The 140,048-nt window shown below is 43.8% G+C and overlaps 14 protein-coding genes and 1 pseudogene across 22 annotated transcripts; 6 read left to right on the forward strand and 9 right to left on the reverse strand.

Annotated features, from left to right (window-relative positions):
• The first annotated feature begins 4,189 nt into the window (after positions 1–4,189).
• On the forward strand, positions 4,190–11,179 carry LOC133885207 (protein CHLORORESPIRATORY REDUCTION 7, chloroplastic). The gene is given in 5 exon segments (XM_062324882.1): positions 4,190–4,384; positions 7,822–7,864; positions 10,502–10,620; positions 10,738–10,974; positions 10,976–11,179. Coding segments are annotated over 5 exon segments (633 nt in total). The 3' UTR covers positions 11,015–11,179.
• Positions 11,180–11,833: 654 nt separating this feature from the next.
• On the forward strand, positions 11,834–15,125 carry LOC133921421 (exocyst complex component EXO70E2-like). 2 transcript variants are annotated; one of them, XM_062366282.1, is made up of 2 exons: positions 11,834–12,205; positions 12,989–15,125. In XM_062366282.1, exon 2 carries the CDS (start codon positions 13,046–13,048, stop codon positions 14,867–14,869), a length of 1,824 nt encoding a protein of 607 aa, XP_062222266.1. In that variant the 5' UTR covers positions 11,834–12,205; positions 12,989–13,045; the 3' UTR covers positions 14,870–15,125. The 2 variants fall into 2 exon arrangements, with proteins under 2 accessions (XP_062222266.1, XP_062222274.1); XM_062366290.1 differs by lacking the exon at positions 11,834–12,205 and having other exon boundaries at positions 12,989–13,100; positions 13,196–15,125.
• A 166-nt stretch (positions 15,126–15,291) lies between these two features.
• Positions 15,292–17,418, reverse strand: LOC133921434 (uncharacterized; annotated as a pseudogene).
• A 7,298-nt stretch (positions 17,419–24,716) lies between these two features.
• Positions 24,717–26,697, reverse strand: LOC133921448 (PLASMODESMATA CALLOSE-BINDING PROTEIN 3-like). Its single transcript, XM_062366327.1, has 4 exons — positions 25,888–26,697; positions 25,384–25,626; positions 25,241–25,274; positions 24,717–25,148 (listed from the first exon to the last, which is right to left on the reverse strand). Exons 1-4 carry the CDS (start codon positions 25,943–25,945, stop codon positions 24,932–24,934), a joined length of 552 nt encoding a protein of 183 aa, XP_062222311.1. The 5' UTR covers positions 25,946–26,697; the 3' UTR covers positions 24,717–24,931.
• A 157-nt stretch (positions 26,698–26,854) lies between these two features.
• On the reverse strand, positions 26,855–30,153 carry LOC133921439 (glutathione S-transferase 1). Its single transcript, XM_062366316.1, has 3 exons — positions 29,935–30,153; positions 28,760–28,808; positions 26,855–27,520 (listed from the first exon to the last, which is right to left on the reverse strand). The coding sequence occupies exons 1-3, from the start codon at positions 30,082–30,084 to the stop codon at positions 27,075–27,077; spliced, it is 645 nt and encodes a 214-aa protein (XP_062222300.1). The 5' UTR covers positions 30,085–30,153; the 3' UTR covers positions 26,855–27,074.
• Positions 30,154–32,318: 2,165 nt separating this feature from the next.
• On the forward strand, positions 32,319–35,569 carry LOC133921455 (protein RETARDED ROOT GROWTH, mitochondrial-like). Of its 2 annotated transcripts, none has more exons than XM_062366338.1 (7): positions 32,319–32,864; positions 33,063–33,152; positions 33,325–33,484; positions 33,832–33,980; positions 34,073–34,224; positions 34,719–34,833; positions 34,918–35,569. In XM_062366338.1, the coding sequence occupies exons 1-7, from the start codon at positions 32,334–32,336 to the stop codon at positions 35,053–35,055; spliced, it is 1,335 nt and encodes a 444-aa protein (XP_062222322.1). In that variant the 5' UTR covers positions 32,319–32,333; the 3' UTR covers positions 35,056–35,569. The 2 variants fall into 2 exon arrangements, with proteins under 2 accessions (XP_062222322.1, XP_062222329.1); XM_062366345.1 differs by having other exon boundaries at positions 32,493–32,864; positions 33,041–33,152.
• Positions 35,570–36,092: 523 nt separating this feature from the next.
• LOC133889752 (early nodulin-like protein 16) lies at positions 36,093–37,290 on the reverse strand. The gene is made up of 2 exons (XM_062330218.1): positions 36,606–37,290; positions 36,093–36,476 (listed from the first exon to the last, which is right to left on the reverse strand). Exons 1-2 carry the CDS (start codon positions 37,150–37,152, stop codon positions 36,142–36,144), a joined length of 882 nt encoding a protein of 293 aa, XP_062186202.1. The 5' UTR covers positions 37,153–37,290; the 3' UTR covers positions 36,093–36,141.
• A 3,043-nt stretch (positions 37,291–40,333) lies between these two features.
• LOC133921470 (chorismate mutase 1, chloroplastic-like) lies at positions 40,334–46,544 on the reverse strand. Its single transcript, XM_062366357.1, has 6 exons — positions 46,067–46,544; positions 44,818–45,031; positions 44,647–44,733; positions 41,112–41,255; positions 40,915–41,007; positions 40,334–40,772 (listed from the first exon to the last, which is right to left on the reverse strand). Exons 1-6 carry the CDS (start codon positions 46,225–46,227, stop codon positions 40,536–40,538), a joined length of 936 nt encoding a protein of 311 aa, XP_062222341.1. The 5' UTR covers positions 46,228–46,544; the 3' UTR covers positions 40,334–40,535.
• A 1,004-nt stretch (positions 46,545–47,548) lies between these two features.
• On the reverse strand, positions 47,549–52,404 carry LOC133921496 (clp protease adapter protein ClpF, chloroplastic-like). Of its 3 annotated transcripts, XM_062366388.1 has the most exons (12): positions 52,136–52,404; positions 51,172–51,605; positions 50,880–50,939; positions 50,705–50,796; positions 50,408–50,486; positions 50,236–50,329; positions 49,618–49,730; positions 48,550–48,595; positions 48,378–48,392; positions 48,245–48,285; positions 47,993–48,153; positions 47,549–47,922 (listed from the first exon to the last, which is right to left on the reverse strand). In XM_062366388.1, the coding sequence occupies exons 2-11, from the start codon at positions 51,490–51,492 to the stop codon at positions 48,001–48,003; spliced, it is 1,014 nt and encodes a 337-aa protein (XP_062222372.1). In that variant the 5' UTR covers positions 51,493–51,605; positions 52,136–52,404; the 3' UTR covers positions 47,549–47,922; positions 47,993–48,000. The 3 variants fall into 3 exon arrangements, with proteins under 3 accessions (XP_062222372.1, XP_062222379.1, XP_062222390.1); XM_062366395.1 differs by lacking the exon at positions 48,378–48,392 and having other exon boundaries at positions 52,136–52,393; XM_062366406.1 differs by lacking the exons at positions 48,378–48,392; positions 48,550–48,595 and having other exon boundaries at positions 52,136–52,398.
• Positions 52,405–52,817: 413 nt separating this feature from the next.
• On the reverse strand, positions 52,818–57,114 carry LOC133921479 (isopentenyl phosphate kinase-like). Of its 4 annotated transcripts, none has more exons than XR_009910278.1 (12): positions 56,842–57,022; positions 56,486–56,728; positions 55,921–56,018; positions 55,731–55,773; positions 55,241–55,302; positions 55,045–55,101; positions 54,557–54,592; positions 54,363–54,440; positions 54,036–54,102; positions 53,775–53,847; positions 53,269–53,372; positions 52,818–53,153 (listed from the first exon to the last, which is right to left on the reverse strand). XR_009910278.1 is itself a non-coding variant. In XM_062366366.1 (12 exons), exons 1-12 carry the CDS (start codon positions 57,020–57,022, stop codon positions 53,061–53,063), a joined length of 1,128 nt encoding a protein of 375 aa, XP_062222350.1. In that variant the 5' UTR covers positions 57,023–57,114; the 3' UTR covers positions 52,818–53,060. The 4 variants fall into 4 exon arrangements, 1 of the variants encoding a protein (XP_062222350.1); XM_062366366.1 differs by having other exon boundaries at positions 53,775–53,840; positions 56,842–57,114; XR_009910279.1 differs by lacking the exon at positions 52,818–53,153 and having other exon boundaries at positions 53,655–53,840.
• A 1-nt stretch (position 57,115) lies between these two features.
• On the forward strand, positions 57,116–60,189 carry LOC133921504 (uncharacterized). The gene is made up of 6 exons (XM_062366421.1): positions 57,116–57,420; positions 58,754–58,811; positions 59,193–59,264; positions 59,342–59,437; positions 59,672–59,764; positions 59,918–60,189. Exons 1-6 carry the CDS (start codon positions 57,272–57,274, stop codon positions 59,972–59,974), a joined length of 525 nt encoding a protein of 174 aa, XP_062222405.1. The 5' UTR covers positions 57,116–57,271; the 3' UTR covers positions 59,975–60,189.
• A 23,107-nt stretch (positions 60,190–83,296) lies between these two features.
• On the forward strand, positions 83,297–86,911 carry LOC133921512 (probable indole-3-acetic acid-amido synthetase GH3.2). Of its 2 annotated transcripts, XM_062366430.1 has the most exons (3): positions 83,297–83,739; positions 84,039–84,140; positions 85,152–86,911. In XM_062366430.1, exons 1-3 carry the CDS (start codon positions 83,411–83,413, stop codon positions 86,521–86,523), a joined length of 1,803 nt encoding a protein of 600 aa, XP_062222414.1. In that variant the 5' UTR covers positions 83,297–83,410; the 3' UTR covers positions 86,524–86,911. The 2 variants fall into 2 exon arrangements, with proteins under 2 accessions (XP_062222414.1, XP_062222422.1); XM_062366438.1 differs by lacking the exon at positions 84,039–84,140.
• A 12,082-nt stretch (positions 86,912–98,993) lies between these two features.
• Positions 98,994–99,880, forward strand: LOC133889759 (zinc finger A20 and AN1 domain-containing stress-associated protein 3-like). The gene has a single exon (XM_062330232.1). It carries the CDS (start codon positions 99,141–99,143, stop codon positions 99,669–99,671), a length of 531 nt encoding a protein of 176 aa, XP_062186216.1. The 5' UTR covers positions 98,994–99,140; the 3' UTR covers positions 99,672–99,880.
• Positions 99,881–100,725: 845 nt separating this feature from the next.
• On the reverse strand, positions 100,726–102,860 carry LOC133885216 (protein DETOXIFICATION 32-like). Its single transcript, XM_062324894.1, has 8 exons — positions 102,645–102,860; positions 102,005–102,546; positions 101,808–101,894; positions 101,633–101,689; positions 101,286–101,524; positions 101,046–101,164; positions 100,912–100,998; positions 100,726–100,815 (listed from the first exon to the last, which is right to left on the reverse strand). The coding sequence occupies exons 1-8, from the start codon at positions 102,858–102,860 to the stop codon at positions 100,726–100,728; spliced, it is 1,437 nt and encodes a 478-aa protein (XP_062180878.1).
• Positions 102,861–117,172: 14,312 nt separating this feature from the next.
• Positions 117,173–118,060, reverse strand: LOC133889767 (uncharacterized). The gene has a single exon (XM_062330244.1). The coding sequence runs from the start codon at positions 117,871–117,873 to the stop codon at positions 117,343–117,345; it is 531 nt and encodes a 176-aa protein (XP_062186228.1). The 5' UTR covers positions 117,874–118,060; the 3' UTR covers positions 117,173–117,342.
• Positions 118,061–140,048: the final 21,988 nt, after the last annotated feature.

The following is a 140,048-nucleotide window of genomic DNA, read 5'->3' on the forward strand; positions in this document are numbered from 1 at the left end:
AAGTATATGCAATTCTGAGATGGATGTAAACTGATATCAGATTTCTCGTAAGAGGATACGGAGACATTTAGAAAGAAGATGCCAGCGGAACTGCTACTTTCTCCGTTAAATGATCTTAAAAAGTATCAAATACGATAACTTGCCATGGCCAATTCTTTGTTTGTTTAGTATCAGGCTATACGTAATATTTTATTCTGAAACAACGACCGTGATTTTCCTATACTTTATTCTTATGCTGCTTCTCTTGAGAAAACAGAGGAATTGCAATGGGAGGTTTCTTCGCTATATTCTGAAATTCTGGAGCACTATGTGTGTGTGGTGTTCTTCCGCTGGGCGCGCACGCGATGATTTGAGGCCCCTGCAACCCGTCAGGCTCCGGCTGCACGCCGAGGCCGACCGCAAGTGACATAGCGATGCTCATCCAAATGACGTTGGCTCTGGTATAGGTTCTAGTTCTAGCGTGCGCTCTAGGGGTGTGTTGGTGTGTGTAGTGTGCGTTGTGTTCGAGCGTTCGTTCAGATACTACAACTTGTCCTCTAGATCTGAGGAATCAAAAAAAAAATGACGTTGGCTCAGATATCTGTAGAAATGTCTAAAAATATGCTTTTTAATGTTCTTTATACAAGCCGCACCTTCTATTACAAAATCATCGTGCGTCAGCTTTTCATCTTAATAGATATGCTAATCAGCAAAAGGGAGAAAAGATCAAGTTCTTGCTTAAAAAGGAGCGACACATTTAGCGACACAGAAAAAGTTGTAGACCATTAGAGATCCCACCAGAAATAGCAAGCTATGCATTACAGTCAGGGTAACAAAATAAACATGTCAAGAGTATATATACATCCTCAAGAAAACTCCTTCCCACAAGCAGTTAACCAAACCACAATGTAAAAGACAAGGCATGTAAAATCATATTGCATGGATCACAGCAGCAGCAGGCATTACAGAGTGCAATTTCAAGGATACCACTGATACGACCAATTGCACACTTCCATGCAGATAAACGGAAAATTGCAATAGAAATAATATGTCAAAATAACACCATAGTTAATAAAGGCAACCAAGGAAAACGCTCAGTACATGGTAGGTATATTTAGTTCAGTCTAACAGCCCAACTACATAGAGAAATCTGAACTCAGGAAGAGAACAAAATCCCATATCTGACTTGAGACGAATGAACCGCGAAGAGTTGGTGGCACCAGTACCAGGCCTCACGGGCCCCGGCTTGTCGCCAGCCGGAGCATCCTTTTTCTGGACAAATAATCAGTAAGCCAGGCGTTAGAATGAATATTGAGATGTAGGAATCCAAGTCTTCAAAGTTAATGCAGTAAGAGTAGCAAAAAAGTTTATTCAGAGGTAGAATAGATAGCAGCTAAGATGCAACTATCATACTGATGCTTCATGTTGATGGTTAGCTTCAGCCAGAAAGCATCAGATTCAGAAATCAGACTTACATCATATCATATATTACTGACAATATGCATCCAACACACATTCAGGCTGATATCATATATTCCACCTCTCAGGCATCCTTATTATAGAAAACGTGAAGTGCCATCCAAGCTGGGGGAAAAAATTGTAATCAGAACGTACCGAATTAAGTAGTATGAAAGTTTTTCTAAAATGTGGAATATATATTAAATAACATTAACTTTTTTTTGCAATCCCTGTTGTTGTGGTTGGTTCCTTTGCGTTGAGAGCATCTCCTTATTCTCTTCTTGTACGGGAAGCTTTCATTCTTTTCGATGCCCCTTTATTCTGCACTTGCACACGATCTTGGATATTTATTGGTTCCGCCTCTCCTTCCAATTTATCCTCTTCCTCTTGAGTACTACTTCAAATCTACAAATGGAACAAATAGCATGTTATACATATTTGTACGGTATGTGCTGTAAAAAATAACCAAATCCCCAAAAGTTTGGTAATCTAGGTAAGACTACACATCACACCAGAACAAATTTAGCAAGCGACCATCACAATTAGTCTGATACTGGAAGAAGAACTCAGAATCCTCAAGTTGCCTTTGTTTCATATACTACAACACTGTGTTTGCATCACCATCTGCAATCTTCCCCGTTTTATTCAAATATGAAAAGTTGTACACATCCATATTTGATATTTCCTAAGACCCGCAGTCAGGTATGCTATAATTTCTTTTTTATATGCTCTGTAATTTTACGGTGCAAAAAAGAGACCTACTTCATTTGATGTGGCCGTGTCATGGTTATGTGTATCGATGTACTTATGTACGGATCGCAAGTTCATGTGAGGGTTATGTTTAATTACTATCTCACCATGACATCTAAATTGTGTCCATGGGCGTGTCCTCCTTGTCTTATTTGCCATATTGAAGAATTTTGGTTGTCTAGTACTGTCGGAGGGTTAACTCCTGTCGCAAGGATCCTGAGAGATCTCTTTTTAGAGATTCGGCTGGGGGGATGATTCTGAATATATTTGCCGGAGAAATAAATGGGTATAAATGCAATGGCTGACGGGGTGGAATGATCTAGTGCGGAACGAAATAAATACACTGGGGTTTAGACATGTTCGGGCCGTACGGAGGCGTAACACCCTACTCCTGTATGGATACTATAAATGCCCTAAGAATGTCCCTTAAGGATTTTGCTGGTTACAAGAATGTTTGTCTATCCTAGAGCCTGAGGCTCCTTGTTCTTCGGTCTGTATGTATCTGTTGGCTTTAGGTGCTCTTGGGCTTCTCGATCTTCTCTACTTCCTTAACTGCTTCAGCCTTTCCTGAACCAGAACCACCTTTCTTTTTTCGTGCTGCCGGTTGCCTTAAATACCCGCCGGCAGTAGCGTGCCCCGAAGGGGAGGGCACGAGCTCCAAGGCACCATAAATGGAAAAGGCGTCATCATAGCCTCTGTGCGAAGTGACCGGGGGTGGAAAATGCGCCCCGCGCCTGGTCATCCGTCACCATAAATGCACTGGCAACGGACGCCGTGGAGAGGGCCCACCGGGCAGCCGCAGAGCGGCCCGGCGTGCCCGCCCTGTCTTGTTCTCCTGCCACAGCAGCGCGACAGACGGAACGCCTCGGCCCTCACGACGTTATCCCGAGACGTGCCGGATGGCACAGGATGGGACCCGTGCATTCAATGTCCCCACGCCCTTCTGCCAAAATGTGGCAGGAACTGATACCGAGTGTGGCAGGAGCAGTTAGAGGTGACAGGCCACGCGCGCTCTTAAATGCGGCCTCGGGCCTTTGACTGGCTGACACCTCATCAGGGGCCCCTCTAGGGGCCACTGACGGAGGGGCTTCCTGGGTCGTCGGGGAACCGAGTGCTCGGGGGTCACTGTTCACCTCCCCGAGCACTCTCTCCCGAGAACGCCCTTCCTCGGTCCTCGGGGAACCGAGTGCTCGGGGGCTACTGTTCACCTCCCCGAGCACTCTCTCCCGGGCATGCTTGGACGGATCCTCAGGGGACCGAGTGCTCGGGGGCCGTTGCACGCAGCCCCAAGCACTCTCTCCCGGAACTTCCTTCAGTGGGTCATCGGGATACTTGGGTGCCTGGGGGGCTACCGCTCGCGGCCCCGGGCACACTTCTCCCGGTACTTAGCTTTCCTGGTCGTCGGGGGACTCGGGTGCTCGGGGGTCACCGAATACCTCCCCGAGCACTTTCTTCCCTGCACTTAGACTTCGCAGATCATCGGGGAACCTGGGTACTCGGAGACCACTGACTGTGGCCCCGAGCGCCCTCTCTCGGGGCTTAATCTTGTTTGCCTTGCGGAGGTGACCCCGCGGGATGGCGCCATGTGGCGGATTGCTGTCCTGGCCTCGGGATTCGGGGACCCCCGGTTCCTGATTCACCGACAAGTACCTTGTTTTGAGCAAACAAACTGGTGACATGTTATATCATATTTGTTTTCTGAGTATCTAACATTGCCCTTCCTTAAACTAAAGCCTTTATTCCTGGAAAAACTATTGAAAAACTCATATCCCTCATCCTCAGATCTAAAGGTCCTCTAAATGATATCTTCGTACTCGGCTAAATCTTCAAGTGTCTGCTTTACCACATTCCCATCTTGGATATGGAAGATGACGCGCACTTTACCAGACGGCGCGACGACAGAGGTGACCACCTACGCGGGCACGTGCACGTGACCAACTGCATCTACCTGTGACACCACCATGCGCACGCGCATGACACGTCCGGGTGGAGGAGCAGCCTGATGCGGTTGTCCGCGTCAGCTTTGCCCGCGCTGATGCGGGACCTCCTCGTGCTGCAGCGCTCACGCTCGCTCCGGGGCCCCTCCACGCGCCGCTTGGTCGACTCCGCGTCCAACAAAGTCGCCACCGACCACTCCCTCCACGTCGGGCTCAAGACCCTCCTCCACCGTGCGTCATTTTGCACAGCTACAGTGGAGGCAACCGTCAAACCTGTCCAAATGGGCCTGTCGGGTAGGCCCGGCACGGGGCCAGCGAGGCATGACCCGGCTAAGGGACGACCCGACAGGCCCTACTAAGTAAACATGCCATGCTATGTCGGCCCGCGTGCCAGAGTAGTGGCCCACTGCATAGCCCATTGTCGACCGTGCCGTGCCAGGCCAGCCCGAGCACGGTTGTGGCACGGAGGGCCGGCCGAGCAGGGAGGGGCTGCGGGGGCATCCGGGGTAGGGCGGAGGCGAGAGCGGTGGTTCCTAGCGGCGATGTGGGTGTCCATGTTGGGGCGGCGGCGTGGCCAGGGCGGGCAGAGCTACTAGGGCGAGGCGACGGGGTGGGGCGGTCTGGTGGGCGGTTGAGGCGGGGTGGACGGGAGGCAGCGCAGGTGGCCAGGGTGGGGTGGGTCGTTTCCGTGCCAGCCCGGCATGCTGCGTGCTCGACCCAGGCACGGCCCGTTGCACTGTGTTGTGCCGGTCTGGCCCGACTACGCTCGGACCATGCCTTGCTTGGGCCGTGCCTACGTACCGTGTCTCGGGACAGTCCAATAGGCCGATGGATTTTCTAACTTTTTTTGAAGTATAGGCTAGGGTGTACTGACAATTTGCAAGGGAGGAGGTACGACGCCCCGGGTTCAATCTCGGGCGGGTGGAGTCCTCAGCGGTATCGCTCACCAACCGAGCTAGGCTCGGTTCGCGTGGATTTTGTAGCTTTAACATTCAAAGAAATAAATCAACAAAGAACATATCAAAATTAAACAAACATGGAGCCGTAGGGCGAGACGCACCAGAAAGTCACGTGAACATGAGCAAAGTCGTGAGGCCCACATGTGCCAACAGTTATATTATATGTGACGATCACGCCATCATGTCGATAGTGTATACCGAGGTCCCAACAGGGGTCAAATGGTCCAATATTACACTTATAGTATTATCTTCATATGTTGGCTACTCATAATTGCCGATTGCGATGCCACATTCTTCTCGGTCCACATGTGCATCTACCATGACTTCTCTCCATACCAACAAGGGGTAGTACAGAAATATTGACATGTTGTCCATTGACTACGTCTTTTGATCTGATCTTAGGCCCTGACTCACACTCCATGGAGAATCTTGCGGAGGAAACCTTAGGTTTTCAGACCATTGGATTGTCATCAATATTTTTGTTACTCAAGCTGACATTCTCGCTTTTGCTTCGTTGACCCCCGCTTTCACGATTGCTTCCCTCTAAGGACATAATGCTTTAAGCATCTTTCATGCCACATGTGGCAATAGGTGTATAACATGTGATGATTAGATCATACCCCTCAGTTACGTCAATAGTGTAGACTGCAAGTCATCGGGGTAAAATGGTTAAGCACAACATTTGCAGTATCGCGTAATCTAAGGAGATACCTCAAAGTAAGTATCACTCAATTATTGTGCCTAACTAGCCAGAACTATACCTTATACGCGCTAACATATTTTTCACGTTCCCACATTACATGGTGCACTATCATGCTTCACGTCATATTCCCAAGTTCAATGATGTACTCTACCACGTCACCTGACGATTGTGTCGTTAGTTCAATGGTGTACTCTACCACATCACCTGATGATCGCGTTGTTAGCTAGGAAAGACACCATACGCATGCTAAAACAATTGTTACATTCACACGTTGTGTGGTACACTACCATATTATCAGATCTTTTAAATTTCATACAGGGCGTCTAATGAAAAGTGCGTGTCCTTCACATTTTTTACAACATCGTTGGATTTAGCAATGTCATATGTATGGTAACACTAAAATGTTGTACATGCTATCATGTGTGGTATACACCCTATGAATCATCATATGTTGTCTTTCTAAATTTAATAAATGGAGATTAGTCATGACGCTTATAAATTATATAGAAAATTTCGGTCACAAAAATTAGTCAACATGTGTAGTTAGTACATCCTATCACATGTGTACATCCTATCACGTGTGTACATCCTATCACGTGTATGCTCATACGAACCTTCTGAACATACACACGTCCGAGTGGTACACATAAACCAACATATGTTTCTTTTTTTTAACTGAATCACCATGTGTTATGTACACAAGAACCAGTACGTAATATGTACACATAAAACAGTACGGTTGTGTACACATGAACTAATACATTTTATTTAACTCAACCGTTGAACCAACCGTACCAAAATTTTGTGACTGTACCAAAATCTGTCGCTGATTCATGAGTACACATGAATTAGTACTTTTTTCCGTTAACTCATCCATCATGTCAGGTTGACCTATGACCATATCAAAATCTGGATATCACTAACCGTACCAAAACATTCCAAAAGAAAAAACAACTAACTAATAGACATTAATTGATTTTTCAAAACAAAAACATAAAAATAAATATAATAATTATGGGTGAGGTAATAGGTCATCTTCTGTATTGCAATATAGTAAGATGGACAGTCTACAATTATTTAGGTGTACTATAAATAAAATAATTGTTTTTTTTTCAAAAGGCATTGTAATGGTTTGTTTCTGAAACTGTAACATGGTTCATTGCTCATCCCACAAAATAGAGTTGACTGGACAAGTTGTCAAGTTGACATATGTTCATATTTTCATATGTATATGCTAGTAGAATTGGTCTCGGAAGTGGAGATTAATAGTGTTATCTGGATACAGACACGAGTGTCGGATCCGATTTGGATTCGGATATCAGATTCGGCAAAGAACACAGATGTGAGAATCCGACTCAGATTGGAGGTATCCGATTCAGTAAAAAAAAATTGAATACAGATGTCTAAATAACACTAGAGATTAGTGTGTGTACAATAGACAAATTCTACCGGCAGCCGTCGCTCCGATCTGCACTAAGTTCTGGATGGTCAGGCTGCCACTGTTTGTATTGAAATGCAAATGAAAACCAATGGGAAGGGACCGGTCTTCTCTTGGGATAGATGTTTTTTCACCAATCGCAAGGTAGAGGAGGATAATCTCAGGGGGTTTTAACGAATACTTCTGTTACAGCATCTCCTAATACTATTACAGTATTCTCTATTTTTTTTATCTCCAACAACCATTCTATTTCCTAACTTTTATTACTCTCCTCCTCCTATCAGACTCACGTGCATACGATATAAACAGTGTTAGAGTCTTTCGTATCCTACGCAAATTTGGAGCTCCTTTCTCCAGACTTCATCACTGTAGCATTAGAATACCACCTCTGTTGTGTTTACAGCCTAGACGAGCGACAAAAGACAAAAAAAAACTGATAGCACAGTATTTTGCAGCAAAAATATCGGAGTTGTTGAAGTCGGCCTAAACAAAGCCTTAAAAAGCTTCTTGTGAGAAGCCGTAGAAGCGATACAGAAGATTTCAGACCACACAACCTGAGCAGAGGAAGGATGGAAGCTGCGGTGGCGGCGGCTATAGCCCGGCCGCCGGAGTGCGGCCTCCACCGGCGGGCTGCTCGCCGGTAACGTCGGTTTACCTATTACTTCTATCGTTTCTTCGCTGCTCAAGTTGCACTGCACGCCATAGCTCTCCTTTTTGAAGTAGCACTGTCACTGCACACCAGGGCAACATACCGTAGTAAAGCAGTTTTACTGTCAAAATGGCTATACACTTGGATTGTGGCTCATAGTTTGGTGGCTGATTTTTCAGAATTTTTTTATACGGTATCTTGAACAAGTTATTTGGTCAACTTAAATTAAACTGTAACATGCTTCTAAATAAACAGCACTGCTGGGAGGCTGGGATCACTTCGAGGGATATTGTAATTTTATTGTAGCAAGACCCAAGTAAAGTTTCATCGGATAATATCTTTAGAATTTGACTGATTGTGTGCACAACCCTTTTGACCAGGACTTGCAACCTGACGAGAAAACTAGTCTCTTCTGCAGTTGTTAACTTAACTAGGTAAATGATGGCTACAGTACAGGCCTTGGAATTTGGAACATAAATAAACAACAACGAAGTCTTTGACCCAAGCAAGCACGTTGGGTAGACTAACACAAACTAAAAATAAATAAAACCCTCCAATGGTTAGCAACTCCTGGGCATTGAAATATCTTGGAAAAGGCTTGTCCTGAATCCCAACTTTCGTACGGAAAATCCACACCTGGCCCCCCAAATTAGTCCACCTTTGAATTTGGCTTGAAAAAGAGCAGAGAAACTTTCTGCATCATGGTGGGGAAGTCCGGCCTGTGTATGAATTAGTGGCACAACGCGGGAGAAGTCAAGATTGTAAATTACCATCTACATATGTATTATACATATTATATATGGTTAATATATACCTAATACAAATACCAATATGTACTAATATTATTGTATATATTATGATAATGTTATATGGTATGTATGCTACTGTAGTTAGCTCGCACAATAAGTGTTTACTAATATAGGTTATATACCATATGTATACCACTATATAAATATGTATATATGTCATATGCAATATGCTATTAGTCAATATGTGTATTATGCATATAATATGATAACATAGTAATGTTACATATGGTACCTATGGATACCGAACCATATATATATATGTATACAACATATTGCAAATATATTAGACATTCATATGTATTAATCATATATGTAACATATTTGTATTATAATGGATATGAACATATTAATATGGTATGTTACATTAACATATATGCACAATGTAATGGTATAACATATAATATGTAACCATATAATATGTTATACCATATATAACATATTGTATATGGTATAACATATATGTATCAATATAACATATAATATGTACAATATAATATAGCATATATTACGGTATTATTATCCATATATAACATATGTTTTAATATATAATATGTTAATAATAAATAGATATTATATATAACAAATTATATGTATGGGTATAATATATTATATGCATATAACATGATGGTATAACATATACATATACATATATATATATATATATATATATATATATATATTGTATACATATCATATATGTTATATAGAAACATATATGTTATACTCTATATATTGTATATGGTATAACATATTATATGGTTACATACATATATGTTATACCATATAATTACATATATGGTATATAAGTACACATGGATACATATTATATAACATATATGTATATGTAATTACATGTATGTATCAATGTGTAATCATATACCATATATGTTGTATATGGATAATTGTACCATATATATTATGTATGTTATATAATATGTATCCATGTGTAATTATATACCATATATGTAATTATATGTTGCATACATATGTATTCATGTAGTATATATTAATAATATAGTATCATGTATTTATATGGTACATATTGTGTGATCATGTACTATGCATACATACGTAATTATTAGTAATATGTAATATTGTAATGTATATGTTATGTTGTATATATATTACTGTAACATATATGTTATATATTACTATTTATGTACATACAATTACAATTATATATGGTAATATGTAATATATATATATATATATAAAATATGTTATGTAATATGGATACAATATTGAAATGGTAAAAATGCATGCAAATGGACAATCGCAAAGGAACATACCTTTTCACCAAGTAACCTAGTGTTAAAAATAATTTTAGAAATTATTACAGCACATGAGAGGAATATTAGTGAATTTTTCTATATTTGTGGGAATTTCTTTTGAGATCTTAAAAATTGCAAGAAGTTCTAAAAGTAGCTCTCTTTAGGGTTTTTATTTTGAAATCTACATAGGGTATTAAGGTAGATCCTTCTTAAACGGATTCATCATGAATTGTAGACCGTATAGAAAAAAGTTTGTAAATTTTAGAGCATAGGTGCCTCACTGTCCGAATAGAAAGAGAGAGAAAGGAGGAGAAGCCTGGGTACCGTGTGTCTGCGGGCACCGATCATCAACCAGTGCAACAGTAAATGTGCAACTGTCGTGTTCATGTGAGGTGGGCAAAAACTATATATATAGGATTGATTTTTTTTCCATCAATAGTCAAACATTACTACCACTTCAATATCTTGGCATTTTTCTAGCACTCACCACACTACCAGTTTTCAGTCACAGTCACAGCGCACAACCGCACCTGTCTCCTCCAACGCAGGCAGAAGATCGCTGCGGCCCCACCGGCGATCGCAGCGGGCAACGTTCTCAGCTGGAGCCGCGAGCTTTCCCACCGCCTCGTTGAAGAGACCACCGAGAGTTCAAGAGCATGGAACCAAGGTCCAAGTCCTTCCATGGAATGAATGGGTCGAGCTAACATTTTTTTTTTCTACAGAGAAAGTGAAAACATTTTACACCTAATAATAACTGTGCAAGGTCGTCATTTTTTTGGGCTAGGTTTGTGCGGCGCGGAGAAGGGCAGACATCCAGTCGGACACGTACGTGCTGATGGAGCCCGGCGCGGACGAGGAGTTCGTCTCCAAGGAGGAGCTGGAGGTCCGGCTGAAGGGCTGGCTGGAGAACTGGCCGGGGGACGCGCTGCCCCCTGATCTCGCCAAGTTCGACACGGTCGACGACGCCGTCTCGTACCTCGTCAGGTCCGTGTGCGAGCTGGAGATCGACGGCGAGGTCGGCTCCGGCCTCCGTGCAGTGGTACCAGGTTGAGCTGGAGTAGTCGTGTTACATTACTGGTTGAGTGGTTTGGGCGCCCTAGATGTAACATCTCGGAAAATCTTACGGAACTACACAAAGTTGGATTAGAGTATTGCGAAATTTTGTTAAAAGTTTTCATAAAACTACATGTTATTTGGATACCTCATACCTACCTTGAAATGATAAAGTAATCTTTATGTCGAAAACCACTTTTTGATATAGTGGTGGTATCTAATGATTTACATATACGTGAGTATTTTTAATGGAATTATCTGTATGTATGTGATAATACCGTATTTTTGGGTGTATAAGTGTGATGTGCAGTGCCTCTTACATGAAAAAGATAATCATTATATCGAATTCGGTTCTAGTCAACTAACACTAGCCAATCATCTATTAGAGCTTCCAGCATCAATGCTACATACATGTACTAAGGTCCTATCAGCTAGGTATTATAAATTATGATTCATAATTTGTAAGCTAAAATAAATACGTTCTTATTACAATTTAATTTGTAACGATGTAGCAATCCGAGTTTGATTAGTTTTCATAATTATACAATCTAACTTTTTATCATATAATTTTTTATCATATATAATTTATAAACTGTTTTTCATAATTTGCAATTGAAACAATCGAGCCGTAATGCTACGCTAGCACCAAAAGATCAACGTAGGAGAGGCAAAGCAGTCACGGTCAGCAGCAGCGCAAGCCAGACGGCTATTCAAGTGACTCAACCAGTGCGAAAGGTCGCCCTCTCCCCGTTTCCGCAGAACGGTCGCGTTTCCCGTCAGAACGGAACGCAACGGCCTGTCGTCCTTGACTAGCTCCTTCGGCGAGAGAGACGAGACGAGAGAGTCGTCCTTGACTAGCTCCTTCGGCGAGAGAGACGAGACGAGAGACCCCGGCATCACGGCATCCTTTCCAATTGCTTCCTCTGACCATCCCCATCCGCCCCGTCGGAGGTTTCCGCAGGGTCCCCCGGTCGCCGTCGCTCCCCTCGGGTTGACTTGACTTACACAACCCTTTGCTAGCCACCCCAATAATCCGATACCATCTCTCTCTCTCTCTCTCTCTCCCTCTCTCTCTCTCTCTCTCGCCGCACCAGCCTCTCTTCCTCACGCTTGGTTAGATCGAGCTCTGAATCCGGGATTGCGGCGGTCCCGGGGACGGCCGCCGGAACCAGCGAAGCAGCAGCTCTCCGGTGGCGGCGGTGAGTGTCGGTTTCCTGCTTATTTAGGGGTAGTTGCAGGGGTCCTTGTTATGTGTGCTTCTTGTGTGCTAGTTAAGTTTTGCCCGAGTTTGGTCGTGCTCTTATACAAGAAAGACAACTGTGTTTTGGTATTTTGGATTTTTCCGGTCTTCTGATATTATTTTAGATTTCCTTGTTCGGATGGACAATTTGTTTCCCCACCAAAGAAGTTCTTTAAGAAGTGTAAGAACCTGCAAATTCATTTGACGAACATATTTAACGCTCAATGTTTGCTATCCTTTACAACGTATTGAGATAATTAAGGGTTGGAAAATAAGAGGAGTCATCCCTGCTTGATGTTGAACCTGAACAAATTATATTCTTGAACGATCGGGCTTGTGGAATCTTATACGATCAAACTTCTCCACTATTTTAATTAAGAAATAAGAAAAAAGAGGAAGAGAAAAAGGAAAAGGAAAAGGAAATCTCTGGGTGAAGAAAGGACACGATAATTAGTTTGTATTTACTTTAGTCCCTGCCTTTCACCTTTTAACTGTGATGTTACCTTCATTCACTGTTTTTCTCTTCCTATTTATATGGTTGTGCTTGCAAGTTTGGAAGATGTGCTGCTTGAAAATCATGTTTGATTTTCGTGATCAATTGTTATTTCCATCTATTTCGCGTGATATGATTTTCATTATCTTTAGACTTTAGTTATTTCCATCTCTAGCTTTCCCAATTCCAATTTATCAATTGTAGAAATTTGGAGCTAGACCTGATCTTTGTGTTAAACATATGAAACAGGGAAGGAAAACGGCCTTGTCTGATTTTGTTGAGGACGACAACTATATAATCCAGAACATGATGGCTGCGGAGTTAGTTAAGCAGTGTTCAAACATCACTCTGAGAGAAGAAAGTGAGATTTGTGATATTAAACATGCGCTTAAGGCATTGAGAAAGAAGATTCTTATATTGGATTTTGACAACTCCATACATGTCCATGATCCACAGGACTCATTTGAGTACTTGGAAGTGTTGTACAAAATCAGACAACTGTCTGAAAGGTTAAGGAGCTTAAACCCTGGTGGAGAAGCCAAACAGCTGGATGAACTCACTGTGTATGCTGATGACCTTTCTGAAATGGCAATGGCAAGGCTTGAAGAGGAATTTGTTTATCTTCTTACCCATTACAAACAACCATTAGAACAGGAACTCCTCTCCTTTCGCTCTACAGAGGATGGCAGTGTGGATGACTTTTCACGCAGCTCATTCAGTGAACATACTGAAGGGAAGGCAATGCAAAATGATATCAGTGGAGGATCAGAATATTTTGTGCCTGATTTGATTCAACCTGGTGCAGTCTCTGCTGTCAAGTCCATTGCTAAATTCATGTTCCTGAATGGCTATGATAAGGAATGTTGCCAGGCTTATATAAGCGCAAGGCAGAATGCAATAGATGAGTACTTTGGGTCTCTTTGTCTGGACAAGTTTAGTATAGAAGAACTTATGAGCACTAGTTGGGACAAACTGAATTCATTAATAAGGAGATGGAACCGAGCAATGAGGGTTTTTATTCAAGTCTACCTTGCAAGTGAGAGGCGACATAGCAATCATGTCTTTGGTGAACTTTCAGTTCCAACTGCCGAGATGTGCTTCTATGAAATTTCATTTAACCCCATTATGCAACTTCTGAGCTTTTATGAATCTGTAGCAATTGTTCCTCCTAAAACAGAAAAGCTCTTTCGTTTGCTTGATATGTATGAGGTCCTAGATGATCTGCTCCCTGAAGTAGAATCCTTGTTTGAAGCAGGATACGACAATATGATTATAAATGAGTATCATGAAGTCCTAGTCCAACTGGGAGAATCAGCAAGGAAGGCCTTTGCAGAGTTCAAAAATGCCATCCAATCATACACTTCATCCAGTGCTGTGGCTCGTGGAGCAGTGCATCCGCTTACAAAGTATGTTATGAACTACATAAAGGCTCTCACGGGATACAGCAAAACACTTGATTCACTTCTCAAGGACACAGATCGAAAATATCAGCATTTTGCTCCTGACATTCAGTTGATGGCAAACTCCTATCCTCATTTCACGGTGACAGCTTTGCATCTACAGTCAGTTGCTGCAGTTTTGGAGGCAAATCTTGAAGCTGGATCTAGATTGTACAAAGATGATCGATTGCAGAACATCTTTATGATGAACAACATCCACTATATGGTCCAGAAAGTGAAGAACTCAGACCTTAAAAGCTTTCTTGGTGATGACTGGATCCGGGTGCACAATGGGAAGTTTCGGCAGCAAGCGATGAGATATGAGAGGGCGTCGTGGAATAACGTCCTCTCTTACCTGAGTGATGATGGTTTGTATGCTGCTGGCAATGCTGCTTCTCGTAAAACCATTAGGGACAAGTTCAAGAATTTCAACCTGTCCTTTGAAGAGGTCTATCGAGTTCAGACAGCATGGTCTGTCCCAGATGACCTACTTCGCGAAGATGTGCGGATTTCAATATCACTGAAAGTTATACAGGCCTATAGGACATTCGTGGGAAGATATTCAGGTCACCTTGACGGCACAAGGCACCGAGATCGTTACATAAAGTATAGGCCCGAGGATCTGGAGACACTTTTGCTGGATCTTTTTGAAGGAACTCAAAAGTCATTGCAGCATTCTTGCCGAGCGTGAAGCTTAAAGCCCAGTTCTTGTTGAAGAGATGCCTCAGTTTTTTTTTTTTTTTATCCCTTGTTTTCCCCCTTCGCTTCATATTAGAATGGTACAGTTGAATGATTATAGCAATGTCTTGTTCTGCCCAACTTGCATCAATAGCCTTTTCTTCGCGGCTCTCTTGCTGCTTAGAGTTCCTCATACTTTGGTACCAGTGTATAGTTTCTGAATATTTTGTTACTTATACAGTATACAGTAATCCTGCATTCCCGCGTAAGAGGTTGCCTGCATTACAGTGAAGGAAATGTGGTGCTTTACCGGTTAAGAATTGAATCGTTCAAAATGATAACGATGGCTTGCTACATGTAACTTTGATCTGTAATGTCTGAAACAGCTCTTCACACCTGAACAGTTCAGCAAAGGATGAAAGCAGTTTGGCATAACATTATCTATGTTGATAAAAACTTCCAACAAAAGAGACAGAATTTAATCAAGCTTCCACCCCTCATATGTACTGTACATGATCAAGCCATGCTTCCTCCTAAAAAAGGATCATTAGGTAATTAATCCTATTCCTGCATCATGGGATAATTTGCAATTCAATCAGAAAAGAAAAGAAAGAACGAAGAACTATACAGAGCTACCGCCCCCCCCCCCCCACTACCAAGAAATTCGGAATTTCTAGACAGTCCTAAAAAAACTGCCTGCATGAATTTCGATGTCCTCGCATTAACTACAATCAACTGAACACTACCCGATCACTTATTCTGGCCGTCGCCATCCTTCTTGAGGTCGGATGGCGGTAGGAAGTAGTCCGTGGTGAGCCCGTGCACGTTGAAGTCGGCCTCCTCCACCGTCCATGTCTCATCCAGCTTCCTCTTGTGGTTGACGGAGCCATCGCCGTACCGGAAGAGCGTCACAGTGGTGTGGCCGCCGTGCGCGACGTTTATGCCGTCGATGTAGCGGTAGTCGGAGATGACGGACTCCATGCTGGTCGCCCAGAAGATGTTCTCGCTGCGGCTGGCGCCCTTGCCGGACTTCATGCGGAGCAGGTGCGAGTCCTCGAGGCACCCCCGTGCGCTGGCTGAAGTAGCCCCACACCGTGTGGTGGATGATGTCAAACGCCGCCGCGCTCCGCGCCCGCAGCGTCGCCGCGCCGGCCTCCAGCTTCAAGATGAAGCACTCCTCGCCGTTGATGATCTTCTCGCCTATGAACACCGCGTCGGAGAAGAGGTTCACGATCGCCCGCGGATCTAAGCCCTACAGCGGGACAGCAAGAAGCACTATCGACGATGCACCTGGCTAGACACGTCAGCAATGTAACACCTTAGTATATGCAACAATGGTTTTTGCTTGGCTACAGCCACCTCTATAAACAGTTTTTTATCCTTCCATGCACCCATCTTTCATCTTCTCTTTACTGCTCTCTCTCTCACATACCACCAGACCACCGGGCACCGGGCCCACCTCACACGCATGGGAACGCGCGTAGCGCTGATCGCCCAAGCAAGCGACAAGTTCTCTTCTCTCTCCTCCAACAAGGCTGACGTGCTTGGCGTAACGCGCATTATTGGGCTTGCTCTAGGAGATGAGAATGCATGCATGACCACAGCCTCACCCGCAGGAGATGAGGATGCATGAGATGGCATGCATATGCCTTAGTGCGTATATGGAGGGATATTTACTCATTTGCAACTGAGGAAGTGGTAATTGTTGACTCTCTGACAACGTGATAGGCAAAATGGCAAATGAGATGTCACCTAGAAGTCTCTGATGACAAATAAGCGAATGACTCGTACCTGGAGAGAGCGGTGGAGGGGACGGGGTGGGTCACGGGAGACGTGTGACTGCTCGGTGGCGGACTGGCGCCAAGCGACCTTGCCGTCGCTGCCGGCGCTCATCTTGTGGCCAGCCATGAAGAGCTCGAAGTACCAGAGCTCGGGGTTTTTCTGCCACAGCACGAAGCCGCCATCCTCGGCGGCTCGGCGTGGCCCTGCGCGGGCGGTGACGGTCTGGTCGCCGAGGTGGAATTCGGACGCGCGCGCATTCGCACCTTTCCGACGGCGTACATTCTCTGCACCCCCTGCAGCGCCGCCTGCCCGCCCGTCGCCGCCATGTACTTCTGGATGATGTACTTGGCCGTCGACGCTTGCTTCATTCATCCGCGCAGCGAATCGACACACGTCAAGAATCAACCAATCCCTGAGTTTTGCACGCGCGTAACAAAACGTGGCATGCATGTCACGACCGCGCGCGCGTCATTGCGCTGCGCATGCATGCACGCGGGGTAGGACGGTGGCTTACGATGGAGGAGTGGCGGATGGAGCGGCTGAAGGCGCGGTCGTGCGGGACGGGCCGGCAGGGGATGAGCGACGAGCCGACGACGTTGAGGAAGAGCTGGAGCTCGGCGTTGGCGGAGGCGGGCCCGTCGACGGTGGCACGGTCGAAGGCCTGGGCCTTGAGCCAGGCGCGCATGTTGGCGCCCCCCGCGCGGCGGCGCTTGTCGGTGCCGGGGGCGTTGATGAGCATCTCATCGAGGATGGGCACCTCCAGCACGGTGTCCATGGGCAGTAGCGTTTGTCACTTGTGCGTCATACTGCCATGGAACTCTTTTTGGCCCTGTTTGTAGGAATCCCCTGTTTGCTTCGGCAGGTATCTCACTAGATCCTTGATATTAGCAGCGTATTTTGTCTTTGGGCACGACTACACGAGAGTTTAAGTGGGATAGCAATTGAAAGTTTAGGGTGCAACATTCATCAATTTAAACACACTAGCCCAGCAATCCCTAACACGAATAGTGGAAATTCGTGAAAAAAAAAACTGCATGTCAAGATTGAGATATGAAAAGGCAGAAAGTGTTATTTATATAATTATACCTTTATGATTTCCAAATAGAAATGCAAATTTATATTAGAAACGTATTTTCTCCGAGAACAGCTCTCTAGGTAATTGTATTTGAAGTAGTAGATAGATGGTATGAATTGGTTGGGTATTAGAATGTGTATTAGACATGTCATAAATTTAGATGTCAATCATTCATAAAGTTAATTATGTAAATACTTATTTAAAATAGAGATACATGATCATTAACTGTGCATATTGAAGAGAATGACACGAGATTGTATATAAATTCAGAACTCCCTTAGGATAATAACCCTACATTTTATCCCACCTTGATTAATCTCAGGAGAAGACAATTATAATAGGGTGTATCTAGATCTAGTCATAAGGATCTCGTCGAGCTCTCTCATGTTTTAAGTTCTGAAGCTCTTATCGGATGAATTTAATCATAATTTGAATATGTTGTGGAAAGTTTGGCTCTCCTTCTGGCTTGCCTTTACGACCCTATCTTCTTTGACATAGCGCATTCCCTCCTTTTATAATCGAGTAATCTTTTTGATTGTGTTATCTAGATGATTATTTTCTAGTCTAGAGATAGTTTCTGTATAGAACACGATTAACTACATAAAATATATGTGTATGCCTTATTTACCTTATGCCGGTCATTATTAAACCTATCGTGTAAGGTGACAGATACGTGTATGATGTATGATGTAAATACTTATTTCATCATAGTATATGATTAGAGTGCAAAGATTTTTTTTATATTACATACCTTATTTACTATACCAATTTTTACCTACTATCAGAGTTTTCATACACAACGAAAAGTATTAATAATAAAATATTAGTAGCGTCATTGTTCAAAAGACACCACCAAGATTAGCTCGATTAGACATCCTCTACTCCCGCCCATCATCAGTATCGGCAGGCTAGAAATATTCGTACACTAGTTCATTGTTACCTGCAATAACTTAAGGTTAGCACACTGAGTATGAATATACTCACAAACTTGCACAATATGGATATATACTACTCCCAACTCCAATAATAATGTATTTAGTTGAATAGAAAGGGATAACTACAAGGTTAGGTTAGTTGAGCGGAAAGCACTTTAATCAATTTAATGATATGAACCATTAATATTGACTGACAATAATTAAAACCTCCAAGACTGTGAACTTATTTAATTCAAATAAACATCAACAGATACTTCTCTTGAAGGCTCACATACTTTTCATCCTATCAAATTGAACGAAAATTTATGATTGATGTTCAATGAATATTAATGGTGCTCATGATCGAGAACGCGGTAATTCAAATTGATTTTGTAACAATCCGTATTTTTAAAGATTGCTAATTATATCATATTATCTACCATGTTAGATAAATGGCTTTTAATTATACTTGAGTATTAACGTTAATTTAATAGCTAGTAGCTTAACTAAATTCCTTTGTTAGCAATCGACGCAGATGACCATTGCATATTAATTTATTTTGTGCCTACAGCTGCATGTATGTGTACGTGAATATGAACACAAGCTTTGTAGCTATAGTAAAATATATTGGGGGCCCTGATGTCATAGAAGTGCCACTCATATACTTCTGCCCGCTTTAGAAGCATGCAATTGCTCGAGGTTTCTAGCTTGTGGGACCCATGGCATGCAAAGGAAAAACTACCAAGGAATGGATAATACCCTGCCTCCTGCCGACTTGCTATCTAGCTGCTGTTGTGCTGTGATTAATTGTAAAAAGGACGTGGCATTCTTCCATTAGCTAGCTTAGAAGTGGAGCTACATATTTTATACGGCTCGAGCTCATCTGTTTGCTCGCCGAGGGACCCGAAGCCCGTAGAAACCCACCTGCAGGGCCTATAAATAGGACCGTCCTGCACCAAAGCTGATTCACCTCAGACCAAAGCAGGCGATGCGCTATTCTTCGGAGTTTGTCAGTAGTAGAAAGTAATGGTAGTAAGCAAATCAGCGGTGGCTCGTCGCATGCAGTGACGGGTGCTGCTGTACAAGAGGTTGAAATACTGCTAGTGTGAGAAGGCACTAGTTAGAGAGGCAATAGAAGGACTGCTATTGGGATAAATTAGCCGTAATAGTAGGACTGCTAGTTGGATAAAGCAACCATAGTGCTGCGGAAATACTACTCACGAAAGCAGTAAAATTAATACTCTTTGAACTGTGTTAATTTATTAAGATAAACGAGCTATATACTATTAACATACTGATATTTTGCATTTATTTCACGTTGTAAGTTATTGGATTGCTAGTCTTTTATATTCATATTTATATTTTCACTTGTGATGTTGCCTTATATTTTCGCGTGTGTTTTACATTCCTAGTTGTGGTGTTGTCTTATATTTCACGTGTGTTTTATATTTAAGTTGTTGTTATCTTGATATTTCGCACACATTATTTATTATTCAAAGTGGATTTATATTTATGATGTTGTGCTGCTTGAGCTGTTGTGATGGTTACATTTCGACATAGACCTTATATGTTGTTATGCTTCCTGTCTATTCCTTTTTTGACACTGTGTTGCGACGGCAATTATATTATATCAATCACAATTCAGATGTGGAACTATTTGAGTTCTCCAATGGGATGGCTCTGGTTCAGAACAAGGTACTTGGTGATGGCTCCATATGAGCAACCAAATACTAATATATCAAGAGGTGTGATTCTCAGAGGGTCAAAGAGCTCTGCTCTTCAAGAACATGCATGCATGCATGGTGCTCTAGTTGAGAATGTGATGTCAGAGTATCCCTCTATAAAAATGTAAAGTGTGAAATTTCATCCCTATAACTCTTAGGTTCGAAAGCTTATGGTCATGTATGACACCCGTTGAATCGTTGAATGTTTTATATTGTTGAGTGAAGTTGTTTGCATTATTTCGCTTCCACATTATGTTTATATTATTGGTTGACTTGCACTCGTATTTTACCTTCCTCGTGTTATGTTGGTTTTGCTAATATCATATACCCATTTGCTAAGTGTGATTTATTCATGCTCACCCTTGCTTGTTGTATTTTTTTTATAACATGTGAAAGATGGACTAAGCTAGATGGGAAGGAAAACGACTAGATGTAGAAATAACCTTAGTTTAATATTTAGTTTTTACTCACATGTAAAATGTTCTGCTCATGTAATATTGGTGAAATATCAATAAAGATGGAAAATATGATTGCGATCCTCTTCTCATTTGTGTTTAATTTAGCCTTACATGTTATAAGATAACGCTTATAACTATGTGACGGTTGCCGCGTCTAGGCCCTGGTCGGGAGCATGACAAATTTTACACCATATAGGGAAGTAATTCTTTACTCACACAATACGAGATCATTCGGCTTAGGCAACCAGCCAGCTAGCTCTACATATGGAAGTAGGGTCGAGCTACTTTGACCAGGTCAAAATCGATCCACGGCCATGACTTGCACAATGCTGGCCATGGCGGCAGTACTCGCGGCCCTCGCCGGTGGCGAACTGCACCGCCGTTCGGCTGGGGGTAAGCAACACCACACCAAAGCGGACTCATTTGAGGCATGCGTGGTGGCTTGCGACGACCGAAAGGCGGTTGACGATGGCATACGGCGGCGGCGCATGCACAGGAATGAGGAGGAGGGGCATGACTCTTGGACGATCGAAGGTGGGAGAAGGTGTGACATGCTAAGGGGAAGCTTCCTGGGCAAGCACTGGCCGACGAGCTCAGCCAACGCCGAGCATGACGGCATGATGGCGCAAAGCGTACGCGGACGACTATGTCGGCGTCGAGCCGAGGGCAAAAAGGCGTGCACAAAAGATTAAAGGGGGTCCAACAATGCTCATTGCCGGCTCAGTTGGGGTGGAAAGACGGTGACACGGCGGTGCATCAATGAGGTGTGGGCGGAGCCTGCTGGAGTTGGGGAAGAAAGGAGCGGCACACCAAATCCGGCTGGAACTCGAGGAGGATACGGTGAGGGAAGCTCGGGGAAGCTTCGCTGGCCTCACTCATTGCTTCCCAGGGCTTGGGCCCAGTTCATCCGACCTTAGGCGCGGTGGACTTGGGCTCGATGGTGCAGTGTTGTGTTGCTCTGTGTTGTTGCTTGTGGGCGAGAGAGAGAGAGAGAGAGAGAGAGAGAGAGAGAGAGAGAGAGAGAGAGAGAGAGAGAGTAGTGAATGAGGGAGAGAGACCGATGGTGGGAGAGATAAGGGCGGAAGCCAACTTGCTTGGTCGAGGAAAGCGGCGCCGACATTGTGGCTTGGTGGTTGGCCATGTTTGTTAACAACAATGGTGGTCGACACTGAGTAGAGGGAGGGAGGAGATGATAAGTGGGCCTGTGATCAGTGATCAACACAAACTAAAATATCCCCTTTCCTTCTCTGATTTAATGTAAGATCTTTTCAAGCTCTAAAAATTCTAGGACAAATTTTATGGGATATTATCGCAGATTAAAATTCTTCAAAGTTAAAAAATTTCTTACTTGCTCTAATTTTTAAGCTTCAAAGTAATTCCCTAAAATCTAAAAAAATTCACTAATATTCTTCATATGTTATGAACTAATTTCTAAAATTATTTCAAGCCATAAGTTACATAGTAATTTTGTAAGTGCCTTCACAATGTATCACTTCTTATTAAACTTAACAATTCATATTTAATTTTAATTGCACTAGTTATTTGCTCAAAGCTTCAATTATAATACTAATGATGTTCATAAATACTTAATAATATATTTATAAAATTTGGGATGTTACAGGCACGTCGACGCCACCACAGCTATGACTGAGGAGGGGGCGACATGAATGCAACCATTGCTGTTGCCACCACGTTCGCATCGGCGACCGAGAGATACGTCAAGAAGCCATCAACAGTGTTTCCCTAGCTATCTACCACACCACACCTCATTGAGATAAAACAAGGATGCAGCCTGCTACGATCAACGACCGGCGGCGCAACAGTCAGGTGTTCCATTAGTTCGATTGAGTTGTGTATGTGCAATCTCGATTGTCATCAAATTAACGAAGTGGCTCGGGGATATCTGCTAGCAAACTGTCCGTCAGCAACTACGTGCAAGGAAAGAAGAGCAAGCTAGAGTCTTTGTTTGACCAACTGAACAATCATATGAGGGGATTGAATTCAATAAGGAAACGGCGATCTACGACCATCACAAGCAACACCAATGAAGTCGTTGATCAGTAGCACAGGACACGGGAGCCGACTCGGGTTGTGCAGCTTGTGGTCGCGGTAACAGGTAAGCAAGTGTAAGGTTTCCATATTTGTTGTCTAAATGTGAAAGAAACAGACATTCAAGGCTAGATGCTCAATTTTTTTTTAGTTATTTTCTTGATTGTTGTGGGCCCAAATTATAACGGTGCAAATCTTAACTAGATTCGATATGTCAAGAGAGTCCTACTAGAAAACAATGTATGGTATTATTTTTTACATCCATACGCTTGCAATATTTTGGAATACTAATACTCCGTATACGTGATCATCTCTAAAGATGGAATCTATTAGTGCTAGACTTACATGTATGCTACTTGAACCTCTCCTACTAGGTCATATCAATCTTCATCCAAAACATGATCAAATCATGATAGTGGCGTAATCGTTGTCCATGTCGGCGCACAGCTGGTGAAGAGTTACGGGTTGCCGTATGGCGACCCGATCGCCCGATGTGAGATTGATGGGAGGCACATATTCCAACAAGATATATGGAGACCATGCTGCCGTTCAGTCTCTAGGAATGCGTATGCTCAGAGCGCCGGCTACATGGAGGTTGCACAAGGTGGGAAAAAAATAATAAGGCAGGTGAGAAAAATAACAAGATAACGAGAGAATTAATAAATAAATAAATATAATGTATAGATCGTTCATACATAAGTATATGAGAAGTTATATTTTATGGGGGCACACCGTCCAACTGACTGACGAGAGCGCCCGTTCGAGAGGTGGTGGCTGGCCACTGAACGGAGAACATGAGCGAGCAGGCGCACCGTGCCCTGCGAATCTGTGTTCTGTTACCGACGGCTGGCTAATGTGCTCCACCAGACCACCAGTATGCCCATAACAAGCGCATACGAGGTCAAGGACTCAAGGTTCACGCCGAGCTCAAACTCAAATAGTGATTAGCCATGTCTTCTAATTATGTTTTGGACTGGTATGATTGGGTTGTGATTTTGACGGACAAGAAATTAAGATACAAAGAGCAGCTTCATCTCTATTGCAGACCAATACATGCCGGGTGCTAATGTTTTCACTGCCATCACAAAATCCATTTGATCGTCATACAAGATTAGACTTCGCATAATTAGCAAGATTACAAAGTCTGTGCATAGGATATGTTACCCAACAATATTCGACATCAACCCTAAGCATGCACGGATCAGGATTATATGATAGTGAACAAGCTCCGACGAGAGAGCTTGACTACTTGTGAATTGCTTGACAGGTTGGAGCAGCCATAAGCATGCGGGGAGCAAGGAGTGATCAACAGGATGGGATACACATTTATCGGGATTCAATTTGAATATCTAATTTCAGTTGAATATCTAATTTCAGTTGATATAATTTGTGCCATCCATATTAAGCAAGGTGTGTTTGGCACAATTTTCTTCGCACTATAGCATCTTTTCCCTTAATTCAGGACAACATGGAGGCACCAGCGCATTCTTCGGTATGGAGCCGTTCAGCGACGCACTGATGCATGGACACCCGTCTAGTTATTGCATTAATTGGAGGTAAACATACGGCTTTATGACGTTTCAAATTGGAGGTAATTAAACATAATACGTTATAGAATTTCAAATTGGTAAACGAGGTAAATCTAATCATCGAAGCAACCTAATCAACCATCAAGTTTGCCTGAAATGCTTAAAGCTAGACATAAGAATTTAAAATTTTATAAAGCGTGTAAAATTATTGTTGTTCCAATTTGAATATATTGGTTGTAATCATTGTACAACTACAGTGCCACTAAACTAGAGAAAGAATAACTCATGGATTGTCGGGTCAAGTTTCCAAATAGAAACGTAAAATCAAATGAAATACAATCTTAGAAAATGATATTGTAGCAAATCTAGCCGCACAAATTTGCTAGTTTGGGATAAAAGAAAACTGCGACAAACATCATAGCAGAAGAACAAACGATAACCAAATCTCCACCCGTGGCAACCAAACATCCGATGGATTGCAGAGGACAAACCAAAAATTCGTGGCGCTTCTTGACGCTGCAGAGGTAACAGCCTTCTGGCCAAGTCAGCGCACCACGAAAGCTAGAACGGAGACGACGGCGAGGAGGACGACGTGGCGACCAACAAACGCAGCAGCGGTGCCAGCGCTGACGGTGCTGGGGGAAGGGCCAGACGCGCCGACCGGTGTCGTGAAGCTCCCTCCCATGCCGGGAGTCGTCGGGGCATTCGTGGAGCCTGGAGACGACGTGCCCGTGCCGGTTGCGTTGCTTGTCCCTGCGGCACTGCATGCACAACAGATCGAAGGCAGTAAACACTTCAGTCCCGTGATTGTTTCAGCAGCGAACGTTGATTGCTCGCTAGGAATCCTACATACCTCGGCGTTGCAGGGTATGTGCAGGTTCCAGAGCCTGAAACCGGAAACAAATATGTTAGTAGAAAATTAGGAACGATCCTGAGATGAAACGTGCAAGTGCCTGACGGCGATCGAGGAACGAAGGGGGTGTGTTCTATATGTACTCGGATCTGTGCCGGTGAGGTTGGCGGTGCCGCCGAAGTCGCAGGTGGCGCCCTTGGCCTGGCTGTTCCGCTGGAAGTAGCTGTTGGCGGCGTAGGAGCAGTGTGCGCGCACCGTGACGGGGCTGTAGCACGGCCCGGTCGGGAGCACGGGGGCGCAGTCCGCGCCGTGCCCGCACGCGTAGTCCAGCGTCCTCTGCAGCGCCGCGTCTGCCACGTCCGGTCGGCACACGCACCACGCCCCCTCTTCATGCGCCACACAAAAACACTAGCAAATCAGTATTTCCGTGCAGCAGGTAATCGAGCTCCCTCGATCGATCGCTACGGACATGAAAGCAACGTGTATGTGGACGCTGAGCTAGGTTGTCGGATTCGGAAAAACACGTCGCGACAATGCTGGTACGTATCTACCAAGGATGGATGTCTGATGTTTCTGTAAGCTAATGGACGTGTGGAACTTGTGCAAGGAATGTGCTAGCAGTCAAAGACGAAAGTGAGGTGTCTCACCTGATCCTCTGAGTTCCACGGACACCAAGAGCGGCAAGAAGAACAGTGGAGTCGCCATTGCGCGTCAGAGTGTGTGTAGGGTGTTGGGGACCTCTGCGTCTCTCTAGCTTGGCGCTTCTGGTTTCGTGGCTCTGCACTTCTCCAGTTCTACTAGTACCTGGTGTGGTGTGAGACTCCATTTCTCCTCTTTATTGGCGCTCACCGACGGGCCCCGTCAATTATTTGATTCCTGCGACCATGCTGCATTCCTGCAGGGTGTCGCCTTTGGACGGAGCTCCTCCGTCGGGGCGCGCGGACGGCAGTCTTTTCGGCTGCTTTGGGCTGGGATTACGAATCATCGTCCATCAAAGTAAAGGCGCGCCAAGCTGTGCCCTTGTTTTTGTGCTTTGATGGGCGGTGCTTTGACGTGGCAGATTGGTAGTGCTAACCAGATCGTTCAAGGTGGTAGTGGAGTCTTTATCTTCTCTTTGGACATGCAAAGCTATATATACAAACAACAGGTACTTTGTTTTGGAGTATACCTGTAGTTATCTGGAGAGATCTGAAATTCTACCCATGATGTTCATCAGGGATCAGTCACTAACTCACCATGGTTAAAACATTCGAGTGCATCTTCATCTCAACAACACATTTGTAGTACTTGGAACCTTTTTCTCAAAAATGAGAAGTTTCGAACAGATACATGAAACCCATGCTGAGAAAATCTTAAAGAGAAGGCTTTTATCTATGTTTCTAATCCTCACAAATGTGTAAATATGTCCGGCAAAGCATAACCAGCAAGACTTAGGCAACAACAAATCTTTTCTCATTGCACATGATCCATATTGCTCAATACATAAACTACACATTTTAAGGACAAATCATCAGTCTCGACCAGGCCTGGTATCAATAGGACCGCATTTATCATGATGATAGCAAACCTGAACACTGAAGCAGCAAATGAGCGTACGAGACATTACAAGGTCCAGGTAGCTAAGGTAGTAGAATTTATTGTTTCAAGGTTCTCAAGATGAGCACAGGAATGCTCATTTCAGTACAAAATCCAGGACTGGATCACAAGCATCCGAGCACAAAGGCCTGAACATTCAACATAGAAGACACATCGTAACACCACAGTACCTGAACAAGCAAACACCCAGACACAGCTTTACTTTATTCCATGGACCATCTGCGCTAGGACAACCACTTCAAGCAGATGGCTTCATCAGTGCTGCGACCTTCTGGACGGACGGCCTCGCCATCAGGCCAGCCCACCAGGCCTTCACATGCGGATAGGCATCAAACACAGATGCGTGGGGCGTAGCAAACAAGCACAGGGTGACAGATACATGGTTCAGATCAGCAAGGCTGATGAAGTCTCCAGCCAGGTACTTGCACTTGGTTAGACGTGCCTCGTACACCTCGAGCACCTTCTTCAGCTTCTCAAGGTTCTCCTCAACAACTTTCTGGTCGGTGGTTCCCCCAAGTATGGGACGGATAAGGCACTCAAAGAGAATGGGGTTCAGTGCAGAGGTGTACTGGTTGGCCTCCACCTCAAGCCACACATCCACCATTGCTGATTCCTTGAGGTCGCCGACCTTCAACAGTTCTGGTTTGTTTTTGCGGCATGCATACTTGCAAATTGCACGTGATTCTAATTTTGAGGAAAAATAAGAACAAAGTTAGATAACCACCTCTCAGCTTGATTAGATTTCAAGTGGAAACTATACATATCCTGATGACTGATAGAGTGATAGGAGTACAAATAATAGACAAAACCTAAATGTGTTTGCGTGAACAAGCTTACTGATCTCATGTTCGCCAATTATGATACTTCTCTGGAACAATACCAACTCACCAAATGATACCCGCAAGATGAAACAGAACAAGTTGACTAAAAATGAAGTGAATCTTGCTATTTATGAGATGCATGATGACAATTTTGTCCCTGTATATTTCAGTTGATATTTTGGGCAAGACATAACACATTACTACTCCCATGGAAATGATATGGGCATGCTTGGTCCCTTTCAACTTGAGAACCTTTACAGTACACCATGATACTAGATGGTGAAGAGTATTATTGTTGTGATCCAACCGTCCATTTTAGTAGGTATTATTGTAATTATCTTGGTACCTTTAGGGGTAATTACGTCATTGACTGACCGGACTTCAGACCTTCGCCACCCATCGACCAGCCGACGGAGGGTGAAAACCCTAATAAATGAAATGAACAGAATAAGTGAAAGCTTATCTGAAAAATAAACTAACATTTTGACCTTCCCTAATTAAACATATAATTTACAAGTTTATCATGTTTTTTTTCCAATCCTACCCTTATGATACCCATGATACTCTTTAATGATACCCATGATACTGGTGGGCGATAGAGTATCATTGGGCCAATCTAAACCATCGGATGAAGAAAATGGACGGCATGCACTCATTTAGGTGTACTGTAAAAGTCTTCTTCAACTTTGGTTTCTATACACAACATAATGAAAAGAACCTTCATTATTGGACTAGAGTGAAAAATTTTGAAGTAAATGGTAACCAAGTCCCATAAGGCCATAACTATATAGTACCTCTGGCGTAACGACATTTTGCAATCACAGATAAATTTTTCATCACGTGTGGAGAAAGTTTTAGGCTTCCTTTAGTCAGGACCCCTGAACAAACCTTCTGCTCCTAGCAAAAGCTGAGATACCATTTTCGCTTACATTGAAGTGCTAGCATTGTTATATGTTACGAAACAGGTAGCAGCACCAACAATAACGGAAGTCACAGCAGCAGTACCAAGAAACAGGCAGAAGTGCTATTTCACAACAGCAGTACTAAAAATGACGCTCCTTATATTTACAAGGAGAAGGATCTCCAAGAGATAGCATCATACCAAAGAGGTACAAGTCACCATCTTGCAAAGCTGGAACCTGACCAAACGGCTGCAGAGAAATAGATAACCATATCAAGAGTCAGGACAGTGAGTTTCAGCAATCAGATGTCGGTTCTGATGCAGCTGCTACATGCTCGCCAGTTAAAGAGACTCTGACATATTTGAAGCAGCTGCTACATGCTCGCCAGATAATCATATCAAGCAGATGTCAGTGGCCTTCACATATGCTTATTTCATGCGTACATCATATTAAATTTCAGAGTAGTGACACATCGCTACATCATAAGCAAGCTGAAAACATCATTATTGAATATTTCCGTTTTATGCCAGAGGCTAGTTGTATTGAAATCTACACAAGTCATTCTCATGTATTTTTCTTTTCGAACAGGTTAAAGAGACTTGATATATTTGAAGTTCAAAATGCACGATTGCACATCTAGTAAATTTACAGCCAGTATAGGACTCAAATCATTCATGCATAAAACCCTGCTTAAAGTCTTAAACCACTACTATGACCGGTCCAAAATAGATGTTATCAACTTCTCAACGTCCCCATGGTACCCCTGCGCTTTTCTCTTTCTTGCTTGCACTTGACCAGATCAAACCCCCTGAGCAACCATCGAGCACATAAACCAAACCAAACCAAGCCAAGAACATTCGAACCAGATCAAGAAGGCAACCACGGTTCATCCCCACCATCTTAGCACACTTACCCCTATCCAGATCGAGTCACAGAAATTCGATCCAGTTCGTCCAGCCCAAATCCTGGCCGTAGTCAACTGGATTTGGGAAGATATAAAAAGTGCACATTTATTATAGTGGGAAGTGGGCGGCATCGGTAGTGGGTGCAGGAAGTGCCGAAGTGGGGAGAATGATGGGGTGGAATGATCTTTAACTTTACTACGCCCAAATACGTTTGCCAATCTGAAGCAACCTACAGAAAATTCACTCCTTTCATTTCTCAGGCTTGCAATTTACTGCTCTTTTCAGTAAAAAAATGTCGTCTACCAAAATCTTGATGTGCCCCCACCGAACGCTAGTATTGAATCTTAACCCCCCGCGAAACCCCGAGAGGCCAGGAACGAGAACCAATCGACGATAGCGACCGCGGCACCCGTATAATCTCCTGGCGGAAACGGAAAAGCAGCAGGAGCGCGATCGAGCGGGATACGTACGTTGCGGGCGAGGTGCTCGGGGCTCTTGTGCTCGCCGGTGCCGAAGTTGATGGGCACGATCTCGTACTCGGCGCCGGCCTCCTCCAGCGCCGCCACGCACCTCGTCACGTTCCACGACAGCGTCGCGCCGTACAGCGTCATCGGAGCCATGGTCTCTCCCCGTACCCCTCTGGTTTCCTTCTCCCTCGCCTCGCACTCGCTTCGCTAAGCGGCGCATCGGGTTGGGTCCCATTTAATAGCTGACGGGTTGGAAGTGAGCTGCGGGGGCATCGCTATCCTCTGCAGTTACCACCAGTGTTACAACGCAGGTGGCAGTGATGTGCACTACCTCCTCTGATGCAGAGGATCCGGGTCCAGCTGCGGGTACGGGTGTGGCTGTTGAGGAGTGGGACGGGTAGGTGCGCGGCTGTTGGTCAATGGCCCGCACGTCCAGATGCTTCTGCTTGGCACGGTTGGTCGGCGAGTAGAGTAGCTTTTGTTCGGCAGCAGACGCAAGTGATTACGTTGGGTAGTGCCACCTTGGCGTCGAGGTTCGCGAATCTCCTTTTTCTGGTGCAGGAGCGGAGGAGCCTTCTCTTTCTATCTTCTTTGGTGACAACACTTTTTATTATTTTGTATCTTTTGGTTGTTGAACCTGTCACCGGCTAGCAGTAGCAAGCTTAGTCAGATTTTTTAATAATATTATTTTACTAAAAAATAAAAAAATAATTTAAAATAAGAAAATTATAGGAATAAATGTCAATCGGTACTATAATTTCCGACTAACCACGTATCAGTGATCGGAGTGCTGACATCGTATTTAAGTATTTGACACACACATGGAGGTGGGCTAAACTCCTGTCAACGCCGACTTTGCTAGATTTGAAAATTTTAACTATTTTTTTGGTATTTAAATAGATTTAAATGAATATTTATTTAACTATAAAATTATAGGTATCGTCAATAGGTATATTTTTTATAAAAATTATCTGAGATTATATAAAAAGTTATGATTTTTTTTAAATATTATCCGTAAAAGACATATCGGCTATTCAACTGCCGATAGACTATCCGGTTGCCGACAAGCGAATAATCGATATTTCAATTGCCGATAACATCTTAGACGGTATTTGGAATGCTGTCTGACATATATATTTTTAAATTTTTCCATTTTGAATTATATTTTTCCATTTTTTTAATAAAATAATATTATTTTTAAAATCGCTTCATCGTTACCTCCTGCTGCCGCTCGCGTCTCTCGTCCGGCCGTTTCATCAAATCAGACCGACAAGTTCGATATCACTTCATGTGCGGCGTCGAATTAAATCTGAGAGGAAAAGGCCTGAAACTGGTACGGTGTTCGGTGAAACATAGTAAGCACATGAATAATAAGACAACACCAACGAGAAGAGAAATTATTGGGCACACCACCAACGAGACGATCCTGAACAAATCAACGGCGGTACATATGTGTGAACCGTTCCAAAACACTGACTTCGTAGCAGTTCGTCGCAACAAGCCACTGCCCTCCCACAAACTGCTACAAAAGTACTAGGAGTACGAAGCAACGACACTTCTTCAGTTTTTTTAAAAGGAAAATACGACCTTTTGTCTCTGTTTACGCACTCCAAATAACATCCTTGTTCGTGACGGTCCATACATGCTATATATCTGAAAACGCCGACGTGATAAACTGTCACTGCTTGGTAGGATAACTGATATATAAACCTAACTACAATTCCCGATCACGAGTAGGGAGCAAAAGGCATTTCCAGAATCACTACTACACATGAAAGTTGAGTAGTGTGACACAAGAAAAGGTGAAAAAAAACGAGGGAAACTATGCTTAAAGCGCATAAGCAGACTGACTAGATGCTCAAAATAAATAAAACAATGCGCGTTGGAGCTAATACTTTGCGTCGATCTCAAAGGAGCTTGAACGCGAGCGGGGTTGTTCTTTTAAACAAAAGTTGTTACTAATTTTCAACCGTTTGTTTTCTCCTCTTTTCTCACACAACAACCTTTCTTCAACCTCTAGTCAAGCTAACAATCTTTTCAACCTCCAGCATGCCCACTCTCTCGCACCGTCGACCTACCTTTGTCTTGTTCGTCATCTCTATCGTGCTAACTACTTCATTTTAGAGCTCCTCTACCCTAGTATCGAACCATCGGCTAACCAGTGGCTGACGGCACCCCAACCACCTTGTCGCTCCACCCTCATACCTACCTTCTATATTAGACCTGCCTACTTTTAGATGATCTCCCTGTAAAGTCATAAGGCACAAACCCTCGTTAGAAAAAGCACGCCCGACATAAGCTCTGAACCCTGACCTCTTCTCGCCGGCGAAATTTGAAAGTCGACTGTAATCTAGCGTGATTTCAAACAACTGAAGATTAGGAAGCGGGTTAAAAAAAGGGACATGGCCCAGCTCCACAACGACATGGCTGCCTATTCTTCTCGGTCCATTCTATCCTGTACGGGCCAGGGCCCAGCTCACGAAACGAAACCCCCGGTTCTTGCGGTGCGGGCCTTAGGCCTGCGCGCTGGGTCCCGCCCCATTTGCTACCTCTCCAAGTCCAAAACGAGTGGAACAGCGAAGTCGAGGAGCCTGGCGGCTGCGCGCGGCACCAACTCGCCTGATGGGGCGGCTGCGCGCGTGCTGCAGTCTCCGCCGCCTCCTCGTGACGCCGCCTCCACAAGCACCACCACCGGGTCACCCTCTGGCGCGGGGCCCCCACGGCTCGCCCTTCTCGAGGCTCTTCTCTTCGGTATCGGCGGCCGCGGTCGTCGCGCCCCACGACGCCCGCGACTCGGGTTTCGGTGGCTCGGCGTACTGGGCCTGGATTCGCGCGGCGGCCGAGGCGGCCCCGGCGCCCGCGCCGCCGCAGGAGGACGAGGACGAGGGCCTTGCGCGCTACATCCCCGTCAAGGCGTACTTCCTCTCTACCAGGTGAGCATGCTACGCCGCGTCCGCAGTTGCGCGATAGGTGTTTGATGATTTCTATGTGAGGAAATGTTGTGTGCTACTGTGCTGTTTTGATGGCGGGCAGCCGGGCACGCCCAATTGGTGCAGAAAACTAGAATGATCCGTTTTTGTTTGATTTTTTCTCCTCCTATTCGTGGCAGCATTGATCTGAAGAGCATGCAGGCGGATCACGGGAGTGATATCGTACCTCCGTCGACCCGTTCGCTCAACTACATTGCGCTCCGGTACTCCGAGTTCCCGGCTGAGATTATGGTTAGTGATTCCAATTTAGCATCACTTTGTTGGAGGGTCAGGTGATTCTAGAATCAACTAATCTCAATCACATTTGGTCACTTGTTAAACGTTCTGTTGTAATGTATAATTTCACCTTGACCTGTGCTGAAAAAAATGATTTCCTTGTGCTTTTTGGTTTATATTTGTGTAGGACATTGGAGTCAAGGACAACAGATTTTGCTATCGCTATGTGGTCGTGTTCCAATATGGTTCTGCAGTGCTTTTCAATATTGCTGATCATGAAGCTGAATACTATCTTGATATAATTAGGAAACATGCTTCAGGTTGGCTTCCGGAGATGAGAAAAGATGGTACGTCCATGCAATTCATTTCCGGGCCCATATAGATTATCTGCTAAACAGAGTTCTGTTTACTGCCTTTTAGTTGTCTACCTTTTCTGTGTTCCATGATAATATTTGCATGGACAGACGGCCAGCAAACATTCCAATTGCCTTCTCTGATATACTGATATTCAAAGCTGCTGTTTGATAAATGTCATAGAACTTGATAATCATTCCACGTGTAAGCCTTTCTTTCACTGAGATTGAAATGGAGCTTTGGTGTACAGCCATTGGAAGTGCCCTGCCTAATTATTTGCAAAAAATGGTAGGTTTAGAGTAAAACCTGTATCACATGACATCTATTTTTCAATGAACAGATTATGCAGTGGTTGAGAAACCATCCCTGACAACATGGATGAAAGGAGGTCTTGATTATATAGTTCTTAAAAGTTTAGACACTGATGGGATTCGCATAATTTCTAGTGTTCTTGGTCAAAGTATCGCCCTTGATCATTATATTCGGCAGGTACTGAAATTGAGCAAACTTAACAAACTTTTGCCTTGTGGTTGTATCTTTAAAGCTTCATTCTAAAACTTCTAAAACACTAATTTTGATAGGTTGATGATATGGTTGAGGAATTCACTGAAATTAATCGTGTCATGGAGAAGACCGGGAACTTCACCATGAAAAGAAAGAAGCTTTTTCAACTTGTGGGCAAGGCTAATTCTAATCTTGCAGATGTTATCATCAGACTTGGTCTTTTTGATAGGTATGTCTTGTACACTCAAGTATCATACTTCCTTTTTAGGATGGCTCCATCTCCTGTAGAGCTATGGAGTTAAATACGGATGGAAGAATGTGCCATCCCATGTGCAGGATTGTGCTATAGGATGGAAGATGTGTAATTCAAGATGTTATATATTGCATGTCTATGGAGAATAAACCACTGTGTCACACACACACACGATATTCCCTTTTGGAGAAAAATGATCTCATGAGGTTTATGCTGTTAGTTTGAAGTTTCTTCCAGTGCTTTGAAGAAGGATTGATGAATTTAATCATCATACTTAGAAATGGACTTTACTATGTCATATTACTCTCTGCTTGCTATCCCTGGATCATATTGTATTATCGTTTGCTCTGTTGCATTGCCCCCATGTTTCTGCTTTGACTCACTTGTTGCTTTTACAAATGCCATTTTGCTTCTGGAAACATGCACCTTTTGTCATTTAAACTCATTTGAACTACATAATTTTTTCCCAGATCAGAGATTGCTTGGAAAAATGCAAATTATGCACAAATTCTGGAGTATCTTCGGGAGGAATATGAACTGAATCAGCGCTTTGGAAGCCTTGACTTCAAACTGAAATTTGTGGAGGTAAATGCCTTGTTATCATTCTTCTATAGTGCAAGAACTGATTTTTTTGTTTTCATATGCTCTTACAATTTATTATTGTAACAGCACAACATTCATTTTCTTCAAGAAGTCCTCCAAAATAGACGGTCAGATTTGCTGGAGTGGGGTGTCATAATACTACTGACTATCGAGATTGCCATCTCATTATACGAAATTGTCAAGGACTCCAACATGATCTCCTGAGGGCTCTCTATCCAATAGATCTATGACACACTTATCCACCCTTAAATCACAACTTATCATCCTGTTATGCTAACTCCAGGCACTCCCTCTCACTGTCTCCATCCCCTGTTGATTTTTCACCTTAGATGAAGGCAAGTTGGGTATGTTCCCACTTCGCTTACCTTCCCGAGTACTTTCGCGTTATGAGGATTGCGTCTTTGAGTTTCTTTATCCTTTGGTTCCAGCTCACTGCTAACAAAAAGTTCCTCCAATTTTCCAATACCCAATGAATTTCAAGGCTGTCAGGGTTTCAAATTTAAGCAGAGTATTCGTTTTCCTTACCGTATTCATTTCAGATACGTGTTCTTAATATATGCTCTTGGCGACAACAGGTGCCAGGTTTTAATATTTTCATAGGACTGTGTTAGATCCAATTTTTGGTAAGGCTGAAACCAGCAGGCGCTGGCTATCGGACCTAATGTAAACGACCGGAAAAACTTTCATTACTTAATGGCATTAGTGTAGTATACCTTTACTTCTCCCTTACCTAACACAGTTCTTTGTATAAATATTTTGTGCGGGAATCTCCCCTTTGGTTTAAACTTACTAAATTGCACGTTATATTTCGAATCTTTTATCGGAGAGTGACGGGGAGAGTGATGGTGTAAAGATTCTGATAGGCTTTTTAAACATCTTGTAATTATCATACGTTCAACCACTATGTTACGTGTTTCTTTCAGAGTTATGCTTAAGCGTAGTTGCCTCGTAGTTTCTTTTTTTTTTCTAGATTGTTACATGTGTTGGTTTGGTGCCCAAACCGAAAGAGTTTTTCCTTTCAGAAGTCCAGTGTAAGGTTGCTTACCGGCTGATGTGCTGTCAAACAACAATGCCATGTGGGTGTTCTAAATCTGTTCCATCGTTGTATGTGTGGCAAATGGCAATGCAGGAAGAACTTAGATCATTCAAAAGTTTGCATAAAGCAGCATGACAGTTCACCATGGCTTGTTTTCTCGTTTATTCCCCCCCCCCCCCCCACCCACACACACACACACGGCTACACTACGCTGTTAAAAATGGAAGGCCAAGAATCCAAGTGCGCCCGGTCGTTCACATCGGAAACGGCAACGACCCCAGCACCGCCGCGCCCAGCGAGGCAGCGAGAGCTGCCCCCCACACCGTGGCCGCGGCACGGACGCGTGACGCGTGGGACGGCGCCACGGCCGGTGGCAGCGACGCGGGTGGCTGGACGAGCACGGACACCTTCATGCCGCCCCAGCAGTAGCCGCGGCTGCAGATGAAGTAGAACCGGCCCGTGCGGTTGAGGTGGAACGCGAAGTTGCGGCCGCGGCTGTACCTGAGGATGGCGCCGCCGTCGTCGCACGCCGCGTACGCCGTCTCGTTCACCTGGACCACGTCGTACCTGTCCTTCTCGTACTCGAAGTCTGCGTGCACGAGTTTTTTTTTTCCCTTCAGTTTTCTTTAACGCAAAGCTAGATGCCCTAGATCGATCGATCACAAGGACGGCTTGATGGCAAACGTTTTGAGGCTGCAAGGGAGAGATCGGGAGATACCGAGCCAGTCGCCGACGTGGAACTGGTGCTGGTCGGCCCAGGCGGTGTAGTTGACGTTGGGGGCCCAGTGCTCCCTGTCGCCGACGACGAACTTTGCTGCGAGGGAGGGCGCCGGCGATACCGCGAAGAGGAGGAGCATCACGAGGAGGAGCCGCGGCGCATGTGCCATTTCGTGGAGGCCGATATGGAGATCGGGGAGAGGCGGCGGCGGGGTGGAATTCGTGAAGTGGGAACGGTATTTATGGAAAGGGATTGATGTGCTCCTTTTCTCTTTTGAAGACTGTGTTCGTCTGTTCGATACAATGCAAACATGTGCCTGTGAAATTGAAGCTGCTCGATTGCCAGACTGTTGCCTGGAAGTACAGTCACATTGCAGCGACGTATGCAGCCGGAACATAGCTGGAGCGTTTCTCGCAAATGCGTCTTGCGTGAACTTTGGGGGTGCGTACACGCCGAATGCGTGATCGGAATTGACCCCGACCCTCTGCTTCAAATTTGTTCCAGTCAACTCCCTAAGCGCGAATGGCGCGAATTGGCTGTGGCGCATGGTGTCAAATATGGCATTTCCCGCTGTCGCGGCAAATCAACCGCGGAGGCCCGCGCGCATCCCTGCATTAGCCTAACTTAGATTGGGCCGCGCATTCCCGGGCCCCAAGCGGAGCCCAACGCTACGGCAAATCAGCTCAATCTCCGGCGCCGCACTGCCGAAATCAGCACGCCGCGCTTGAGGAAAGGTCGGGGACCGAGGAAGCAGACGCGGGCGCGCGCGAGTTTTGCAACACCGCACGTGGCCACGGCAACACTTGGAGCCCGTGTGCTTCTCCAGTTCTCCTACCGTGGCAGTTTTACGCCCCCAACCTCCGGAAGCCGGCAGTGCCTGCTGCAACTGCGGCTCGTTCCCGTTTAACTTTGAAGGACAAAACATTCGATGGATTTTGACCATTTCAAGGACAAATCTCTAAGACCGAATTCACGGAAGAAAACTCAGCTGTCATTGAGTCACGTCAGCACAAATGGCACTGGCCGTTGGATTAAGCCAGTGAGTCAGGGAAACCGTCTGATCATAAATTGTGAGTCGTCTTCGCGAGTCTTCCCAGAGCACTCCGCTCCTTTCTCCTCTCTTGAAAAGCGAACCCTCTCGATCCCCTTTCTCACCATCGTCATCGTCTCCTGGGTGCTGCTCGCTTCCGCCGGCAGATGAGGGCGCACGATCAGCGTGCAGGCTCACCTACACCAGCGCCGCCGCCCCCTTCCGCCTACCTCAGTACCATCACGATCCTCCGCTTGCCCCTACACTGCCACACTCTCCCGCACGCCACCTCCTCCTCTTCATCGGAGTTTGGTCTCGGGGTTCGGCTATAGAGTCTATAGAATAATCTCTATTCTTCCATACGGTTTAAAATGATATTTAACAGAAACATATAAGAATTTTCTTTCAGATGCCTTTGGGATGTAGCTTTGAGTACTAGGTTTTACTTTAAAAGTAAATATAAAAATTAATATCATGTTTTTTTTTCCTTCTAAATGGCATACTTATAAACAGAATTCGTTCTGATATATCCCATGTGCATGCATATATGTAAACTATAAACAATGCAACTATGTCACTACACGATGTGTGAAATTGTTGAACTCTCAGATTGATATTGGCCTAACACATGTCCTTTCGACTTTAACTGCCCACAAGCACATATTCATATCCTTTGTTTTCAGTATTCGAACTGCTTTCAGTATTCGAAGAAGCACATATTCATGTCAGAATCAATTGCACCTAATCTACACATTTCTACATGCTATACCAGGCAAATTTACTAAACATTTCAAAGGCAGGGTACCAAGAAACATCTAACTAAAGACACGTGGTGGTCGAATTTTTTATGTCCAAATAACAAAAATCAGGAACATCCTAATTCTAGATTATGGATGGAAGTCATTTTATCAACGCCCATGATTTAATCCAGTTATTTAATTATGACAGCAATTCTCAATTTAAAGTCCTCATGTTGGATCCAACTGGCATTGAACCATTGATCCAAGAGGTGGTGAGGGAGAGGGGCAAAGAGGAGTGGGAGTCCATTCGCGAGCGCGAGACAGCCATCACCGGACGGTTAGGGGAGGAGAGAGCACGAGGAAGATAGCAGTTGATCTAATTTAGGGGTTCTTTTGCAAATATTTGGATCACCGTTAATAATAGCGATCCAATTTAGGTCTTTTCCAAACTTTATTGACCGGAGTCCACGCTTACTCGTGGCCGTTAGATATAAGATGTGCTGCCCAGATTGAGTCAACGAGCTCCAACGAGGAAACGACCACGTCGTGTGCTTCTCCTCCATTGCCGTCTTAGCGGCGGCCGAGCTCCTCCCGCCACAGAGCTCGGCGACGTGCAGCATCAGCCGCTCCTCGTCGCTCTCCTGTAGCGCTCGCTCCATCTCCGTGATCAGTACGTAGACCTCATCCCGTGGCCTCCGGGACCCCGCGAGGCCTCTGCTCGACGTTCAGCGACTCAGCCCGTGCGCCGCTCGAACTCGAGCTCCACCCTGAGCCTTCTGACGCGCGCCGACACGAAGCAGACAGCCCATCGCTACGGCAAAGCAGCTGGATTGAAAAGGTCCCCCAGGGGGCGAAGCTGCCGCAAAGCACCTCAATGCATCTCCGACTCCGCATTTCCGCACGCACTGGCACACTGGCGCATCGATACCCGCACGCCGCGCCCGGGGAAGGCCGAGGCCCGATGAAGCGGGACGGACGCGCGAGAGGCAAGCCTAGCAATTGCGAGTTTTGCACCTCGGTTGACGCGGGGAGACCACCGCGCAGCGCACTTGGTCCCATGCGCTTCCTAGCGTGGCAGCTCACGTCCCCCACCTCCAGGCGCTGTAGCGCCCGCCGTATCTAATGTCTGCTGAGCATGGGCGGAGCCAGTGAGTCCGAGTAGACCCGAGACTTCAAATTTTTGGTCTAAATTTTTCATAGTATGTAGCCTATAGAGGAAAAGAAAGCACAAAGAAAGAAGAGGGAGAAATGAGACGGCCTGGAAAAAGAACGAGAAAAAGAGAAAGGGAATTGGGCTCAATCCAAAAAGGATTAGAGTTTTGGTCAAAGGCTTTTTCTTTCTAAGTTTTATTTAATCTTTTCCTTTTCTATTATGTTTTCCAATTGATTAATAAACTCTAGAAATCAAAGAAAGACTAAAGAAATACAAAAATACTTCAATTAATTCTGGAAAAAATATGGAGGGCTATTTGAAACATAAGGAACACTCTAAAAACATCCTTAGCTCATGAAATTGCTTTTAGTGATGTCTAATTACTCTTTTTATTTTTCAAGTTGAGTTTAATTCAAGAGAAAATTTCTATAATGCCAGATTAATTATAGTATTGTAATATTCTATTTGTGTAAGATCTTATTTCATATTTGAACTATTTATATTGTATTTGTTTGCAAAATTTCAAACTTATTTATTTAATTTATGATACTGTGAATCTTTTTAATATATTTATATTATATTTTGGTAAATTTTATACTCGTATATTTTAGAGTACACACCCAATGAAAAAAATTCTCCGCCACTGCTGGAGCCCATCTAAACCTCCAAGAGTCCGCGTGGCTGCAGATTTTCAGAAGTGAGAAGCTGCAGGTTCGGTCATTGACACCGGACTCCCGGTGCACAATGCTCAAAGAAGCACGACCCACGAAAACGACCGATCGGTGCAAACAGGTATACAGCCCTCTGCATGCAAACAAGAGATGAACGGCACACCCAATTGTATTGTATCATATGCAACTATACCCCACAAGAATAATTTCGTCTGTTCTAGGGCGTAGCGACAGAAAAGGCAGGGAAAATCAACAAGGTATATACCTCCAATCTGTCCCAAAATGGATACCTACTGATGTAGTTGCCCAGTTTGCAGTTTGCAGTTGTAAACACACTCAATCCAACCTCCTAAGCAAGTATGCTACTTCAACCTTTTTGGTTAGTGGCATGATTCTGTAGCTATACAGTTCGGCGACCAAGCTGGGTCTGATCTTGTAGCTCGGTGGGGCGCCATTGTCCTCGGCACCTATATTCACCTCTTGCCCAAAGACCTCGGCCTTAGCTTCTACCCTATGTTCGATGGTACGCTCCACTGTTTCATACGTCAGGAGGTGCATTAGTTGATCACGGTCCTGAAATTCGCAAAAACACAAAAAGAAAAAAAAAGTTGTTTGCAATGAGTCGAGTTGTCATAGTCGACCTGAAATTGTGCAAGTAAACAAAATGCCATAGTAGTACTAGACAGACTACAGAGCAAAACAGAAGAGCACACACCTGGGCTATTATTGCAGGCATGTAAGCTTCAGGAGACTCTTGAAACTTGACCTCTGCCACAAACTTCCCATAGTGGATTCTTTTAGAGAGCGCCTGAATGATAGAAAAGGAACAAAGAATAATCACCAAACTATAAATGCAAAATTACACGAGTCACCAGTGAACAGCAGCTCAGTACTATGAAATACCAGCAGTACCTGCAAGCAGATTGTGTCACAAAGAGCACTGGATCCAGAATTACCATCACTTCCTTCTTTCACCAATCTTGGAAGAAGTTCATCAAAATACATTTTCCAAATCTCTTTGTTGATATTAATAGAATCAGCAATAGAATGCAAAACCTACGCAAAGGATGAGAGCAAAATAAGAATCCATCTGAAGTTCACTAAAATTGTCAAGAAGAGCAGCATATCTCATAGAAAATAGTCTATTTTCGGTCCCTCAACTATAGCCTGCGTTCGATTTTCATCCCTCAACTTCAAAACTAGAAACTTTACGTCCCTGATCTATCAAAACCGTTTACAACTTGTCCTTGGGCACTCTGGAGGGTTGTTTTGCACACGTGATCGGGTTGACTAGGCTGGTCCGACATATGGGGCCCACTCGATGGTATGAGCCAAGGGATAAGGTTGGTTGGTGGTCCGTGAGTGCCTGTGAGGCTCGGAGAGAGGGAACCGAAGAGGGAGAGGGAGGGAGCGGCCGGAGGATGAGGGCCAGCTGGGGAGGTGGCTAACCGGCGACGGTCCAAGTCTAGGTGGGGAAGAGGAGACGGGGTAGAGGAAGAAGGGCGGGGCGCGGCAGAGGGAAGGGCTCCTGGGCAGAGCTGTGCTCGCTCACGGGATGATGTGTGTGGGACTACACGACTGCGCGCATGGCTTAGGTCGGCGGCACTCGAGCAAGCGGCAGCGTGCGGGACGGCATGGGTGGACTGCGTTGTGGCATGCTCGCAGCCGAGCAGCAGGCGGTGCATCGGCAGGAGGAAGTGAGGGCGGCACCGGAGGAGTATAGGCCGAAGTGCTGGATGGCGCGCATAGCGCGACGGAGAGGGCCAACGGCGAGCACGACGACAGAAGGAGAGAAGGGGCGCGACAGCGAAGGCTGGGGCACCCAGGATGATGTGCTCACGGCGGCTCAGCGGAGAAGGGGCACCCGGGCTGCATGGTGCGCGTGCCGGCCAGATTGCGCAGCTCAGGCCGGTTGTGCCAGGGGCAGCGCGCGGGCGGGCAACATGGCGGCCGAGCGTAGCGACGATTGACAACAAGGGAGGACACGCGTGCAGCTATACGCGGGTGAGCAAAGGGAGGAGGGAAGAAAGGGGAAGGGGTGCTCATCGAAGATGGCTAAAGCTCACGGCGATGGCGACGAACGGGGTGCTGTGGTGGCGAAGGGCGTGACGTAGTGGCGCGGGCCGGTGACGCTCGGGACGGCATGACGAAGCAGAGGGAGGCTGACTTGGGATGGGTGCGGAGTCAGCGCCTAGTCAGCCTGGCCATGTGTGCAAAACAGTCGTCCAAAGTGCTTAGGGACAAATTGTAAACGGTTTTGATAGATCGAGGATGTAAGATTTCTGGTTTTGAAATTGAGGGACGAAAATCAAACGGAGGCCATAGTTGAGGGACCGAAAATAGACTATTTTCTATCTTATAACATTACGAGCCTTGCAAAAGATGACACTACACATGTAGCATGAACAAATGTTTCATGTTGCAGATGGATTGTGATGGCAGCGCTTGTAGAATATGACAAGCTTCATGCAAGTTAACAATCTTATGATCAAATTGAAGCAAAATGCTAATTCATCACCAATGGATATCCCCATGATAAAAAAAAGAATTACACATACAATGTTACCCTTCACCCCACCGAAAGTTCAGCAGGAGCTTTTGCTTTCACTTAAAAGTCAAAAGAAGAGAATATATTGTAAGAGCATCTTCAACCCATTCTCTATCCCACTCCCTCCCCTATTTTTTAGTAAAAAACAATCCAAAACCCCCTCCAACCCACTCCTTGTCGAGTTCGCTAATTTTAGTGGCTCGCTATTCTCTACACCTCGCTTCAGCGAGCGGAGAGGCTCGCTATTTGCTGTTCGCTGTGAAGAAAGTACAAGATGACAGATGGACCCGCTATAAACAGTACTCCCTCTGATTGCAAATGTAGGTCGTTTTAGACTTGTGCACAGGGATTAAGAAAGTAGATCAAATGACCTTGTTGCCCTTTATTTATTCTGTATTGGAAAAGATAACTCATTCATTTGTGAGAGTGGTAGTATTTATTAAACAAGGGTAAGACGGGAACAAAAGAGAAAATAATGCATAGAAGTTCGAGAATGACTTATATTTAGAGAATAGTTGAGGAGGCTAAAACGACCTACATTTGCAACCAGAGGGAGTACTTATCAGCTCCAATTTTCCTTGACATCTTATCTGTTCAAAATAGTGGTCTTTTGTTGCTACAAAAATTCTAAAACTTTTTATATATGTTTTATAATCCATATGCAACCTATTTTAATTGGATTCACCTAAAAAACCTATGCAGAATTTAAACTAAAATTCTCCAAAAAAATACTACTTTTATAACTTCTAACAATTGTTAGCGCCTTAAATAAATTCCTAAAAATCTGGAAAAAAATTCATTAATATTCTTATTATGTGATGAACTAATTTTTAAAAATATTTTCAGTCTTAGGTTATATGATAAAAAAAGTGAGTTCCTTTGTAATGCTCTATTTATATGTAAGAGCAGTTACCTCTGAAGCACACATGTTGTAAGAATTTGTAAGAGCAGTTACCACATAAGCACACACGTAAGAGCAGCTACCACACAAGCACACGCATTGTAAGAATTTGTAAGAGCAATTATAACACAAGCACACGCGTTGTAAGTTCAGTTACCACACAAGCAAACGTGTTGTAAGAATTTGTAAGAGCAGTTACCACACAAACCCATATATTGTAAGAACAATTATCACACAAGTACACACGTTGTGAATAGGCATGCATATATAGAGGTGAAAAATGTAGCCGTTAAAAATATAGCTGTTGAAAATATAGACATCGAAAATAATACCGTTTAAACATGAAACGGTTATTTGTTAGTTGCAAGATATTAATAAAATAGAGGTGAGTGGATTATAGGAAGGCAAATTTAGAGAACCGGTTGGAGCCCCTGGAAAGTAGGGAAGAAAATCTGAATAGGGAATTATCTATTTAGGTGAATAGGGAATCAGAAATAGGGAATGGATTGGAGTTGCTCTAAATGAGGCAAAAAAAGGGACCAATAAGAAAACAAAAATGACCCATTGCTTATATCAACTCAATGCAATATGACAAAGAAAGATTGCATTAACTAAATAGCTCATTCCATGATATAATCTAGTGTGCAAACATCCCATAATAGACCAATATGCTGGAGAAATCAGAATATCTTAGTAAAACAGGGAAGGTTTTTAGGTCACTTGTATCTAAGGTCTGTGACATTTGAGGTAATGGTACTGCAGTCTACGGCAGTCACAGGCCCCTGCCTGGATGTTGTTCACTAATTGAGCATTGCTCAATACATGAGCTGTACAGGCCTTACATGTCAGATGCTAAACAATTGTAACCAAAAGCACAATCGATTTATTTACCTCCATTACGAAAATGGTACATTAGCTTGCAAATGGTGGGTATAATTTTTTTTTATAAAGGCCATCAAGAGAAGCATTTGATATCCAAGAAAACACTAGAACATTACCATTGGGTACTGGATAGGTGGCAACAGTGGCTCAGTCAGATATTCTGGAAAGAAAGGGTGCTCATCTGGGCTCTTGTATCTCCCAACCTACATTAAAAGCATCAGCATATTTTAACTTTTCGCTTACTACGATCAATTGTTTTTTTAAAAAAAAAATCAAGCCTGATTCACCTGTGCATGGAGCTTTTCAGTTTCTCTAACCATATATTCAACCAAAGAGCCTTCGAAACCATCCATGTGGAAAGCATTGCTATCATACGTATCACCATTGTAACAAAACTGGGCTCTCTCCAAGAGGCTGAATATGATGCTGTCTTCTTGTCTAATCAAAGAGTGTCTAATGCCGTCCAAGGTCAATATTTCACTTCGATCTATCCTCTCTTCCCTAGTTAAAGTGCACCATTAAGAAAAAGATTAATTAGTTCCTTCAGTATAACAAAGAACAAACAAATCTGTCTGCAAAAAGTAACACAATAGTATAGCATCCTTAGTCATACGAGTGTCAATTCCCTCCTCAAGATTGCACATACATTTCTGTAAAGTGTCATGCAATGCAATGAACCTTCGTCACAAACAAACTACTACAACATACGAGTTATCAAAGTACAAAATTCACCCTTAATCAGCTTTTCAATGCAAAGACCTCTCTATTCAAGCCACCAAGTCTCCATGACATCATTGGTGGAAATGATGAAAGACATCGCTGGAAATTTCCACAATTTAATTACAATAATGAAATGCCGAGAACCCAGCTTTTGGTATCAACACTTCCAAGCACTGGCGGAGCTTGCCGCCAAAGCCAGGGGGCCAACAGTGAATGGAATATGGAATAAACTGTGTTAGTAAATGGCCAAAAGTGAATGGAAGAGGAACTTGCACAAATGCAGGGGGGCCAAAGCCCCTGCTGGCCTTAGGAAGCTCCGCCAATCCAAGTCAACAATGCCACCGAAGAAGTCAACTTCGCAGGCTGTCAAGCAAAACGCGTAACATGATTAACGAACTCCATGTTTTTTTTTTTGACAGAACCACCAACTCCATGTTGTTAGGAGAACAATTCAAAGAAGGACTTGCCAAACTAACAGGAGGTCAATTCGACCAACACCAACTCATCATCAAATAACCTCAAATTGAATGTCTAAACTCATAAAGTTTGTATCCAACGCATAGTGCAATCCAATTTGAATTCAGAAGAACTTAATCTCACAAATGGAGATACTAGACCGCCAATCCCCAATTGGGAATCACACAAATCCAATTCCAGGATCGACACAGGAATTGCCAGAATACAACCAGCCCTACACGCACAAGCACAGAACCCAAGCGCACCCAGCGCCACCTGCCTCACACGGAAGCAAGCGCAACAGCCGTTCGTTACGTCAAAAAGCTTTCTCATAAGGAACCCAAACCCATATGTACGTACTTGGTCACGGGGGTCACGGAGTTGTTGGCCGCGCGCAGCGCCTGAGTCCTGGACGCCGCCGAGCCAAAGCCGACGCGGCTGCCGCCCCGCGCCCCACGGGATGGACCTCCCCGGGGCGCGGGCGACGCCGCCGCGGCCTTGGTGACCACCTTGAACTCCATTGCCGGCTGCCACCCGCCACGAGCACTTGGAATTCGGGACGCTTTGCGGGGCTGGGAGGAGTAGGCGAGGAAATGCGGGGGATTTATTTGGTTGTAGGTGGGGGTGGAGGGGTGACGAGAGGCGATGGTTGGAGGCGGAGGTGGGTGGGAGCGGGGCGGAGACGGCCGGGCAGCGGAGGAGGCGGCGGCCAGGAGGGAGAAGGGGCAGAGGAATCACGGACCCCGGCGCGAGAGAAAGTCTCGCGCGGGGTAGCTTGGGTCGGGCGGGCCGTCCGGGTTTTCGGCCGGGGTGGCTGCGGAAATACAACTCCGCATGCTTACAGTAGCCGTTCATTTCACGCATCTACTTACTCATCTATTTATTAATTTTTTAATATATTTTATGATTTTTTATCTATTTTTTTCCGAATCTAAAACGAAAAAAAAGTGTTGATGAGGCAATGTCCACATGGGCAATTGAAAATTTCCCTTCCGGGTGGCTGCTGCTGGCGCAGTGGAGCCTGGCGAGGGCTTGGCTTGGTTCGTCGCGAGCGATTCGGTCCGGGTTTGGTGAGACGTTGCGGCGTCGTGTGGTGGAGCGCGAAGGGGAGCGAACGTGAGGTGTGCTGTCGGTGCTGCGGGGCTGCCTTTGCCAGGGCGGCACGTTTGTAGGCGCGTGTTTCGGGGCAGGAGGAGGATGGTGCGTGCGCGCGCATCACTGTAAGCGTGTGAATAAGGAGTCTGGAGTGGTGGCTGATTGGATGGCAAGGTGCGAGGAATCTGGCCAGCCTGACGATATATTTTTCCACGTGCGTGATGATCGCTGAGTGTATGGCATATGATATGCGAAAATTGGGTTTGCTATTTAAAAAGAGACGCTGGTTACTTTCTAACCTTGGGCCCACTTTCCCCGGCCAACCTAACTAGCGTGGTTATTATAAGGAAAAGGACTATTACATTCCAACTTCTATTCTGTTGGATGTCTATGTGTTCTAGGTGGTAAATCATGAAATGACAACACATGAAGCTGCAATCATAAATTTCAATCGTTCCAATGACAGCTTTCCGAAGCACGAAGACCATTCGGCGGTCGTGTAAACGGAAGGAGTCCGAGACGTTTCTGCGCTCCATCTTCGCAGGCACAACGAAATTTATCGAGCCTTCGGCTGCAGCGCGACTGCTTTTCATCACCGGCAGCGGCAATTCTCCGGGAATCTTCTCCCGAGAGATAGGCTTGTACAAGCAGTCAACATTGGTGGTTTCCACGAGAGCAAAGTCCAAACAACTGCATGTGAAGCCTTCGGCTTATTCTTAACTCCACAACAGTTGCAAGTATGGCATATGCAGAATTGTCCATCAGAGGGAACATAATTAGAGAAGATCTGGGAGAACTATACACAGAACAGGTATAAGGATATTTTTCTTTCGTTTTTTTTACATTTGTCGACCGTATATAATGCAAAAGCAAGGCAGCTGTAACTTTCATGAACCATGGCTTCGTTGATTGGTGATGGTAAAAGTGTCACCTCCAATCTGCAAGGGCTCATGGCATATACAGTTTACCTCGCTGCAGATTACCGCGGATGCCAAGCATTTCGTCGATGGCTGTCTAACATATGCCACCTGCAGTAATATCAGATACTTCCTCACATCACATCTAAATTGGTGGTGGTGCATCAGAAATGGCGCCAAAACAACTCTAGCTGCATGAAGGCACTGCATAGAGACGGATAAGTTAAGTTCGCAGGTCTAGTTGACAGTACATGAATGCCATTTTAGGTGATACCGTGCCCTTCAGCTATTTGTGTCATCATCGTCATTTTCATCCCCAGAAGCTTCATAACGTGGTTGGTCATACTTCTCACGGAGCTGCTTGATAGGGATGAAGTCCCCGGCTGTATCCTCACCATAAAATAGAAATTCGATGTAGGGGTGATCAAACCTTCCCTACAGTACAAAAATAAGGAAACCTATTACTTCAGTTCGACAAAGTAAGGGAGTTGAGCAACCAGCAATCCAGCATATGAGGAACACATACTCTCTTTGATTCTTCAGCTGCTGAAAGATTTTCTTCTGCGACTGAAATTAAAAGGTGAAAACTATATATCAAAAAATGGCAAAGGTAACTTTTTTATAAAAAAGGTGAAGATATCTTAGATAATGGAAATTACGGAATAGCCTGCATCCTGTTTCAACTTTCATGCGCCATTTGCCTCGTTAACAAAAGGTCATTTTATACAAAGAAATATGAAATTGTCGAATTGATAACTAGTGATGCACTGTTTTATCTGAAAAGGTCATTCAAATGCATCTACAACCAATATCAACTGATTAAAAAAATACCGTATGCAACAAGTAGTTCTGGATCAACATATACATCAACCAGGACCTGAAACATTCAACAGTAAATTGCATAGCATGTCAAAGTATCAAAAGACCAGGAACTGAAACTGATAGACATCAGCACACAGGGCACTGTAGTATACCTAAGAAGAATGGTCCTAAAAGCAGGATGTGCACCTGGCACATTTCACATATGTCGATATGTTATGTGGGGCCATGCATACAGCAGGCGCCACAAGAAGTCCGGTGCGACCCCAGAAGAGTAGGCCAAGATGAGATAAGTGCTTACCAGTTCCGTCATTAGATAAGTTCGGTTTGTTAGGATCAAGGATTGGTTTGCTAAGTTGTTAGGGATTTTTTTTTCCCATCGACCTGCTCTATAATGAGAGGTGGCATCAATGAATAAAGGCAAACAAAGTTATACGCACCACCCTTCCACCATATCTCCAGGGAGGCGAGGATACAAGCCTCGCCCTCCCGTTGAGCACCACTGCAACCTCATGAACAATCCACAAAACCCAAGCCACAACATGATATTACTATATTTAGGGCACGTTTGGTTCGCTACCGCACTTTGCCACACTTTCTCTGGTAGTTGTTTGGTCCGCTGCCACAGTTTTAGCGTGCCATAATTTTTCAGCCTTTGACTCCACCTGTCATAGACTAATTTCTTTACCAAACTTTGCCTAAGGTGTGGCGAGCAATTTGTTCGCCACACCTTAGGCACGATTTTGCCAAAGATGCGATAATCTATGGTAGTGAACCAAACATACCCTTATTATTTTCGATGACAAATAAGTCATAGAAAAGGAAAAATGAGCATCACAGTCATGAAATAGGATTGTATGCAAGGGTGTACAATCATGGATTTCAGAAGTTGTACGGGCATGTCAATTATGATCAGGTCAACTAACAACTAAGCTAGCCTTGCTAATCTTGTGCAGCTGTAGCTTACTGTAAACTTGACAAAAATAGAATTGCAGTATAGCTCACAGATGCTACAAGAAGTACTGAGATCTTCTTTGAACTGTGGCTACCGAGAGAACTAAATTTGGAAGCAGCATTTACCTGATAAAAAGGTTGATTTGGACCTTTAGACAGCTTCTCCACATTTGCTGTCTCCATCCATGACTTGGATTCACAGCACCCAGGATCCATGCCACATATCACACCTCTATATCCTTCAACAGGAGTACAGGATGGCGCAAAATTAAGGACAAGATAAACTAGTGTGTTCAACAAAGTGAATATTGAAACCAAATGCTGAACTACAAAATTAAGCTCGACAGCAAATAAGAATGAATAAAGCCACAAATAAGTATAAACGAATTACGAGGCCTACATACATAGCCGATATAAATATCTATTTGCTATTTCAGTGGTTCTGATTCAATCCAAGCTAAAAGTATAGAAATACCTTTGCTATTTTCAGTGGATCTCGTTCAATCCCAAACTTAAAGCATGGAAATATGAACTTAAACATGCTTTTCAAGGATAATGACAATTTCAAATATAAATAGCACAATCTGGTCACCTATTGTTCCAAAAGGGGAAACGATTCAGCAAGGTTTTTGACTTCTATTGCATGCCAGCGATTTTTAAGAAAATGCTATTCTTATCCATCAAGATTATGCGTAGCTTCGTAGCATAAGGTGAACTATATTTAGATAGTATGGAACTACTCACCATGTACCTTGTGATGTACTTTCTGCCCTAGTCGAAACGCATATTTCACATTTTGATAAGCAAGAGCTTTAGCAGATATTGCAAGAGACTCAGCCTATGTGACATTAAAAGTTCAAGTGTAAGGTATTGAACATGATAATCACAGAACTAAGTCACCTCAGTTTTGGTATACCTCAAGTTTGGCGATTTCATCACGCAGACCAGCTGCCAAAGCATATTTTTCACTGTCAATAGCTTTCTGCAAGTCTGCACTGCAACAAAAGGATAAACCTAAGCTAACTTCCAAATGGATCGACTTTGGGGTGTCCTACAACCATTTTTCATTTCTCATATTTGTGCTAAGATATATGTTAAATAACAAAGTGGAGCACCCGAAGATATGAATTCTTCACGGAAAATATGTGTATGTGAGAACATGTGCAAGTGCATCCAATCTTCTTATCATGGAGAAATTGAAATGTTAACATACCGTACACGCAAAAGGTTTAGAGCTTTGTCCTGAGCTTCAGTCTTTGATGAACCTCTTTTAGCTTCACGTTGCCTAATTATTTTTGTTTCAATCTACAAAAGGGGATTTTACTTTTAGCAAGCTCTCATCCTATGTATTTGCTTATCTTGAACTTGGAGTGAAGCTGTAACATTACCTCGGTGAGTTTTTCCCTCAATTGTTTTGCTATATCAAATTGTTCTATATTCAATGCATACTGGTAAAAACCAAACAATGAAGAGTGAGGTTGGACTTGCATACGGGAAATATCAAATATTTGCATGTATTGGGGACCACAGTAGTGTAATGATATTCAGTGTTCAGTAAATTGACCGTATGCTAGACAATAGATCAATGAAACAATAGACATATGACAAATATTAGCAGCTGTAGCAGTAGCTTCTGTTCACAATAGATCATAAGGCAACGGTAAACAAGTAACTACTCACTTGTATCTGGGTCTGTAAATCCATCTGGAAGTAGAAGACCAAGATATCTTCATTAGCAGCCTCACTGCGCTCCAGCCTTGCATCACTGCTACGCCCGTCTCCTCCAAACAACCATCTAGCATTAGTTCTTATTGTAGCATTCATTCTTCCGTCATTGGTCTTCATGTGCAGTTTATGCATGCGCCAATGCCATGAGTACACTCCATGGATTACTGCATTTATCTCACAAGGCAGCTTCAGACCATTCCTTGCAACACAAGCTGTTCTGTAGTTTGCTCCACGGGGTGAGGCAACTGAACCACATATAGAGATGCCTTGCATTGTACGGACTTGAAACTTGGGACAGTTCGCACACCACAATTAGGGAAATTCGATCCCCACTCACTGGAGGACACAGGTGGTCAATGGCACCTCCAACTCCAGCAAAGCACAAACTGAAATGATAACATCAACACGTTAACTTTGCCTGGAGCACTTTACACTTCCAGCAAACTGCTTAAAACTAGCAATACACCTTGTCACCTACTGAATGCTTGGGACTTTGGTCTCAGGACTGGGTGGTTATGACTTTGGTTCAAGACATCCAACCATATGTTACAAGAATGAAGCAAACAACAGCAATTTCTAGCTTTTGTCTCTAGATTTTGATCAATCTGTTCACAGTTACAGGCAATCACGTCTCGGTCTCAACTCCCACTCGCGCTTGGGCGGGCGCGTGAGAAAGGGGGCCAGAGGCATGGGGTCACGGGTGACCTGACCAGACCCGGTCGCGGCAGCGCTCTTTGGGCGGCAGAGCGCGAGGGGCATCCGGCAGCGGGTACCAGCACCGGCGCCGATCGGGGACCGCGCATGGCAGAGGAGCGGCACTGCGTAGTGGTGAGCAGGGCTAAATTTTGTACGGAACCGTACTTGGGTGACTCTATAATCCTAGGTCCGCCATTGGTGGGAGGGACAGCTCACTTACCGGAGGCGGCGACGTCGCGACGGGGAGGAGGGAGGTGAGGGAGCCGAGCCCGCGCTGCCGTTGGTTGGTTGGGGGCGGACTGCTGCTGATGCTGCTACGGTTGTTGTGGATAGAGATGAATGGAGCCTGCTCGCCTCACCTGAACCATTCGCTCCGGAAACGGAAAGAGTCCAGGGGCCGACGGAAGAAAAGCCCAAGGTATGTTCCTCACCAAACTGCCTCCACGGGCTCTCTCACTTCTTGGACCCAAAACAATCGAAGTGTGCATGCGGCCCAGATACTACCAGCATTGGATCAGCCCAAGATATATCTCCTTATTCGAGTCTTTTTTTCATTAACTTATTTGCGTTGTAATATTCACATAAATTAACGTGCACTAATCAAATAAGAATTTAAAACAAATTGCATACGGAAAACACAAGATATTTGTGTGTACAGAGAAACCCAGACTAAACTTCACTCTCATACCCCCCATAGACCTATTTTAGGTTAAGTGCCCACATATATCGCCCATTAGATAAGCCTATATTATAACAATGTGAGCCTTCTTTTATTTGGACTTATTTGAGTCTTCGGGTAGGGAACAAATCTTGTAGGTTATGATATCCCTAAAAAAGAAAAGGAAAAAAAAACGAATGTCTTAGATCATGCCTGGGAAAGAAAAAACGCAAATCTCGTAAGAAAATGAAACGGCTAAACCATGACATGAGATCCTTAGTTCTTCCGGCCAAAGCACCTATACTTGTTCAGCAAACAAAACAAAGTTACTGAACTCAACGCTTATCAATCAATATATAATCACAGTTAGAAGTAAATCCGTGAATTATCATAGAAAGCCCAAGGCTCACAAGCGATCATATAACAGGGGGGGGGGGGGATGTTCGCCAGTGACCAGTAAGCCGTGGTATATTTTGCACCAATAAATCTATTTGGAAGAGCGTATAACAGTTCCAAGCCAATCTTCCGAGTCCGTGCTCACATCCCCCTTTAAGGCCCTCAGGGAGTGTTCTGTTCCAGCCTGTATCACAAATCACATCGAAAAATGCTCAGGTCATGTCCATTCAAAAAGAAATTGCTAAAATTATGGAATTTTCCATGTTTCAAAGCGGCACAAAGGAAGCGAGCATTCCCACCTTTGTAATGTACACATCAATTCCAAGCCTAGTTATCATGGTAGCTTCTAGTATTTTGGTCTCCATTCCGCCGGTGGTGTCATGTGCAGCTACTGATATCTCCACTGCAGTGCATAGCAGATATCTTAGGCTACACAAAGCTAGAACAATAAGCCGTATAGAAGAAATACAACCAGTTCAAGAATTTCACTAGCTCTTAGCCTAATAAACCATAGATTTGATCCCAACAGCTCGTTTGTAAACGACTGCTCCCTCACTAAGAGCATTTGGTATCAAGTTATTGAAGAGACGGAAGAACATTCTCAAGGATGCCTAAGAAAGTATACTGCCTTTGTTTATTCAGTTATTCTGAGTTGTTAGTAGGAAAGTCGTTATTAGTTAGCTACCTGAATCAGGTATAGCGATGGTTCCAACTTTGGAGGAGCAGAACTCCTTGGTACATTTACACGAGTGCTAGGGCCTAGGATCATTCAACCATCACCGCACATGAAAATACAACACAATACCTCCTTTGTTGTTGCCTTGCAGTAATGCAGGTTTTACAATAGACCAGCTTCCATTGCCATCCACCTCTGTTAACTAGCACAAGTTAGTTAGAGTTTCATTGCATCAACATATCTCCATTGTTTTCCAAAGACTTTAAAAAATGGCAATTGCATATACTTTCTTTTTCTTGTTTCCTCCCATAATGACTTATGCATGTATTAAACAGTCAAAGGCTAGATATTATAGGCAGCCGAATCAATGTAAGCCAGGTGAATACTAACCTATCTCTCTCAGAAGTACTGCATTTGGGTCAGTTGGAGGGCGGTCATATACTCCATGGACATCTGTCTGCATCTCAATTTTCAGACTAGCATATAAATGTCGACGATCTATAGTAAGAAATGAACGAAACATTTGAAGTACAATATGCCAAAAAAGGCAAAAGAAAATGAGCCCACCTGATGACGAGAGGGGAGATAAAGAACAAAACAAGCTTTTAGTATCACAAGGAAGATAGTACAACCAAATAAAGAATATGGTGTACTAAATCATTTTCCACTGATACCAAAAAAAATTAAGCCATGACAAAGGAGGCAAGGTAATAGTACCAGAAATACAACATATTTCGGATTGAGAAGCTGTGCAAGATGTCGTATAATGACATCCCCACTCAATATGGTACAGTCCTGGTCATTTAATGTTAAAACAAGTTTAGTTTGAATAAACAAATCAATTTCATAGTCTAGTCAGCCTCTATAAAATCTAAACAAGAATGTAGACATGCTTTGATTTGATAACTCACCAGCAATTCGTCAAGAACGGCATCTCCATGCAAAACCTGTAAGAAACATGCGCGTTGTGCTATAAGTAAAACTCAACTTTGATTGCTGATAATGTTTATGCTCCTTCCACACACAGATCAGAGAAAACATGTGGAACTTATCTAATACTTCCCCTATGCTTTTTACCATTTCGTGAAGGGATAACTCTAATATTAGAATTAATTTAATACTCAACAATTCATATAAGATTTATGTTAGCGCCCAATATGCACTATGGAACAGGACTATCACAGTGCAACCTAGATTTAAATGATGCATCAAAGCACATGCATAATAAATTATTAATAATATGATACATAAATATCCCAGCAACACCATATGTTTATTACATATGGGGATGACTCCACCAAGCCACCAACTATAATACTCATGCTAACAACTTAGAGAAATATGATATTCTAAACTCTAAAGGAATGGTAGTTCCAAAACCTTAGGCACAACAACTTACAGGGACAAAGCCAGCATGGAGTGACTGAATTATTTGAAAAGCATCGGCTGATGCAAGCTGCAAATGCAAATATGTCGAATAATAATCAGAAAACATATGTACTAACAGGATTAGATATGGATGTAAAACAACTGTGTAATTCCACGCAGATATCTAATGGTACGCAGGAAAAGCAATAGTTTTCAAGTTTTCTCACGTTTCTTTGCCGGGTAGACCACCCACAAGCAAATGGTGACATCCCAACAGATGGTATTCCTTCTGCAAAATAGTATGCAGTTCCATAAGCCATCTGCTTACCACTTATTCTAACTGACAAACTAGTAATAACAATTCAAGGTCTATTACAAAATGGACAAGTAAATATGCCAGTCAATTTATTGAAAGTTCATTAATATTGCTCATAAAGGCAAAATGATCTTGACAAATTATGATACATCCTTGCATAAGACCATGGGTTAAATAGAAACTTAATTATCTGATAAAAGTATAAAACTATAAACACAAGGAAACATAGGCATATCCATAATGGAACATAATCACGAATTTTGAATACCTAAGCAACAGACATGAGAAATAACACAATACAGACCACAATATGAGGTAACCATGACTAGCATGTGGCATAATATTACATGAAAAATAAAGACAGATCTCGTCATGGACAAGTAATCTCAAGAATAGCATACCTCTTGCCAGGGCTCTAACAATTTCCTGGTTGAGAGAAGTCACCTAAATCACAAAGTTTACTGCATTAGAACATGATTCCAGAATATATATCAGAAAAGCACAAACAATTTGACAAGATACTGGGCCAAGAATGTTATACATTAAAAGTCATGATATCCACATGAAACATAATTTTAGAATTGGCCTCACTGAAATTCTTGTAGCCACAAAGCCAGCCTTCACCAGTGTCGAATGTAGCCCTCCTTTATGAACTCCAGATCTACTTGCTTGGAAGTGACCAAAAGACCCTGAAATTAAAAAAAATGCAGGTAGCAGAATATTACAAACTCAATAACCTAATCACTAATTTTATACACTATTTTTTGGACTCTACATTTGTAAAATGTACCATCTAATTATAGTTCGTAAGTATTGCATGCGCTATGGTAGTATGGTAAACTGATTAATCTCTCCCAATTGCTTAGAACTATCTCTCAGGCAGATCCTACAGCCTAGAAAATCAAAGTTGAAACTAGAACTGAGCAGTGTCGAACCTAGCTGGGCATAGTTGCTCGCCCCCGAGACGCATTTGACATGTCACTTGGCACTTTGGCAGTTAGTACAACGCACATATTGACATTGGCACTTTAAGCTTTCAAGTTCCAATGCAAAAAATTGAATAAATCATGTAGGGTATACACCACACCAAATCACCCAGTTCAGCTAAACATGAGTAAGACAGACAGCCAGAGTCAATTCAGAATCCAAGCAATACCGGCGCCGTGCACGACGACGAAGTTAGTGTCGAGCCCCAACCCAACCATCCCCGCGAACCCCTCCGCGTCCACAACCGGGTCGGCCGGATCGCCGCGCCTCCTGCTCCAATCCATTCCCAGAACCTTCTCCGGGCCAGCGCTATCGGCGTCGGACATGGCCTGCCGCAGCTGCGCACACGCCGACCGTAGGCTCCCCTCGTTGATGCTCTCCAGATCGCCCTTGTTCGTGATCGCCGCTCCACCTGCGCCGCCCCCATCATGGTTTCTCAAATCAACCAATGCCAGAGAGGCGTACAGAGCCACATAGGCACGCAAGGAAAGGAGGCATGGCGTGGCGGACGGCGCTAGAGAGCACCTAGCTTGACGATGCAGCGGACAGGGCGGGAGGCCACGTGGCTCGGCTGCTCCTGCGCCGCCTCCTCCGCCATGGAAGCTTCACTCCTGCGGTCTGCAACGGCCGAAGCGGAGGGAACTCGGGAGCGACACGGGAATCTGAGCGCCGCGCTGTTCTGCAGTGGGTTGGGGGCGTGGGGCATCGAGCCATCGAGTCCATAGACTTGCCTTTGAGCCCCGTCTCCGGCGCCCCATCTACCGTCGGATGTTTCTTTCTACTAATCGGGGCCGTTCAAATTGGGAAGTTTCAGTTCCTGTTACTTCCTTCTTGTCTGCAACCCCCTTCCCCTTACCCCTCCGCCGCCGCCGTCTGCGCTCGCCGTTGCCTGTGCGGCTGCGCTGCCGTTGCCCTGGCCCCATCGCCGGACGCGTTATTCCGGTGGAGGTATACAATGAGGCTGCTGCAAGCGGAGGAGTTGTTCCGGAAGGTTCTGGAGGGGTCGAAGACCAAGAAGGCACGACTGCTTGGGCTAGACGTCGGCAACAAGTACGTCGGGCTGGCCGTCTCCGATGATCAGAACAGGATCGCTTTGCCTCTAAGGTAAGCGCCTCTAACAATTGTTGCCGGCCGCACAATGTGTTTGTTGCTATTAGTGCTATGTTTCGAGGGTTTGCTTTTGTTCCTATGTTAACTTGCATAGAGCACAGATTCAGTGAATTCATTGTGCGAATTCCAGCTTAGACTTCTCTTGGCTATGCACGGATGCAGATTTAGGTGGTCGTATGGATGTGTCTGCAATAATGTTATATTCCACAGTGAATTCTTCAATCGACAAGTTTTGCTGTCTGACACCCGAACCATCGACCTGCTGTAATTGTATTCCAATGCCAATTTGGATACTAAATTACTCTATGCAAGATAATAGTATTCTATGATTGGAGCAATGCTTTTGCATTTGTCTTCTGCATTTTGAAGCGACACAAATGGTGTCTAATGCTCTTTCCCCACTTCTGTTTAAGGATAACTGGTTTCAAATGTTTAGCAGTTGATGTGGTGTTAGCCTGTTACGTCCTTCTTTTGGATATGAGTTTGCAGCTTTTAATTTTTAGGAAACAGAAGTTTTGTGGTTTCCAAACTATGCAACACAACATCCTGTGGAATGTATTTGTTCTGATCATCCACTATATTTGCATTAAATGTTTAAAAGTTCTTCATTCATTAGAAAGGAGAAAAATAATAGAAATTATCGTATTAATTGGGTAAAAAACTACAAAATATATATATATATATATATTATATTATTTGGTCTCTTTTATATATATATAGTTGATTCAAAGACTACACATCTAACCATTTCTATATGTAGACTAGAAATAGACACACAGCTACACAGACAGCTCTGCTAGTTATTTAGGAATAGAAAATATGTGTGGTTATCAAACTGTCTGTGTATCAATTGGTCGATTTTTGTGTATAGCGCAGAGGTGGTAAACTTTGTGGGTCTGTTCCACCCAACCTAGACCAGTTTGTCCTATGCTCAATTAGGCTGGGCCAAGCAGGTCAAACTAGATTTTGATGGGCTGTTTTAGTCTAAACCCTTTTTTTTTCTTCCCTGGAAGGACCGGTGGTACCCAACTTTGCTTCAGTTGTGCTTACCTAGAGTTTTGCAACCATTGCCCTTGTTGCTGTCATATAGTTATCTTTCAAGTCTGAGAAGATTGTAATTTCAAGCTTAACAAGATAGCCCATTGTTTTCTTGGATATTAACTATAATCTACTTGATTTCATTATAGTTATTGCTGTATCTTGTGAAAAAGATAACAACGGCAGTTCAGCGGATAATTTGCATCCATATCCTTGTTAAAGAAATATACTTGTATATTGTTGTTTATTGTTGTGTTAATCAGCTAAACTTATTGAATGAATTTTGCAGTGTCTTGAGTCGGACAAAGACAAACATCAACTTGATGGCAGATGATTTCAAAACATTGGTATGTTGAATATACCTGTTCATTTTCCGACATCATATCTATTGAGGATATATCAAAAGTTAGTCTTAAGCAAAAGATTGAGTACTTAGTATGGAAAAAGGTGAACCCATTTCGGAAAAATACACAAACACATCAGAAACGATTTAACAGCAGAACAGTGCCATTTTTTTTTTGTGATACTGTGAAGTTCTATTCATAGACCACTCATGTTAATTGACTCGGTCATAGTTTTTCAATTGTTACCTGTTGAACTTGTTCTCATTCTTCTACAGTTTTGACCTTAGTTTAATTGACATGAAATATGTTGTCACTAATGTTAAATTTGTGTTTAATCGACATGAAATATATTATCACTAATGCCAAATTTGTTTACGGGAATAGGTTTCGAAGTATTCCCTCGCTGGTTTCGTTGTGGGCTATCCATTCAGCCTTCATGGTCAACCTAGTCCAGATGTGAAGTGCTCATGCTCTTGTACAGTTCACCCCTGTTCCACTTTACGTTTTGTAATGTTCTCTTTTCTGTAAAGCAGGCAATTCAAGTAAGTCTTCTTGCTGGAGAACTTTGCAAAACCGGGAAACTTGATGATCAGTGCTACACATATTGGGATGAAAATTTCACCTCAAAGGTGAATTCCATTTTCTGCTTAAACATGAGAAACTGAATAAATATGGCATGCCACATGCAGTTTTCTTCTGATTGAGGGATATTATGTTACAGTGTTGTAACATGCTAGGCTGATTATTGGATTCATTGCAGTGTTGTTCCTTGGTCTATGACACTTTTTACTCTCTTTCCATCTCTTTTGAAGTTCTTTGTTAGTGGAGTGTTTTGATTGATCTTGTTGTTATGTTCTCTACAGTGTGTAGAAGCCCTCTTACATCCTCTGAATCTAAAAAACCGGGATGAGGCCAAAACAATGACAGATAAATTTGCTGCAGTTTGCATACTCCAGGTACATACTCCAAATATCAGGGTGACTTTTACTTACTGTTATTACAGATTTCATGTTTTCAGTTGAATTCATTAGGGGAGATATGTGGTTCATCCTGTTGAAGTTTTCTCAAGCAGCTTTAGTGACATTGAGAATGATCGTTTTTGTGAACAGGGTTATCTTGATAACATGAACAGAAAATTGAGATCTGCAGATAAGTCTGAAGCATAAGGTGACATGTAAGCTCCATTAAACTAAACCAACGAGCAGGGATCAGCTTCTGGTTGGTCAGATTTGTGCAGAGTTTGGAGGCTAGTTTTTGCCATCTTTGTTATTTACATAGTTTAATGCCCTTTTGCTTCTGAAATGTTCTTCAGACTTGCAGTCTTTCTTTGAAGGGATTTTTGTCTGTGGGACATTGATAAAATGTGTTTTGGTCTCTAGCACACTGCATTCGTCGATTTTGCCAATCAGACACTACAAAAATGTGGCTTAGTCTCTAGGACACCGTGTTGAATAAAGTAATCATAGTGTGAGTGAAAAGACTTTGTTGCCCTTCTCCTCATTGTTTCATTACCAAGCGGATCCCACCTGTTAGCCTCTTCCCTAGTCTGCTCGACTGGGATCTCGCCACCACTGCCGATTGAAGCCTCGCCGTTGTCATCATCGAGGGAGATCTGTCGAGGAGGAGCAGGACCGGACCGCGGCGTGCTGCTGGCCGCAGCCCTAGTGGCCGCCAACGCACTATGGCTGTCGAGCCTGCTACCCACGTGAGGTATCTCGCTGCCGCTGATGAGAAGGTTGCCACTGCCGATGAAGGGTGGAGCCCTGTTGCCGCCATCGCAGGCTGAAGACTCTGCTGGCAACTGTGTTGCGACACCACCGACGCCCTGCTGGCCGCCGCCCCATGTGGCCGCGTTGTGCTCCTGTTGCCGCACCACCACGTCGTGGCCGTCGCCGGCCTTCTCTCGCTGAGAAGCTCGGCCGGCCATCTCCTTCCTCTCCGGCCATCTCCCTGCCACGCTCTGCTTCCCTCTAACGCGTCGCCCGGCTCTCTCCCCACCTCGACTCCTCTCTTCCCCGAGCGTGCCCCGGCGTCGAGGCCTTCCTTCACGCAGCAGCACAAAGCTTAGAGGTCGGCGGATGACAGCATCGCTGGGTGAGCTTGGCGGACGGTAGTAGTCCCAGCTGTCGTCGCCGCCGCGCCACCAAGCCGCCCTCGCGCCGCTGGCCCGCGCCGCCCGCCCGCACCACTGTTGGCGCAAGCCACTGCCCACTCCTTCGCACCTTGAGCCGTCGCCCCGTCGTCGCGCCGCTCGGCCACGCTCGACCGGTTCGCGTCGCCAGGTCGCTGTTTCTCCACCGTGCGCCACTGCTGGCTCCCCTTCCCTCTGGCCATCTCCTTTCTCCGGCAGCTCGGCCTTTCTCGCTCGCGCGCATTGGCGAACTCCCTCCTCCAGCATTCCTCTCTCCGCCGCCAACGAGCAAGCCTCCCGCCGGCCATCTCCTCCCAGTCGCCTCCCTCCTCCTCTGGCCTCCTTCCTCCCTGGTCTGCTCATGACCACTGGCCACCTCCTCTTTTTCGCCCCGGCCATGTCCCTCTCGCACCGCCGGCCATCTCTCCCGGCTGCCGTCATGTCCACCGGCTCCCTCTCCTCTCACCTGGCCGCTCCTCCCCGGTCACTCTCCCCTCCGGTCTCTCTCCCTCTCTAAATGCCTCACGCCCGCACAAGCCGGCTAGCCTTATCCCTTTGTCCACCCACTGATGTGTGGGCCCCGCTAGTCAAACCGGTGGGACCAAGGACATTTGTGTCATTTCGAGACTACTCTCACTTCATCAGCTGAAATGCTTATTTTAATCGAAGCGGTGTCCTATAGACAAAACCAATTCACGGTGCGGCTGAGACAAAATCGTAGAGTGCCATGTGGTATGGACCAAACTATACTTTATCAGTGTCAGAGACAAAAATCACTTCTTTGAAGTATGGTCATGCCAGCATTTCCATGCCTCCCATGAAGAATCATGCAGGCATGACCATATGCAGCTCATCTAGATGTGAATGGCTCCTAGCTGGTGCTTCTCTTGGCGTCTCATGAGTTTTGTAGATGCAGAGCTGACTGCTAAGAGATCAAACTCACAATTCAGTACCTGTCGCAAGCAGATTTTGTGCTTGGCTGCTCAGGGTCAAATCGTCATAGATGATGCTAAAATTTTGAGAGCATCCTACTTTTAACCCCATCGTTCGGCCTCTATCAGCTGATGAAATTCCCCAATAGGGACACCGTTGCCACTGAATCGCTTGTCTAGTCCCGTTCTCTGCTATAATCCCCATGAGGTTTACGCATGCTTGAGTATTTTTTTCCCATTATGTAGCTCTCAGTTTGATCAGCCAGTCCAGAGGAATCAGGTAAGCTGTCAAATCGAATCGATTCGAGATCAGGATAACGATGCTGCGCTCGAAGTCCATTGTTTGTCCAAAAGGGCGAGTTCATTTCTCTGCCTGCATGGGCATGCTTCGGTATGTTCACCATGATGTTATCGTTTCAGTGTAGTTTGGAGCGGTTGCTCCGTGTAGGACTCGGCATGCGCAGTGACGGATGAACATTGCCGTTCTGTGGCTTGTTTCCACGACGGATGGCGTAAGGAAATTACGTGGTGGTGATTCTGTCGGTGACTCAGATCGCTGTTGCCCGTACACAAGGGACTACAAATCCGACTGCGCCAAGCAAGTTAGGTTCACGATGGATTCTCTGAAGATAGGTAACTTCGGTTACCAAACTTGCTATTCGAGGAGAAGAGTAGGAAAACTTGAGCACTGCAAGCAGGCCAGTGCAGAGAAGCAAGCAAACTGGCCCGGCCACTTGTCACGTCACGAGCTCTCGCGAGTCGCGAATGTCGCATGTACGCAAAAAAAAAAAATGTCTGCTACACGGCTCAAGCTGGGAGATCAGGAACAGCGGTGAGCACAACACGTAACCAGTACTTCACCCCCAGTTGCTGCTCCATGCAAAGTCAACACGGCTGACAGCTTAGCTATGGCTTTGAGCAAAAGAGATTTGGGGGCCAAGAAAAGACAGGTCAGGAACGCATGAAGTCAGCCACCGATCGTACCGTTTTCCGTTTCATAAATTCAGAGAAGCGCTGCCTGAAGATATGCCACGTTGGAGACGCTGTAGCTTGAAGATGAAGAAGACGACTGGCTTACGACAGTTTGATCCGATCTAGACGAGCGGCAGGTGCCGAGCCGGCGGTTTTGGTGGAAAAAAAAATGCGCGAGCTGCTTGGCCTTCTCCGTTGTTTATTATTTCGCTCGATGAACTGCTTGCTTTTCTGGCAATTTCGCGAACAGATAATCCGCCATGCATGATGCATCGAACTCTTAGACAAACCGTTCGTGTGGATCTTGTTTGCAGATTTGTGGACTTTGACCGCATGGACAGAACACGTTCAATCTATTCACAAATGATGTATTGTTCTTAGGGCACAAATGGAAGCAGAATTTTTGTCAATTTAAGATTATCAAGATGGTCCCCTGATCAGTTGGCAGGATAACAGCATAATTCAGCAAGACGAGAAATTTATTGCAAGTAGAAAAGAGATAGAAATAACAGAGAGTAGAAAGAATTGTTGTTTACATTTATTGATGAGAATATTTATATATTTATATATATTGAATGGATATGACAAGAGACCGTGTCTATAGGGTAGACACTTCTTCCTAATAGACACAACTCTTGTAGTTGATATATAATTGATCACATGATGTTTATTCTCAATATTTCACTTTGATCAATTATTCTAGTTATAAACTTGTTACTGAAAACTCCTCTAAAAACACCGTGAGAAAATATGAGGAGAAATAATATATTGATATATCATTAAAACTTCTTTAAAACTCAATGAAAAAATGTAAGAAGAAAATGATATGATATATATTGATTATTGCCTCATTGTAAGCTTATATGAGAAAACTAGATAAGAAAAACTCATATGTGAGCTTAGAGAACAATAATTATGATCTATGGATCATATTAAAACCTTCGAAAGCCTCTTGAGAAAATAGAAAAAATAAGGTAAATATTGTCTCATTAAAAATCTTATGTGAGAAACCGTATAAGAAAAATCATAAAAGAAAAGAGTGCAATATGATATGAACAGGTTATTATTCAGGGATCAACCCTGAACCTCGCAAATCTCGTAGTCGTCGCATACCAATTCCGTGAATATATTTTGGGAATACGAAAGTTGGTAAGGACTTAGTGAATAAATATATGAGATTATCACATGATTTAGTTTGTAAGATTTTTATCTCTCAATTATTTTGCAATTCATGATGATAGAACAATTTATGGGTAATATTTTTGGTTATATTGTTATTTATGTAACATATTTGCATTTGAGCAATGCATAAAGAATTATCTTCAAAGATAATGATTGGTGATTTAAAGGAATCAATACTATATAATTATTGTATGTTATTTATCATTCTATGAAGCCACACACATGTATGTGATATTTTAGAATGATAAGTGGAAGTAATTATTGGAATCTGTTTTGATGACTACTATGAGAAGGCTATATCACTGTGAAATCAATCTGCGATCTGGCGTTATGAGGATATGTTATATAGCCAGTATATGAATAGTCTACTATAGTGATATCTTGATTTTCAGATAGAAAAACCAAGATCTTTGGTGCCATAAAGATATCTTTGGATATCTTCTTTGACTACTGGCTAATGGTGTTGTTAGAACTGTGCTATTTAAGCTAACAAGTTATCTATAAATATAATATTAGATCTGTTGCGATTTACAAGATATATAGACGCTTTGATGGCACTAAGATATAAAACTTTAGGTTCAATATCTTTTTATCGTTAACCCAATGTATGAATTGATCTTGATTCATATTTAGGGATTAAATGATCATAAGTATTTTGATGAATATGATTGTTCAATATTATTTGGATATTGGTGGACTGATGGATAAATATTCTTAAAGGAAAATGCTCAAGTTATAGACTTAAGTAAAATATGATTTTAACCAAATCATTCATCTCAAATTCCTTCATAAGATGATTACATACTTTGCTATGTGTGGTTTGGAGATGATACAAAATCCAATTGAGATCTCATTATGAACACACATATGCAATTGTTGTAGTATGAGTAATCCTTTTATGGAAGGAACTTATTTAGTTAGTTGAACCACAATCAACTTAACTACTTGAAGTCGTGGAGTGACTTTAAGTTGTACACACAATATATATTATAATTTGTATTTAGATTCAGAATACAAAGTATATTAGGGACTTATATATCCAAATCTATCAAATTCATTTGATCTGCCAATGATATTGAATATAAGAACATAATTTCACGCATACCATAGGGTATGTAGCATCGTAATTGATGTCAGATCTCTGCGTGAACCTTATGCTACAAGCCTCGCTATTTCATCATCTTGTGGAATAAAAATACATTTTTCTTCTGTAGGGAAGATATTGTATTGTTGAGTGAAAGCAATTCTCCTTAATTACCACCTTTGGTTTGACCAACTTGAGTGTTGAAGCACTCTGCTTAGGACTTTTGGTCTGAATCCAATTGAAGGTATATGGCTATTTTGAGGAGAAATATATGTCGATAATTTGTAGTCTTTAGTATCGACAATTTGTAGACTATGGAATTAATAAAGTTTGTGGAAATATTATCATATTTAACTACGTGTATTTTCTAAAATAATGGAGTTAAGGTGTTTCTATGACCTAGCGTCTGAATTTGTCTACACATTTATGCTGGGTATTTGGATGCTTAACATCCATAAGTGTTTGGATAGTGAATATCCATAAGGTATCTATCAACTTGATGTTGATGCATTTACTATTTTATAGGATATTCTTCCCCTGTTTCTGAGAATACTTGCAATAAGTTGTATCCCCTGTGACCATACTTCTCCCCCCCCCCCCTCTTATTTTGGTTTGAGAATTGAGTGATTTTGTTAGGTACCTCCACCCTTCCTGGCATATTAATAGTGCTAATCAGATTTGATAACACCTTTTATGTCGAGTAAACGTTTCTAGCAAATTATTTGTAATATGTTGGAAATATAAGATATTCTGAATAAGGATTCAAATTTATAGTACGTGGATATGAGGACCGAATGTAAACGTGTATGATATTCTCTTATGATTTTTGATATTCTTTATGGTATTAATCTCCCTATAATGTTGGAAATTATCCTCAAAATGTAATGAGCATACGAGTAATGAATATGTCCCCTGTGAGAGGCTCGAGATATTATATGATTGATAGATAATTATACTTCATATAGATCCCCAATGCCCTTTGATGTATGCTATAGGGTGGTGACATCAGTACATACAGAACGTAACCGATTCGTAGGTGAGAAATACTTGGCTGAGGCTAAATTTACACGTATTAACTGCAACGAAAGGAGCCGTATGATTGCAGTTAGATGAATTTGGTTTAATGAAGCAGTGTGTAAAGTCACATGTCATCAACAAGATGTTGTTAAATTGCAATTTTTTGGTTGGTCATGTAAATGATTTGATTCTCTTGATGAGAGATTTAGCTAGACTATTATAAATATGCATATAGCGTATTTAATACAGTAGTGCTCAAAACCAAACAATAATTGAATGCATGTTAAGAAACGTTATTATCTATGTGAATGGATTTGATCCTGCGTCTAGAATAATTTGCTCTAATTTTTTATTATTTGAACAATCTGTTTAGTAAAAATGTGGTGCCTTATGTATAAGGGACACATGTGAGACTATTTTTAAGATGCATCAATCGGTATTATAGAGTACCTAGATGGTCCATAAAATTATTGAATAAAACCACATGTATGTTCTTGAATCTGTTCAAGAAATTAGGTGACGTATTATGAATTTTAAGGTAATTCTCATCATCTCTAAGGTAGAGTGATCAAGGCAATCATGTCATATCTTGATGTGATCAAGATAGAAAAATTATTTTATACACAATATGTGATACAGGATTTGATATATGTATAGTACAATCTAGATGGTATACAAGGAAGATTACCGTATATGTTATTTTGATTAAGAGTAGAAAGTCATCCTTGTTGTCATCATAAGTTTCAATATGAAAACTATTTTGATGGCTATCTCTACAACTTAGTAAGGTACAGGTTGAATCGAGGTACAATAGAACATCATCGATTGTGATTTGAGTACCCACAGGGAGATTAATTATGATCCGATCGGAGAAAACAATTACTGCATCGCGTCTAGCGATTGTCAAAATATTTTCTTATCTTTTAGTAAGAGTTTGGGAATATTTTGGTTCCATGTAGTATAGAGTTTGTGATATAAATATCCACAAGGCACATTTCCTCTTCCATTGGATTGACTCCCGTATAAATCTTAAATAGAAACGAAGAATTTAATATGAAATTCTTATCAGATATATAAAAAAACATACTAAATTTATTTAGTATCATAAGTGCTAATACAATATTATATTATAATATTTAATGAGACTTAGATAACATAGTATCTAAGAAATTATGAGACTAGTTAAGATCTACAAACATGTCGTGCGAAGTAAATTTGACAAACATATTTTCTGTGCTCATTGGATCTTCTAGTTGCAGAAGAGTCTGGTTGTTATTTGTTTCTTGTAGAACTTGTTGTGAGAAAATAGCCTCCTTGGTGGAGTCTGTTTGAAGATTGAAGTGTGCTTCATATCTTGTTTTTTGAGCAGGTCAATTACGTCCCACAGATTGTAAATATAAATCAATTAAATATCTCAGGTGTGCAATATTTTTTAGTGGTGTGATTATAAAATCCATACTTTTGACAAACAATAGATTTGTCAAGTTTAGGTTTAGTATTGTCTTTTCCTCATCTGGTGCATAGGGCTTCTATTTTTTGTTATATTTGCGTTTATCGTTGAAGTTCTTTGGATGGTGTCTAAAAAGGGTCATCAAACTTGTTGTTATTCTGAACATTAGCATGTACTTCAGGTGAAGGAGCAACTTTGATTGGATGCTGATGACGATTCCTTAGAAGGAATTCATTATGCTTTTCGGCCTGAAGTAATACATAGATTAAGTCAGAATAAATATGATATTCTCTTGCACGGTATTATTGTTATAAGATCCTATTTGTGAGAAGCATAATAGATAAAGTGTTCTCTATCTTTTATGTATCTCTAGGTTCTTTTTCGTAAAAAAAAAATAATTTTGAACATATTTTATGAACAATATGGTTGTAATCTGATGGATTTAAAATCCTGGAGTCAAAGATATGACCTTTCATAACTTGCATCAGGCATAATCATTGCCTTCTGTTGTCCATATTTTGAGAGGTAACCATAAAGTGATCAGATTCTCTCCATTAGATACTCAGATTTAAGATCTGGATGGATATGGTGCCTTATTATGTATAAAGCTTCATATTTTACTTGATCCGGTAGCAGTAGATCTCTCTCTTGGGGAGGTTGTAGTGGCGCTACTATTCTGCGGGACGCAAGACTGATCTTGATGTCCATAACCCATGTTTGGATAGTTATGACCATCGAGTGTGAGTTCTTCGAACTTGTTGCCGGTCGTTATATCTTATATGAATTTGATCATAGATTTGATTAATTTACTATAGGTAAATTAAAATAATTATGGTGATGTTGTAATAATAATGCAAAATATGTGAAGTCAAGTTGAGACTTGAATTACATAGTGTAGACCTCAAATTATGTAACTAACACGTTGAAGATAATCACCAAATGTGGTGTAGATCTCGCAGTAGTATGAGATATAATCTAACATTTTTCAGTAAATGTCTATGTTATTATTACCTTGTGTTATACTAAGTGTAATATTTTGAAGAACACGTTGAAGGTAATCATTAAGTCAAGTTGAGAAAATATAGACCTTACAGTTATGGTGGATAATATGCAAATATACAGTAGATATCATTGTTCCATTATCTTGTGTTCCGTAAATATTAAGTTGAGGTAATCACTTAAATTCTACATTAAAGTCTGCTTTTAATTAAGCGCTTTGTGCTTTTATGAAGCAATTTTGGGCTTAAATCAAAATGTGAGTGCAGAGAGTAATCAATTGCAATATAAAAGTAAATTTCAAGAATTTAAAAGTATGGAAAGGCAAAGACATGTTGTTGTGAATGCAGTCACGCAAATCCATTGAGCATGTTGCAAATCTAGCACTCATTGGGTCTAGAAATGCATATTTATAAAAGTACATAAAGTGGTACAATTATAAATAATTTCATGAGATATAACAGAAATAATACGCACAATACTATTTATATGAGCCATTTTTTGGGACCCAGGGGCCTAAATGAAAATAACCAGCCCAATGTGTTGAATTTTAGGCGAAAATGAGTCTGGGCCGAAGCCCATTTAGTATTTAGCCCAAGAACAGTAGCAGGGTTTTTTTTTGTGCGTGCTAAGAAAACCTAGGCCGTAGCCTAAGGCCCAGGCGGGGCGCCCCCACCCTGCACCATATAAAATGGAGAGAAGGCGACGGAGTTTCCAACCCTAACCATTTGACCCTCCCCTCACTGTGCGCTACCACCGTCGTTGTGTCGTTGTGTCGGGGTCATGCTGGAGCGCCGTGTCGGAGCCGTGAGAACGGCCGCACCGGCGCAAGCACTAGCCGTCATGGGCGCCTTTGCGCCGTCATCAAGCTTCGGGCACTGCCAATATGGAAGCATCGATGCGGGCACATCACCACGCCACCTTGGAGCACTTGGGCGCCGTCGCGCTGTTGATGGAGCGACCACTGTGGACCGCTGTGAAGCTGACCAGGAGCCGTCGCTCTGTGCAGCCGAGTCTGTCGTTGTTACCAGTGACGAAGGTGAAGGAGGATATCCTGGACTCAATGGAGGCCGGGGTGGAGGTCTCGTCAGAGGAGGCCTCCTCTACATCGATGCTGGAGTCGATGTAGGCTGGCGCAAAGGAAGAAGGTCCAATTGTTGTTGTGCGCAGCTCTGATGCGAGCACATCACCGTGTCACGATGGGGGTCGTTGCCAGAGAGCCGTCGGCCGCTGGTCCACTTTGGGTGCCGCAGACCAGTGGATTGAGGTCGTATCACGACCATGGATGTGCGACGCTGAAGCGGGCACATCGTCGCACCACGTTGAGCACCACCGTGGTGATCGGCTCTGATGCAGGCACATCGCCGCACCACATAGGGGATCGCTACCGAAATAGAAGCGCCAATGCAAGCGTGTTACCGCGTCGCCTTGGAGTGACTATTGGCAACCATGGAGGAGATCAAGGGGTGACGTACAAGGACGGGGTGCCTATTGGCCGCCTTGATCGTCATTCGACGGAGGCCATCGGCGTAGGAGTTGGCCCGGCCGTGCATACGGTTAGGCTCTAGGTGAATGGCGCGAGGTCGTGGGTGGGGTACCAGCCAAGGGTGAGCGGAGGCGTCCGAGGGTGGATGACAGTGCTGTCATTTGCCATGGCCGGTGAGCGGCTTGGTCTAGTGCCGTTTGTGCTAATACGAGGACGACGGATGGGGCGAGGACCAGGGCGATGATGTTTCAGTAAGAAGCGTCCACGACCATGGTTGAAGCAGCGTCCACAACGTCTGTGACCATGGAGTAAGTGGCGGCCATGGCGTCCTCTACCATGGTGGAAGTGGTGCCTACGGCGGTCACGTCCCTGGGCGAATGGAATACCATGGCAATGGTGCATACAGCGCGAATGGCGACGGCGACCATGGTGCAAATCGTGAAGAAGAGCAGGCAATCGAAGATAAGTTCCTTCTTGCCATTCTCACATTCTGAGAGACCTTCATGCATCTGTGTGCTTACCGTGATGTGGACTTGTGTGTTCTCTGTGCAAAGGCCTTTGTGCCACTTATGTTCGTTGCTGTGGTGTTCCCAGCGTGGCCGATGAGACTCAGTAGAGCGAGAGTGCATCACCTTCATTGATCGTCCATCTTCCCGACACAGAACGATGATCTCTTGGAGAAGATGAAGCCATGGCGATGCTCACCATTATGTGTGTTGTCTGATTAGCAGAGTGGTGAATTAGGTGCTGAGAATGTATTGCAAGTAGATAAGAGATATAAATAACAGAGAGTAGAAAGAATCATTACTTGTATTCATTGATGAGAATGTTTACATATTTATACATATTAAATGGACATGATGAGAACATATGTCTATTGGTGAGACATCCCTTCCAATAAACATAACTCTTATAGTTAACACCTAATTGATCGTATAGTGTTTATTCTCAACAAAATTGAGGGCACAAATCTATCAAATAATCGTATATGCATCAGGGCAACCACGTATTATTCATTGAAGCCCCAACATGCAGTCTCATCCTGCTTGTGGCAGCTTTATTAATAAACCAGATCTGACCTTATCAAGATCAATCCTAAAGAAGCTTCTGAAGGTCAGAAGAAGATATGCTAGTAAGGCCATCTCTAACAGCTACCTTAAATTTTTATCCTCAAAAACACTATTACATCATCCTTTATTATTTCATCTCCAGCAGCTACCCTATTTTCTACCTTCTACTCCTCTTTTTCTCTCTCCGGCCCGCTGTCAGCCTCTGTGCTACAGTAACAACTACAGTGTTGCTACAGTAGCAGACTTTGTTTCTTCCTCCGGCCCACTGGCAGTCTCTGTGAGCAGTGGTGCTACAGTGTTACGGGTGCTACAGTAATTTCGCAGATTTGCAGAACCAGTTTCTCTCTCCGCATACTGTAGCAACACTGCAGCGCACTGTAGCACCGGATACCGACTGAAAAATACCTCCTCGGCTGGAGATGGGCTAAGTCATGTATGAATAGGAGTATATGATGGACGCTTCCTAACTTGCAGCATCTAACTAATAGTAACTGTCATGATCCAACGTGCAAATCTCGGTTTCTCTGCTGGAGCGTGTAGCTCGTGTGAAAGTGATACCGATGAAATGGATTAGTACAGCTCAGAGGCCATGTGTCGCGAAGGCAGCAACGCCTCTTGGGCATGGTCATAGACCAAAAATTGTTGTCTTTTTCCCTTCTTTTTTCCCTGGAAAGGATGTCATCGCTAGGGTTAGTTCGACGACCTGTCCTCTCGTCAGACATGCAGGCCAGTAGACCACACACTACGCCTGTGAATTTGTAGGGCAGAGAGGAGATCCTTGTTTTCGTGTCGCCCCGTTGGTGTCCCTTGGTCGTCTGGCCATAGAGCCGTGCTGTCCCCTCTCGGTCCACAATCAGTCATTATCGGCTCCCAGCTAGTGCATGTGCCGGTGTAGCGCACTCAAAAGGCGGTCAGGAAAGGATTAATTTGACGGTGCAGCGTAGTCAATCAATTGGAGAATCGCATTCGCTGTTGCACCTCACGAACGATGGCCGCGGTTCCTTCCCCCTCTCTGGTATTCTGCGGATTGCACCTACCGAGCGCGTCTCCCTTGGGCTTGGTATATTGCATATCTGCATGTGTCGAGTTTAACGTACTTTCACCAGTTCGCTCCAAAAGCGTGCGTGGTTAGTGCACAGTGACTGAGTTGTTCCACGAAGCGGCTGGCCGGGGGTCGACCGCGTTCGCGTCGGCGTCGGCGTCGCCGTGCAAGGCGTCGCTCTCCCAGGGTGCCGCCCTGCCGGCCCTGCCTGGTGAAGACGGCGACCCATGCATACTCCACGCGCGGTCGTCGCGCGCGCGAGACCATTCCGCGCTCGCCCGGCCCCGTGGCTCGTGGCTGGCACGCACACTGGCGCGCGCGCGCGGGGGTGGGGGGTATGCGCGCCGGTCTCGGGTCTCCGCCGGCCTTCACATGCGCGGTGGGAGCCGCGCGCGACGCCCACGTGAACAGGCCACAGGGCTATTGGGTCGTGATCCATCGGTCGTCTCGGCCGTGCAGTGCGCTACCTAGTGTGGCGGGCAGCCGTGTAGGCGGCTGGTAGGAGGCAAGGTCGCGTGGCTAGTTTCGGCGGGATCAGCTTGGCGCGCCGGTGCGTGTGGTGAGCGCCGCGCGTTGGAGTTTGGGCGCCGAATCGGTCTCGTCCGGCTGGGCGGCCAGGCACCGTGTTTGATGGGCGCGGTCCGACTACTTTTTCGTGGAGGTGTTGGATTCGGTTCGGATGCAGCCACAACATAGCCTACACGGTGGATGATAGCTAGCATGCATTGGGACGAGGACACTACATCTACTCGAGGCTATGCATGCATTGGGACGTAGTGTAACTGAAGGTCGATTATACTAGCAATGGAGAAGAATCAAATGTTTATTTGTAGGGCTCAGGAATCAGGAGTGCCGCCCGACATAGTCCAACAGCATTTCTCGTTGCTAACGCATCCTCGAATGTAGGTGTGTATACAGTATAGCAGGTCCCTGACGCAGCCGAAATATGGGACTAGAAATAACCACGGTGCAGTACTGTAAAAATCAGGTGGAATGCTGCAGTTAACTGAGCCATGCAACAGAGCAATTAAACAACAGCACATCAGCACCTAGTTGAGTACAGTGTGCAATGCTAGCTGTTCAGTGGAGAAAGCCGAAAAGTTTTTCTGCCCAAAATAAGTTAACCTCCCTCTCAACCACGACTTGTCTAGCTTCGGCCTTTGAGTTCGCCCGAAAGCACTGGCCTTTGCAGCGCACGTCTCGCTCAACTACCTTGAAATCAACTCACCTATGTCACCCAAGGGCCTGATTAGGGGCAGCTGGGTAGGACACAGCACGTACTGGTACGCCAAGAAATCCCCAAAAGCGAGACACCCCTCCCACAAAGTCAAGACTCAAGCTACGTGCATGAACCGGCTCGGATAAGCTAAATCAATGCTAGCCATCTATACATACTAGCACCTCGCAAACTAGACACCGTTTGATTCGATTGATCGGTGTCTAATCGATTGGTCCAACTCATTAAAAAACACATCATGCTAGCTGCACAGTGCGCGCGTAGCTATCCATGTTGGGATACGCTGCTGCTGCTGCTTCGATCGGCGCATGCAGACATCAGCTAATTGCTGACGGCCACCAGAAAGACAGAGACGAGATGAACATTCGTTCGTTAACCCCATCCCTTTCTTTCCCCTCATTTGCTCATTGCTTGCCGACGGAGAACTCGTCTTGGCAAACAAACCGCACGTATTTGACGCGCCGTTGGACTCGGAGGACTCAATTTTTCTGCCGCGCGCTGGACTTGACACCTCGAGGGTGTTCGCTCGTTCGCCACGGTCGATCAGATCTGCAGTTGCTTTCGGGATGGAACGCAAAAGGCACCAATCAATCAGGGCATAATCCGCAGTTGCTTAGCTTGGCTAGTCCAACCCCAACGCCCTCGCTCAACTGCAATTATTCCTCGCACGACGTCACTGCAGCCAGCTCCTTTTAATTTGTCGGTCGCTCTCCCTTCTGCGTCGTTGACGAAATGAAGTGTACACATACCTTCATGAAATAAATTGGCAATTCATCCTTTGGAAAGCAAAGCGGATTGAGCAAATATTAAGCATTCGTGTAGTCAATTGGGGAATCCCTCTTATCGCTCGCTCGCTCTCTCCTCCGGACAAAATGATGATTATCAACTCAATTTTGCTTGCTGTAGCATAGTTAAATTGGTCTGGGAGGTTGGGGGATTCCCCCTAGCTAACGAGGCGTCGAGGCGACGAAGCAGGCAATGCATATTCTAGGCGCAAATTGCAGCGGGCCGGCTCATCGTTTGGCCATCACATGCATTGTGTTGGGCAAAACATGGCATCTTTGTCTCAGATCTCTCGCAAAGTAATGGAGACGACCTAGCTATCGTAAATTTTGGCATCATGTATGTGTCATGGATGATGATTCAAATTGATTAACTAGCTAGTTTTATCAACTTGTGTTTGTGGATCGTGGTGCAGGGATGGATCGATCGATGTGCTGATTTACAACTTATGTCGTCCAGGTGCTGGATATTTCCAGCTGAGCTAGGGCAGCAGCTGCGTGTAGAGTATGCTCTAGATTTTGACTTGGCATGGACGATCCAACAGACATCAGGTGCAGTGGGGATTGCAACTGGTTCATCAGGTAGGGATGAGATGGTTGGACCTGATCATGATTCATGCATAATGTTTTGTTGCTAGATAGATATCGTCGTCTTGTTTTCTTGATATAATTAAACTACTATTAATTACATATATTTGAGTCTTTTATTTAGTTTGGTTATGGCTTCATATGTGGCTTTAATTTGATGGGAGAAATTAAATAAGCGATCATCATCCGCCAACTAGGTATATCTCTCGTCAGGAGTATAATTGAATTGCTGTTTGTTTTCTGCAAGAACTAAATGATAGGGAGTTCTAAAAAAAAGCGATAGGGAAGCTCTATATTGTAGCGCTAGGCTACTAGCTAGCTAGCAAAGTTTTTTTTTAAAAATATCCTTCTTGACTTGGTTTCTAATTAAAACAATTCACAAGAAATACAGAGACATAAACAATTCACATAGGGCCTCGTCATTTCGGTAGTGATCCATCAACCAACTAGATCATTCCGTATTGGGTGTTTTATAAGGCAGTATTTCTTTCCTTTCCTTTTCTTTTTTGAAATGATTCTACTCAACAGGGAGTAGAGTCATTGGTGTTCCTGTGGCCTTCTTTTCAATTTATTAGTGTACATGCATGTGAGAGAAAAAGAATAATAACTTGCCCCCAAGGCATTTGCATATTGATCGTTCCATAGTCCTCTATATATTTTGCTTCCTTCCTCATCAATGTCCATGATGCAATTGTTGTCTAAGGCGGCTGGCACGACAAGGAAGAACACTAAAGTTACGGAAAAGATTCACCAGTCGCACTTGTCTTTCAAAAATCAAAATTTAGAGTTGATCCAGAGGTCACAGCCAGCGTACGTACCTGCAAAAAATACGCTATCTCGACCGCATCCATACCCTCTTGTTCCTTGCAAAAGCAGGTATCCATCCATGACATGCATGATCGGTTGGTTAGAGCATGCAAGATGCCATGCGGTTTTGGGACGACGTTCTCGCCTACGCATGCAGGCTGAGTGTGACGTCGCCGCCGCGCTTGACAGCTTGAACGGAGAGTGCGCCGCACGGCTGGCCGGCATCATCACGTACACACACACACCCGGCCGCAATCTAGCGTGCGCACGCGCACGGCCGGACCGATCGGCCCCCGGCCCCCTGCGCGATTCGCGCGCGGCTCTGGAGCAACAGCGCGCTGGCGCGGCGCACGCTTACGTACGTTGCCTGCGAGCGAAAGCACGCGCGCGCTCGACGGCGCTACCTGTGTGCGCTAGTGCGTGGGCGACTCGCTAATTCTGCTCCGCGCCGGCTGTTTTTACGCGATTAATTCCGGGCGATGCGCGCGCGGGCGAGAGGCGGTGGTGCATGCGTGGTTGCTAGACATGTCCCGTATATGTCTCGACCATAATTTCGTACGCGATCGGATCTAGTCTAGAGCTAGCATAATTGCGTAAACTTGTCTAGGAATATTGTACCGACTTTGTACTGATCGTGTCATCAGGTCAAGTCTCTGAAAACGAATTTCACCAAAAACTGGTGAGGCGACACGTACCCTTGGATGGATTAATAGAGGAACTAGCTAGACGGTTTTTTAATTAATAAGAAGAAATGGACATCCAAATAGCTAGACTTTGTTCCTTGGATGGATTTCGACTCAAGTGGCGTTTAGACCAGTGTTAGTTACCGACGAAGGTGAAAGTGACCGGAACCGATTACCCACATAAAATCAAACCATAGCCATCAACTTCACTTTCTGACTCGTCACTTCATGGTGAAACGTGAGAGGAACACAAGCAGGAATCTATTCTTCCGTGATGCGCCATCTCAGAGATGTTAACGTGCATGCTAAATTCAGCCGTGGAAACAGCACCATTTCCGTAGAGATGCACGCCTCGATGGGCACGGAAAACACGTTTGGCTCTTTTCCGATTACAAATAGGAGATCCAATCTGGATACCGAGCATGCTTAAAATGGATAATTAGTGTGAAAGTTGTGCTGGCTGCTTCAAGTAAATTAATCTGTGACTGTAAATCACCCAAAAAAAAGGAGAAAAAAAGAACTGTACTACTGTAAATATCTGCCGTTTGACGTGGGCGAAGGTATTACTTAGTTGGAGTGCACTATGATAAAAAAAATTTAAGAACGTGCAATGTATATATTTCATTAAAATGAGAAAAAAAATTTGCAAAGGAAAGAAAAAGGACTGCATGCAATAAACCCGACCAACGACTAACATTACCCTAACGATGCCATCCCTGTTACCAATCCGACAAGACGATTAGGCACTATAATAATCAGAAGGGCCTTTAACAAAAATGAAGTGCCAAGAGTATTTCACGAAATGACCTCGCATGGACAAACTGAATCAAGGCAGAACGGAAAATTCCTTTCAACTTCTATTACTTTTGAACACGTTGGTTAATTTCTTGTAAAGTGACGATTATGAAATCTTTCAGTACATCGTACACAGAGAAACATGCTCGAAAATGACAATATTCCCTGTGGAAAATCTTGAGTCGATGCCTCCTCGTTACATCCGGCTCCAAGTGGTTCAGGGGAACAAAAATCCTATGAGAAACCAAGAGAATAAGTGGCTTGGTTGATAGGTGTGATGAGTTACTGATAATGCTTGTGATGAATTGAACTTGGTTAGCATGTGTGTTTGTTTATTCTCAGGATCGGCCCTGAGATTTCAGTGGCCCGGGGCGAAACTAAAAACAGGACCCTATTGAACATAAACATTGAAATATTTATATATCAATTGCAAAAAAAATATTTTAGGTAGAGTCCGCGAGCATTTACGATAAACTAGAACAACTTAAAATGTGTCTGTTACGGTAAGCTGAAATAACTTGGAATGCATCCGATCGGACATATTCTAGGTTGTTCCAGCTGATGATCAGATGTATTACAGGTTATTCTAGCTTATCGTAAATGCTTGCGAGAACAAATTATCGTAAATGCTCGCGGAAATAAAATTGTGAAAGATCGAAGTGCACGTACGTATGCTTGCGTTAATACATGCTAGCTAGGTAGAAATACTCACTCGATCAGCTGTATCTGCATGCATATATACAACTTGCTGTGTGCAACTCTAATTACTCAACAGTGCATGCAGCAGATAGCTTGCAGCCATAGTATGGCTTTGGAGCTATCTGCTCACAGGTTCCAGCACTACAGCACAAACACTGCACTGATATGTAGCTGCTTACGGCTAAATGGCTAGGTTCAACTGCTGGTGTCGATCGGCTGCGTGCTTCAATGATTGGTAGCATGAACGATCGGGTTTTGTGACGGCGATGATTGGACGCACAAGGGAGCCGCCCTCGTACCGTGCAACGGAGCCGGACCCATCGATCGCCAAAGTGAGCGGAGACTTTTTCATATTTCAAACGTGCGATCTCAGCAAGGGTCAGATCCATTTGAGGTGGAGTAGAAATTATAGAGGAGAAAAACCAGTGATGAAAACTCATATGGCAATGGCTGATGCCTGTCCTCGATCGAAGTTACGGGCAAATAGAACGCTTTGGAGTCGTGGTTCCACGGAACGCAGAAAACTAGACTGACTAGACAGAAGAAAAAATGAAACAGACAAACAGCCAAATAGGCTAGGCATGCAGACATGTCACTTGATTTTTTATAGATCGAAGAAACCAGACCACCTGCGTTCTACTATACGGACTATTAGGCCTACCTACTATTTTGGACCTAGTTATATCTGTTGTTATGTGGATTGTTAGATATATATATTATACACAGGTATATAAAAAGGGGCCTCTCGGATTTGGGGACCCGGGGCGACCTCCCCGATCGACCCTCCTCAAGGTGAGCCCTGCTTATTCTTTTTCATGACTAACTTAATTTGAAGGAGAATGGAATTGGAACGATTTTTGAGAATCAAGTTAAAATGTGACTTGGTTTGTATGTGATGAGTCATTGACAACGTTGATTTTGAAATAATTTTGGGTGGCATGAGCTTGTATGTGTGAAATCTTATTTATGGGTAACCAAAGTTTAAATTGGAGTAGACTGTTTCAGAGTCCAAGAAATTATGCCTCATCGGAACATCTGATGTGTAGTTTTTTTTATCATACCGGATAGTCCAGTGTTATGGTGAAGTGAGCACCGGAGAATTTTCAGTGCTGAAGCAAAAATAAAAGCAAACACTGGATGATTCGGTGATGGACTTTGAGAGCGCCGGAATATTTTCTGCATAGAGGAGATTTTTGGCGCCAAGTTTGATTATGTATGTCGGATCGTTCGGAGCTGAGATTGTGAACGCCGGAGAATGCACCGGACCTTTTGCTGCAGAAAGGTGGTTCGATGGATTGACACACACCGGATTATCCGGTGATGGGCATGAGATCACCGGAAGCTTTCATCGGATCTTTTCTTGCATAGAGCAAAATTTTCCTGGAACAGATAGTGTTACACTCACTGGATGGTTCGGTGTTCAGGAGCAAAACACACTGGAACATTCAGTGTTCATGTTTTCTGCAAGATGTGCTCTAAGTTGAAGTTTTTGATTTTATACTAATCTGGAGATATTTTGGAGTGTGAAGAAATGTGTTTACTTGGTTCAAGGTGTGCAGATGACGAATGCAACTTGGTAGTCGACGGCGGGTGATCGGAGCTAAGCGGGTGCTTGGTGCCGGACGATCAAGGAGGGCTGGACAGAGTCAAGGGTGATCCTAGCTGTACACATAAAGGTCAAGCAAAATATAAAACGGGTGATGAAGATGGTATGTTGACAAAGTCAAGCGAAGAGGATGTCAATACAAGTGACAAGGTGGCCCAAGGGATCGGGAGGGGGAGAGACTTGCCGACGGTCAAGATCACAAGACGGAGGAGATGCATCATCATCGAAGTGCTTGCTTCAGGTGGAACCAAAGTGATGGCTAGTCACGCTTTGAGAATCATGTTAGGGTTTCACGATTTAGCCTCAAAACCGTGGGAGGACTAGAGGAGTACGTGGCACCATCACCAAACTTGGGTTAAGGTGAAACTAAATCATAAAGGAGTCACGATCATCCGATGAATGAAGAAGAAAATTGACTAAAATACCCTTGATAGTAGGTAGAAGTGTACTACAAGAGAGGGGTATTTTGAGAAAAAGCTAAAAAACTCAGGGGTCAAGTTTACTAGGCCTATAAATAGAACGGTAGGGTTATGAGAGAGGATTGACCAACCATTTGAGCCTCTTGTGCCACCCATATGAAAGCATTGTGATAGGGTTTTAGAGGAGAGGAGAATGAGTGTTTAGCCTATGTAATATGTGAGAGTTTTGAGAGAAAAATATTTATAATCCGCCTAAAATAGGGTTGACATCTTTGAGTAATGAAGTTTATTTTATTTTATATGCTTAAATTTCCCTCTTCTAGTTTCCCTTTCTTGGTTCGTTTGCCTTGTGTGCAAGTTTTTTCTCTTCGGTGTTGATTTTTTTTCCTTTTTAAGCTAAAATTTTAACATCTTAGGAGGTTGTTCTTCTTGATGCTAAAGGCATAGATTCACATACATATGCATATGTGATAGAGTCTTGAATTTTCTTATCTTTAGATAATCATCTTGGCATAGATTCACATACATATGTGCAAGTTTTTTCTCTTCGGTGTTGATTTTTTTTCCTTTTTAAGCTAAAATTTTAACATCTTAGGAGGTTGTTCTTCTTGATGCTAAAGGCATAGATTCACATACATATGCATATGTGATAGAGTCTTGAATTTTCTTATCTTTAGATAATCATCTTGGCATAGATTCACATACATATGCATATGTGATAGAGTCTTGAATTTTCTTATCTTTAGATAATCATCTTGGAGATCTTATTCACCCGACGTTCATCTCTTGTTCCTTGAGTGATCTTTTCTCAAGATTCAACCTTTGTGTGGGGATGAGTCATGGATTACTTTATTGTGGAAGCTAGAGTTCGATTCCCACAATGAAACCCATTTTTTGTTGAATCTTCTAGTTTGGTTTTTGATATTTCTCCAGAGTTTTTAGAATTTCTGGGTAGGTATAGTTTTTTCCGCTGCTCATTTGTGTTGCGTTCTATTGTAATTCTCTTGTAGAGGTGTGTTGGGTGTTCAAATAGGAGAAGACCATCAATTTCGCAAGAAATTTATTGAGGCGTCTATTCACCCTATCTAGTCGTCATTCTTGATCCTACAATTTTCTCTGAGTCCAGGTGATTTGTTCTCACTGTATTATCCGGTGCCTTCTAAATTGGCTTCATCGGATGATCCGGTGTGTTGCTGATGCTAACGTCGAAGGTTTTCAGTTTGGTGGCAAAATTTTAAATGGGTATCGGATGGTCCGGTGTTGGCTACTTATGTACATCGAACTATTTCCAGCAAAGAAGGATGCAAACTGGTTTCTCATGAGTGGTACTCACCAGATAGTTTGGTAATGAGCTATGTGAGCACCGGAGAGTACACCAGAGCTTTTCTTGCAGAGAGGGTGAAATTATGAAGTCTAGTGTTGTGGTACTCACTGGAAGGTCCGGTGTGTGTAGGGTTGAACACCAGACTAATCACCAGACCATTCTTGCAGAGGGATTGGAACAATGTGTTCTGGTAGAGATGATGGCACCAGATGCTCTGGTGACTAGACAGTGTACACCAGAGCAATACACTGGACCTTTTCTTGCAGAGGCGAGATTCTTTAGTGCACAAAAGAATTGGACTCACCGGATGGTCCGGTGTTCAAAGGAAAAACACACCAGAACTTCTAGTGTTCACAATTTCTACATGATGTGTTTTTATTTGAGGACTTTTGTTTTGAGCTAACCTAAAGATGGTTTGGAGTGGAAGAAACATGTTTGCTTGTTTCATGGTGCACAAGTAATGGATGCGACTTGGTGGTCTACGACGAGATGATTAGAGCCAAGCGGGAGGCTTTGTGTCGGACGATCAAGGAGATCATATGAAGTCAAAGGTGATCCTAGCGGTACACATGGAGTTTAAGCAAAGCATGAAGATGATGAAGGATGAAGAGGCATGTGACAAAGTCAACCGAAGGGATACCGGTGCAAGTGACAAGGCGGTCCAAGGGATCGAGGGCGGGAGAGACTTACCGACGGTCAATATTGCAAGACGGAGTACACGTGTCGACATCGGAGCGCTTGCTTGTGACAAATCAAGTGGCGGCTAGTCACGCTTTGAGAAACGTATTAGGGTTTTGCGATTTGGCTATAAAATCGTGAAAGGACTGGAGGGTCACGTGGCATCATCACAAAGCTTACGTCGAGACAAAGCTAAGTCGTGACCGTTCGATAGAAGGAACAAAATCTGAACCAAAATGTTACGGTGGTAGGTAGGAGTGCACTACCGGTGAAGGGTATTTTAGGAATAAGAAAATTTAAGGGCCAAAGAAGCTTCTAAGGGCTATAAATAGAGGGGTAGAGCTGTGAAAGAGCCTTGAGTTAGCCATTTGAAAACCTAGTGATGTGTTTTAGAGGAGATAAGAGGATATGTTTAGTCTTTGTAATAGCATAGAGCTTTTGTGAGAGAAACAACTTTATAATCCAGCAAAAATATAGTTGATGTCTGTGCTTATTGAAGTTTATTTTCTCGTATGAGTTTATGTTCATGTCCTTCTAGTCTTCTTCTTCTGGTTCCCTTGCCTTATGTACAAGTTGTTTGATTTTTTTTTATTGATTTTTATTGTTATCTTTGAGCTGTGATTTTTCAATCTTGTGAAATTATTCTTCTTATTGCTAGATGCATTAATATTTATATACTCATATATTTGAGAGGGTCTTGAATCCATTTGCCTCTAAATCATCAATTTGGAGAGTTTTCTTTCGATGACTGTTTTTTTCTTCGTTCAAGTTTCAAGTTTTTTGCGCATAAAGATATAAAGAATAGTTTTGAATATAGTTTATGGTTCATATTTCATCCGTAGAGTCATGTTGCTTTAATTATTTTTTTTCGTTTTATCTCTTTAAAGTTTATACTTTTGTTTGTACGTTTTTAGTAGCGTCAGATGAACAAGACGTAGACTACCTATTTAAAAAAAATTATAAAACACTTACTCAGCAACTTCTAATCAATCTCGATCCTACCTCCTAATTTTCCATTCAGTCCCTGTCATCTCCCTCCGTTTGCTCGTATCGTAGCCAGCCGGCTGATATATACTCTGCTGCTGGTGGTGCACAGGCGCACAGCAGTGTGTCGACACATGGCCGAGCAGCACCCTCCCAGGTCACCAAATTTTCTACCCCGTGTCGGGCTACTCTCTACCAGATCGGATTCGATTCCGCTTAAACTAATCCAGCGTCATTGCCCGGCCGGTTGGCTAATTAACCATTCGGTAACCAGTGCAGCGCGGCGCACGGGACAAACACTAGCGGGCGCGGGCGCGTCGTCAGCCCCGATGGCCCCTGCCGGGCGCTTCGGCCGCGAGTCCCATCGCCGTCCGACGTGGCGGACAGCGCGGGCCCGCGTGCTCCCTCCGGGCTCGGACATTGAGTCCCGCGTGGGCCACGCGCTGCCGGGCCGGCCGGCCTCCCGCGACGTGCATGGCGTCCTGCCCTTGCCCTGCGCTCTATATATACCGCCCACTGCAACGGCCTCCTCCCCTCACGCTGCAAACGAGCGAGAATAGTAAGCCGGCAAGGAACGCCAATCAACCCCGGCCGAGCCGAAAAACCGTTTAGTTTCTTTCGTTCGGTCGGGCGGCGGCATGGCTCCGGCGACGGCGGCGGGGAGGAGGGTGGCTGCGCTCGGGGTGGCGGCGTGTGAGCGGGACGTGGAGAAGCTGGAGTTTATCGAGGAGAAGACAAAGGGGTTCGACCCCGAGCAGGTGCGCGTGCTCGCGGAGATCCTGGCGCGGAACAACGGCGCCGAGTACCTCCGGCGGTACGGCATGGAGGGGCGCACGGACCGGGAGGCGTTCAAGGCGCGCGTGCCCGTGGTCACGTACGAGGACCTCCGCCCGGAGATCGAGCGCATCGCCAACGGCGACCGCTCCAACATCATCTCCTCCCACCCCATCACCGAGTTCTTGACTAGGTACGTTACGTAGTCTTTTAATTAATCACTCTATCAATTTTCTCGGCCCTCTTAATATATATATATATATATATATATATATATATATATATATATATATATATATATATATAGAGAGAGAGAGAGAGAGAGAGAGAGAGAGAGAGAGAGAGAGAGAGAGAGAGAGAGAGAGAGAGAGAGAGAGAGAGAGAGAGATTGGGAGGTTATGGTCAATGGTGCAACTGCAACTGCGCGAGAATTAACGGTTGATTAATCGGGTGCTGAATTGACGTTTTGCTTAATTAAATGTGCGCGTGCAGCTCGGGGACGTCGGCGGGGGAGAGGAAGCTAATGCCGACGATCGAGGACGAGCTCAACAGGCGGCAGATGCTCTACAGCCTTCTGATGCCCGTCATGAACTTGTGGGTGATCTCTCTATCTATCTATCTCTCTCTCTCGCCTAAACTAATTTGCCTTCTTTCCTAGCTCCCCTTGCTTTCAATTTGCTTGTTTTGACCCGACCGATCGAGGCGATAGGGTCAAGCGAGCTAACCGTTTTCGGGTGCAATTGATCAAGCTGAGCTAGGTGCATGCACTATATTTTTAGGGCTTACATAAGCTAGCTAGTCTCTAAACCTGGCTTGGTGGGAAACGGTTTCTACATACAGTATTTCTATAGGTTTCGCCATCGATCACAGAATGGTAAGCCTAAATATGCCCCCCAAAAAATATTGTGAGAAATGTTGGGAAAAGTCAGTCATGCGTTTGTAGCCTCCGGCCTGACCTGGAGGGTTTGGCTAAGAGAACCGGCAACTTGCTGGAGGCGTGTTGCTAATCATTCAGACCGAGCCTAAAATACTGTGTTTGTATCTTAGACGCCAGATCTGCCTTGGGCGTTTCTCTACTTTTTAGGCGCCAAGATTCCTTTTCATATTTGTGACATCTAACTCTGGCTTCCTAAAAATAAGGTTGTGGCAGCTCTCATAGTCTCTATTGCATACCTAACCGGGACGTTGGAATGTAACCTTAGAAACAAGGCGACAAATGCAGTGCCTTCTTGCACTGAAATATGCTAAGTGGAAGATTTAGAACCAGTCGACTTGCATAAGCACACGTATGTATAGCACTAGTAGCACACTGGATAAAGTTGATTAATTGTACTTCCCACATTATATATCCAGCCCCCCCAAAAAATGGTGCAACCATATCCTTCAATTCTGACATCAGTAGTAATCAATTTCTCACGTATATATCATATCATATACAGTCTACCTTATAATTAATTTTAGTGTTAACTTTCGTCAGCAGTCAATAACCATAATCGTGATTCTTTCGGGATTAATGAATAGAAAGGAGAAGTTACTAATACTAATTCTTAACCACCAAATGAACTGGATCGCACATTGTTCTTATGGAAATGGATGGATGATCAGGTACGTGCCTGGGCTGGACAAGGGGAAGGGCCTCTACTTCCTCTTCATCAAGTCGGAGACGAAGACGCCCGGCGGCCTCCCGGCGCGGCCGGTGCTCACCAGCTACTACAAGAGCGACCACTTCAAGCACCGCCCGTACGACCCCTACAACGTGTACACCAGCCCCACCGCCGCCATCCTGTGCACCGACTCGTTCCAGTCCATGTACGCGCAGATGCTGTGCGGCCTGCTGGCCCGCACCGAGGTGCTCCGCGTCGGGGCCGTCTTCGCGTCGGGCCTGCTCCGCGCCATCCGCTTCCTGCAGCTCCACTGGAAGGAGCTCGCGCACGACATTAGGACGGGCACCCTGAGCGCCAAGATCGTCCAGCCGTCCATCCGGGACGCCGTGGCCGAGGTCCTCGCGCCGGACGCCGAGCTCGCCGAGTTCGTGGAGGCCGAGTGTGGCAAGGACAGCTGGGAGCGCATCATCACAAGGGTGTGGCCCAACACCAAGTACCTGGACGTAATCGTGACGGGCGCCATGGCGCAGTACATCCCGACGCTCAAGTACTACAGCGGCGGGCTGCCCATGGCGTGCACCATGTACGCGTCGTCCGAGTGCTACTTCGGGCTGAACCTCCGGCCCATGTGCGACCCGTCGGAGGTGTCCTACACCATCATGCCCAACATGGGCTACTTCGAGCTGCTGCCGCACGACCCCGACGCGAAGCCGCTGTCCAAGGACGACCCGCCGCCGCGGCTCGTGGACCTGGCGGACGCCGAGGTCGGCAGGGAGTACGAGCTGGTGATCACCACCTACGCGGGGCTCTGCCGCTACCGGGTCGGCGACATCCTGCACGTGACCGGGTTCCACAACTCGGCGCCGCAGTTTCGGTTCGTGCGCCGCAAGAACGTGCTCCTCAGCATCGACTCGGACAAGACGGACGAGGCGGAGCTGCAGGCGGCCGTGGAGCGCGCGTCCAGGCTGCTGGCGCCCTACGACGCGGGCATCGTGGAGTACACGAGCCAGGCGGACGCGACCACCATCCCGGGCCACTACGTGGTGTACTGGGAGCTGATGCTGCGGGAGGGCGGGGCGTGGCCCGAGGCGGCGGTGTTCGAGCGCTGCTGCCTGGAGATGGAGGAGGCGCTGAACGCGGTGTACCGGCAGGGCCGGAACGGCGACGCGATCGGCCCGCTGGAGATCCGGGTGGTGCGCGGCGGCACGTTCGAGGAGGTGATGGACTACGCCATCTCGCGCGGCGCGTCCATCAACCAGTACAAGGCCCCGAGGTGCGTCTCGTTCGGCCCCATCATCGAGCTGCTCAACTCCAGGGCGCTGTCCAAGCACTTCAGCCCGGCGTGCCCCAGGTACAGCCCGCACAAGAAGTGACGGCCAGGAAATGGACTCGGTGGATTCACATCTCACGGCCCAGATCGAGCTAGACGCCATCCCACAGTTGCTTATAATACAGTGTGTTTCAGTTTCCCGTGTGCAAGGCAGAGGAGTGAATCGGTGGCTCGCAATCACAACTCAGCTGCCTGGTCCTACACCATCCTACTTCACTGCTAGTAGTTACATACATGTGTGATGCCGTTTCTTGAGTGGAAATGGCGTGTGTTTGTAATTGTAACTTGGTAACGTCATTCTTGGCCGATTACCATACTAGGCCTGCTTATGTTTGCATGTGTATGTTTTTTGTGCTTCCATAGGGGAGGTGGCGACACTGGTCGGATTGGCACCATACGAGCAAGAAACACACATCGGACCCCTCACCAAATTCAGACTTCTTTATCCGCCCTTTCTTAGTAAATGCTGCAGTGCAATCCATGCCTGTTTTATTATAGTGCAGCCCACAACGAGCCTAGTTACATGTCACGTCACACGTTATAATAATCGTTATGTTATTTAGGCGTTCGTCAAACGTTATCACAACATATCATGCTCACCCTCTCCCCCTTCTCCATAGACCCAAATCTACCGGAATCCGTACAACTTGCGGTCTCTACCTGAAACCATTGCAAGTTGCTCTAATGTGTGACATGTTGGATGTTACAAGTTACCTAAATCTGTTACAGCTTGCACACAAGGGGACAACATGATACTCCTCCCACAGCTTTGACAAGATTACCACTCGAAATAAGAAATTTTATAGAGAGTGACAGGTTCTAAAAATGTCTGTCTCAGCAATTCTAGGGAAAATTTCCTCATCAAGAAAAAAGAAAGAGTAAATTTTATAAAACTATAACTATTTGTACTATTATAATATAGAACTATAATTTTTTAACACATGTGTGATTGACGGATGGGATCAAACCATGTGGCATATATATAGCTGACGGGTGTAACCATATATATATATATATATATATATATATATATATATATCAGGATCAAATTACATATATATAGTCATGCCATAAGTGAATAACATAAACAATACCTAAACTTAAACGTGCCTTCGTTCGTACAAAAAGGAACCAATGATGCAGTGATACTAAGCGTAACCTTCATCTTCAACTTGGCGACTTCACAGGTAATCGACGGAGAACACATCCTATAATGCGCCATCCTTTGCGAAGTCCTCAAAATCTTCCCTAATTGAGCAACTTGTTTGTGTATAATAAGTGTGAGTACATGAAATACTCAGCAAGTGTGAAAAAGTATGACATGTAGCCAATATCAATGATGGCTTAACTCAATGATTTATTTGCATAAATACTATTTTATATAGTAAAATAGTTATAAAAGCAGCATATTACTATGTGAAATATCTTTTAAAACCTGAGCCAATGTTCCAACCACCTTACTCCACATCCGAGGTTCCAACCACCTCTAAACAAAACCAAACTCGAATCACAGTTTTCACCACTGTGATCCACCAGAACTAACCAAGAACCAACCCTAAAACCACCCTACTAATCATGTGAGGTTTCATGCCGCTCAGGAACATGAGCACAGATGATATATCAGTTTTCACTTTACATAGGTTGTACACTTTACTCACAAGTCATGATTTCTATTATACCCGTGTTAGCTAGACACTTACACACTTAAGATGTGTGCGACCAGGAAACCACTACAAAGTCTTTACAACGTCCCTCTCAGCATGTATCGATTCGCTAAGGTTTCACCGCCGTAGAGTATAACCTTCACTCCAAAAACCCCCTCTTGCGCCTTACGGATCTAAAAAGTACATCTTTCCATCCCCGTACCACCAGATGATCTTCAACATGCTGAAAGGATAGCAAATAACTCAGCTAGGCATGTCCCATACTAGACTTGTGGTTGTATTGTTTTTATGGGTGATCGCTCCACGAACCGGTCCTTAACATGACCTAGGTAAGACCGCCATCATCCAACACGGGAAAATCACCAAATATCCGGCAAAACCCACAATTTGCCCGGAACACATCCACAGGCCAACCATCATGCCACACTTGGCTAGACCCCACTTTCCATGACTACGCACTTTACCAAAAGCTTAACATTATGCTCCATAAATCATTACACAAGTTCATCAAACCTATACTACCCATGAGTAAGCAACACTAAGCTTATTCTACTCTTAACACTATAACCATTCTACTACTACAAGGAATATTGGGAACGACTAGTAAACCCTACCATAGGTCATCCCACATTTTAGACAAGCATACAATTTTATCAAACAAACACTTCATAAAACTATGTGCAGATGTTCAAGGACACTTGCCTTCTCCGTTGAGTTGCTCAAAATCCTCAAAGTCCTGGTCTTGAACGTTCTCGAATACTTCTGGGACGAACTCCTCTATATGCGGACAAAACAAACAACACTAAGAACAAGCACTAAACAAAGCTAACACAACAAACAAATGCTAAGACTGACTAGGGCACGATTTTAGAAAAAATTGAGCACAAGAATCGCCCAAATCAAAGCTATGACGTGAAAACTATGTCTAATCAAATTTTATGGAATTTAATCTAATTTACTTGAATGTTCAAAAGTGCTTAAACATTTATTTACAATTCTGCAGAATTATTTTTCAACATAAAACTAATTAAAACAATTTTATAGAATGGATTTGCATTTTTAGGAATTAAAACTGATTTTCCAGCCGGCCACCACGGATCACCAAAGATCAACAGCCACAACACCTACACACGCACGCCATGGGTCTAAGCTCGGCTGGCCAAACTGTATGAGCATGAACACGGCACCAAAGCATCGGCACGGCACTGCCTCACTCCAAATAACAACACTGCTAGCCAACAATATCACATATCACCAACGACAGGCCACCTTGCACGGATGCGACCACAACGGCCGGCCGGCCACCATGGATCACCAAAGAACAACAACCACAACACCTGCACACGCACGGCACAGGCCTAAGCCCGGCCGGCCAAACTGTATGAGCACGAACACAGCGTCAAAGCACCGGTCGGCTTGACCTGCTCATCACACGGCGCAGTGCGAGCACCGGCCGGTGGCCTTGCAGCAAGAAGAAGGAGGGGAAGGCGCAGTTACAGCAGAGACCCACCGGCACATGAGGCGAGGTCGCCATGGCGCTCCGGCGTCAACAAAACCCGACGGCAAGCAGGAGATTGTAGGGGAAAAGCTCTCCTCTCTCTCTCTCTCTCTCTCTCTCTCTCTCTCTCTTCTCTCTCTCTACCTTTCTTCTCTCTCTTTCTTGCCGATCCACTCTCCTCCCCTCCCACGGGGCACCCCCAGGTTATATAGCTGGCATCTAGGGTTCCCACACGGAGGAAACAGATCGAGGGCCGTCCTGATTTTGGGGAAGAGGATAAGCACAAGGGGAAAAAGATGGACACGCGCGGCACAGGAGAGGGGCAGTGCGGCTTGGGCGCGGCTCGAGCATGGCCGGGGCGGCACGTTCGGGTGCCTCAGCCTGGGGAGTAGAGAGGGGGAGCGATTCGGGGGAGAGGAGCCACGGCTCGCGGCTCGAGCATGGACGAGGCACGCGCTCGAGCGCTCCGGCCCAAGTAGCAGAGAGAGAGGCGTAAGAGGAGAGAGTGGGGGGAAGGAGCAGGCGCGGCTCGGGTGGCTGAGCCGGCTGGTGAAGTGAGACTCGAGCGCGGCGGCGCGTGCGAGGGAGAGAGGCGAGGGAGGCGGTAGGGAGAAGAGGAACATCACCCCCTACCCTAGGGCTCTCGGCTGGGGTGAGGGGATAAGGAGGAGGCGGTGGGCCGGGCCGGCCTGGCGTGAGTGGAGAGAGAGCTTGGGCCTGTTCGGCCGAAAAGAAATAGGCCCGGCTGCCCCCCCCCCCCCTTTTTTCTTTTTTCTTTCTCTTTCTTTTTTTATATGTATATGTGTATACGGGGAATTGCAACCATACGTGGCAAAATACCATCATACACTAGCAATGGGGATCCAGCCTGATTCAGGTCGCTTCGACGTAGACCCATTTTGTCGAAGGCATCCGCGAAGATGATATCCGCTGAGCTTCCTCCATCTATCAAGATTCTATGCACTTTGTTTCCCGAAATGTTTGCTGTGAAAACGAAGGTATCTGTGTGTGGGTAATCTAAGACCCTCATGTCATCTTGTGAGAATGTAATGGGCACGTTGGACCACCTTGAATGAATGTACGTTGGCCCCACACCAACGTGGTTGACCCTTCGCACGTATTCTTTCCGTTGTCTCTTAGATTCTGTCTGTTGGTTAGATCCTCCTGAGATCGCCAACACTACATTGTATCCACAATTTACCGTGTTCACGGACTTACTGCTCTCTGGTGGTGCTTCGATCGTAGGCCTTGGTGGTGGCGGAGGTAGCTCCCCTTGGAGGGTCATTTGCCTCGTTTGATCCAGCTGAGCTGAGGCTGTAGGGGCATATTGTGGTGCTAGCATCAGTTGCCACCGGTTGGCAAACGTTGTGACCTGGTTGGGGTTTTCTCACGCTTTGCTTCGCCTGAAATATGCTGCGTGGTATACGGTTCTTGCTTGATCGAAGGATTGCTTCGCCAAGCTCTCTTTCATGGCCATGACCTGTGGGCACTGCTTGGTCCTGTGACCGGCTCCTTCGCCATGTAGGTCACAGTAAAATGTGGCCGGGTCCTGCGGGACTTGTCCACCTCAGCCTCCGCGGCCCCTTCCTCTACTGGTTCGGCCTCCTCGAGTAGCCGCACTCTGAGCTTCGCCTGCCACTTGAGCGACTTCAAATGGGACGTAGTCTATCTGATTGACTTCTTTTTGCCTTGTTGTATAGTCAGATGCTTCAGATTTCCTCGCGTGCCTCAATCTGTCTCTAGGGTGGCTAGTGCCTGTCTCCCTGGTTGATGTATTTGTTTTTACTGTTTTTGAGACTATCATTTCATTTTTCCTTCGAAATTGATCAAGCTCAGATCTCGCGTATTTTTCCATCTTATTGAGCAGCCCTTATACACTCCTGGGTCCTTTTCTTATAAGCTTTTCTGCTAAGAGTCCCCCTCTAATGCCCTGTATTGCCGCATCGGTGATTGTGTCTTCGCTCAACCCCTTCGCTTGGCAACGTATGTGCACAAAACAGCGCATATAGCTCTGCAATGTTTTTGTTGGCTGTTGCTTCAGTGCGAAGAGGTCACTCGGGGTGATCTTGTCTACCTGATTTCCCTGAAAGTTGTTGTACAGGGCATTACGCAATTGCTCCCATGAGTATATGGATCCCGGGGGCAACGCGGAGTACCAAGATCTTGCTATCCCTTTTACAGCCAACACGAAGGCCTTCGCCAATGTTGCACCGTCTCCTCCAGCAGACTCGACCGTCGCTTCGAAGCTCATTACGAATTCCCTTGGGTCTGACTCCCCATCAAACATTACTACTCTGGGCATCTTGAAGCCCGCTGGCCATGGTTGGTTCTGCAGACCCATTGCTAGAGGAGATTCTGGGTGTCCCGCGAATGACCGCCGCCGAAGGTCATGCGAAGGTCATGCTGTTTCTTCAGGCAGCGTCACTTGGCAAGACGTTTCCTCCACACGGTGTAGCATATCGATTTTCTCTTGCATTTTTTCCAATGTTTTCCTAGCTTCCTCTGCCCGTTTGCGATATTCTGTAGCTTTTCGACTCGCTGCCAGGCTGTCTAATGTGCGCTTCTTCTGCGTAATCTGCCTTTCCAGCTCTTCGGCCTCTAGCCTGGCTGTCCTTTCCTCCTGTGTTTCATCTTCATTTTCATATTCTACGAAGTCATCCAAGTCTTCCCACTCTTCGTCTCACACCTTCCCTCCTTCTTTTGCCGAAGGCTCGAAGCGTGCGCGATCGCTTGTTTCTGTGACCCGCACCGGTTCCGCATTTATCTAGATGGCTTCTCTGTGTCTGTCATCATTGCTTCCTGGTGGCGCTACTTCAACACCGTAGCATTGATCGCGTCCGCCGAAGCCCCTCTGGCCAAAGCATTGCTCGACCCTGGCAGCGCTGAAGGGGGTCTTTCGACCGAAGCCCCGGCCGCAGTCGAAGGTTCCGGTAACGCCTCCATTGTACCGGTTGGCTTCGTCTTCTTTTTAGGTGGCATGGCTTCGATGGGTTCGGCCCCACGGACGGCGCCAACTGTTGGGACCGAAATCCCAGACAAGGTGGACCTTCGCTTACAGGAATGTCAAAGCGCCCTTGGGGTGACATGTGCTTGGGGTAGAATTGTTTCGATCCCCCTCATGGATACAGTATGGCCCTATTTATAGCCCGTACTCAACCACTTCATGCGTGGTTTATAGTTCCTACCTCCTTACCTGCTACATTCTTGAAATATTCGGAGGCATTATTGCACAATTAAGCATATTTACATAACCACAACTCTGTCCCGGGCTGTTAAAGCGGGCCCCGCTATCCAGTCATGGTCTTCGGCTCCAGAGATCCGCCGAAGTCTTCTCCACCCGTCGCCATGAGCTGATCTTCAGCTCCAGGTCGAAGACCAGCTGCTACCTTCGCCCACTCCAGTCAATCAAAACCGCTGGCATGGACTTCAGCTTTCGGCCGAAGGCTCGCCACCGCCTTCACCGACTGGGAAGCCGGGACTGAGGGCACGCTTAGATCCTTCGACCGAGGGTACTTCGTGATCTTCGCTACTGTCGGTGAATCAGAAAATAGGGGTCCCCAAATTCCGATGCCAGGCCAGCAATCCGCCACGTGGTGCCATCCCGCGGGGTCACCTCCGCAAGGTAAAAAAGACTAAGTCTCGGGAGAGGGCGCTCGGGGCCACAGTCAGTGGTCCCCGAGTACCCGGGTTCCCCGATGATTTGCGAAGACTAAGTGACCGGGAAGAAAGTGCTCGGGGAGGTAAACAGTGACCCCCGAGCACCCAAGTCCCCCGACGATCAGGAGAACCAAGTACCGGGAGGGGTGTGCCCAGAGCTGTGAGCAGTAGCCCCCCGGGCACCCGAGGACCCACTGAAGGAAGTTCCGGGAGAGAGTGCTCGGGGTTGCGAGCCGTGGCCCCCGAGCACTCGGTTCCCCGAAGATCCGTACAAGCATGCCCGGGAGAGAGTGCTCGGGGAGGTGAACAGTGGCCCCTGAGCACTCGGTTCCCCGAGGACCAAGGAAGGGCGTTCTCGGGAGAGAGTGCTCGGGGAGGTGAACAGTGACCCCCGAGCACTCGGTTCCCCGACGACCCAGGAAGCCCCTCCGACAGTGGCCCCCACAGGGGTCCAGCAATGAGGTGTCAGCCGGTGAAAGGCCCGAGGCCGTATTTAAGAGCGCGCGTGGCCTGTCACCTCCAACTGCTTCCGCCACGCTCGGTGTCAGTTCCTGCCATATTCTGGCAGAAGGGCGTGGGGACATTAAATGCACGGGTCCCATCCCGTGCCATCTGGCGCGCCTCAGGATAACATCACAAGGCCCGAGGTGTTCCGTCTGCTGCGCTGCTGTGGCAGGCGAACAAGACAGGGCGGGCACGCCGGGCCGCTCTGTGGCTGCCCGGTGGGCCCTCTCCACGGCGCCCGTTGCCAGTGCCATCATCACGACTGAAGACCGGGCGCGAGGCGCGTTTTCAACCCCCGTCACTTCGCATCGAGGCTATGATGATGCCTTTTCCATTTATGGTGCCTTAGAACTCGTGCCCTCCCATTCGGGGCACGCTACCGCTGGTGGGTATTTAAAGCGGCCGGCAGCACGGACAAAGACAACCAAAAAAAAAAAGCTCGGCAAGCTCTGCACGGTTGAAGAAGTTAAGGAAGTAGAGAAGATCGAGAAGTCCAAGGGCAGCAAAAGCCAACAGATACACACAGCTCGAAGAACACCTTCGTACGAGCATAGAAGCCGAAGAATAAGGAGCCCCAAGCTCTAGGATAGACAGATATTCTTGTAACTAGCACATTCCTGAGAGACATTCTCAGGACATTTATAGCATCCACACAGGAGTTGGGTGTTACGCCTTCGTGCGGCCCGAACCTGTCTAAACCCCCAGTGCATTTACTTCATTCCGCACTAGATTATTCCACCCCACCAGCCATCGCATTCATATCCATTTATTTCTCCAGCAAACTTATTCAGAATTATTCCCCCGGCCGAATCTCTAAAAAGGGGTCCCTCAGGATCCCTGCGATAGGAGTTAACCCTCCGACAGCTACCTTCGCCTGTAGTACCTGAAACAAACATGCAGTGACAAGAGTGCGAAACCTCTGGCAGACTTCGAGCTTTCCTCCGAGGAGGGGGGGGGGAGATCATCCCCAACACTAAGTTACTTGTGGAGATCAAGTAACTAAAGGTATGCCATTATCAATAGATTTTTATGGACTAACCATGTGCTTTGTGCTTCAGAGTGAGTTGGGGTTAGGATCCATAAGAAGACATAAATTAAATTGAAATTATATAAGTGAAGAACAAGATTGAGCTCCATATATGATAAAATGAATTTATTAAAGATGCCGGATACAAAATGGTTTTTTATGGCAAGACGGAGAAGAGAAAGCAAGACTCGGCTGTGATGGAACATTTGGTGGTGAAGTGCAAGCAAATAACTTGGCACCGAAGGACCAAGGTGATGGTAAAGAGCGAGCAAAGGCTTTGCGCTAATAGACTGTGTGATACCATAGGAAGCTATGGATGACACACATCAATCATATGAAGAATCAAGAAGAGATGTTATGAAGATTACATGAAAGTTGGTAACCCTCAAGGTTTGAAAGAAAGAAACAGTACTTGAAAGTATTCAAAGGTTCAAATTGGTTCAAATGAATTTTACATTTGAATTTGAGTATAGGTATGCCGCACTATTAAGAGAGATGCAACGTGAGCTATTTATCGTGTCTCAGTGCTCAAGAGTTTCTAATCAACTAAAAGTAAGAGTTCGCTTTAGGAATCCAGTGCGAAAAGTGTGTAAGGTCCCGAACTAGGTTTCGGAGTGTTCCTAATTTGATCAAATGTGTTTGGGATCAAGAATTTAGTTGGTATGTGTAGCCCTCTGAATAATCTTTCCGTAGAGTCTAAAATCATCGAAATCGGACTTTAGCATCAAAGTTATCACTGTTTTTAGAGGGTCAGATGTGCTGAACTCGGAGTCTCCGGATTGACCCGGATACTCCGGGTTTAGCTCCGAGCCAGGTGGTCTGTTAGGACCTGAGTGTTTTACCCGGATACTCTAGTTGGCCGGAGTCTCCAAACTTTACTCCGGATTAGTAAAAAAGCTGTGTAACAACTAGTTTTTAGGGAAAAGGTATGAATAACCCCTCGCACTCACCCTTGTTTGTTGCTACTTGGGCATGAAAGAAAAACCTTCTAGAGCCAAAAGGCCTCCCTCACACTTCAATCTAGTGAGTAATTTGAGAAGAAAAGTGAACTAGGTTGCGAGATTGAATTATTGAGTGTAAGTGAGCTAAATTCCATCTTGAGCTCTCGAGTTCATCGGTAAGAAGTTTATCATCACGTTTGTTACTCTTGGAGGTTTGAACTCAAGGTTGTGGTGTGCCATAGGAAGTTTGTGAAGACTTCGATTTCGCCTCTAGAAGGGAAGAGATCAAGAGTGGAAGCCAAGCTCAAGTGTGACCGAGCTTGGAGAGGAAAAGAGTTGAGAGAGACCGACTCAAGTGTGATCGAGCCCCTCAACGGAGACGTAAGAACCTCTAGAGGTGTCAAAACTTTGGGAAACAAATCTTGTGTCTCCTCTCTTGTTTCCTTGTTCTTGTGTTCTTGCTCAATATTTATGTATATTACTCGATCTACTTATTCATGTGAAATTGATTGTAGTTACTTTATGGATTTACTTGGAATACACGACTTAATTTGGTTTGAGCTAGAATTCTTTAGACACACTTTAATTTCAGTTTCAAGTTCTTTCTATACTGAATCCGAAGTATCCGAGTCAACCCGGAAACTCCGGATTCTGTATACTTAGATCTGATCTCGGAGTATCCGGGTCAACCCAGATTATCTGGTAAACAGTATTTTCAGGGTTTTTAATTAGAGTTTTTCTTACATATATCTTGCTAGAATTGAATAATCTTTGTCACCCTAGGATTGTGACTTTAATATCTTTTTAGGGTGATTGTGTACTAGTTGAGCCTAACATATTTAGGATTTTCACTTATGAAAAATTTGTTGGCTTATTTTCCATTGTAAATTTAGACCAACGGTAAAATGGGATGAACTTTTTGTAAAAATATTTATTCACCCCTCTCTATACGATATCATTGTCCTTTTAGATACAACATGCCCACACAAAGTAACAAGATGCAGTAGCGGTCGCTGCCGATACAACAAATTTACAGTAGCAACACACAGCATGGATTACAAATTTTACAAGTATTCGATTCCTTGTCGATACAAAACAGTCCGTTTTCGGCGACTTAGGTGCCGAACACGGTCTTAGGTACCAAAAACAGTCAGGTCCACCTTTTTTCGGTGTCTTGCGTATTGAAATCGGGTTTTTGGTGAATAAGGTGCTAAATACAAATACTAAATTTATAAATACATCGATGCATTGTCCATTTTAATAAATAGGATGTTGTCGGTGACATGGGAACCAGGGGTCCCCGAGTCCTGAGGCCAAGATGGCAGAATGCCACGTGGCACCTTCCCTCGGGGACTATCTCCCCGAGGGCCGAGAAGACCGAGTTCCAGGAGAGGTGCTCGGGGCCATGAACAGTGGTTCCCGAGTACCCGTAGTTCCCCAAGGTTCCGAGAAGAGCCAGTTCCGGGAGGGGTGCTCGGGGCCATGAACAGTGGTCCCCGAGTACCCGTAGTTCCCCGAGGACCCGAGAAGAGCCAGTTCCGGGAGGGGTGCTTGGGGCCATGAACAATGGTCCCCGAGTACTCGGAGTTTCCCGAAGACCCGAGAAGAGACGTATCCGGGAGGGGGCGCTCGGGCTATGAACAATAGTCCCCGAGCACCCAGAGTTCCCCGAGGACCTGAGAAGCACCTTGCCGGTGGACCCCACAAGGGCTCAACGGTGAGGTGTCAATTGGTGAGAGGCCCGATGCTGCATTTAAGAGGGAGCGTGGCCTGTCACTTTCAACCACTCCTCCCACGCCTGTCGTACTAAGTACGTCAATCTCTGCCACTGCCTGACAGGAAGGCGTGAGGACATTTAATGTGACGGGTCCCATCGCGCGTCACCATGCGGGGCCCATAAAGGAAACGGCTTGGAGATATCGTCACTGGGCTCGAGGCGTATCGCCTGCCCCCTTGCTGTGTCAGACCTGCTCTGACCGAGCGAGCATGTGCCCCCCCTGCACTTGCTAAAGTTGGGCGTAATGGGCGACAGAACCGGTCGAAGGCGCATTTTCAACCCCCTATAACATCAAATTGCAGCCCCATGATAGTTGCTTTCCATTTATGACTCATGAGAACTCGTGCCCCCGTTTCTGGGCACGCCGAACCTCCCTCAACATGATAAAAGGGGGTGCACTCCGGAGAAGAGCAGACAGCAAGGAGGACAAGCTAGAGCATACGGCAACAGGTCTCAGAAGTCTGAAAAGCTGAGCAGAGGTTCACCGAGCTCGAAGCAAGACCGAAGCTCTAGACTTAGACAAAAAATCTTGTAACACAGAGATCCAGAGAGAGGCATTCCAAGAGCATTAATAGTATACACACAAGAGTAGGGTATTACGCTCTGTGCGGTCCGAACCTGTCTAAATTTTTTTGAGCATTTACTCTCACTAGTCGACGATCATCCGTCCCACCTAGATCTCACATATTCGCATTAAATTCACGTGCGAGATAGATCCAGATTCAGCCCCCGACCAAATCTCAAAGAGGGTCCTTCAGGATACCGCTTGCGGTGTTCACCCACCGACATATGTCATATATTATCTACTTTAGATTTATACCGAGGTGTGGTCATGTAAGTCCACCATTATGCATGGATCCCATATGCTACCCGGAACTATGTTTCAACGTAGGCTGCAAAGTTCATGATGCTAGCTAGGTCTGTCCAAACCCGTATAGTGAAACGACATACAGCGAATAGGTGATAGCTTGACTCAGCAATTCTATTGTCGCGAGTCTTTCAGAGGTCCAAAGCCTGTTTTGCAGCGCTAGCCAGGTAAAGATTAGGGCTATACTTAGCGTTAGTTCATTTCGGGTTTATCGTTGAGTTCCGTATTACTCCACTAGCTGTGCGATTCGTCTGTTCCGTAGTCGAAACTGGCTCGGATGAGAGTTGGTTTAGGCGTTCAATTTTGTTGAGTCAGATATGATTCGGAGAAACCCATAGCAGTTACTAATTTCAGTATGGGTGTTAGTTCATCTATGAATTGAATCCGTTGGTTACTGGTTTTTCAACAGGAATCATACATAGAAAACCATCGAATTCATACACAGGTTAATTTGGACTCCGTCCATCCCGGACTCGGAGTCGTCGTAACCGCAAGCGCCACTACCCGACGTCCGACGCAGCAACCACGTTACCCACGCCCACGGACCAGTCGTTCGAGTTCGACTCTGACTCGGTGCCACGCTCGGCCTCCACTCGGACTGATCCATCGATGTATACCCGTCCCTCGCGCTCCACACCCCTCCACTCCACGGAAAGATCAACCACGCACGCCAACTAATTCTGCAATCGCAGCGCCTCGCGATCGTGCTCTGCCCGCGCGCAAGATGCCGTTCCAGCGCCAGGAGATGTCGGCCACGCAGCCGCAGGAGAGCGGCGTGCCGCCGCTGTGCGCCGCCGGCTGCGGCTTCTTCGGGAGTTCGGCCACCCTCGACATGTGTTCCGTCTGCTACAAGAAGCACCGTCCCGTCAGCAGCGAGCCGGGCGCCGCCTCGGCGTCCAAAGCCGTCGTGCGATCTGACGCCGCCGCCGCCGCTATCGTGGCGACCACCGGCGCTGCTGCTTCCGCCGGCGGCGTCTCTTTCGCGCCTGCTACGGAGGCTAAAGGCGTTGCAGAAGCCACTGTGTCGTCCTCCACGGCCAAGGTGGCGGAGAACTTTTGGGCGAACCGGTGCCAGGCCTGCCTGAAGAAGGTCGGGCTGACGGGGTTCGTGTGCCGATGCCACAAAACCTTCTGCGGGGCGCACCGGCACGCGGAGGAGCACGGATGCACCTTCGACTACATGGGCGTCGGCCGCGTCGCCATCGCCCGAAACAACCCGCTCGTCAAAGGAGAGAAGCTGCCCGACAAGATCTGATGGGCCCGGACGCCGTGCACTGGTGCAGATGCCGCGTTTCCCTCTGGCCGGCCGTCGTAGTTTTAGCTGTGTCGTTGGTTCTCAATCTCTGCTCCTCTGCAGTCTCATGCCTGATGCATGTTCGTTAAGGCTTATTTCCCTGCGTAGTACGCAGTACTATGTCATCCTTGTAACTAGTTGAGAACATGAGCGTGCATATGAATTTGTTTCTCTCCTCCTTTTCGTTCGATCAAAGATGACATGTGCTTTCTCTGTTGTTTTTTCTTTTTTCTAACAAATTTCTAGCGTGGATTTATGAGATGATTCGCACGAACACGTTACTGTACATGTTGAGGTACGTGAGCCACAGTCGCCCCGATGAACCTCGGGGCGTTTTCCGACTGCGGAACGTGCCTTTTCCAACCGCAATTGAACGCCAGCGTACGTGAGTGGCCCGGCCTGGCGCAGCGTAGGATCAAATTAAACGTCGGCGGCCGGCGCGCGGTTGGGCCGTGTGGGGAGCTCTCGCCACCTCAGGAGCCACGCATCGGCAAGGCTCTCTCTGTCTGAGGCGCGCGCGCGCTGTGAGCGGCCAGAGCCAGAGCTCATCCGCGTCACGCTCAGATGATGCGGCGCTTGTGACTCCTGCCGTCAGCAGCTCGGAATTCGCCGCGCCCGCGCTCGGCAGGCGGCCAGGACCCGCGAGGTTGCTGCTGCGCGTTAAGCGCGTCGGCGTTGCCTTGTGCGGCGAGCGAGCGGTAGTACGCCGTACTTGGCTCGGCTGTGAGCATGGCAAGATACGGCCTCTGTTGCAACGTCTGGTTTCGACCGAGTGCACCCCAAGCGATGTCGTCAGCCACGTCTCCGGTCAGTGAGCGCAACAGTGAAACGCGCGCGCACTTCTCACCTTTTGTGCCAGATCACTGTTTGGGATGTGGTAATTTCTTCCAATTCAAACAGAAATTATCAATCGTTTCCTATTTAAATTCTTGCATTTCAAACAGACACTGCGTATGTTTTCCTTCAATTCTGTCCTTTCATTTCTGCCATACAGGTGGCGCCACAATTTCTCCCTTCATCTTCGTGTTCTTCTTGTTTCTTGAACATGCGGCAGCTCGACGTCTCCTCCTCCCCAAACACGTATTCTCTCTTCTGCTAGCATGGCCTGCACAGAAATGTTTTGAGAAATTTTGGAGCCCAAACCTGCACAAATTCTTTTGTTTCAAGTAGTACTGTCAAGGTGATGGAATCTACTAGTCACCTCTTTCTGCCATTTGGTTCTGACGAGGATGACAAACAGAATGACAGTCTGTAACACAGTTCCAATCAGCACCCCAACCCAAATCCCCTGCATGACATCAAATAGCAAAATCAGATCTTCCAGATCTGTCTTACTGTCGCATTGAGCTTCAGGTTGAAGCCAAAAACTGCTGCAAGGGGCAGACCAACGAGGTAATAGCAGGCGATGTTGACGAACGCGACCAAGGACTGCCACCCGGCACCGATCGCCACCCCTGCAATCACCAGCAGACCATGACATAGTTGCATCAATGTTTTCTCTAAGACAATATCAAACATTGAAGGGAATTTTAGAGTATGATTTACTCCATTATCTGAAAAAAGATAGTTAGATACCTGACAGCACCGGCTGGATGCTGTTGAGGAATATGGTGGCGGCCAGGAGGTACCCCAGTTTGGCCGTCTCCTTGACGAGTATATCATCGTCCGTGAAAAGCCGAGGTATTTGCTTCCTCGCCGCCAGAGCAACGGCAGTGAAGATCAGTCCAATGGTGGCTGATGTGCTCGTGGCGACGACAACCGAGAACTTGGCCGCCTTCGGATGGTTTGCGCCAAGCTCGTTCGACACGCGAATACTGACCGCAAACGAGACAGGAAGAGTTAAACATATTAATGCTGTGAATATTTGAGGACTTAGAAAACATGTTAAAAAAAGGGCGAAAACAAAAGAAAATAGGATGTACCTCACTGCAGCATTGAAACCAACAGCAACCATCAGTGTCCAAAGCTGATAGTTCATGATGTTACAAATAAAAAGATTAATTTATTGAATCATCACGGGGCAGGAAGGCCACATAGAGAGCTCCGATGTGTTCTCTGAGAGAGGCCATTAGAAGAGCAGAGAAAAGTGGCACTGACCAAATGGAAATCGCTCCAACCTGAATCTCTGGGTTCTTCAGGCATCCCACCAGAATGAGCACTGCTGTATAATACCACATCTCTAGGCTATACCAACCAAAACAAGTTCCAGTTTTAAGATCAAATTGCAAATAGCTATCACATCTCGATGCAGTGACCACTGATCAGTGAACTCAAGAAAGAAGATGGCAACGAACCACAGCATGACAGCCGACGCGATCGAGAGCCTGACGAAGCCGCCGAGGCTAGCGAACGCCTTGCGGGAGAACCCCGTCCAGGCCTCCGGGAACGACCCGCCGACGACGTACACGAACTGCGTCGCGTTGAGCAGCCACCACGAGACGTTGCCGACGACAGCCGCGCCGACCAGCCCGCGCCCGAGTCTTGCCACGACGAGCCAGTCGAGCAGCGTGTGCACGCCCAGCACGGCCCCGGAGATGGCTGTCATGACCCAGGCCCTGCTCTGCGCCTGGTAGAACTTCTGGATGGGGAAGTTGACGGCGTAGGCGAACAGCTGCGGCACGCACCAGCGCGCGTACCGCCCCGACACTGCTGAGATGGCTGCGGACCGCCGGAGCAGCCGGAGGATCGGGGACGTGAAGACGTAGAGCGGGAGCAGGACGAGGGAGGTGGAGAGGCAGATGATCCAGGAGCGGTGCATGTACACGCCCAGCATCTGGAGCTGCCCAGCGCTCACCGCCTGGCCGCACAGCGTCTCCAGGGCGCTCCCCATGCCAAGCTGCGACAAACGCAACAGAGAAGCAACACCACTGATCAGAGACGCTACGCACAATAACTAAAGCAATACGACGCGAGTGGTGATTGTTGGTCAGTTACCAGAAGGCCGAAGGCGAGGCCCTCGACGACGCCGTTGACGATGGAGACGGCGGCGAGCTCAATCTTGCCGATGTGGCCGACAAAAGCTGCGGTGACGAAGCCGAGCATGAACTGGAAGATCTCGGTCAGGATCACCGGCCCCGCGACGCGCCACATGTTCCTGCACTCGGCCGACCAGTTCTTGCGGCCAGCCACCGCCCCCGCCGCTGGCGCCATTTGCGCGAACTCTTCCGGTGCACGTACGAACTACTACACTTCGATCTGTACGTACTACACGCAGTAGGTCACTAGACAAGACGAGCCACCGGTCGTACCTCGTACGTAACCTTTTGCGTGTACAGGTCAAGGTTGGGGTCCAAGTTCGCAGCTGAGTTGACTCCACGTCTGCATGGACGGGCGTGGGGCAGTGCTAGAGCTAAGCTTGTTCCGCGCACCGCAGTCATTGTGGGTACAGCTCGCGGAACTCCAAAATTCGAGCCACTCTTAGACTACTCCCAACACTAAATTCTAGCACGATTTCTTATATTACCACATCATATTAATATTGTAATAAATATTTCTCGTCTAGTGTATTATTTCTATAATTAATTTATCTAATAAATATCCCTCTATGTAGCAGATTAGGATAACATCTATGATATTATATCAGAGTTATATCTTCTATAAGATAATGCTATTCCTCTCCCTCCTTTAATTACTTGATACATCAGTAAGAGATCCTGTATAGTAACTTATTTTATGTGTATAGTATCCTACACTGGCAGTAGCGTTATCCGACCCTGGTGCGCAGCTGTTGGCTGTTGCGGCCACGGCCGCTTTGCTGATTCAGGTGTGCCACCTGAGTGTACCGTGTAACTTCAAAATGCATGGCGGAAAGCATGCACTCCAAAAGTGGGGTCAAAGCGTTGGAGCCCGGAGGAGAACAGCCAGGTCCATCTGCACCGGCGGAAGCAGAGGGTCTCACCAGAACCAGAATTCTACTCTGCTATGAAGAGGGAGATAATTCATTGTATGCCATCGGAAAATTTCAATTTGTTTTCTCATGTATCACTACTTGAATTTTTTCCTTTTTTATGTACCATTATTATCATAACAAAGCTGGCGGTAGTGGCACCTAGTGGAAGAGACATTTAGTTTTTTCATCTCCTATGTGTCATTAGAATTGATACCATTTATAACAGCAGTGATATACATAGTAAGAACAATTTGAAGTAATGATATTTGAGGGATGAGAATTTTTTCGGCAGATTGAGGATTTTGATAATTTTTATTATAGTTTATTGCAGACGTTGGGCTTCCATGCAACTAGTTGGTTGACTATACGTCCACTTAGCATTTCATCAGCACGCTCGCTGCATCTTACAGTACAATAATTAAGCCCAAAGAGCTGAAATCAAGCTCTTCATCATCTGGCCAGATAAGAATGATCTTACATCCGTACACCTTTTCTGAACCCATATGTAGTCAGTTTGGAAGCTATTATTCAGCGCAAAAACAATCCTTGAATCTGAATGTATCTAATTTGCATCCACGGGAAAGGGCGTGCCTCGTGTAATCTCCAACTGTTCCTTCCATTAGTTTCTGGTTCAGTTATGCCGATGTCTAAATCGTACGGACTAGCACGGCTATTTTCCTATGCTAGATATACATTTTGGGAGTAACAACTAGTACACCTAAAGTGAAATTTACACGAACCATCAAGATTGGTGCTAGCAACTATGGCAATTGTGAGATCATATGATAAAAAATTAATTTGAATAATAAAATTAGCAGAGCAAAGTAATTTAATTTAATAATATTAAGATAATATTTATGAGTTACTAAGTTGCTACTTAGATATGCTTATACGCTGGTGTTAACGTAGACGTAATGCAATATATTTGTGTGAGTAGTGTTGCGTGAACTGATCTTGAGTCAAGTCAGAAAGGACTTGTACTCGTACTCGTTTGTTGATTAATGAGCAGATGTTGTTCAAAGGAAAATGTGGTCGATAACGGATTGACGAATTAAGTTCAGAGAATAGGTTCAGGAGGAACATGGGTCATAGTGATCGAAAATGTCATGCAGGACGTTCGGGTTACAGAACAGTGTATATGAAGACAAGGTTACATGTGTGCGACTAGATGTGTTATAGAGAAGGGCAGATACACACGAGGTCGTGGGCAACCAGATTATGTGTTCGGATAATGAAGTCGTTCGAGTACATAGCAAAGTTAGGTTGTGGTCTGATTGGTTGAAGAGTTCAGTCTTATAAGAAATCGAGTGCTAGTCTGAGTTGTACTCAAGCACGAGTTAAATTCGGTTATGGGTGGACGTGTCTTGGTATGGTTTGTGTCTAGATATGATACGACCATGTTGTTTTCAAATCAAGGACGGTTTGAAGGCTATATATTGAGAGGGTCTCAGTCAATGTAAGATGTGCCAAGAATGATATCAGATTTAGATTTTTGATCTAGGGAGTAGATCTATCTAGAGTGTGAGGTTTCGCAGAAATCTTTGTTGAATATTTTGAAGAGATATCTTGTAAACTCATCTATGCAGTGAAAACTAAGTTTTATAAGTTGATGAGTTACTAATTCAATTTTTTTTCTGTTCTATATATTGCGTACTTGGTTTTGATTTTCGATTAATTTCATGTTTTTATCAAATTTAATCTTGGTTTAATCTATCCAAAACCTTACTAGAATATCTAGTGTTTTATCTAAGAAAATTTCGAGTGATTTTGGTTTGATCTCGAGTAATTTTTTGGTCAACTTGACTAGGTTTTGATCTACTCAATTCTAGTTGATACAGTCTGCTTCGACAAGGTATTATTCTTGATCCATATATCCGATTGACTCGATTTTTATTGGGTTAGTTTTGTATTTAATCTAGTTTTAACTATCTAAATTTGAGAGTAATTGGACCAGTGGATCTTTCTTATACATTATTTTTACTAGAGTATGTACAATCTGTTTCGAGTAGAATACCGAGTTTAAATCAAATTTTAATTTAAGTGAATTAATTCTTAAATTTAATTTTCACAATCATTCACCCTCTAATTATCTTATTAAAGTGTAATCGATCCTACCGCAATGTAATCTGGTTGCTAATCAAAGCTTAAAAAATCACTACTGTCGTCAGATATCTCCGCACGATTTGGCGTTTTCACTTCAGCACAAAACAGTCCCGTATATTGAAAAGATACTAAACAAAGAAACCTAAATCGAAGACACTGCAACGAAGCACAAGACCTACTTCAGTGTCAGCATCACGACGCAGCTGCAGAAACTCTTCGGAGTTCTCAGACATGGAGCTTCATGCCTCAATGTGGACGTGCTTACTCACGGTCCTGGTCCAGTATAAGCAACAGACTAACATAATAGCCATATCTCAAGGCATTCAAAGGAGCCTAAAGAAGAAATTTCACAAAGTTCCATTGGCCTAAACAAACTCGAGAAAGAATAAATCATGTACAGTATCACATAACAGATACTAACTGTCCTCAATTCATGTTTGAATGCATCAAAATAGAGATGTTCAACCTCAGATCATCCTGCTAGATGGGAGAACAAATTAAAAGATTCTCTGCGCACGTCATACACACTACTAGTATCTCTAAGTCACTCATTACATTCACATAAATCTGGAAATATTCAGTTATACTTTGCAGGTGATGTAGGCAATATTAGATCAACTTGATAGATAATCTGAAACACAAAATATAGAAGGATATGGTTATTCATCTTGTGATTGTTAATTTTAGCATTATGTATCATGATGGCAAGTTCACAAAATAGATTACATATGCACATCATACACACTACTAGAAATCTGTACGTCATTCATTGCACCAACATTCACCCGGAAATATTCCGAGTTATACCTCCCAGGTGCTGCAGGCAAATTTTAGATCAACAAGCTTGATAATTTTTAGTTCAGAATAAATAAAGATATGCTTAGTCATCGTTTCATTGTTGATTTTTAGCATTACAAGTTCACAACATAGACTCGATATGCCCATCATACACACAGCTTAAAATCTTCAAATCATTCATTGTGATAAATGTTCAAACTATAATATAGCAAAAATTAGAGCAACAAGAGCTAAATAATTTTAGAGTGTATTGGACAAAACTATCAGTATTGTGCCATTTATAATACAAAATTATAAGTATTATGCCTAGAAACACAAAACTACAAGTATTATATACTAATTTCACACAATTAGATTCATCTAAAAATGGTCTTATGTTTCTTCAAAAACCCTAGAACTTTTTGTATGTGTTCCATAATCCACATGCAACATATTTTAATTGGATTCACCCAAAAAAACCTATGTAGAATTTAAATTTAAATTCTAAAAAAAAACTACTTTTATAACTCCTAACAATTGTTAGGACCTCAAATGAAATCCCAAAAATATGAGAAAATTCACTAATATTTTTCTTGTATGATAGAATAATTTATAAAATTATTTACAGTTCTAGGTTATATGATGAAAAAGTGAGTTCCTTTGTAAGTATATAAATGGAGCATATAAATAGACATTACAAAGGAGCTCACCTATTCACCATATAATCTAGGACTATAAATAATTTTAGAAATTAGTATATCATATAAGAAGAGTATTATTAAATTTTTTCATATTTTTGAGATTTTATTTAAGGTCCTAACAATGCTTAGGATTTATAAAAGTAATATTTTTGAATAATTTTAGTTAAAAAAAATTCTATACAAGATTTTTGGACGAGTCTAATTAAAATGAGTTGCACATGGATTATAAAACATGTACATAAAAGTTCTAGAATTTTTGAATAAACATAAGACTATTTTTTATGTGAATCTAATTAAAATCGGATTTTGTGTGAAATTAGAGCACAATACTTATTGTTTTATGTTACTATTCATAATACTTATAGTTTTATGTTACAAATAACACAATACTTGTAGTTTTATATAATTCACTCATAATTTTAAGTTCAGACTATAGAAATATATGCTTATTCATCCTGCTAATGTTGTTTTTTAGCATCACGTAACAGCATTACAAGTTCACAGAACAGATTGCCAGTGGAATAAGTGGAGTATGTCATTGTCATCTTAATTTCTGTTACAGAGATCCATAATCTGAATGCAAAGCAAGGCAAATGTTAGGGCCTTTTAGGTGCCTCATATTCAATACTACCCTGAATCAGGCTGGGAGCTCATGTTATCATATTGGACTTCATATGCAGTATTTATACAGGAGAAATAAGCTCCTATCCACAGAAGTAAAAGTAATAGCCTGTAGAATATGGATAAATTAGAGAGCCCTTTTACGGTGGTCCATACTAACTATAGATAAGAGGTAGTATAAATTTAATCTGACCGTTCACGTGATTGGATATTTCTGTAATTACAACAGTAGTGTTAATATTTATCCACCATACTATTGAAAGGCATTGCAATCTTTTTTAATACTTAATCCCTAAATAATCGTTCAACCAAATAATCAGCATTCAACCCAGTCTAAACATTAAACCTATGAATTTGCACGATATAACTACCATGCTATCCCCCCCCCCCCAAATACCCTTATACTACATATAGGGAGACCAGTGGCGAGCTCGGAGGCGGCTGGTGGCGAGGAATCCGACGGCGGTGGCTCACGACAAGGAAGGAGTAGAGGCGGGCGGCTAGTTGATGGCGAGCAGTAGAGGAGGAGCTGGCGAGGTTGGCCGCCAGTGAGATCTCGATGGCGGCAGAGTGGCGGTGGTGACTCAGCGGGTCGGCGGGAGGAGCTTGGGTGACGATGCAAATCGAGAAGAGACAAGACGGCCGAGCCCAAAAGAATATATGACAAGTGGGGACCTGTGACAAATGCGAACGCCAGAGATCCTACGATAAACCATTTGTACGTTAGAAATAGCGTCAGACCAAAATTTGTAGAGATTTTGCAAACTGAGCCAAAAACTGACTTCTGAATGCCAGAAGGTCCGGAGTTGACAAAATTGTACTCACCGAACTATTTTTGAACATCTCTGGTTTTGCTGCCTCTATTGAGCACCGGATAGTCTGGTGATGGCCTGGAGCTGACGTTGGACTATTTGCAGGGGGACTTCATACAACACAGATCACTGAACGCCGTATGATCCGTTGGGGAGAAAGCAGAGAGCGTTGGATCATCCGGTGTTAAGAAAAAGATTCTGCTGAACTAAAATCTCTCGTGGAGTCCAAACTTCAAATAACCACACAATAAAAAAACTTGTTTGGACCAATTTGAGTGAAGCCTTACCCTCTCAAACACTCATTTCCAAATATTTGCCAAACGGCTAGCTTATAATAGTTTTGAGACAGATAATAAAAACCAAAGAAAGAGGGAGAAACTACAAGGAAATGTTTGAGGCATACTGCCTATGAATTCAAAGATTAAGTCATTACCCAACTATCCAATTTTTCTGTGAACACCGGAAGATCTGACGAGCTATTGCTCACACATGCCGGAACATCCAGCACGTACCTTTTCAACCACTCCCAATTGCTAGCTGTCAATAGCCATTAAGCCTGTTAAATACTCCAGCAAAGCCTCCATGCACACGTCGGATCATCCGGCATGTAGAACTATGAAATCCAGACTTTGAAATTCTTCTCTGCAAAAAATAATCAGCGTATACTCCAGTGTACACTCCAGATCATCTAGTGTGTATATTCTTCAAACACCTCGCTGAAATCCTCTTAGCAATAAATGTTCAGGCGTATCCTTCTTTACACGTTGGAGTATCTCGCGTGGACTTTAACTTTTTTGTGCTACGTCATCACACAAAAATACTCCGATGTTAATGGGTCTTAGATCATCGGACCATCTGGTGTACTTAAGGTCTTTTTTCCTTGATCCAAGCAATACTCCAGTGTGTTCATCTCTGGTATCACCGGATCATCTGGCGTACTAAAAAATTTCTGAGCTCGTTTAATTCAAGCACTCTTGAGCTTTAACTTCTCGACATCTTAACCACGAGCTTCTTTGAGCTACTTAGTGATATAAATTCACAAGTGTGCATCCAACCTTGTCTAGACTCAGCTAGCTCAAGCTACAACTTTTAGCCCCCCTTTATGGTACTATTAGAAGACTAAGAAAAGAGACTTAAACTACTCTAAGTGTCATTCATCTTTTTATGCCACTTAGAACTAGAAGATCCTTAATCCTAATGCATATCTTCTTTCATCGTCCATTATATCACCTTAGGGACTAAGAAACTCACTCATCATTGTGAACTAAATTTTTGATACCCTTCAAAACACACATGTTAGTCACAATAATACGTTGTCATTAATCACCAAAATACTTACCACTTATATAGGAGCCTAGATGCTACACCTTCACATTACAAACACTACTACTATTACACGTGCAAACAAAATACAACGTTACATGATGTGGTATAATTTATGCAATTAGAAACAACACGGTACAAGAAAATATTACGTGAGGCTAAGGTAGTACATCGGGATACATTGCTTCTAGTCATACTGGCTAAGAATGAACAAAGAGATTGTCCTAACTCACAGCATCCTCCTTGACCATAGTGCGTCAGGCGTTGTGGATGAGGAGGAGGAGAAAACTTTTGGTGACACATGGGTACATATTACTCCTAGTTGTTCCTCCGACCTGCCATGCACAGGTTTTTCCCTGCCGCTGCAGTGACACATGATGATGAGCTTATCAGAGTATTTGATGCCCTTCGTCAATATAATACACCCCTGTCTCGACCATCTGAACACAACTAACACTAAGTATGGTGGAAAGAGGAAGATGTAGAAGGGCCATGCAACTATTTGAAGGTCATCCACCAAATGATCCAAGCAGGGACACATTCGGTAATAGCTTACTCCCAAAACATATGTCGAGGCCTGCATGCCGTTGTGGACAGAAATGCAATGTTCAGTGTTCCAATGACTTGGATACCTTCGGGAGGAGGTACTTCTATTGCTCGAACATAGATGCGCTTTTCAAAGAGAGCAAACCTTCTTAGTTAATCACTTTGAGAAAATACAATTTTTCATTCACTTCATGTACTAACACTTTTCGTCCGCATACAACAAATCACGTCCAACCACCAACTGGGGCATGTACATTTCATCAGTGGAGCGATGACTTCATATCCCCCAAGGACCAGGAATGGGTGGGTCAAAGGAAGGAGTGGGACGAGGACGAGCTAAATTGGAGGTGTGAGAAAGAACCCCGCGCACAAGCGCGCAAGAAAGAAGCATCAAGTGATGAGGATTGACTCTAGTGTGACTCCATTGTAGGTCGGCTATTTACTTTTCCTAAGGCGTGTCTACATGTTATGTTTACGTTTTGGCTCGACCATGATACCTAACGCTAAAAAAATTGTAAATTTCCTATATGTGTACCGTATGGCAATGTAACTGTGTTATGTAACATACTTGAATGAATTATCATCGACCGTTATTCTACAAACCTTTTTTACTTCACAAAATTGGTGACGATACATGGGTCCGTGACTTTATCCCTGTTGCTAAAGCATCACAAGGTGTAGCAATATTCCCTCTTGAATCATTGATTTCTAAAACATGCCACGACCACCTTGTCTATATAAGGGTGACCCATCCATGTTGCCCTTCTATCATTGATCATTAGTTGAGGTTGTTCCTACACGATGTAAAAGGAACCACTCTATGTTGTCAAAGAAGATGCTCGAGCGCGTGATGCATTACATCCATAACACTTGTAGCTACAGCCGGCCTACACCTATAGCTTGGACACTCACTCGTGACCTTATCCCTTCTTCTATGGTACCACGCCTCTTTCTCTCTCTGTCGGCAGACGCTTTTGACAGATACGCGACAGGATTCCCTGAGACCCACCCTGACATCGTAATAACTCTTCCTCCAACAAAGTGAACAGTTTATGGTAGTATTCCCCCTTATGTATATCAGGGTAACCTATCCATAGCTACTTCATGTCTAACACAGTCCAACATAATCACTTCCATAGCAAGCGGATCTGGGTCCGGGTCCAACAAGGGTAAGAGCAAGATGAACCCTTACGAACTATGGTGCGACATCCTCGATAGACTCATGCATGGGGATGAATAGAAAAATATAAATGAAGACCCAGAGTAGAAGAAGAGGGAGGTCGAGCTACATATAGAAGCGCACGAGGCACGTATACCACAATGTGACTACGGTAAAATAGCACGTCTGAAACCATTCCAGCTTGCCATAGTTGCTTGGTACCAATGTGGGGGTAAGTGTGCATGACATCCTACCATGATATGAATTTTATCTAATTTACTTGCTTCCCTTAAATAGTTCGACAAGTCTAGGTGCAAATATGAATGGTACGCAAACAAAGAAGAGTACGGGAATATCAACTATGGCTATAATAAGGCTGAGATAATGAGACGTGCGGATGTTGAACGACCGAAGATGAGGCTACAAGAAATCAATGAAGAGTGGTGAGATAAGTACCTCACTACATGAGGTAATATGCAGGTTCCTTCATAATGTGTGTGCGATCTACCGAGTGTGCCGAGGCCTGTGGCACGTGGATTGGTACAAGGGTACATGTGCAGGAAGCACTACCCCCATGGATGCAACTTCCTAGAGATCTGTTGGGAATATCTAGATGAGAAGACTCCATGTTTTCCACCAACCCAATAGATGTTGTCTTGCACTCGGTAATATGTCTTTCTATAAGGCATATTTCATTTAGCGATAGAGTACTACATGTCATTGTAACTTGTTATAGACTGTGTATAAATAGGGTACGAGTCGGTGCATATTGCCTTATGTACTACAGTCACAAACATGCAATACTGCAGTGGAGGAGGGAAGCTTACGAACGCCGATAGTATGAGCAATAGTAAAAGGCACTATGGTTGAAGCATCGGGAGGAGGAGTGCATGAGGAAGGCAGCGAAGAAGCGCATCACGGTTAAAGCGTGCAAAGTAGAGAAGGAAAGGAAGCGTGAGAGGGCCCGTCACGGTAAGGCAAGGGACCCTGGTGCCATAAGAAATGGTAAATATCCTAGGTGTACTCAGTAGAGAGCATCTATTGTAATCTGATCTATTTTAATTCTCTAAGGTATGTTAGATTTAGCAACGACACAATATTAGGTTAGTCTTTAGGCATACCGTACATGTCGACGTTTGTTGTCGTCATCTCTTTATGGTTATGATCTATTCACATAGCGACGATAAACCCCATATTCCATGTAATATTTATCAGCGTATGTAACATCCGTGCTGGGTTCTATGATAATTATGCTTCACAACTACTATTCTTTGAAAAATTAGATTTTATATCCTCCCAATGTTACTTCACTAGAAAATTATTCACATAATTTTACATCAACTAAATAAAGAAATATCTACAAAATTGTAATGAACCATATTTAAGAAAAATATGAACAACTCCGTGATGCTATTTAGACAACTATTTGCACAACAAACATTTTTGTTCGTTCAACATCCGTGCACCTCATTGCCTTAGCCTCCGTGTAGCCGTAGTTGATGTTTTCGAAAGAGCTTGAATTCTTCTTTAGGATGTTGCATGGATGTATACTGAGGTTTGCCTGTGCCTCATTAAATACATGATTCTTCTTAAATTATTAATAAAAAATAAAAAGAGATGTTATATGTTAACAATCGAAGTGTCGACAAGCTTGTCGGCAATCTTGTCGGCATTCTAAATACCGGCAGGCTTGTCGGTGTGAGGTAGTGTGACACCCATATCAGTGTCTACCGAGGTACTGTCAGCATGCAGAGTGCAGATAGACCTTTTCGGCATAACATGTGTGCCGATAAGGCCACGAGCCCATTGCCACGTAAGCTGTCGGCATGTGGAGTACCGGTAGATCACTTATCGGTACTCCGCGTTCTGATATATACATATTCTTGTAATTTTATGAATTTAACTATTATTTTTATAATTTTTCAAAATAGTAATATTTTTTTAAAAAAAATCCTTATGGAGTGTGGGTATGCTAAGCTTCAGCCGTGGATTATGATGGCGTGCCACACAAATTAAAAATGGCTAAAAAGCCATTCGAAGCCTTTAGTACCCGTGGTTAGTTGATCATCTTTTTTTTTTTTTTTTTTTTTTTTTTTTTGCACCGCTAAGCCCTGATTCAGTGTCCGCCTTGATCTGATCTTTTCGCCAAAAAAATATATATTATCAAGGGTCTGGTTAGATTAGGGGGATTCGGATTAAAATTCTTCGGATTTAACTCAAGTTTGAATCAACCCTTTTCTCTTAGAAGTTGCGCATCTTTCATCTAAAGATGTAGTTATTATTCGAGATTTTTTTCGATAAGTTATTATTCGAGATATTCGTAATAAACTTCTACCTAAGGAGCTGAGCTACTATCTCTCAGCTATGGAGACGTGATTGGTACGGACGAACGACTTAGATTAGATGGTACCAATTAAACATGTTTCCTTGCTAACCTTTAATTGGCAATAAAATGAATCATTCTAGATCAACAGTTTCATTGTGTTTTTAATAATCAATGACATTAGAAAAAGTTCATTACGAATATCTAGATCGACAGTTCCATTGTATACATGCCGAGCACGCGCAGAGAAAAAATCGGCAGATAAGATAGAGAGAAGGGGCTGATCCACTGTGAGGACGGAGGGGCGCACCTAAGCTTCTCTCCTCATCTTCCCTTCGATTTTTCCCTTCGGAAGAGGAATATGAAGTGAAAGAAAAGAAGAAGAAAAAAGAGAACCTTTGTTTAGTGGCTTGGAATCTGCCACTAGATAAGAGTAAGGTTACTCTATCTATTGGGGCGTATTTGATTGTTTGTATCTGGGGTATTTTGGTTTTATTCATGTGTATATTCTTGTGAAGAAATTTGTTTGGTTACTTGCATACATTATTTCTCTCTGCATCCGTGGATGAAGTTATACGGTTAGAGCCTAGTCCCGTGAATACGTCCAAATCGAGCTTCTCTGTAGAGTCTAGCTTAGTGGATGCATTGCATCTGCTAGTGCTGCAATTGGCTCACTCGTTAGTCTCATATGCAGGGTCACTACATCCGTCTATACAGTCAATCAAATACTTTTATATGATCATTGCATCCACCCGTGTAGACAACTAAACGCTCTTCTTTTTAGAGTTACTACATCCACTCAGCCTACTTGTACTCGTCTAGAATTTATGTTGTAGCTCTATGAAAACTCATACGGGCAACCAAACACACTCTTGATTCATGTCGGAATTTGCAGCTTTCAGAAATATGCATGGAGATGCATATATGCAAACTCTTAGGGTGTGATTGGTTGCCCAAACAGATAGATGTTGGCTCGGTGTATTTGTATAACTTTAGGAAGATCATATATATTATTCCAGTCTAGCTAGGCAGATGCACATGTACGTCCGTAGCCTGGTCCGATAGATATAGGCTACTTTATCTGCTCATACAGATGAATCCACTTATCAGTATCATAAATTATGTGATTTTTGTCTATGGGACATTGATAAAGTGTGTTTTGGTCTCTAGCACACCGCACTCGTCGATTTTACCGGTCAGACACTACAAAAATATGGCTTGGTCTCTAGGACACCGTGTTGAATAAAATAATCATAGTATGAATGAAAAGACTTTGTTGCCCTTATCCTTATTGTTTCATTACCAAGCGGGTCTCACCTGTCAGCCTCTTCCCTAGTCTGCTTGATTGGGATCTCGCCACCACTGCCGATTGAAGCCTCGCCGCCATCATCGTCGTGGGAGATTGTCGAGGAGGAGCATGACCGGACCGCGACGTGCTGTTGGCCGCCACCCTGGTGGCCGCCAATGCCCTGTGGCCGCTGATCCTGCTACCCACACGAGGTATCTCGCTACTGCTGATGAGAAGGTTGCCATTGCCGAAGAAGGGTGGAGCCCTGTTACCGCCACCACCGGCTGAAGACTCTACTGGCCATTGTGTTGCACGCCGTCGACGCCCTGCTGGCCGTCGCCCCAGGTGGTTGCGTCGTGCTTCTGTTATCGCCCCCACTACGCTGCATCCGTCGCCAGCCTTCTCTCGTCGAGAAGCCCGACCGGCCATCTCCTTCCTCTCCAGCCATCTCCCTGCCGCGCTCTGCTTCCCTCCATCGCGCCGCCCGGTTCTCTCCCCACCCAGGCTCCTCTCTCCCCCGGGCGTGCCCTGGCGTCGAGGCCTTCCTTTGCATGACAGCAGAGAGCCTAGAGGTCGTTGGACGACACCAGCGCTGGGTGAGCGATGGCAGTAGTCCCGGCCGTCATCGCCGCGTTCTACATCCCGCATCACCAAGCCACCCTCGCGCCATTGGCCTGCACCGCCCGCACGCGCCACCGCTGGCCCAAGCCACCGCCCACTCCTTCGCACCTCGAGCCGCTGCCCCGTTGCCGCACCGCTCGGCCACGCTCAGCCTGTTCGCGCCGCCAAGCCGTCGTTTCTCCATCACACGCCACTGTTGGCTCCCCTTCCCTCCGGCCATCTCCTTCCCGCTCGCGCGCACCTCCGAACTCCCTCCTCCAGCATTCCTCTCTCCGCCACCGGCGAGCAAGCCTCCCGCTAGCCATCTCCTCCTAGACGCCTCCCTCCTCCTCCGACCTCCTTCCTCCCTAGTCTGCTCACGACCGCTGGCCACCTTCTCTTTTTCGCCCCAGCCATATCCCTCTCGCACCACCGGCCACCGCCTCCTGGCCATCTCTCCCGGCTGCCATCATGTCCATCGGCTCCCTCCTCTCACCCGGCCGCTCCTCCCTGGTCACTCTTCCCTCCGGTCTCTCTCCCTCTCTCTGAATGCCTCACACCCGCACAAGCCAACTAGCCTTATCCCTTTGTCCACCCATTGACGTGTGGGCCCCGCTAGTCAAACCGGTGGGACTAAGGGCATTTGTGTCATTTTGAGACTACTCTCTCACTTTGTCAGCTGAAAATGCTTATTTTAATCGAAGCGGTGTCCTACAGACAAAATCACGTATTCATGGTGCGACTGAGACAAAAACATAGAGTGCGATGTGGTATGAACCAAATCATATTTTATCAGTATCCCAAAGACAAAAATCCCTAAAACTATTTCTATACAAACAAATAAAATTGATACAGACAACCAATCACACTCAATATACCTAAATAAATTGTGAAAGAGGTCATCTGCGTACACTGTATTGCAAGTAGCATTGCAGGAGCAGATATCATCCGCATTCGCTATTGTAACTACACAAGCACAATAGCGACTTCATGCACACGATCTCATCTAGTCCATTTCCAGGCAGAACGTAACAGATGATCAAAAAGCTAAGTTGTATTATACTTTAATACTCTTTTTTATATAGAGGCTTCCTCATGTCTCAAATATAAAAATAGGAGTTGATTTTAATTTTTTATTTAATTACATCTGTTAAGATTCAAACTCTAAGATATCTAACGCTAATGTCATATTAAGTTGCATAACAACTTATTTATACTTCAACGATTTAAGCTGAAATTGTACTAGCAGTTTAAGATGAAGTTGTACTAGCAACTGCATACAGCATTTCATACGGTACTCTTGCACGTCACGTGGGAAAATTTTGAGCAATCACATCACATTCATAGTTTTCTTAACGACAAATTGCCTGTGCTCTCGTAGTTATCGTACAATAATTTACACAGCAAGACGAGAAAGGAAAAGAGGGAAAAAAGGGGTGCAATCTTGAGATGTCTGGCAGGACGAGTAGAGTGCGCATCGCATGCATCGCTTAGTGCGCAAAGACCTCGTTCCCGGCCTTGATGGCGCCGAACCCAGCGACAGCGGGGCGCGTGGTGAGGCGGCCCGCCGCCGCGCCGCGCCTCCTTGGCGGCGCGGAGCCAATAGCGCAGGAGCCGTCCGCGCCGAACTCGCACGGCGCGTCCTCGGCGATGGTCCCCATGGCCGCGGCGCCCTTCTTCCGAGCCGGGGTCTTGACGGCCGGCGCCGCGCTGATCATCTCCGCGGCGCCCTTCTTGCCTGCCCCGGCCCCCTCCACTTCCGACGGCTCGGCCGCGACGCGCCGCTGCCGCCTGGACGCGGCGCGGACGAGGTCGTCGACACTGTCCGAGCTGGTCCGCAGGGGCGGGGACATCGTGGGCGACCTGCCGAACCCGCGCCCTACGGCGCCGGCCGCCCCCGACGGCACCCGGTGCGCGCATCCGGACATGCCGCGCACGTAGAGGTCGCAGGCCGAGTCGCACGCCCGCGACAGCGCGCGCATCGGCGCGCCCAGGCACCCGCCGCCGCACTGCTTCTTCATCCGCGCGCGCTGCGTGGACTTGACTTCCAACCAAGAGACAAGCAAGCACAAACGCTACAAGCTACCGTGTCGATGTCAGGCGAGTGTCTGGCTACCGCGATGAGGCTCCGTGCTTTTATAGAGCGGGTCGACGCGATGGCTACGTCGGCGTGCGTGGGACATGGAGCGGACAGTGATGAGCACAACGATGGCAACCCCTGGGTTGTTCTTGTTCCCACCGGCGGGCGGCTTGTAAATATTGTACTCATCTGCAGCATGCGGCGGAAGTCCAGGCGCTGGCTTCAGAAAAGTAGAGTGATTCGCTTCGTTTAATTGGTTTGCTTAACGCTGTTTCGCTTCGTTTAATTGGTTTGCTTAACGCTGTTTCGCTTCGTCGGATGGCGTGGGCTCGGCGGTTTTTAGTACGGGCGGTGCAGGGAAATGGTCAGAATTTGGGTTTATTTTTTGCTGGAAATTGACTAATTGAGGAATCTGTCCACGGTTTTGAGCCGGCCAACTCTCCTGCCCGGCAGCTGACGGTTCATTGGTGTTAGGATCTACGCATGTGTCAGCCGAGGTTGATGGTTATAAAGGAGGAGACATGTGGCCGAGGGCCCTCTACTTCCCTCTCCTCTTTCTTTTTTATTTTATTTTTCTTCTTTCTTCTCTTCCTACTCCTCCACTTGTTGCTTTCCCTTGTATTCCAGCGGCTAGGGGGCTTAAAGCTCCTCCTTCCCTCTAAGATCCGTCGCTGCATCTGATAGTTCATTATGTGTTCAACTAGTATTGCAAAACAGAGCTACATATCAACCATTAAAAATTAATGATCCACTTAACCATGCACTGACCATGCCCCTGAAATATTGCCTCAAGGGACTAGTGAAGAGTGAACAGGGAAGAGTAGAGAAACAAATGGCACCTCCCTATCATGCGCACGTAAGCAAGCAAGCAAACAGGGGTGCGCAGTGATTAAGAAACATGATAGAGAGAATGGCCCTGTTCGTTGTCCATTGCTGGACAAAACCATTTCAAAATAGAATAAACAAAACAACGTCTATAAGTAATTTTCTTATTGATTTTTTCTTTGGTGCCAAGAGAGCTATACTCTGTTCCTTTTTTGTTTGACGTTCCTGAGGTTTTATCGTCTCACGTAACTTTGACTATTACTTCCTACGGAGTAAAAAATAATGACAACATAATTGCACGACACCATTTTAGTGACAAGATGTAGATTTTCAATATCATAACAATAAAAAATTCAGTAGTTTTTACCTAAAAAATTAAGAAATTTGCCCTACGCAAGATTCTAAGGCATCATCATTTTTACGCTCATGATTTTACTAAGTTAGATGAACCCATAAACCTGTGCAATTATCCAAAGCCACACCAGTTAATCTCCGCAGCACCAGACGGCTCCATCCGATGCTATGCGATATAAACTCGAGCATGGCAGTCAAATTGTTTGTCCATATGCATCCATAAAGATTAAGGTTTTTCTTTGGTTACTTGAGCAAAATGTTTTGTTAATAAAGGATAATCTACTCAAAAGTATCTAGGTGGGTGATAGCACTTGTTTTTTACCCAAGGGAAAACTGTAGCATCTTTTTTTCTATGCCCTATTGCTAAGATTGTGTGGGGGTGTAGCTACCTGCATTAGGGCTGATTCTATTCCTAATTGACTTCAGCAATTTAACTCGTGGATACAAACTCATCTGGCCAAACTCGGGGCTGATTGGGCTTGAAGCTATCTGTTAGGCCATATAGAAAGCTAGAAACATAACTTGTTTTGAGAGAAAAAATTTAATTCGTGATCCTAGTAAAATTATCTTTCATGCTTATTCGTTTTTGATAATCTGAGCTGATCTTCTGAAAGATTTAAGCAAGAAGAAGCTTTTGCATAGGGCCCGAGGCTTGCTGCAGTCTGTGTCAGATTCTTTCAGCTCAACCGTGCTCTTCTGGTTCTCAAGCGGGAAGCCGGTTGCTGCTTCTTCATGGTGATGGACAAGCTGGCGTCGATCCAATCACGCAGGAAGATGACGAGGCCGCACACAAGACCTGTTGTCTGTCCCGTGGTTCTCCGATCCACTCTTATCTCACTGGGTGATCTTCTGTCTTTTGGTTTTGTGTCAACTTTTAGTAGTAATTGTGCTTCTGTTATCCCTCAATGGTCTGGAACTTTTTGTATCTCGTCTGGAACTTAGCAAGTTGTCTCACGTTAATAGGCATAATTACTTTGTTGTAATATTTTATCAGGATAATATTTAATTAAAAATTAGTCTCTTTAAATTTTTTATAAGGTTAGTGTCATTTAGTTACAAACAAATAAAATTAGAAGTGATAAAAATTATGTTAGTGGAAGAGAAAATTATTTATGCTTTAAACTTATACCCGAATCATATACATATATTGGTTCGATTCGTATACGTTTTGATCAACTGCTAAAATTGTGCGTCAGGTGTAGGCAACATAACCAAAATCAGAATAGGCTTGTCTTGCCTGCGTACATGTTTTGCATGTTGGTTGCTTGATGCGACGACCTTGACTTATATGGTGATTCTTAATCTATTATCTTAGTAAGAATTTTGATTTTTTGATTTCTTATTATTAATTTTAGCTATTGATTAATTGTATTTTCCATGCACTCTTTATTTATGTATTTGATTTTTATAATAATTTGATTTTTTGTAAGACTATATTTGATATGGATCATTCTTTTTCTATTTTAGCCCTAATATTAATTATTATTACTTTTATTTTATTTATACTCTTGATTTAGATATTTTGCTTCCTAAACCGTATGAAAATTGAGATATTAATTTTTTAACTTTTAATTCTGAATTTAGCTATTTATAAATCGTATTTTGTATGTACTTTTTGGTTTAAACTAGACCGTTAGATGTTCATAACAATAAGTGGTCTATATACTTTTCTTTTCTCCGATTAACGTGGTAATTTCGTGACCTTAAGAGCATGCTTTCTAAATAGTATGGAAAATGAGTGGTCTAGACCATTTTCTTTTCTCTGATTAACATCGCAATTTCATGACATTAAAAGTGTGCTTCCTAAACCGTATGGAAATCGAACTACTAGTTTTCCATGGCTTTTAATAGGGATGACAATCGTACCCGTAGGTACCACGCCCGACGGCGCAGACATGGGTCTAAGTTTTTTCCCACGGGTACAACGGGTTAGGTACGGGTATTATAATCCGTCCACGGGTATACCCGTTAAACACTGTTGGGCCAACGCCCTAGCCTAGCCTATTTCTAACCCTAGCTTTTGCATCCATCACTCTTAAGACAGTTCACTGAGGCGCAAGCTCAAGCCGCAGCCGCCCAAACGTTCGTACATCGCCTCGCCCCAAGCCGGCCCCTGAAAGGACAATGATGGTGTCTAGAGGAGGTGAATAGGTATTCCTGAAAAATTAAAACTATGCAGTGGATTATACAGAATTTAAAACTTCCGGGTTCAATCTGGAACTTTTAGGTTTAGAGCTTTGTAGCAGATTATACAGAATCCAAAACTTCAATCCGGAACTTCTAGGTTCAATCCGGAACTTCCTGATTCAGCTCAGAACCTCCGGCTATACAAAACAAAAAAGAGATCTAGCTATGCCTAATGAGTTTTAGCTCAAACCAAAAGAAGTCGTGTGTTCCAAATAGTGATTCCAAGCAGATCCACGGAGTACCTGTAGTCAATTTCACACGAACAAGTAGATCTAACAAATTTGCATAAATAAAGAGTAAGAACTCAAGAACAATCAAACCAAGAGAGGAGACGCGCGATTTGTTTCTCGAAGTTCAGACACCCCCACTTGAGGTTCCTAAGTCTCCATTGAGGGGGTTCGGTCACACTTGACACAAGTCTCTTTTAACCCTTTTCCTCGTCAAGCTCGGTCACACATGACCTAGGGCTTTCACTCTTGATTTCTTCCCTTACGGAGGCGAAATCCAAGCCTTCACAAACTTTTTGCGGTATATCACAACCTTGGGTGCTCGCTGGCGCCACCTAGCCGCCTAGGGGATTGAACACCCAAGAGTAGTAAATGCTTCAAGAAACTTCTTGACAATGAAATCAAGTGCTAAGAATGGAGTTTAGCTCACTTGCACTCAATCTTTCAAACTCTCAACTCAACTCACCTTTCTTCTCAAATCTCACACTAAATCGAAGAGGGGAGAGCTCTAATGGCTTTAGCTTTGAATATTTTTGTGGAAGCACCAGCAGCACAACAAAAGGGGTGAGGGGGTATTTATACCTAACCCCCCAAAACTAGCCGTTAAAACCAACAGACAGTACAATTCGAAACTTCCGGGTTTAATCCAGAACTTCCAGATTGAAACTTCAAACCACGACAAAGAACCCCAAATCGGATGTCATCCGAAACCTCTGGCCAATCCAGAACTTCCAGGTTCAACCATAATTTCTAGATTGAAACTTCAAACCACAATAGAGAACCCCAAACCAGATGTCATATGGAACTTCCGGCCAATCCGGAACTTCAGGTTCAATCCGGAACTTCCAAAATCAGCACAACTGACCCTTAAAAAACGACGATAACTTTTGATCCCAATGTCCAATTTCGACGAGTTTGGACACTACGGAAAGCTTATACAGATAGCTACCTATTCCACCAGAAAACACGATCTTAAACACATTGGTTCAAAACTAGGAACACTCTGAAACCCGATTCATACACTTTCACACTTTTAGCACTGGACTCCTAAAGCGAGCTCTCAACACAAACCCAAGTTGAAAACAGGTTCCTGGTGTCTCTCACTTTTGGGTTGGTTAGATACTATTGAACATTGAGACATGTCAAAATGTTCCATATTGCATCCCTTTTAATAGAGCAGCATACCTATACTCAAATTCAAATGAAAAACTCGTTTGAACCACCTTGATCCTTTGAATACTTTCAAATATCGCTTATTTCTTTCAAACCTTGAGGGTTGCCAGTGTTTATATAATCTTCACTACATCTCTTCTTTATTCTTCATGTGATTAATGCGAATCACTCATAGCTTCCCATGGTCTTGCACAGTCTATTGGCGCAAAACCTTCCCTCGCCCTTCACCACCGCCTTGGTCTTTCGACGCCAAGTTCTTTGCTTGCCCTTCACCATCGGATGGTCTATCACAGCCGAGCATCGCTTGCCCTTCACCGTCTTGCCATTGAAAACAACTTTGTATCTGACATCTTCAATTAATTCACTTTATCATATATGGAGTCCAATTTTTATTCTTCACTCTTGGCATATTGGATATCTCAATTCAACTCATGTCTTCTTATGCATCCTAACCCCAACTCACTCTCAAGCACAAAACACATGAGTTTGTTCATAAAAATTCATTTACAATTTTATAACTTAAGTTACTTGATCTTCACAAATAACTTGGTCTTCACGCTTATTGTCAATCTTCTTTAGCTTCTTTTCTTCTTCTTCTCATGAACATCACCTAGAGCTCATTTATCTTTATGCATATCTTTAATCTTCAGGGTATTGATCAATGAATCCATGTCTTATCACATATGCATCTCCTATGGAATAACCTACTAACAATTCTCAACAACATCGTTAGTTCATAGGTATTGTCATTAATTACCCGAGCATCACTTAGAGCTCATTCATCTTGATGCATATCTCTTCTTTATGCAACACCTGTGGAACAACCTACTAACAATTCTCAATAATATTGTTAGTCCATATATATTGTCATTCATTACCAAAACTACACTAAATTGATGGCAATCTCAATAGATGGTTATATTTGAAAATTAAAATTCTAAGTATAAATTTAATTCGAAGATGAATGTATGCAAAGAATAAGTTTTGAAAATATCAAACATCACAAAGATATTTGAGGTTACCAAAACTAGTTTTACTAGCATCAAACACCACTAAAGTTTTGATGTTAGTAAAACTAAATATATGTATATAGCAACCCCCCATAATCTATGCATATGTGAATTCATTTTAAATATCATTGCATATATTATCTATCTCAAATTTTAGAAGAAGTTTCCTTTATACATAGAAGCAACCATGATAATATATATATATATATATATATATATATATATATATATATATATATATATATATATATCAAAATGAATATGCTCATACAAAGAAAAATCATGCAACTTATGCATATAAAAATCTTCATCTCATTTCTCAAAAGCATAGCATTCAAATTCTCCCTCAATTTAAGCAAATTCTTCCCCAATTATAAATATATCATCTAGATACAAATTCTCCCCCAATTTACATCAATGCCAAAATATAATCATCGAAACAAATTCTCCTTCAATTGACGTCAATTTCGTAATTTTTTTGGAGAATTTGCTAAAAGGATAAATTCGCCCCCAAAATCTTTTGATTTGACAAAAGAAAATTCTCTCCGAAGCACATTAGCCCTATCCCATAAGAGGGAATCATCGAAAGCTAGTTTATATCCATATATAGTATGAGCTCCCAATGATATTTGTATTTCTCATAATTGAGTGAACTTTGATTTTTCTGAGGTTTTTGGTTCTTCTCGGTGTTTACTTGCTCAACCTTCTTCTGAGCTTTGGATGTGGTATAGGAGATTAGGACACATGAGATTTGATTTGGTTACTCATTTGAGTGCCCTAGACTTGATCCGTGGATTTCCTAAGATTAAGTTTGAGACGAACCTTATTTTTGCTCCTTATCGGCACGGCAAGATGGTTGCCGCTCCTCACCCACTAGTCAATCTGGTGATGACTGAACGACCGAGAGAACTTCTCCATATGGACATTGTTGGTTCTTCTTAGATTCTTTTGGCGGGTGGGAAGTGGTATGTACTTGTTATTATTGACGATTACTCTTGCTATTTTTTAGTCTTCTTTCTTGTAAGCAAGGATGAACCTTTGAGATTGTTCAAATAACTCCCAAGTGCATTGAAAGCAATTCGCAGTGATAATAGCACCGAGTTCAAGAACTATCTCTTTGATGTTTTCTGCCTTGAACATGGCATTGAGTATCAATTTTCTGCCTCATGCGTTTCTCAGCAAAATAGCGTGGTTGAAAGAAAGAACAGGAATTTGGTGGAGATGGCTAGAACAATGCTCGATGAGCATAGAACTCCTAGGAAGTTTTGGGCTGAGGTCATTAGCACAATGTTGTACATCTCAAATCAGATTTTCTTGCGCTCGATCTTGATTTTGACTTCTTATGAGCTACGCTTTGGGAGGAAACCGAAAGTTTCACATTTGAAAGTTTTTTATTGTCAGTGCTTCATCCTAAAGTATGGCAATCTTGACAAGTTCGAGTCACGCTCTTTTGATGATATTTTCTTGGGGTATTCTCTTCAAAGTCATGTTTATAGGGTTTGCAATTTTCACACTAACACCATTATAGAATCATGCGATGTGACTTTTGATGAGTCAACCCCCTATGCTAGTTCTGTCTTTAAGTGTGCAAATGATCAGGAGATAAACGAGAGCATCTTTGTAGATGGTGACCTTCCAGCTCTTAGTGATGACAAGGATGATCCACTACTTCCCTTGACCACACCTGCTCCAGAGCTGGCTCCTGCTTCTTCTACTCCTGCAGAGGGTCTTGCAGCCTTTACTTCCACGTTATCTATTCTCGAGCCTATACCAGCTGTGTTTGAGGGGGAGGTTCTCTATTGCGTGAGGCCCCTCAACACATTCAGTGGCGACCCCCTCCACAAACGATGATCGATGACATCAATGAGAGGGTAACAAGGTCCAAATCTGCTTCTCATGTTCATTTCCTGATTCTGCATTCGTTGCTTCCTTTGAGCCCCATGATGTCGGACATGCTTTATCTGATTCAAATTTGGTCAATGCCATGCATGAAGAGCTTGAAAATTTTGAGAGAGACCAAGTTTGGCTCCTTGTAGAGTCACCCCCTAATGTTCACATCGTAAGTACAAAATTGGTTTTAAAAAAACAAACAGGGGGAGGATGGGTCTTTAGTGAGAAACAATGCTAGACTAGTGGCTTAGGATTTCACTCAAATTAAGGGGATAGACTTTGGAGAGATCTTTGCACCAGTAGCTTGGCTTGAAGCTGTTAGGATCCTCCTAGCATTTGCAGCATCCCAGAGTTTCAAGCTGTATTAAATGGATATCAAAAGTGCTTTCCTAAATGGTTTCATACATGAAGAGGTCTATGTCAAGCAACTCCTAGGCTTTGAGCACCCCAAGTACCCTCACAGAGTATACAAGCTTCAGAAAGTTTTATATGAGCTTAACAAGCACCTAGGGCATAGTATGATATGCTTAAGTTTTTCTTGTTAGAGCATTGATATGTCATGGGGTCGGTTGATAAAACTTTATTTACTCTCAGGCATGGCAAAGATTTTCTACTTGTTCAGATTTACGTGGATGATATTATTTTTTGTGGCTCTATGAGCATGAAGTTTGAGATGTCGATGATGGGCGAGCTCAACTTCTTCCTTGGATTTCAAATCAAGCAATACAAGCAGGGTGCATTCGTCTACCAGATGAAGTACACCTAGGAGCTGCTAAAGAAGTTCAGCATGAGCGACGTGAAGCCCTTGGCAACACTGATGGCTACCTCTATTGTGCTTGATCCGGATGAAGATGGCAAAGCGATGGACCGGCAAGAGTTCAGGAGCATGATTGGCTCCCTCCTGTACCTGACGATGACAAAATCAGACGTCCACTTTGCCATCTGCCTCTACGAGCACTTCCAAGCTTCACCGAGGACGTCTCACCGCCAAGCGGTGAAACACATTCTGAGGTACCTCAAGCACACTCTCGAGTATGGACTTTGGTTTTCTGCTGTCTCTTCGCTTTTTCTTCGAGGTTTTTTTTATGCGAATTTTGCTGGTTGTAGAATTGACAAAAAGAATACCTCTTGTACTTGTTATTTCTTGGGTACTTCTTTTGTGTGTTGGTCTTCTCGCAAACAGTCTAGCATTGCGCTGTCTACTGCTAGCTGTTGCTCATAGATTTTATGGATGGTTGCTACCTTGAGAAATTTTAGGTCAGATTTCAAGAGTATGCCACTTTTGTGTGATAACACCAATGCCATAAGTCTAGCCAATAATCCAATCCAGCACTTAAGAACTAAATACAAAGATGTAAGATTCCACTTTCTGAGAGATCACAATGAGAAGAGGGACATAGACTTGAAACACATTGATACCCAATATCAGCTAGCCGATATCTTCACTAAGCCTCTAGATGCTACTAGATTTGCCTATTTGAGGAGAGAGTTTGGTGTGCATCATCCCTATAGCATTGTGTGAGGGGGAGTTATCTTTGTATATACTTTATTTTATTTTTGTTGTATTTGCATTGCATCGCATCATGTAACATAATTAATCGTAGTTGAGCTTTGACTTGTATGTCTTTAGCATTTTCGTTTGCTAGAATTAAATTTGGACTAAGTTTAGTAGTTGTGTGGATCATACTTTTAATCTTAAACTCCTCTTGATGCTTTGACATGAAATATTTCAAGCAAGCTAGCTTTCTTTAAGATGAAATTTAGCAATTTTATGAACCATGTACACTATGAAATGTTACATTCTTGATCATCATATTTGTAATTGCTTTGACTTAGTTAATGCTTGTATTATGACTAGTTTGATGAATATCTTGCTCTAAGCTTCTTGGTTCAAGTTAGTGGATTAGGGAACATTGCACTATATTTTCTGTCTTTGTCAAATATTTAATTCATGATAGAACCTTGAGGAACATATGTTTCTTATGTCGTAAAGACACTACTTGATTTGATCTTGTTAAAACTTGATAACTTGTGAAATTTAAATAATCTTGTGAAAATCAAGTTTCTTGTGCAAAAATGTGATCCAATACGGTTATCTGGAAGCCTCGAGGTGTTTGTCGTACCCAGTCGCTCGAAAGGGGGAGAAATGAATGAAAAAGGGGAGAAACGAAAAATATAAACCAATTCACAAAGAAAAATCTTGCATAAATGAAAAATGTGCATTCATCAAGGAGAGATTTGATTTTGTATTTTTGAACTTTTATTGCTCTTTTGAGGTTTTTGGATTGTCTTTACCTCTCTTAGGTCTTATGCAATCTTTCTTATGCCTAATGATATATTTTTGCTCTTTCTTGAGTTTTTTGTCACCTGGATGAGCCTATCTTCTTTAAACCAAAATCTTTGTACTTTAAGGTGTTGTCGATGCACTCATCAAGGTGGAGATTGAGAAACCAAGTTAAAATGTGCATTGGTTTATATGTGATGAGTGATTGACAAGATTATCGATTTAGTTTGTCAAGTTTTGGATTGCTTTAGCTTGGTTTGAGCATTTTAATTATGGACTAACTAGAGTTGGAGTTGGAGAAATGTGTTCGCTCGTCTCATAGTGTGCAGGTGATGGATGCAACTTGATGATCGACGGCGGGTGATCGGAGCTAAGCGGGTGCTTAGTGCAGGAAGATCAAGGAGGCCGAGTGGAGTCAAGGGTGATCCTAGCTGTACACGTGGAGGTCAAGCATAGCATGAAACGGAGGATGAAGACGGCGTGTTGATAAAGTCAAGCGAAAGGAATACTGATGCAAGTGACAAGGCGGCCCGATAGATCGGGAGCGAGAGAGACTTGCTGACGGCCAGGATCGCAAGACAGAGTGTATGTGTCGACATCGGAATGCTTGCTTAAGGTGTAAGAAAGTGGTGATTCACGCTTGGAGGAGTGTGTTGCACCATCACGAAGCTTGCGTCCAGGCAAAGTTTAGTCGCGAAGGCGATACAGCCGTTCGATGGACGGAGCAAGAAATTAACCAAAATATTATCAATGGTAGGTAGGAGTGTACTACAAGAGAAGAGTATTTTAGTAACAAGTTAGGAAACTTAGAGCTCAATTTTCCTAGGCCTATAAATAGAGAGGTATGGCTAGAACTAGCCACTTGAGCCCCTTGTGCCACCCATTTGAGAGCTTAGTACTAGGATTTTAAGGAGAAAAAGATGAGTGCTTAGCCTATGTAGTAGGTGAGAGTTTTTGAAAGAAAAATCCATGTAATCTACCTAAAATAGGGCTAACCTCTTTGAGTATTGAAGTTTATGTTTTTGCATATATTTGAATTTCCCTCATTCTAGTCTCTCTCTATTGGTTCCTTTGCGAGTTTGCAAGTTTCCTTTTCCGCTTTTGCCTTTGAGCTGCGATTTTTTTAACCATATGAAGTTATTCTTTTTGTTGCTAGAGGCATAAACGTTCATATACTCATGTGTTTGAGAGTGTCTTGAATCCCTTTGTCTCTAGACCATAAACTTGGAGAGTTGCTTCTTTCGGTGACTATTTGCTTTGTTCTTCGTTCAAATTTTAATCTTTTGTGCTCAATGACACTTGAATGATCTTGAATAGAGTCTGTGGTTCATATTACATCCATGGAGTCGTGTTGTCTTGGAACTTTCTTTTTCGCTTTATCTCTTTAAAGTTTATTCTTTCATTTGTGCATTTTTTAGGAGCGTTGGGTGAACAAGAAGTAGACCATCAATTTCGCAAGAAATTTGTAAGACGCCTATTCACCCCCCCCCCCTCCCCCCCTCTAGTCGCCGTTCTCGGTCCTACATCATCAATATTGCATATAAGAGCAACTCAAGTATTTGATATGAATTTTTTTGAATATTTGAGATTAGATGAATTATAAACATGATTATAGAGTTCTCACAAAAATATGCTACTTCAAATTGCTCATATTTACAATAAAGAGGTTTTTAGGTACTTGTATGAAAAATAAATTTTCGCAAGTTATTTTCATGCTATGATGCAAGGTTGAATCTTGTGTAGGTTGTATAAATTTAGAACAAGTTACCGAGATAGCATTGGATTGATATAGTAGATCATTGTTCATCCTTGCTTGAATTGAATTTGATATGATCCTTCTTTATGATTCCAATTGAAGTTGAAGGAGGGGATTTTCTTTATAAATACCAATTGAAAGATGAAGACCTTCTTCATAAATTTCAATTGAAAAGCTCTTTTGGAGAGATATTCAATATGATTAATCCAAGCATTCAATACATCTCTATTGTAACTAAAACTCATTCAAGTATAATTTTATCCCCAAAGTTACTGGGTCCTAAGAGGTTAGCAAAACTCGCCACATAGTGCAAACTCTCTAATAAGCGTGTGCATATTGATATGATATGGAAATGATAACAATTGAAATTCATACCAATAGATAGATATCAATTGAAAATCAAATAAAAATTCTATGCACCATTTAGCCAATAAAAACTCTTGAGAGAGACTTACTCCATATGTTGGATAAAAAAAAATTAAACATGTTATAGATGTTAACATTTAAGTCAAAGAAGCACGCTCATCACTTTCAAGATCTAATAAAGATATAATTTGGACAAAATATCATATAAGCAATAAAGATATCAAATGAGAGACAAATATAAAAAAAAATGTCCAAATTACATCTAAGACAAAAAAAAAAGATCAACATATAATCACTTACAAAATTCAACAAATGAAGTAAGCCAGAAGATTGAGCATATTAAGAAATGAATAAGTTCTAAGCATGATCAAAAACTTATCTCAAGCAATTATATTGAAAAAGATACAAGCATTGAGATAGCAAGCTTCTATTAACTCCAAAAGGAAGGTTTTCGTGAAGAAACAATTTTTTTAACATAGGAGTTAAATGAAATCTTTCACAAAGAAAAAAATCACTTAGAAGCAAAAATTAAAAGGAAGATGATCAACAAACATTACCACATGTATTACTACCAATTGTAAGAAAACAATGGTATATGAAGATATCACAAGTCGGCAATTGCAACAAGGCATAGATACTCTTATTTTCAAATAAGCATGTGAAGAAGGTTTAGAAACTAAGCATCATGCTTCAAATGCATTCTTCACAAAATCAACTACCCAAGTAAACACATAAAAAATCATAGTTGATTTGATCCGAATGAGAAAATAATTCAAATTAAAATCTTGAGATTAAATAGATCACTAAAGAAGTACCAAGAATCTCAAGTTTCAATTTAAAAACAAATAAGGATCAATTAATGGATATTTGCAAAATTTAGCTTTATATGAGCTTAATATACCACATAGGTGCTAGACAACCAATTATATCAATTCTAAATGGTATTGCTCAAATACTTACAATTTATGGGTAAGTAATATGCACAAAGCACAATACTCCCCCATAATGTGATAATCTGTTAATTTCTCCAAAGAGCCAAATAGAATTCAATAGAACGAATAAGATCAAATAAGGCTCTAAAATCTAGAACTTCCTGATACAACTCGGAACCTCTAGGTTCTGTCAACCTGACAAGGCTAGATGCACAAAGGTAATATAAAGATCCAGTTTTTGAGTGATATACCTTTTTCATTCACGACCTTGTCATCTTCGTTTAGGTGAAGACATTCTTTATCTTGCACGAGATTTTGATAGGCTTTGAACTCTCCATACCAACTCTCCTTAACATCCTTGATGGAATGCTCAATTCACCAAAAGACTAAACACAAATTTCACTTGAAGAAAGATTAGTCTCAAAGCACAGAATATAGAATAAGCTCCCCTTAAATATGTGCATCCAAGTACTTAAATTACTTGTATCATGCACTTAGTTCATTCAAAAATCTAGAGAAGTTTACCCTATATTTTGAGTTAAGACATAAAAGAAATTTACAAAGGAAATACTTACACTAAGAATGGATTTACAACCATGAAATCATGTAAATTACCACGAGATGTGAATTATGGCTTGGCAATCTACAATATGAGGAGCTTTATTGGGTATAAGTCATTTGTATTTGAATGAAGTGTGACTATATTTGACTTGTAGTGGGAAATTCATTTGATTTTCACCAAGTTTAGCTTGATATTTCCATGAGGGAGGGTTACACTTCATTTCTTGTGATGTGATTGAGTTCATGTTCCATATCCATCACCAAATCCAGATCCTCTAGTGTTTCTTTTACCTTATATAGCTCACAATGACACTAATAGGTAAAATTCACAAAGAAATTGTAACTAGAGATTTTATAAATTATCATCCCTCTTTTAAATATCTCCTTGAACATCATTAATGGAATGGTCTCTTGGACATTTGATGAACTCTTGAACAAAGCACTTGTGGTGGACATCCAATTTTAACGTCTTCCTTCATCTTAATATACCTCCAACCTTCTACAGATATCGAAACTTCCAAATTTAGCCCGAAATGTCCAATTTATAAAGACCGGAACTTTTGGATGAAGTCGGAACTTCCAAATTGTCCAGAAAAGCTAAGATGCTTGGGTGGTTTCTTGAGTCCTGATCTTGGCATGACATTTTTGTATGGCCACCACCAAGCATTCATTATCTGTATCACTCGCAAGACTTTGCACTACTAGAGAGCCATTAAATGCATCACTTTATAAAAAAGTAGAAATTTAAGCAAAACTACCTAGCCAACTTCAAGTGTTCACAATCATCGAATAGATTGTGAACGACTCACACCTACACAATGTTAAGGAGCCTAGATATTTGAAAGTAGGTACTTGTTACCGAGATGTTATTGGTTCTTGATGTTGGAATAATAATCTTTATACTTGACACCCTTTCCACAAATGTTGAGAAATACCACTTGAAAGGAAACTTGATATGAGATGTGCAGTATAATTCTTCTCAAGTAAGCTAAGTCTTCAATGCATTTCTAAGCACATATTTAGCAAATTAAGCAATTTGTGGTACTCAAAATATGTTGGCTCCTTTAAGATTAGTTATGAGAGATTTAGGCATCCAAATAGCCCTTGCATTAGAATGAGGTAAACTAATCACCTTAGCAACACAAGTACCACTCTTAGACTTCTTAAGAAAATATTGATCATTATTGGAGAAGTTAGGCTTAGGAATATTATCCTTGAGACAATTTTTACCAATATGTCCTTTTGAGGCATGTGTAGCAAATTTTGCCGCCAAGCCACTTCACTTTAGGATTCTAAACTTGATCATCTTTTGCTTTATCCCTTGTCCTGTGTGATCTTGATTTAGCTTGGGGTCTCTTCTTTTGATGTTTGTCATCATGATGAGAGTTTCCTTGACCTCTTGATGATGAAGGAGCTTCTTCCTTCTTGTAAGGATATGATCCAATTTCATGTCCCTTCTCATTGTAACAATAACATTTCTTTTTGTTGATTCTTATTTTTCTTTTTGCAAGTGTTGCTTCATTATCAACTTTGCTAGAACAACTTGAGGCAAAGTGTCCCACATTGGTGCACATGAAACACTTGATATGAGCATGATTCTTCTCATTTTATTCTTTCTTACTCATCTTCTTTTCTTCTTTCTTCAAAGGGCGATCTCTCACATGGTGGCCCTCTTTCTTACACTTGAAGCAAGTGATAAGAGCCTTTATCTTCTTTTGATTTTGCACATTTACTTTTACATTGTTGAACTTGTTCTTCTTATTTGACTTTTTTCAAGTCCATCTTCATTTCTTAAATGCACTTGATCCTCAAGCTTATTTCTTTTCCCTTTACTATCAATATCACAAGTAACACTAGGGAAAGCATTAGCTTTAGAGCAACAAGGATTAGTCTTATGACTAGCGCAAATCAAATTTACATTAGGCAAAGAAAATTTGTTAATGTCCACATGAGGTTCATAGGATTTTACCGCTGAGACCATTATCTCATAAGTTATTTCTAGCAAGATATGAGAATCTACAAGATCTTCATAAGTACATAAAAAGTTATCATGATTTTCTTATAAACTCATATGCTTGCTAGTAAGCTTTTCAAGTTGAACCCTTAGCTCAATATTTTATTTCTCCAAAGATGCTGCATGAGAAATAGAGTTAGAAGCACAAGCACTATCAATAGAAGAAATAGTGGATTTATTCTTAGATAAAACATTGCAATTATGACATGGCTTTTCTAAATCTACAATAGGCATATCATCTAATTTATCAATGAGAGAGAGATGTTTAAGTTTAAGATCCCCATAAGGATTAGATAAAGAACTATGAGATTCTTGAAGTTTTTCATATTTCACATTTAAGACTTTAAGTTCCTCAATTTTTTCAATGAGGAATTCATGTTGTCTTTCAAAGCTTTCTTCTAAACCTTTTATAACAGTCATGAGCTTGATTATTTTGGACAGATCCTTTTTGCTCAAATGATCAAACTCAAGCCCGTCAATGACGCTATCACTATCATCCTGACTTACCAGTTTCTTTTTATCTTTTACCATAAGGCATATCTGTGCATTAGAGTGAGCAGATGAGCATCTTGAGGAGGTGTGAATGCTTCACTTCCAAGTTGAGAATAATCCATGCTATAATGTCCATCTTGTCGACATGTATATCACATCTTGTTTGTCCTTAATCTTCTTTTAGGTAGACATCTGTGATGGCCCAAAGTCGTTAATCAAGTCATTAAGCATTAATGAGCATCATTAGCATCATGTTTATTTTTTTGAGAAAATTTTTTGGCATGTGTTTTAAATTAAACTCAAATTGTTAAAGTTAAAATTAAGTAATGCTTTGTTAAGAAACTCACATATTTGCTATGCAACATAAGGTTGGAAACAATTTTAGAAATTAGTCCATGTTAAATCAGGAATATTAGTGATTTTCCCAAATTTTTGGGAATGATTTTAAAGGCATAAAAATTACTACAAGTTAGAAAGCTTGCATCTTTGGAGAATTTTAATTGGAAATTGGCTCAAGCTATTGGGGTCAAACAAGTTAAAATAGATTGCACATGAATTATAATTTCACACAAAATTCATCTCATAATTTTTGTACCACGGTAAGGCTTTCTTTTGGATAGAAGAAGTGGTGGCGATATTTTTACTCGTTTGTTCACTATTCATCAGGCCCACCTTGTCATCCTCTTCGCTCTCTCTGCCTCTCAGCCGCACTGCTCTCTGACGGCCGTCGATTTTGTTGACTCGGGTGGCCGGCCACATCGCCGGACAAACCGGAGCACAACATCGAGGCGTGGCCACAGTCCTTATCCCCCTGCCCTCGCTTGCTCTCTCTCTCTCTCTCTCTCTCTCTCTCTCTCTCTCTCTGCTCCCTCTAACTCGACCGGTTTCGAGCAGAGCAGCGTTGCATAGCAGCACACCGCACCGTCGGCAAAATCCATTGTGCCACCGGCGAGCTCCCTCGAAGCCCGAGCCACAAGAAGCACCAAAGGAGGCCGCCGAAGGTGCCCCGAGCTTCTCCCCGCCGAATTCCACTCCTTTCCGGTCGAATCGACCGCGCAGACGCCATCTTCCCCAACACCGGCGTGTTCCTCCACTGCTCACCGTCGACCCGTCATTCCATTGCCTTTCCACCTAAACCCTAAACCCTAAGACGAATGCTCACAACATGGTGTGTTTTCGTACTCACAACATGCTGATCTAATGGTAAGGTAAGCCAATTATTATATGCCGTGCTGACACTTTCCATGCGGCTCTATGACGCGTAAGACAAAAAGGAAAAGAGAAGCAAGGTGGCGGGAAGCCGGAGGTGTCCGAGACACGCGCTCGCGGTAACCCCGGTGCCATAGGGGCATTGCAAGTGGGTGGTTCCTGAAAGTGTATCTAGGCCCCCTAAGTGGGTTTTGGCTTATTGATGACAAAACGATTAAAGAACTAACATGCTTTGTGAGTATTGAACAGGTATGAGCATTAGTTGTGAAGGTAAATGACGTTTGACGCCCGTCGAAACAATTGAAGAATCAACGAAGGATATAAGATAGGGCTTAAATTCTTTTTACTTTTGCAATTGAGTCTAGGATAGATTTTTTCTTAGATGGATGAATTTATTTGCTTGATTAGTGTCTCAATGCTCAAGAGATCCTTTAGAATCACCCAATTGAGAGACACATTCACTCACGGACACGAAACTCTTTCTGAAAATCTTCTGAGTCCGGAGTCTCCGGTGTTCACCGGATACTCCGGTACTCAGCGCTCAGCCGGAGTCTCCGTGCTAGCCTCCGGCAGAGAGTCTCGGCTACGGGTTAATCTTTTCAAGAAAAAGACCGGAGTCTCCGGTGTTCACCGGATACTCCGGTAAAATGTTTTGTGTGCAGTCGGAGTCTCCGAGGTAGACTCCGGCAGAGGCTCTCGGTTAGCTTTTAATCTTTTTGATAATTAATAGGAAAGACCGGAGTCTCCGGTGTTCACCGGGTACTCCGGTACCTGGAGATGCCGGAGGATCCGGCTAGTCTCCGGACTTAGTCTGTTTTGGAAGATCTGTCAGGACCGGAGACTCCGGTGTTCACCGGAGACTCCGGTAATTAAACAGAACTGTAACGGCTAGTTCTGACACGTTCGTGACCGTTCTGACGCCGTTTTTGGAATTGGGACCGGAGACTCCGGTGTTCACCGGATACTCCGGTAAGCTCTGACAAAAACAGTAACGGCTAGTTTGTGAGAGAGGGCTATAAATGCCTCCTCTCTCCATATCATTTAGAGCTTGCTGTGGCTGGTTTCCTTGAGACCTCTTGAGCACTTTAAGAGCATTCAAAGCCTCTCCAATCATCTCTAGAGACAAATTTGTACAAATTTGAGAGTGTGGGTTTGGAGAGAGTTCAAGCCACTTGAGCATTGAGTTCTTCATCGAGCATTTACTGCGATCATTTCCTTTGAAGCTTTGGGTTTCTAGAAGGAAAGGAGTTGCCCGAAGAGCACCCAAAACTTGTGGTGTGCCTCGGGAAGTTTGTAAGCACCTTCATATTGAGTAAGAATTTCTAGCTTTATCTTTGTGGTCGCTAGAAGAGGATAGGGTTGGAGAAGACCCGGCTCTTTGTGAGCTCCTCAACGGAGATGTAGGCACTTCTTTGTGAGGTGGCCGAACTCCGGGATATATTCTCGTGTTCTTTCTTGTGAAACTCACTTGATCGTGTGCATTTGATCATTTGTCATTTAAATTGCTATAGTATCAATCTTGCTAGTTTTAATTGTTGTTCTAGCTTAGTAACATCTACTTGACCTAGTGCATCTCATAGAATCTAGCTGTGATCCTCAGTCCAAATTTATTCTAAAATTTCCTGTCAGGCCGGAGACTCCGGACTAGACCGGATACTCCGGACCATACCGGAGTATCCGGACTTCACCGGAATATCCGGCAGTTTAATCCGCTGTTTTTAGTTTTAAATTTCAGAAAAGCCTATTCACCCCCCCCCCCCCTCTAGGCACTTTCAATTCCGGGTATGAGAAAGGTTGACACGAGTACCCCTTGTGTGTACTTTCGCGAGTAGCATAAGTCCAATGGTCCTCGAGTCATGTGGGTAAAGTTATACCCCCCTACAGGGTGTAAAAATATTTCGAAATACCGTGCTCTCGATCATGAGTATGCTATTGTTTCATTTGTATCAATCGTAGAGTTTACAAATGTGGGATAAGGTTATGGTATGATGGAAATGGTTGGTGGATATTGTTGATGAGATGGTTCGTTTCGCATATGTTTATGTTGGATCTTTTTACTCTATGTTCATGTTGGTTAAGTGTAGGTGCTCACACATATGTGTCTAGGTTGCTTACCATATATGTTTTATTTAACATTGTGGCATACTCTTACTAACAGCTCAATGCATAATCCTTGGAGTCGATCTATGTATATGTGCTCTATATGGTTTAAGTCTTACGAGTACCTTAATACTCATGCATGTGCTTTCAGGTTCTGTTGGTGAGGGTGAGGCAGTGTTTGCCTACTTCGTGCCAGCCGATGCAAGTGGTGGGCAAGAGTAGTGCATCCTACTCTGGTGAGGTGTAACTTTTGGGGTGGAGCCTAAGAGCATATGACTTCACTCTCCTTTTGTTGTTGTTAAGGTTTTAATCTTCCGCTGCGTAGTTTCTCTTTGTGTAAATTATTGCAAATGGTTGCATGCTTAAGAACTTGTAATATAACTTTAATTTCTCGCTCTTTCTTAAGCTATGATGTGATGTACATGTTGGAAATGTATGTGTTCCTATCTTGAGCACAAAACACGTGCTGAGACTACCGGGGTGGTATTCTGGTTAATCATTTAGGTTGTATTTATGAATAATGATCCTCTTGATGATTAATTAGAATACAGTTTGGACGGTTCCTCACAACATCTCTTCTTGATTTTCCTTGAGTCCTTTTCACCTAAGCTTTGTCTTAAGTAAGCTTCTATTTCCTTCAAAACATTAGTCTCACAAATATTAATAGAAATAGATGCATTACAATGAGGGTAATTAACCAGATCAGCATGATATATAGATAATTTTGCACTAGATGATTTGCAAGGGTTAATAACACTAGTAGATATAGAAATTCCATTGCAGGTATTGTTAAAGTCCAAAGAGAGAAATTGACACTTACTAATCTCACTCATCATTTCATTACCTTGCTCGGAGTAGTATGTTGGTGAGGCAGTTTGCATGGCAAGACCACTTTGGTCGATGGAGGAAATCATTTGAGGCTCTTTATGACGTGTTGATGAAGTTGAGCAATCCTCAAATGATGCCTCTAAAGGAAGTTCTTCTCCATCACATTTGTGTTTGTCATATCTCTCTTTAAGTGTAGCCCAAATGAGATGAGCGTCTTTAACCGATATGATGGATTTAAATACATCTTCACTCAAAGCACTAAATAAGACGTTAGTAGCTTGAGCATTGAGATGTATGCATTTCTCTTTCTCTTTCTCTTTCTCTTCGGGTGATAGTAAGATGCCACTAGGAGGAGAAATGATTACATCCACTACTCGCTCTATTTGAGGACCCATGACTCTAAAGATATTAAGCATGCCAATACTCCAAGTTACATAATTTGAACCATCTAGCAAGAGAAGTTCTAGAAACATATCACCTCTTGTTGACATCTTTTCTCACGACGGTGAAGCCTAAACGTGAGTTCAGACTCTGATACCAATTGAAAGGATAATAATGTCGCCTAGAGGGGGGTGAATAGGTGTTCCTGAAAAATTACAACTATGCAACGGATTATACAGAATCTAAAACTTTTGAGTTCAATCTAGAACTTCTGGGTTCAGAGTTTTACAGCGGATTATACAGAATCCATAACTTCAATACGAAACTTCCGGATTCAATCCGGAACTTCAATTTGGAACTTCCTGATTCAGCTCAGAACCTCCGGCTATACAAAGCAAAAAGGAGATCTAGCTACGCCTAATGAGTTTTAGATCAAACCAAAAGAAGTTATGTGTTCTAAATAATGATTCCAAGTAGATATATAGAGTACCTGCAATCAATTTCACAGGAGCAAGTAGATCGAGCAAATTTACACAAATAGAGCAAGAACTCAAGAACAATCAAACCAAGAGAGGAGACGTGTGATTTGTTTCCTAAAGTTCGGACACCTCTACTTGAGGTTTCTATGTCTCCATTGAGGGACTCGGTCACACTTGAGCTGGGTCTCTTTTAACCCTTTTTCTTACCAAGATCGATCATACTTGAGTTTGGGCTTTCACTCTTCATTTCTTTCGTTGCAGAGGCGAAATCCAAGAATTCAAAAACTTCCCGCAGTACACCACAACCTTGGGTGCTCACCGGCGCCACCTAGCTGCCTAGGGGATTGAATCCCCAAGAGTAACAAATGCTTCAAGAAACTTCTTGACAATGAACTCGAGTGCTCAAGAATGGAGTTTAGCTCACTTGCACTCAATTTTTCAATCTCTCAACCCAACTCACTTTTCTTCTCAAATCTCACACTAAATCAGAAAGGGCGAGCTCTAATGGTTTTGGCTTTGAGTATATTTGTAGAGGCTCCAGCAATACAACAAAGAGGGGGTGAGGGGGTATTTATACCCAACCCCCAAAAACTAGCTGTTAAAGCCAACATACAGTACAATTTGGAACTTTCGGGTTCAATCCGGAACTTCCGGATTGAAACTTCAAACCACGACAGAGAACCCCAAACCGGATGTCATCCGAAACTTTTGGCCAATTCAAAACTTTCGGATTCAATCCAGAACTTCCAAATTGAAACTTCAAACCACGACAGAGAACCCAATCCAGATGTCATCTGGAACTTCTGGCCAATCCGGAGCTTCCAGGTTCAATCCGAAACTTCCAAAATTAGCACAGCTGACCCTCTAAAAAACAACGATAACTTTTGATCCCGATGTCCGATTTTGATGATTTTGGACATTACAGAAAGCTTATCCAGAGGGATACCTATCCCACATGAAAAATATGATCTCAAACACATTATATAAAAACTAGTAACACTCCAAAACCCGATTCATACACTTTCACACTTTCAGCACTGGACTCCTA

This window comes from Phragmites australis, chromosome 1, assembly GCF_958298935.1.
Source record: "Phragmites australis chromosome 1, lpPhrAust1.1, whole genome shotgun sequence".
Taxonomy (NCBI): domain Eukaryota; kingdom Viridiplantae; phylum Streptophyta; class Magnoliopsida; order Poales; family Poaceae; genus Phragmites; species Phragmites australis.

Excerpts from the sequence above, each read along its gene's own strand:
- LOC133921421 (XM_062366282.1), top strand. The coding sequence starts at position 13,046 with ATGATGGCTGCGGAGTTAGTTAAGCAGTGTTCAAACATCACTCTGAGA.
- LOC133921448 (XM_062366327.1), bottom strand. The coding sequence starts at position 25,945 with ATGGCGACTCCACTGTTCTTCTTGCCGCTCTTGGTGTCCGTGGAACTC. Across the intron at positions 25,627-25,887 it reads CGTGGAACTCAGAGGATCAG|AGGGGGCGTGGTGCGTGTGC; the intron begins GTGAGACACCTC and ends TGGCGCATGAAG. Across the intron at positions 25,149-25,240 it reads ACATACCCTGCAACGCCGAG|TGCCGCAGGGACAAGCAACG; the intron begins GTATGTAGGATT and ends TTGTGCATGCAG.
- LOC133921439 (XM_062366316.1), bottom strand. The coding sequence starts at position 30,084 with ATGGCTCCGATGACGCTGTACGGCGCGACGCTGTCGTGGAACGTGACG. Across the intron at positions 28,809-29,934 it reads CCGAGCACCTCGCCCGCAAC|CCGTTTGGTCAGGTTCCAGC; the intron begins GTACGTATCCCG and ends ATTTCTCTGCAG. Across the intron at positions 27,521-28,759 it reads TGGTGACTTGTACCTCTTTG|AATCACGTGCAATTTGCAAG; the intron begins GTATGATGCTAT and ends CCTCAAAATTAG.
- LOC133921455 (XM_062366338.1), top strand. The coding sequence starts at position 32,334 with ATGGCCCAGCTCCACAACGACATGGCTGCCTATTCTTCTCGGTCCATT. Across the intron at positions 33,153-33,324 it reads AGTTCCCGGCTGAGATTATG|GACATTGGAGTCAAGGACAA; the intron begins GTTAGTGATTCC and ends ATATTTGTGTAG. Across the intron at positions 33,981-34,072 it reads TTGATCATTATATTCGGCAG|GTTGATGATATGGTTGAGGA; the intron begins GTACTGAAATTG and ends TAATTTTGATAG.
- LOC133889752 (XM_062330218.1), bottom strand. The coding sequence starts at position 37,152 with ATGCGCCACAGCCAATTCGCGCCATTCGCGCTTAGGGAGTTGACTGGA. Across the intron at positions 36,477-36,605 it reads CCACGTCGGCGACTGGCTCG|ACTTCGAGTACGAGAAGGAC; the intron begins GTATCTCCCGAT and ends TCGTGCACGCAG.
- LOC133921470 (XM_062366357.1), bottom strand. The coding sequence starts at position 46,227 with ATGGAGTTCAAGGTGGTCACCAAGGCCGCGGCGGCGTCGCCCGCGCCC. Across the intron at positions 41,256-44,646 it reads CACCTATCCAGTACCCAATG|GTTTTGCATTCTATTGCTGA; the intron begins GTAATGTTCTAG and ends TCCTTTGCGTAG. Across the intron at positions 41,008-41,111 it reads GTGACACAATCTGCTTGCAG|GCGCTCTCTAAAAGAATCCA; the intron begins GTACTGCTGGTA and ends TCTATCATTCAG.
- LOC133921496 (XM_062366388.1), bottom strand. The coding sequence starts at position 51,492 with ATGCAAGGCATCTCTATATGTGGTTCAGTTGCCTCACCCCGTGGAGCA. Across the intron at positions 50,487-50,704 it reads CTAAACCTTTTGCGTGTACG|TGCAGACTTGCAGAAAGCTA; the intron begins GTATGTTAACAT and ends CTTTTGTTGCAG. Across the intron at positions 48,596-49,617 it reads CAAATCAACCTTTTTATCAG|GTCCTGGTTGATGTATATGT; the intron begins GTAAATGCTGCT and ends TGAATGTTTCAG.
- LOC133921479 (XM_062366366.1), bottom strand. The coding sequence starts at position 57,022 with ATGCCCCACGCCCCCAACCCACTGCAGAACAGCGCGGCGCTCAGATTC. Across the intron at positions 54,593-55,044 it reads TCCATGCTGGCTTTGTCCCT|GTTTTGCATGGAGATGCCGT; the intron begins GTAAGTTGTTGT and ends TGTTTCTTACAG. Across the intron at positions 53,373-53,774 it reads GCAAGGCAACAACAAAGGAG|TGGAGATATCAGTAGCTGCA; the intron begins GTATTGTGTTGT and ends TATGCACTGCAG.
- LOC133921504 (XM_062366421.1), top strand. The coding sequence starts at position 57,272 with ATGAGGCTGCTGCAAGCGGAGGAGTTGTTCCGGAAGGTTCTGGAGGGG. Across the intron at positions 59,265-59,341 it reads ATGGTCAACCTAGTCCAGAT|GCAATTCAAGTAAGTCTTCT; the intron begins GTGAAGTGCTCA and ends TCTGTAAAGCAG. Across the intron at positions 59,765-59,917 it reads CTGCAGTTTGCATACTCCAG|GGTTATCTTGATAACATGAA; the intron begins GTACATACTCCA and ends TTTTGTGAACAG.
- LOC133921512 (XM_062366430.1), top strand. The coding sequence starts at position 83,411 with ATGGCTCCGGCGACGGCGGCGGGGAGGAGGGTGGCTGCGCTCGGGGTG. Across the intron at positions 83,740-84,038 it reads ATCACCGAGTTCTTGACTAG|CTCGGGGACGTCGGCGGGGG; the intron begins GTACGTTACGTA and ends GTGCGCGTGCAG. Across the intron at positions 84,141-85,151 it reads CTGATGCCCGTCATGAACTT|GTACGTGCCTGGGCTGGACA; the intron begins GTGGGTGATCTC and ends ATGGATGATCAG.
- LOC133889759 (XM_062330232.1), top strand. The coding sequence starts at position 99,141 with ATGCCGTTCCAGCGCCAGGAGATGTCGGCCACGCAGCCGCAGGAGAGC.
- LOC133885216 (XM_062324894.1), bottom strand. The coding sequence starts at position 102,860 with ATGGCGCCAGCGGCGGGGGCGGTGGCTGGCCGCAAGAACTGGTCGGCC. Across the intron at positions 101,525-101,632 it reads GGTTTCAATGCTGCAGTGAG|TATTCGCGTGTCGAACGAGC; the intron begins GTACATCCTATT and ends GTTTGCGGTCAG. Across the intron at positions 100,999-101,045 it reads ACCTGAAGCTCAATGCGACA|GGGATTTGGGTTGGGGTGCT; the intron begins GTAAGACAGATC and ends GATGTCATGCAG.
- LOC133889767 (XM_062330244.1), bottom strand. The coding sequence starts at position 117,873 with ATGAAGAAGCAGTGCGGCGGCGGGTGCCTGGGCGCGCCGATGCGCGCG.